Raw genomic sequence first — 103,444 nt, forward strand, 5'->3', positions numbered from 1 at the left:
ATCTACACTGCAGAATGAATCCGCTTCGACCACGCTTTGACTCCCAGGGCTCAGTTCTCTAGTAGTAACCCTGGGCTCATCTTTCTGCCTTCAGCCTTCCATCTGTCAGAGGAGGAGAGCCAGCCTTGCACAGCATGGCAGTGGAAGCGGGGCCAAAGTGGGTCAGTTCTTGCAGTGCGGATGCAGCAGCTGGCGAGGCGTGCCAGAGAGCGGTGTGTGTTGTGTGTGAGTGTGAGTGTGTGACTTCCTGTGGCATATTTATGACCAGGGCTTCGATTTCCGGTGGCTGATGCTCTCTTTCTCTCTCTGACTCCCCCTTTCTGTGTGTGTCTCCCTCTCTTTGGATAATAAGATCACCCAGGGAAGCAGGAGAGCTTGCTACACACACGCACACAACCACACACACACTCAGAGGGCTGAGGAGGAGCCCTGGGTTGTGAGACACCTCCTCTCCTTCCTTCTTTCTTTCTTTCTTTCTTTCTTTCTTTCTCTCAGACACAACAATCCTTCCTCTCCAGCCTAAACAACCATCTGGTGTAATCACCTCTCCATCCAAGATCACGTCCCACAACACACACACATCACACACCACCATCATCACCAAACCCTCCTCCTCCTATTCCTATGGAGAGGCACGTGCAGGTAGGTGGACTTCGCAGCTTTCTTGGGAGAGGTGTGTTTTGTGTGTCTATTTGTGTGTGTGTGTGTTGGTGTGGGGAGGAAGGAGGAAAGCCATGGGGGTGTGAGGTTGTGTAAGGTAAAAATAGAAAGAATGAAAAGGAGGGTGGAAAGATCTTCTTATCTGTTCTTTCTCTTCAGGCTGTGCAAGAGCCAAGAGGTAGAGGAGGGGGGTCTCCTAATGCCCCTCCAATTTCTCTGTGTGTGTTTTGTGGGTCTTTTGTGGAAGGGCAACAATTGTTAGGGGGAGAGAGAGAGCGAGAGGGCAGGGATGTTGTTGCCTGGGAGGAGGGCCAGCATAGTGTGGTGGTTCGTAGTGGGGTGACCTTGGGCGAGTCACACTCTCTCAGCCTCAGAGGATGGCCACAGCAAAGCCCGTCTGGACAACTCTGGCCAAGGAACCTCCTGACCCCTGACTTATGGGTCACCAGAAGGACCTGGAGGCACACAACAACAACAACAACAACAACAACAACAACACCTGAGGGGAAGAAGAATGACAAGGGAGAAGCATTTATTTCTCTGCAGAGGGCATGCTGCCTCGCTCTGGTTGCAATGGAGAGAGGAGGATCTGTGTGTGTGTGTGTGTGTGTGTGTGTGTGTGTATGGGGGGAGCTTTTTAAAAATAAGGGGTCGAAAGAAGTCTAAGGTGGGGGATCAATAGGGCTTTTATTGATCCGAAAGATTGGATATTGTGTGTGTGAGTTTATTAGAGCATGAAAGGGATGGACCACAGTTCTCTGCTCTGGCAGCTCAAAGAGAAGAGAGGCAGCTTTGTTGGGGAGTGGATTATGGGAGTTGCTGTCCATGGGGAGACGATGATGAGCTCTGCAGGGCTGGGCAGTGGGATGAGGAGGGAAGAAGATAGCTTTGTTGTGGGGTAGATGATGGGAGTTGCTGTCTGTGGGGAGATGGGCTATGCAAGATTGGGGAAGGGACGGTGGGTTGAGGAGGGGAAGAGGCAGCTGGGTTGGGGAGGGTGGATGATGGGAGTTGCTGTCCATGGGGAGTTGGGCCTGCATAACCCATCTCCCCATGGATAGCAACTTCCAGGGAAGGAGGTAGCTTGATTTGGGTGGGTGGATGATGGGAGTTGCTGTCCATGGGGAGTTGGGCCTGCATAGCCCATCTTCCCATGGACAGCAACTTCCAGGGAAAGAGGTAGCTTTGTTGGGAGATGGATGATGGGAGTTGCTGTCTATGGCCCAACTTCTCATGGACAGCAACTTCCAGGGAAAGAGGTAGCTTTGTTGGGAGGTGGATGATGGGAGTTGCTGCCTATGGGGAGATTGGGTCAGGGGCGGTGGGGTGAGAATGCAATAGGAACAGGTGTGCCTGGCACAGGAGGTGTGTGTGTGTGTGTTTGTCTGCCTCCAGGGAGGAGATGTGTTGCCCCCTCAGTCCCTGAGGAAGGCATCCTTGTGCAGTTGTGTTATTTCTATTCTAATATGAAGCGTCCTCTTTGAGGGTAAGGCAACCATCCTGCACATTTGCTGTTTGCCTTCAAGTCTTTTCTGAGTTATGGTGACTGCAAGGCGAACCTACTTCAGGGGGTTTGGCACTGCCATCCTTTAAGGCTGAGAGAGTCTCACTTGCCCAAGAGGCTGACAGTGGGTTTCCTGCTTAGGGAGGATTCGAACCCTGGTCTTCAGAGTTCTAGTCCAAAGCTCAGAAGGAATTCAGAGACACAGCTCTGGAAGATCAGTCTGAAAAAGGGATCTTGGAGCATCTTCGGAGCATGCATCTGAGGAATTAGGCTCAAGTCTAGGAAAGCTCCTGCTCTCAGCATCTTTCTTTCAGTCAATCAGCCTCCAAGGTGCTCCAAGATCCCTTTTGTAGACCCAGAAGTCAAGTTCCCTGGCTCTTCCTCCCAGGTATAGCGTTTACAGTGTGCAGGGCAGGTGCAATCTTATGGAGGGAGTGTCACATCTTGTGAGGTCGGACCTGTGGACTTGTGGTGGGACAGCCTGGAAAAAGGCATTGGATGAGATTGGGAGAGATCTCATTCCTTCCCTTCTCTTTATAACAGTGATTCGTGCCAATGCACCCAGAGCCTGGAATTTCATCCTGCATAAAGCCAGCTTCTTTCTGATCTAAAAAGAGGGAAAGGAGGTGAAGCAGAAAGGAATGAACAAGGGCAAAACTTTCTACAGTATTTAGTTCCTTGATGGGTCAGAAGAGAGACTAGGTCTGTAAAAAGAAGGATAGGCAAATCTTCCAGTTGTTTGGAAGTTTTTTGTTCCTACTGAGTTACCTTTAGTGTTTGTAACAAAGGAAGGATGGGAAGGAAGAAAAAGGAGGAACCTGTGCACAAGGACAGACATTTTGTAGCAAATATCACCATCCATCATAGTCTGCCAAGGTGAATATGGCTGTAATCCTATATACACACACTCACTGGGTTTTACTTCTGTTTAAGTGTGTTTAAGATTGCACTGCAAAGCAGGTAACTGGAGAGCTAAGATGCTGAGAATATCTGATAAGGAGAATTCCCAAAGGGGGAACCATGTTAACCTGTTGCAGCCAAAAACTGCGAGAGCCCTGGACCACCTTAAACAGTAACTTCACTAAATCATGAACTCTATGAAGGGAAACTCCACTCTCCTTCTGTCTCTCTTTTTTCTTTCCAACAGTTGGCATTTTTCTTGCACTTATTGTCTGCCTTCACTGCAAGAGAAGCTAAGTATAGAGAGGAACAATGTTTGTATCCCATAACCCATTCATGCTAAATATCAATTACTTTTCTGGTTTGGAAAAAGAAAGCAAGATTCAAGAGAAGTCAGACTCACTGAAATCTTAGTTAAGAGAGGCTTCAAAAGGAGGATTGTTTATCCCAGGATGCTCACTCTGTTTTCCCACCGTTGATGTTGTTGTGTGCCTTCAAGTCATTTCCCACTTACGGAGATCCTATCATGGGCAAGAGTTGTTCAGAGGAGGTTTGCCATTGCCTTCCCCTGTGGCTGAGAGCATGCGACTTGCCCAAGGTCACCCAATGGGTTTCATGGCTAAGCAGGAATTGAACCCTAGTCTCTAGAGCAGTAATCCAACACTCAGATAACTATGCCACACTGGTCCCCTTCTTTTTACTTTACTGTTATCAAAACTTGCCGAATATTGTAGTTCAAAATTACTGAATGCGTATGGTATTCAGTACATTTCAGGTGCTTATACCCTTACCTATGACTATTGCTAGAATTGTTCAGTCTGGATATTCTAATCATGTTCGAAGTAATTTTTCTTTCTCTCACATTTCCATCAGCATTCAGTGCCCACTCATCTTTTGTGAAACAATAGGGATTTGTGCCTCATCACTGATTAATCGCAGGGTGAGACCTATGTCCAGGGTTTACTGATCAAAAGATGGTTCATACAACCTAGCTCAAGGAAGGGTGTGTGTCTTTTTAAAATAGACATGTATGTATTGAGGACCCTTTGATTTTGTAGTACAGTATGTAATGCAGGATGCTACATGATACACACTTTTTTAAAAAAAATACATAATCACTCCTGCGGCTGTACAGACAGCCCCTAAGGGATGGTGTGATGCTGCCCTTTTCCCAGCTGGATCGGGGCCGCAGCAACCGCATGCTGCAGCCCCGATCCAGCCTTTCCAGGGTGCAATAGCCACACGACCATGGCTATATGGTGCTCCTTCGGTGCTGCATCATATGGATGATGCACACTGTGTGGAGCGACGCGTGGTGTCAGGATGCCTGGGGGTTGAGTTGGGGCATGCGTCATGTGGACGCAATGCCCCAACCCCGACCCCAGGCCGGCTTTTCAGGCCGGTCTGTACAGGGCCTCCTGTATTAGAGAAAAATGTGTTCAGTAATAATAATGACATGCAACTGAACTGTTCAGTGACTAAGAAGCGTCCTTAAAGGCTTGTTTTTGAACTATGTAAGAACTTCCCAAGGATAGCCATGTTAGGCACTTGTAAGTAGAAGAAGTGGAATAAAATTGGATTCTTTGAGCACATTAGAGACTGACAGGTTTCCTGTGGCATAAGCTTTCATGGACTAGAACATTGGTAAAGTGAACTCTAGTACATGAAATGTTATGGACCACAATAAATCACTGTAGGTTGCCACAAGACACTTTGTTGTTCTTATCAGTACATTGGTTTTTACTGTAACATTGAAGTTATTCCAGTAAAAAGAAAAGGAGAAAGAGTGGGATTATGAAATGCCATCCATTCATCCACAGTTGTTCTCAGTCTAAGCTCAACACAGTTATGAACATTTCAATGTGCGTCAATTAAAAAAACAACAACAACCCTCTCTTAATTACAATTTAGCACTTGTTCTGTTCTGTTGATCCTCTTGGATTAAAATCCAGGATCACAATTGTGTTTGTGGATGGACTTTAAGCATGCTGTCCTGTATTTTACTGTTTTGTATTATATTTGTAGGCTCTTGAAAGTATAATAAAAAAATAAGGTAGATTACTGAATTGATTGGTTAGCAGTCGTACCTACATCCTACTTGTAGCAGGGGCCAAGATGTAGAAAAAACAGCCATACAATATGAATCACAGAAACACAGTAATCTCATCTATGTTTTTTGGCTTGAGCATCCCATGTGGGGTGGATTGATTCTCTGGGACATTTTCTGGAAACTTGTTCTATCCAAGCAGGCTTGGATGAGCTTTATTTTCTGTTTAAAGTATAGTAGCTGAAATATTATGTGATAAAAAGCCATGCTAAGATACAGATGCACTTTTATAACTGTTGATATTTACACAAGCAGTGTAAATACGGTGGCTAAAATGTTGAACTAAGACCTGAGAGGCTTCTATCTGAAATCTCTATGAAGTTCACTACAATATCTTGGGCCTTCCTTGTCTTTCAGGCTAAAATACCTCACATAGTTGTTGCGGGTATAAAATGGAAGTGAATGGGTTTACAGATTATATGGATTTTTTATCCAAAGGAAAGGATAAGAATATAATAAGTACATTAATATACATATTAGAGAAATATCTTCTTCCTGCACTTTGTTCATTCTGCATACACCTTTCGATATTCACGACCGTTTCATATTGCTGAGTTCATAATAGATCAGAGAAACCTGAGCAGTTCTACTGGTGCTGATAATAGCTCAGTATGAAGATATATGTAAAATATAGAGCTCTGCTTCCAACATTACTTATTTAAAATTCTGTCATTTTACAGTGCATCTAAAATAGGCTCAGTCCCCACAAGGCTGACAACTACAGAATATATAAGATATTATCTTTTATTAGATCAGCTAACCAAAGATACTTGAATTTTGCTTTATGCTGAATTCTTCATCAGACAGAGAGAACATTAACAGCATTAAAGACTGGCATAGGTCTCTTATATGCTCCTTGGTTTCATCCTCTGTTTAACAAGACTCAGTTCAAGTGTAGCAGAGAACTAGATTACTTGTTTTCTAGCGGTAGGCAGCTTTTACTAGTTACTGTACATCTTTACAAAATTTAATAGAAATGGAAAAAATAAAACAACATGATATACCTAAAATTTCCAGTGATTGCAGCTGATGTGCATTCTTTACCCGAGTGGTTCCTAACCTGTAGTCTACAGATCCTGAGGGGGAGGCTGTGATGTTCTTACAGGGGGTCTGCAAAGGCTTGAAGAAATGTTAAGGATTTTTACAGTTAAAATAGAATGAATGAATGGAATGAAGAAGGAATATTTACCCAAGTTATCTTTATGCCATATTTCAGCTCAATGTGTCAATTGTACTAATTGTATTTACCATCTCCATTAAAAATAACAAAAGTTAACAAATAAGTTATGAAAATAATTGCTTGATAGCAAAAAATGTACTTTATATACTCGACTATAAATTGAACTCATGTATAAATCAAGTGCAAGTTTGGGGGCCAAAATTATGGAGTTTGATATGACCCATGGATAAGTCGGGAGTAAAACTTAGAGGCATGTAATAAAGGCTGTAAAGGATGAAGCCAGTGAAAACGATGCTGAAGAACTTACAGATTTTCAGCAGGCATTTTGTAATGTGCTCACCCTAAATGCTGGATGGATGAAAAAGTAGAGCAGTGCTTCCAGGACAGATTATGCTCTCGCCTTTTACCAGGGGTTAGATCCTTTTGTTTTAGTAAGAGTTAAAGCACAGTACTCACACTGACCCATGGATAAGTCGACTCAGGTTTTTGGGATCAAATTTTGACCTAAATTTCTAGACGTATACGTGAGTATATACAGTACTCAGCACTTGCTACATCTGCACATATTGACAACATGCAAGTGAATGATGCTATTTATATTTATTTATTTATTTATTTATTTATTTAGGTATTTATACCCCGCCTGTCAGCCCTAATGGCTCTCAGGGCGGCTTACAATTATTATTTTTGATCAGACAGTTCCTTGCCCTCAGGCTTACAATCTAAAAGACACAAAACAAAAGGAGAAGGGAATGGTGGAGGGAAAGGGGATGAGGTCCAGTGGTTTTTCTCTCCCTCTGAGGCCTGGACCAAGGCAGATGGACTGGAGGGAGGGTTCTTCCTTCTTCCAGGCTAGTCCTGATGGAGCTGGACCTGCCTGGTGAACTCCCTCTCAGGCTGGCAATGCTATGGAGCTGGGAGAAAGCATGTGGCCAGAATCTGCCTTCATAGCTGCACCAAACCTTAGTGCTGTCCATGTTGACAGCCATCAAATTCTCAAAATGTGTATTGCTTCCCAGAATTTTGTCGCTGTGTCAAGAATTCATTCATTCATTCAAGAACAAGAATGTTCTACATGAAATTAATGTATAAAGGGAAGACCATGTTTGTGGGAAGGGAGGGTTGGAGTCAGTCAGTGTGAGTGAGTGTTCAAACTTTGGAATGATGATTGTGGATTATTGAAAATGAATGTGTTTCTTCTTCAATTCTGGCAAATAAAAGAGTTTCATTATTATCAGGTAAAGTGATTTTTCAGTGTTATTGCAGTGAATTTTGTAACAATACATTTTGGCGGAGCTGCAGGGTGAAACACTAGCTGAATTTGAAATGGGAAAGTAGTGATGATGTTGATGAGGGTGCATCCTGCTCAAAGCAAAATTAAGCTTCCAGACATCTTAAAAAATGCCACTGTTATAGCAAGGAATATCTATCAATTGGTTCCATGAGTACAGACCAGAAGATAAGCCACTGCCACAGCGTGTGTTGTGTCATGATGTATTCTCCGAACTATCAAAATTGTGAAGACATCTCAACTAAACACAAAGAACATGCCACAAAGAGCTTCGATTTTTTTTTCAAAAGTAAGGAGCAGGGGCTTTGGGAAAGTATGTAAATGGTAAAGAAGATGGCAACTGGTTGTAACAATTAAAATGCAGTGAGGTTTTTCAACTAACAGCAAAAACCGCACACAGTAACTGAAGAACTTAATTTACCTGCTGAAAAAATAATTGTTTCTGCATTGATCAACGAGAAAACTCCCAAAGACCTTTCCTTGATATCTTTGTCAAATGACACAGCTAAAGAAGAAAATCGACAGTTTATCAGCCAATATAAAGGGACAGTTATTAGCTCTGGAACTGGATGAAAGCACAGGCTTAACAAACAAAATAACCCTATTGTGCTACATTAGATATGAGCACGAGAGAAATATTTTTGAAGATTTACTGTTCATCTCCTTTACAATATCTTATGACATGGATTGGTTGAAATATGTTGGAACTGGTACAGATGGAGCATGAGCAGTGTCTGGAAATCTGACTGGACTTGTTGCATGGATTAAGGAAATCATACCATCGGTGACTTGGTACCATTGCTGAATACATAGGGAAGCTCTCGTTGCTAAGCTGATACCAGAAAAATTAACAGACCTTAAATGGAATCAGTCAAAATTGTCAATTTTATAAAAAGCAGGTCACTGAATTCAAGACTTTTTGAGCAGCTCTGATGAACACCACCAGCTTTTGCTACATTGGGAAGTTTGTTGGCTATCATGATGTATAAAGTTTTGTCTTCGTTTCTGGGAACTGAGAAACAAGAAGATTATTCCTTAAGGAGCTACAAATTCACTTCAGTTATTGTTTTAAAGATTTTTTTTCCTGGTTAGTAAAATTAACATATCTGTTATATGTCTTCACCCGTTTAAATATGCTCAACTTAAATCTTCAAGGAGAAAAAGTTACAGGTTTCAGGTTGAAGACAAGATTGAAGCAATGATGAAAATTTTGGAATTGTGACATCATTGCCCATTAGACCAAAACTATGAGACATTTCCGAACCTCACAAATATTCTTGCTTCCCTTGACACTTCTCACGTGACATTGGAAAGATAGGCAGTATAGTTTCTGTGCATGTTTTCCTATTCTGGATGCAAGCAAAAAACAGGATTAGAGATCCATTTTCAGTTAATACCCTCTTTGGTAGTTCTGGAAAATCTGCTTGCACATCAGCCCAGAAGTTTGGAAGAAACTTTCCCTTGAACGGCAGTTTCACAGCACCATCCATGGACATTTCTTTGAGCTTGTCTTTCTCAGCTGTGAGCCCCGCAAGTTCATAGATGGGCTCAAAGCAGGAAAAGACAAGCTCAAAAAAAGATCCACAGATGGTGCTCTGAAGCGGCAGTTCAGGGAAAAGTTTCTTCCAAATTTCTGGGCTGACTTGCAAGCAGTTTTCTGGAACTACCAAAGAAAGCTATAAAAGTATTGATGCTTTTTGTAATGATATAACTTGTGAAAAAATCATTCTCCACTCTTGTTTATCTTAAAAATAAGTATATAAACTGTTTGAGAAATGTAGTCAGAATTCACAATACAAGTTTCAGATACTATGCTCAATATCAAGTGAAATGCAGCTCCAGTGTTATTAATTAATCAACAAGTAATATTAGGCCTTGGTTTGGTGTTTAGGTATTATTATTATTGTTGTTGTTGTTGTTTTGTATGGAATAATTCCAATAAAATATTATAGTAAGAGTGTGTGCATTTACTTATTTCTCCCTTCTCTCCAAATTTGAAGACCCTTAATGAGCAACTTTAAATATATATGTGATGCATTTTAGGGCTTTAAACTTGAGTTAAGTCTGTGCTGATCTGTGGCAACAAAAGATATTTAAAGAGGGTCAGTGGGGGGAAGAAAAGGTTAAGAATCACTGCTTTAAACCAATCCAGACTTTTGCAAAATACGGTGTTGTGTCACTTGCACAATATGTTGGATGTGACAGCGGTTTTAAATGTAATATCAGCTGTGACTGGGAAAATCATTTGACTTTGTTATCATTTCATATCTGGTTGTGATCAAATGTATTTTATTAAGGTTTGCTTTAAAATTCTTCTTGATGTTACTTTAATTGGATTCTTCAAAGCAGTACTGCACTGAATTTTAATTGAGTAGAATGTTGAAAAGCTATATTAATCTGATGCCTTGATTTGTTTGTGTTTGTTGTATGTATTAAAGTTGTAGTAGTCATGAAAATTCTAAAGCAAGATTCAGTCATTATTAGTTGTTTCATACATTACACAATCTGGATTTCTCACAGGAATGTACTCCTGGTAGGGAATTGTAGCCAGTCCCAGCTTTCTTCCTGATAAATTAAAAATCCAGTTAGGCAATGCCATTATTAAGACTAGGAACAGTACTATAATAGAGAATACAAGCTTTTAAATGTTCCAGAATTCTTATTCTGGATCGATACTTGGTGGTGGTAGTAGTGAAGAAGAGGAGAGACCTGATCTGATAAAGATTTCTAGGGAACCCAAAAGCTTGCACTTTCTTGGTGGTAATTTTGTTGGCCCTAGCAGAAGAATTGTCCAACAATAGACAACTTTGTGTCTGATATGTTGCAGGGACATAGCCAAGGGGAGGGATTGGGGTCCGGACCCCCCCTTCCATTAGAAAAATGAATGGTGTGTGCTGCTGTGCTGCCGTGCCCAAGCCCCATTATAATGGTGGCACTTAGCCTGGACCCCCACCCCCTTCCTAAAATCCTAGCTACGTCCCTGTATGTTGTTTGCAAACATGTACAGTTACATTTACACTTTCACACACTTCACATTTCACAGCATATTAATTAATTAATAATAAAAACTATAGGCCCTATTAAGCCAAAGTTAAGCAGTTAAGCACTTGGAAACAGTGTTCCACTGAAATTAGAGGGACGTAACTTTGTTTTAATTGTGCCTGATGTTCTTATCCTGTATTGGAAGAATGAACTAGCCTCTTTCTTAAGATAATAATAATAATAATAATAATAATAATAAGTTTTATTTATAAACCGCTATTCCGTGTTGATCATAGCGGTATACAGGTAAAAATTGCAATATCAAATACAAAATACAGGATAAAAATTGCAATACATAAATAAAACTTCAATAAAAACATTTCAAAATACAGATTAAAACCATACATCAAATCCAGGCCAGCTAAATGTGCTCGATAATGCTGTATATATTGGTGGGAGTCATGTATCATCAAGGAGCATCGGGGAAGGCTTGCCGAAACAGGAAGGTCTTAAGTCTCTTTTTAAAGAGATCCAGGGAGGTGGTGGAGCGGAGTTCCTCAGGAAGGGTGTTCCAGATCCCAGGGGCCGAGATAGAAAAGGCCCTTAGTGAGGTTGATACATATCTCGTTATCAGGATCCTCAACAGATTCTTCCCAGACGACCTGAGTGTGCGGGGCAGACTATACCTCTTTAAAGATACCTCTTTAGAGGTCCAGAGATATTGCCCTAAACCCCTATGCATAAAATGACCTTGGGACAACAACTACTTTATCTATAATTCTGTTAACCTTTGTTCCAAAATATTGGTTTTTGTGGGTTTAAAAAAAGCAATTGGCAGTACTGAGTGAAGTCTTTTGTAAGACAGAAATTATAGTGTATCAGTGTTCTAGTATGTTTCCCTGGTAACAAATATACTACACAGATTCTATAATGAGGTTCTTAGTCTGCTAGCAACTGTATGCATTGCTTTGCTCAGTAATTGTGTCTGAAGTGAATATGAGGTCTTGTTTATATGACTATTCAAACACACACTATCCAAGATAAATTACCACTGAAAAATGAAAATCTTCTACCTATGGGAATATATTTCTTTATATATAGAGTGATATGCTGCATAAAAGCTTTAGTGTAAATAATGCAAAATATTTATTCTGCTTGAGAAGTCTTGCGTCTGAATGTACAAGATGTATTGCACTTTGTCTTCATTTGCGTGTCTTAAGTGTGCAGTACGATAAGCTTGCACATTCATTGGGTTATTTACAAATAGCTCTGCAATCTGATCCTATGTGTGTTTATTCAGAAGTAAGCTCCATGAGCTCAACTCAGTAAAACTGTTAGGTCAGTGATAGATGGTGTAAAAAAACCCAACCCAAATCTTTCCATGCTAGGTATTATTATGAAAGGGATTGCAAATTAAACTTGTCAATTTTGTAATGCCATTATATAAATCTATGGCACCTTTGGAATGTTTTTGATCGTTCTGGTTGGCTGAGCTCAAAAAGCATATTGTATGGCTGGATGGAGAATCAGAATGATAAAGGTGTTAGAACAGCTTCACAAGAAAAAGAGACCAACAGTGTTTAGGGACTCTTTAGTGGTGGGAGGGAAGAATATTGATACATTTAGACAGAAATTGAATAGAGGGAAAGAAGCAGGTTCTGGGACCACTATGAGAAAGTTCTAAGTCTATGGTAAGGATAACAAAAGAATGATGGGCAGAATAGGGCAGGAAATCATATGGAAAGGTGCTCTCTTTTTGCACAGGTAGCAATTAGGTTACTTCCTCTTACCCCAAAAAGGTGGGGAGACTTGGCATCCTCACCCACTGTGTCAGTGTCTTTAACTGTTTGGGGAATTGCTTAGCTCAAAGGATGCTTGTGAGAGGTTGGGTAACTGAGGATCGTTGTCACCTGTGTATACAGGTACTAATTGTGGGAGGACTCCAGGTTTGTTGAATAAAAAAGGTTTTTGGTGGGTTTTTTTGGGCTATGTGGCCATGTTCTAGAAGAGTTTCTTCCTGGTGTTTCACCTGCATTTGTGACTGGCATCTTTCTTTGAAGATGCCAGCCACAGATGCAGGCTAAACATCAGGAATAAACTCTTCTAGAACATGACAACATAGCCCAAAAAAACCCACAAAAAACTATGGATGCCGGCCATGAAAGCCTTTGACTTCAAAAAGAAGAATTTATTTTGACATAGGCAAATGTATGACCCACACATAGGATAGTACAGTTGGCCCTCTGTTTTCACAGGGGATCCGTTCCAGACACACACACCCTGCAAAAATGGAGGCTCGCACGTATCCAAGTCCCATAGGCTTGAATGGGGCATGTCACCCATTGGAAACAATGGGGATCACATCTCTGAGTATTCAAGGTCGTGGATCCAAGATTTCCATGTTAGGGGGGGCGACTGTAATTCAAACAGACACATCATACAGAGCTAACTGAAATAGAGGTATGGAAACTGAGTAGTGGAGGCTGAGGGTTGTAGAGGGGATATTTACCAGTTCTGCAGAAGAGTCCGCAGAAAACGGGGTGTGGACAGATAGCATCTGAGGGTGCCACAGCAAATGAAGGGGACCCTCTGTGCACACACAAGGCTAGAGTTAGGGACTGATGCTTATATCTGATTTCCCACCTCAAGGGATACTTGGTGATATCTTGCAGTGTGGCAAAGAACTGATGGTCTTTACATGGAACCAACAATGGGATTCTGGAACTACTGATGGCTTTAACTTCATATGAACAAAACAGTGATTGGATTCAGGACAACCCCAAAGTAGATAAATAGAGAAGTTGGCTGGGAACATGGCAAGGGATAGGTAGGAAAACTGGTCTTACTCATTTAGTACAATGAGACCTCATTTGTCTCTTGGTGCAAGGGCTATTTTCTGCTGCTCCAGAGACTAGAACCCGGAACAATGGATGCAAGCTACAGGAAAAGAGATTCCACTTCAACATTAGAAGGAACTTCCTGGCAGTAAGAGCTGTTCGACAGTGGAACAAACTCCCTCGGAAAGTGGAGGAATCTCCCTCCTTGGAAGTCTTTAAACAGAGGCTGGATGGACATCTGTCGGTGATGCTTTGATTGAGATTTCCTGCATGGCAGGAGGTTGGACTGGATGGCCCTTGTGGTCTCTTCCATTCTATGATTCTATGATTCTAGAAAGCCTGGGGGAGGATGGAATGATCAGCACACCTATTTAACCTTTATATTGATATCTGGATCCTTCACATGTATTTGCATCCATGCTCCTTTCTCATGGAAAATTTCCCTGTGTTTCAAAGGTAATTGTGACCTCTTAAAACAGTGGTCCCCAAACTGTGCCCTTTAAGCGATTTTGGACTTCAGCTCCTAGAAGTCTCAGCCATGTTGGCCAATATTCTGGGATTCTAGGATCTTAAGTCCAAAATCTTTTAAAGACCCCAGTTTGGGGATCACTGCCTTAAAACATGCCAGGTTCTAGATATGAAAAATATGAAAATATGAAGAGGCATATATATATAGCATGGGGTTGTCAGGTGTGCTAACATTCCCTAGGCAATTAGTTCTAATGTTATTTTCAGCCATGTTGGAGTTTAGTTTTTAGTAAGTTGAGACCTAAAACAGTATGTCTTTATTAAGAAAGCTAAGCTGATTTTATTGTGTTCTGGATCCCCTGCTGCCTGATTAAGAAATCAGTGAAACTCAAAACTTTCTACATCTTTTCACAGGTAGTAGAGCTAATAAAAGGTAATGTCTCATATATTCTGTAGCTCTCTGTTTTGGGAAAATAGGTGTTCTCTGGTCAGGTATTTGCCTGAAACCTTCAGGAATGGGGTTCTTTTGTGTGATTGAATGTTGCTTCTTAGCATGACTTGCTTTTTTCTTTAGCCAATACTTCATGTTCAGATATTCTGGCAAGGCGATTTCTGTATCAGGACTTATAATCCTCTCACTTCAGACACCAACTCTGTGCCAAACATCAACTGTCTGTCTGGAAATTAAGTTTTCCAAGCTCAGCACTGAACAGAAAAAAACAGCCTTTTTCTCAGCTCTGATGTCAATGTTTTTGCAAGCACCACTTTTAAGAACACACGTTTCTTGTAGTTCAACCAAAGTTTTCTGGGATTTACTTTGAATAAAACAACACATGGCTCTTGTAGTTCAACCAAAGTTTTATGGGATTAACTTTGAATAAAACAAATGCCAAACTTTTCATACCTATGTTATTAGCACTTTTGAAACCACTTATTTTAACACAGTTGTAATTCACTAAAGAAACTTTTGCAATCAAAAAGAAAGTTTACTGAACTCAGCTTTTAACAGGCTGCTCCCATTAATCAGTGGCCCTCATCTGGCCATATTCATTTTCCCCATTTTTTAAAACAATAACAACAACAACGTCAACAACAATCATGATGTAGACTTCTCCTTTGGTCCCCAAATCATCATCATAATTATTGATGCCATTGTCATTATGCTACTAATAATGAACAAATATTTTGGGGAAAGGGAAGGAGGAGATGATTATATACCAACAAGGCCATTTTTATCAATGTATGTCTATTGAGAAGCAAGTCCAGTTGAGCTTAACAAAATTTAAAACGTGGTTTATAGGTTTTCCTTAGGGAAAGCTCAAAGAAGAAAGAGTTGAAGAGATGGGGAGTTGGGAAGATGAAGGAAGATGAGGAATGTTGCTTGGAGAAGTGAGGGCAGAAGGAAAAAGAGCATGGGGGAGATGGAGGGTGAAAACAAATGTAGCCAGATGGATTTGGTGAGGAGGGAGCAAGAGGAAGATTGAAGGCTCTTTGCTTTATGCCTGTCAATCTGTATCTAGCTCAGTGGTTCCCAACCTTCCTAATGCCGCGACCCTTTAATACAGTTCCTCATGTTGTGGTGACCCAAACCCATGAAATTATTTTCATTGCTATTTCATAACTGTAATTACATAGATGTTTTCCAATGGCCTTAGGTGACCCCCATGAAAGGGTCATTCGACCCCCAAAGGGGTCCCGACCCACAGGTTGGGAACCACTGATCTAGCTCATGTTTCTTAAGAGTTCACCATTTTGGTTAGCTGGCTCCCAAGGTTGCAAACAACAGTATTGTCTAGTAGGCAGTTTATGATCAGCATCTCTTAAGAACATCTTAAGGTTTGAACTTTGTGCCTTTATATTTCCCCATATATTTGTTATGTAAAACAAGTAGTTTATACATTCCTTGTGGAGGGTTATCAAGTCACAGAGATAAGTCCAATCTAAGGGTATTCCTTATCATATACTTTATATAATAAAATAAACATTATTATAATTTGGCACATTTCATCTCATGGAGCACTGCTTCTTAGGCTATTTCTCTGAGTAACCAGCAATCCCCCCTCCCCCCGTGTGATAGGGACCACCAGCATAAATTTATGCCCATGCACTACACTTCTTTCTTTCTTTCTTTCTTTCTTTCTTTCTTTCTTTCTTTGAAACATGCCAGGCACCACCACGGAGTAGCACCATTAGGAGAAACAATTTTCATTCTTAAGGTATCAAATACTAACAGTATGTTAGAGTTATAAGGAACATAATCTTACACTACTGTGTATATATATATATATATATATATATATATATGCAAAACCCACTTAACAGTGATACTTTTATTGCATCACTGTTTTGTGGATTTTACATGTTATGGTACAGTACTTTACTAAATGGCCAACATAGCTAACCCGGGATATGTTTTCAATATATAAATGTGTACACTTCACATTTCACATTTCACATTTCACATTTATGACTCATACAGATACAGTATTTATATATATTTCAGTATTTCATTATTTTCACTTGCATTACATTACTTCAGCATAGCTACAATCACTGTTTCAAAGCGTATTTCCAATGCCATCTGTAAATTGGCATTTTAATCAGAGTATGATTAATTCAAAGTGTTCTTTCCCATTCTAGGGATTTCAACAGTTTAATGATGTAGATTGGCCCCTAACTGGTGCAGTCCAGCAGCTTTTATAACCAATCAATTAATATATTATGGCAAATAGCTAGTATAGTTTTTATAACTATCACAGATATTTGTTTATCCTTTTCTTAGCCAGCTCCAACTTGGGAATCTTGTTTCCCAAAACAGATGATTTGGTGGAGCCTTAAATTTTCCATGTCACTTACTGCCTGTGAGATGCTTTCTTTATATGATAGGCTCCTTCACTATATGTGGCACCTACTCCTTCAAGGAACCAGGGTTATAATTTTCTTTTATCTGCCCTGCTGTGAGATTTAGTTGTCTGGCAAGATTCCTATAAATTCACAGAAGGATTCTCATTTCTTAGATGAGCAAGCTTTGCTTAATTGCATTATATTACTTATTTTTGTTCTTTTCTCCTAAGAAACTGTTTGGGTTGGCTCTTTACCTTATTTTGTTTCGGCATGATATGCATCCAGAAGCAGAATTCAGACCTGCACATTTAATATCCCTGTATCTTACCCAGGGGAATTAGCGTGGTGGAGTGATTTGAATATTGGACCTGGATAGATCTGAATAAGTCAACACTCTCTCAGCCACAGAGGAAGATGCTGGCAAATATTTTTTGCCTTCTCTGAGCAAACTTTGCTAACCCCATTATAAGTTTGCCTAACAGTTACCATAAGTCAAAAATCACTGGAAGGTAAACAATAACAATCTTACCTAGACAAATACCTTTTTTGAATTTTGATTTCTAAAATGCAAAACACAAAAAGTAACAAGTGCCTTATTTTAATTATTATTGGCAAATCATCACACGATGAATGGAAGGGATGGGAAGACTTTTAGCTAAAGATTATGGCGTGGGAAAGAAAAAGAGACCATGAAAGCAGGGGGCTAGGGAATGAGCTGCCTCATATTGAAAGAGGAGGCGGTTCCTTTCTGTCTCCTTCGCTGGAATTAGGCTAGACCCATCTGTGGCTGACCAGTGTCTGGCAGGATGGCATAGCACCTGGCAGCCTATGTCTGCTGTTATACACCGGGGGAAGGAGATGGGCAGAGGGAGCAGCCTCCAGTCAGGGACGTAGCTAGGATTTTCGGAAGGGGGGGTCCAGACTAAGTGCCACCATTATAATGGGGCTTGGGTGTGGCAGTGCAGCAGCACACACCATTCATTTTCCTAATGGAAGGGGGGGTCTGGACTCCAAGAACCCCCCTCTTGGCTACGTCCCTGCTCCAGTGCCTTATGTAAGAATGCTGATGGACATGTAAGCTCTGCTATCGTCATATGGGATCTTGTCTTCTTGTTTCTGAGGTCATCTGTCTTCAGATCAGTGTAAGAGTAAAACATGACCTGCTTTGTGAGCTGAACTGTAATTTGCTAGGTTGGCCTTACATCTAGATAGGCATCCTGAATACTGAAGTCCCCAAAAGCAACAAGCACCTGTTTCAAGAATACCTTGAATTCAGCAGCAATCAATAATTCAACTGTCCTATAAACAGTAATTAAACTAGTGGAATTTCTAACTTGTCCCTGGTTTCTAATACTTTTGCACACACCTGTCTACTTGGTGTTTAACACAATGTCAGACAGAGGAGGAAGGCTGCATGCTAGATGGATGGACTCTACTGAGGTATGAGTTTACAGCAGAACCGTGGAGGACAGGGTCTTGCAGATGTCTTATCCACAGGGTAGCCATGGGTTGAGATCGACTTGAGGGTGGTTAACAACAACAAAACAGATAAAAGGGATAGTACACACATTGTGGGTACCCTGGACTAGTTCTTAACTGGAGACAGAATGCAATCGTGTCGGCCAAATGCAGTCTTCCAGCATTATTTGGTCAGGTTTCAAGAATACTTGCCAGATCACTAGCCTTATCCTGAATAAAACCGGATGACAGATGTTTCATTTGGCAAGATATTATTATATCGCCTTCCAGCTTCAATCGATCTTGGATGACACCGATTTTCTGGACCCATTTCAAACTGGCTTCCGGGCGGGCTATGGAGTTGAGACTGCCATGGTCGCCTTAGTTGATGACCTCCGTCTGAGCATGGACAGGGGAAGCGTGTTAGTGCTCTTGGACATCTCGGCGGCTTTCGATACCATCGACCATGGTGTCCTTCTGGAACGCCTGGGGGAGTTGGGTATCGGGGGCACTGCTTTGCAGTGGTTCCGGTCCTACCTCTCGGGTAGATTCCAGATGGTGGAGCTGGGGGATTGTCGCTCCGATAAGAGGGCACTTACATCCGGTGTCCCTCAGGGAGCGATTTTATCCCCTATGCTTTTTAACATCTACATGAAACCGCTGGGAGAGATCATCCGGAGACACGGGGCGCGGTGTTATCAGTATGCTGATGACACCCAAATAATTTTCTCTGTGTCTCCGACTGATGCAGTAACTAAGGATGGCATCTCTCCTCTAGATGCCTGCTTGGCGTCGGTAATGGGCTGGATGAGGGAGAACAAACTCAGTGTGAATCCAGGGAAAACGGAAGTACTGGTGATAGGTCCCTCGGTTCCGGGTGGTGAGATTTGTCAGCCTGTCCTGAATGGGGTCACGCTCCCCTTGAGGGACTCGGTGCGCAGCTTGGGAGTACTCCTTGATTCGTCGCTTCATCTGACATCTCAGGTGAACGCGGCGATCAGGAGTGCTTGTTATCAGCTTCGGCTGATACGCCAGCTGCGCCCCTACCTGGGCCGTCGGGACCTTGAAACTGTTGTACATGCTTTGGTAACCTCTCGATTGGATTTCTGCAATGCGCTCTACATAGGGCAACCCTTGTACCAAACTCGGAAGCTTCAATTGGTGCAGAATATGGCAGCCAGACTGGTCGCTGGTAGTTCCAGGACAGACCACATAACACCTATTTTAAAAGATCTCCACTGGCTACCCATTCGCTTCCGAGCTCAATACAAGGTGTTGGTTTTGACCTATAAAGCCCTAAATGGCGTGGGCCCAGGGTACTTGGAGGACCGCCTCTCCCCATACAATCCGCCCCGCACACTCAGAACATCTGGGACCAATTTGTTAGAGGTCCCTAAATCCCATTTGGTGAGGACCTCACAGAGGGCTTTCACTATCGCCGCCCCCTCATTGTGGAATAAGCTCCCTGTAGAGCTCCGTTCCTCTGCATCTTTAGTTTCTTTTAAGAAACAATTAAAAACGCATCTATTCCAGTTGGCTTTTTCACTTTAGGTAATAGTGTTTTTTCTCTGCTCCTTGCCCTCTGTTTTTCGACCCCGGATTAGTGCAATATATTGTCTTTTTCTTGCCCCTAGTGAATTGTGATTTGTATAGATTCCCATTCCTACCCCTAGTAATGATGTTTTTAAACTTTTTATATTGTGATGTTTTACTTGTATTTTATCGTTTTTTGTCTTGTAAGCCGCCTTGATCATGCAATTGGAAAGGCGGGATATAAATAAAAATTATTATTATTATTATTATTATAAGGTAAAGTTGATGGGAAAATATTTGCCCATATGCTCTCAAGAAGCAGTATTGATTTGGAATCTAGTGTGGGTTCTGAATGGCAGTTTGCTGCTTTTTCTCAGTCCAGCATGGTACTGATATCTTTTGCCGTTTCAGCGGAATATGTATATTCTTCTGATTCTGAGCTCATTAAATCCCACCCAGTGTACCGCGCTGCCAGCAGTGCTGTGTTTCCTCCTGCTGTAAATATGTTTGCAGTTCCCTTCCTCACCCAATTATTATTCCAAACAGTGTCTTTGTTAAACAAGTCACCCCAAAGTGTCATATAGCATTCTAATATGCCAGTTTGCAGAAAATTAGGGTTGGCTACCTTCTGGGTGCAATAAAAAAAGAGCAGCCTGGCATAGGAGAATGTACAAAGTGGAATGTTATTTTTTATATTTCCTTTTGGCATGAAAAATGCTTCATTATGCCAAGCGTGTGTTTTCTAAACCAGCTATGCATGACAGCAGTGGCGTGTTGCTCTAATACAGAAACAGACTATTTGCATGGGAGGTTGTTATTCAACAGGGCCTTCATTTACAAGAAACATGTTGCACTTTAATTGAGCCCTTTTAAGCAAGCTGCACCTGCTTTAATATATCCATCTTGTTCTCTGCATATGTACAGTTTCTGAAGAATAGTTAAAATCTGTTTTGCTTTAAAGTGCAGCGGAGGCAATACAGCAACTTTAGACAATAGTATAAAGATAATTTTATGACTGCTAGGTGATCATCCTTTATTAAACAGATTAATTGCTTAAAAAGTCAGGGATAATTGCTTGTTCTTCCATGAATGGGATCTAACTATTTGAACTTCCTGCCTCTGAAAGGTGATAGTCTTCATATGATGGGAGGAGGTAGACAGGTGGTGTTATGGATGCATGGTGTTGTTCCACTTTAAACTGGGAGACAAACATCCCTCTTACACTGAGATGGGCTGCTCTTGGAATCTTGGAATTTGTAGTTGGTTGTGGCACCAGAACTCTCTGACAGAAAAGGCTATCTACAAATTCCAGAATTCCATAGCATTGAGCTATGGCAGTTCAAGTGGTGCCAAACTGCATCAATTCTGCAGTGTAGATGCTACCAGAGCCGGAATGTGCACAAGGCACCTCCTTGTGCCCTATGAATGAGTGGCGCTGTGTGTGTGTGTGTGTGTGTGTGTGTGTATCTAGTGCAGCAATTAGTTGCAGCTGGGTTGTCAGGTCCCCTTTATGAACCTGTTAGAGCTCTGGAGAAGTCCTTCTTTGTGTCCAACCATTCTCTCAAGCTCATTTGATGACAACAAGGAAATGGGCTTTCTTGGTGGTTGCTCCCAGACTTTGGAACTCCCTCCCTAGAGAGGCCAGAATGGCCCTGTCCTTGCTCTCCTTCCTGCGGTAGGTCAAAAACATTTTTGTACTGTCACTTTTACAAACTGATGCGGGTTGGGCTTTTAAATGTATGACTTGGATTTTAGGGTTTGTATATAGTCTTTTATTACATTTTAATATTTTAATGTTTAACGTTTTTAAATTCCGAAATTGTTTAATCATTTTTAAAATCTTAAATTTATAGTGTACTTTTCAATGTTTCGTATTGTTTTTAATTTGTATTGTTTTAAACATGTTGTTAGCTGGCTTGAGTTCCTATAGTGGGAGAAAAGAGGGATATATATAAGAATAAAATAATAATAATCATCATCATCATCCCACATCCCAAGATTTCAGGACCAAAACCAGGCATGGCCTCTGGTGATGTAACGAGTAGCAGCTCCTAATAATATTGCAGGGGTGGACTGTGGTCATTTAATAAACATGATACATTACGTATCAACCGCTTAATGAACCTTTGTTCAGAACATGTGATTGAAATAAAAAAGTGGTTGGAAAGTACCTTTTCCAAGCTCTGCAGTAAACATGAACCTTCCTCCACAAATGTTTCCCATCATTGTTTTTTTTTAATAGATACCTTTAAAAGACTGCTTTTAAGATCACTTGGAAGCTGTAGTTCAAGCAAAGAACAATTTCCATACTCTGCTTTGAACACCATCCTTGTTTTTAACATCTTTTCAGCCGTTGCTTTTAACAATGTATAGGAGGTGTAGCCCAACCAAAGAAATATTTCAAAGCAAAAAGACAATTGTCAAACTCTTCTCTTGATGGGTTGCTCCCAGTAACCAAGGCTCCTCTCACAAGCCACATTTTTTAAACCGACAGATTGTGGAACCCACCCTCATCCCCCAAATACCATATGGCAATGGTGACAATAATGCAACAGGGGAATTTTGCTTATACATGCCTATTCAAAGAGCAAACCCTTTTGAGTTTAATTGGACATACAGAGAGAGGGAGAAAGAAGAAGGGAACAAGAGAGAGGAAGGGATAGTAAGGAAGGAGGGAGAAATGAAATGCAACTAGGGTGTATTGGGAGAGGACATTTAGCCAGAAGTTGTGGATGGGGAGAGGAACTAGGGAGGAGGAGAAGACATTTACTCAGGAGTAGTGGGAAAGAGAAACCATGGAACAAGGGATGAGAGAAGGGGGAACAAAGGAGAAGATGAGTACTGTATAAGCAAGAGCTGAGGGGCGAGAAGGAGGAAGAAGAGGATCAGAGACAGAGAAAAGGAAGGAAGGGAAGGGGAAGAATTCCCTGCCAAAGGATGTGGTGATGGCCACCAATTTATATAAAAAAACCAGCATATAGATATCGTAGAACTATATTAAACTATGACTCTGGAAACCAGAATTCAATTCCCTGCTCAGCCATGAAACCCACCTTGGGCAAGTCACATATCCTTTGCATCAGGGGAAGGCAATGGCAAACCTCTGAACAAATCTTCTCAAGAAAACCCCATGAGAGGTTTGTCTTAGGGTCGCCATATATTGGAAACAACTTGAAGGAACACAACAACAGTTGTTTACTGGAGTAGGAATGGACAAGTTCAAGGTTCCTCTGTGACTGCTGCACCACCGGAAATTCCAGAGTCAAACAAGATGTGTGTACGGGAAGTCTGCACCTTCTTGAAAGAATTGTTGCAATCCTCCCCTTTTTTTGCTGATTTTCCTTTTTTCTCATTTGTCTGTGTGTGCATGCAGAAACAGCAGTGAAAGCCCTTCTGTAGAGGAAGCACATGTGGACTGATCCAGATTGGGGCAATGCAAGTTTACTTTAGTGTAAGCGAAGGGGTTTTTAAACTGCACAATGCATTTGTAATGTATCATGTGGTTTAACACTGAAGATAGTTTTGAAAGACAACTGAACCAGTTCTTTAGAGTTCGTTCCCCTACAAGAAAAGGTTACCATGTTTGGGGCTTTTTAATTTTGAAAAAAAAAAAAAAAGATGAGTACAAAGGAGGACATTTGTAGAGGTTTATAAAATGGAGATGGAGATAGTTGAGAGCCAACGTGTTGTAGTGGATGGAGTATTGGAATACAACTCTGGAGACCAGGCACTCGGTGTCCTTGGGCAAGTCACACTCTCTCAGCTTCAGAGGAAGGCAATAGTGAACCCCCTCTCAACAAAATTTGCCAAGAAAACCCTGTGATAAGTTTGCCTTAGGGTTGCCATAAGCCGGAAATGACTTGTAGGCCTACAAGAACAACATGGAGAAAGTTAACAGGGCTATTTATTTCCAGTGACTGCCAGCCACTGACGGATTGTACGCTCCCTCCAACATATCAGATGAATATCAGTTGCTGGGGAAAGGAAGCTAGAAAAGGGACTATTGCCCTCATGTCCTTCTTGTGGGCTTCTGAAAGGTATCTCTGGTGACTGTGGGAAATAGGTTATTGGACTAGAAAGACCTTTGTTCACTACCACATGACCTTTCTTATAGCCATATGGTATATTTGTTACATACCCTCCAGCTGTCCCAATTTGGCAGGGACAGTCCTGATTAATCTTTTGCCATCCCACTTTTTCCAACTGCTTTTAGAATGTCCCAGTTCCTTCCTTTTCTACCACATTCCCCCTTCAACCTCAGTAAATTTCATTTGGTTCAAACCCAGTTCAAAATGCAAGTAGTTTGCTCTCAACTCGAGGGAAAGAGGAGTGGCATGAGTGGAGTCTTGCACCTCCCAGCAGGCTCAAGCAAAAGCAAACTGCTGCAGCCTCTCCCAGCTTGTGTGTGTTCCCCCATTAATTCATTTGCCCTCTTGACCACACTGTGAAGTTGCTTGGCCACAGGCATCTGAGTTTTCATCTGTGAAATATTGGTGGCTATGTTGTTATGCTGTATAGATAGATCGATCGATAGATATGGCAAGTTTCATGCCAAGATCTTTAAGTTACAGTTTGGAATTGTTTTGAGTGATCATTAACGTAACATGCAAGTTTCTGTTACAGAAACCAGGTGGGTATTGCCTTGTCATGTAACATTCAAGTGTTGCTCTATTCTATCCTTAATTACCCACTCAAGCTGTGATAATGCATAGTAAATTCTGAAAGCTAATGCAACAGTGCCATTTTCTCCACACTCATAATTGTACGGTAGAATTTCATAGGCTATCTGAGCAGCAGAAATCATGTTGCGTTATATGGTACCAACAAAACAGTTGCTTTGCGTCTTTGGACAGGGTTTTCAGGGGATCTGCAAATAAAAACAACATTCATTTTCACATAGTTTGACCCATTACAGCCGGTTACTGGAAAGTATTTGAGTAGGTGACATACTCTATTGCTTTTTACATTTTCCAGACATTTAGGAGAGGAAAGTGAAAAGGCAGCAGCAGCAGATAAACAGTCATCACATGTAATTGCATTATTGCTAAGGAAATTTAATTCACCCTTCAGCTATGGGTTTGGACAGATGAGTTGTATTCAGTTTGTGATAGGCTAATACATGCAGTGCGGTCTCAAGTAAGCAGTTACAGAATGAAATGTTTTTTTTTAAAACATTAGGTATGTATTATTTATTGTATCTGATGTACATGTCCAGCAGACACCCGATATCACCACCATCTGCATGCAACCAGATACTCTGTATAGCAGAAGCAGAATGGATGCTATTTTAAGTTTCCCCACAAAGGCAGACAGTAATCCTGTTGCTTTAGTGTATTTGTTCATTGTAAATTGGTTCCCTGGGATACAATTTAACACTAAAATATTATTAATTAAAAAAAAAACACAAGTCCAGCCTTTCTCCTAGGGGATCTGTGATAAATATGCAGCACCATTATAAAAGTGTTACTCAGAAGTGATTCCTACTGACCTCAATGGTACTTGCTTATGACTGTGCCCATGTGCACCTCCCGAGTCTGATTTGGGGCAAATGAATGGGAACGACAAGGGTGTCTGATTCGGGAACTTGAGGGTGGGAGGAGCAGTGCTCAAGGGGCTGGCCTGGGGGTGTCACCCTCTTTGTTCTCTTTCCTGCATTACCGGTGCCATTTTCTCCCATTCGCATAGCCTTTTTCCCCGGTGGAGTGGGAAGCAGGGTAAGGCGATCGCATGTGTAGACAAATGTATTTTTTTAAAAAATTAAGCTTCCGATCGCCTAGGCGCTCTGTTGGGTGTCCAAACATAGCAAATTGCAATATTGACCTCCAAACGCGGTAAACACATTACGCCCCCTGCAACCTCCCTCCTGCTCCACATGCACAGATCGACGTGTGAGGAGACCCATTGAACACAATTTTTAACTATTATTTTGTCTTTTTTTTTACATGCCTGCTTGATCGCCCCCAAATCAGTCCAGGGAGCAATGGGGGAGGCAAAGGAACTTGGGGGGAATAGAGGCTCCTTCTCCTTTTCCCAGAGTTGCTCTGGGAAGACACAGGACAGTTTGGGAGGCAAAGGGACTTGGAGGGATGGAGGCTTCTTCTCCCTTTTCCAGAGGGGAAAAGTGCCTAAGCGATTGATTGACTGTTTAAAAAAACAAAACAAAACTGAAAACGGGTTTGAAAGACGCAAATGGGAACAGGGAACAAAAATAGCCTGTGCCAAAATGCATCGAAGCAACTGATGTCACTGTGACATCAAGTGCCTAGGCGCTTGATTCACAGCTGTTTAGAAAAAGGTTCTGGAAGGGCAATAGGAATGGGGAGCAAAAAAGTCCACTTCAAATTACAACGGAGAAAAGTTCAATGAAATGAGAGCATGGGTCAAAAAACCCCGAGTCCATTTGCACCCTTTCGTAATGGGAACGAGGGACCAGATTTGAATACGACTCGGAAAAAAGATCCGAGTCAGAATCGCAGCGAAATACGTCACTTTATATGCCCAGTGGAAATGGGGCCAGAGTTTGCAGGCTTCTGTACTGTATTGACTGAAGGTAGATAACAATGAGAAAAGACAGACAATTTCCTAATCTGATCATGATCAGGTCTAGGAAATCTGTCTCCTTGGACAAAATAAGTTCCTTTCCCTCTTTTTTTGATGTTATACACACACACACACACACACACACACACACACACACACACACACCTACATACATATGTGCCCACATGCAGATGCCATGCACATTTAACTAAAAGGACCATCTTAAAAATACATGAATTCACATTACAGTATAATGTAATTTCAGTCTAGCTATACCCCAATAGCTGTCAAGAGCTATTAAGGACAGAAAGTGAGAGGAAATGTATACTGTTCTGAGCTCGTGAACATAGGTACTGCCTGTCCCTATAAAGTACACATTGCTTTTGAGAGAAACAGTTGCACCTGGGAAGTGAGAACAGGGTTGTGAATTTGTCCAGTCGCAGAGATAGCCCTGACTTGGATCCCCAAAATTCTATGTTGGATCAAACTTCATTTTGGCAGAAATTTGCTTTTGAAACTATCACTTCGGCTTTATTTTAATTGAACTGGGTTTTCCAAGTAAATCCAACACCTGTAATCTCAGAGATTATTCTACCCTCCAGATACAGGTGCAGGGGCCAGAGTTGTGCTTTTTACAACTGTCTCAGGAGTGATCAAGATACATGTTAAAATTTGTGCTGTACAGCAGTTCGCAGTTATGGAGCACATGTGCTCAAGCACTGCTTCAGCATTACACAGAAAATTCAAAAGAGCAGTAACATCAAAGTGTGGAATACTGTGAGTTATTACCAAATTATTTTTATATTTTGTTATGAATAACATAACAAAAAACTGGACATTTTTTTTCTAATTAAATTTTTATTGCGTTTTTACAATAAAATACATGAAGTCTGTAGAACAATGACAACGACAACAACAACAGCAATTAACTACAAGAGCCAAGGGTATGTACCTGATGAATTCTGCAGCAGAATCAGAAAATTAGTTCTCAGCAAGAGCTAGAGAGTCCGGCTTGTCAAATTGTAGTGTATCTGTCTAGAAATCCATCTGTGAAGTTGGAGGTTGGAACCAGTGGGAGTGTTGATTAAAATAGTCAATAAAGATCATCCAGTCTTCTTCAAATATGTCAGTCCTTTTGTGACCAGTGCAAGACCTTGTCGTAGCAGACAGTTTTGATTATACATTTCTAGTGCTATTAGAGTCCAAATTTTCATGTTGTGTGCCTTCATGTCATTTCTGATTTATAGCAACCCTAAGATGAAACTATCATGGGGTTGTGTTTTTTTTGTCAAGGCTTATCCAGATGAGAACTATACAATATGTTTATAATTTGTTAAGGGCAGTAGGGGCCACATCGCCTTGTAATCTGTCAGTTACCTATTTCTTATCTAAGGAATAGAATTTTGGGCTAGTAACCGAGTACAAATCACTGGTAGTTGAGATCTTGATCAGTGGTTGTTGTCAAACTCTTGGGGTGAACCTTGTTATCAACAGAGTTTATCACACAGGAGGCAAAGTGCCCAAATCCCATGAATAAATGGAGTTTAAATCCTGGGAATATCCCGCAAGAGTGGAATTGTTTTCAGACATGTTGAGTGATTTTGACATTAACCCGGCATTAACCTGTGCAGAAAGCGCAAAATTATGCTGCTTTTTAATTTAGGGATTTTTCAGAAGTTTAAAAGCGACATGATTTTGCGGCTTTCTGCATGCGTTAATGTTACTCCTAATGCCCAAGTTGTGTGACATTGTCTGAAAACAGTCCCACTCCTGTGGTATATTCCCAGGTCTATGCCCTGTTTATCCACGGGACTTTGGTGCTTCTCTCCCATGTGATAAACTCCCTCTGTTTCAGATGGGTGCTTTGCCTGGTTTGGGGAGAAAGACTTCTTTGGTTGTCATGGGGGATAACCTTTGAAGATAGAGAAAGTCATGTGAAATGCAAGCTTGTTGATCCTCCTTGAATTCTTTGCAGCTCTTGATACTACCAGACACGGTGTCTTCTAGGATAGGTTGTCATGGGGGCTTTCATATTATGTTTTGTAATTGTTTCATGTTTTGTAATTGTTATTACATTTGCTTATTGTAAGAAATTTTTACTTTTGGTGCTATACAATTGTACTGGACAAATAAATTACTTTTGGGGCAGCTTCTTTCTCTTCCTCCAATACTGATACATTTCCATCTCAGGAGGCATTGTTTAAGATCTTCAGGAACAGGGGATTGAACTTGCTTTCTTCCTCTTCATGTCCCCTGTTTTTCATGCCTGCATTTCCTTTAGTTTGTAAAACTTGATGTAGGGATGTCTTATTGCTGGTATTCCTAAGCTGCTCATTTTGGCTAATGAAAAGTTTCAAGGCTGTTTTTGTGCTCACCGGAGCTCAAAAACAATCTTTTTGCTCCAAAATGCCCCTAAAAGAACTCTTGGGGGTTTGGAGGGCATTTCCACCATATTTAGAGTCCTTTTGGGGTCCTTGGGTGTGTGTGTGTGTGTATGTGTGTGTGTAAGAAACAGTTTTTACACAGATTCTTTTAAAACAAGTTTGCCCCCAAATACTCCAAAATGTCTATTAGAGTGAGGGAATGGGGTACATTTCTGCCACATTTTGTGGGACCCCTGGGACAATTTAGGGCCAGGAGAGGCCTTTTTTGAATCCCCAAGAAGAGCAGGTGAATAGTCAGGAAAAACAACAACAGATCAAGATTATTGCCAAGAAACCTATATAAATGGTTTATCAAGTATATAAAGTGGAATTCCAATTTCAGTGAAAGCAACCAGAGGTACAAGAGTGCCTCCCAACTGTCAGGCCCATGGTAGAAGATTTCCTGCTCATGTATACAAGGACTGCGGATAGTTTCTTGTCAGTTTTTCAGGCTATGTGGCCATGTTCTAGAAGAGTTAATTCCTGATGTTTCACCAGCATCTGTGGCTGGCATCTTCAGAGAGCTTACTTTATGCACTGACATTTCAATGAGCCATCTGAAATAACTCATGTTTCTTACTTTGCGAACAAGATGAGGCTTTGTTTTACTGAGCCATGTATTAACAGATGGGTTGAAAGTCCATTTTTTTTTTATCTATCTGAAGGACAAATTCTGTTTTTTCTCACACTTAGGGATCCAGCATAGTATAGTACTGTAGTTTGAGTGCTGGACTATGACTCTGGAGACCAGGGTTTGATTCCCAGCTTGGCCATGAAACCCACTTGGTGACCTTGGGCAAGCCACATGCTCTCAGCCTCAAAGAATAGCAATGGCAAACCGCCTCTGAATAAATCTTGCCAAGAAAACCTCATGATAGAATCGCCTTAGGGTCGCCCTAAGTTGGAAACCACTTGAAGGCACACAACAACATATAGGATCCCTTTTACAGCAAAGATGGGTGGGGATGGGTGAGGGAAAGAGCTTTATTTTCAGCCAGTGTGAGGAACATGATTCAGGTGGAAACATTACACCTGATTACATATTAATAATTTTTACACTGGACTAACAGTTTCTTACAAGGCTTGTTTCTTCTTTGCTTTCCCCTATAGATAGATAAATGGATGGTTCTGTGGTTAAGGCTCTGGTTTATACCTGAAGAGATCCAGGTTCAGTTGTCCAGCCTGTGTTAGACTTCCTGGGTGTGCTCTGGTAAGTCTGTTTCTTCTGCATGTTTCTATCTGCAGACCAGTAGCGATGAATGGATTTTTATCTTTTACAATTCTATAAATTCTTCTCTGCCTAGCAATTACACCTGCCTTTGTACTATATGATCCAAGGCCAGGAGAATGGGCAACTAAGGTACTGAAGTAGCAATTGTATCACAGGAGTATGGGAAAGGAGGCCGTCTTATATTTACTTTCTTCACTTTTCTACAGGTTGAGAGATAACATAATCAAAATTTGGAAAAAATTGTTTTTTTAGTTTTCACCTCCCAGAAGACCCCACTCTAGCCAGCATGGCCAGAAAATTATGGCATTTGTAGTCTGCACCAGGTTATGACTATGTGCACATTTACACTGGCCAGAATAATCTGGCTGCTCCTGGAATATTCTGGCCCCGAAGCTATACGGGATTCCCCCTATTGTATCTGCACTCTGGAGTGATACTGGGCTGCTATCTACACATGCGTCCCATTGTGTCACCTGGCACCACTGCTTCAAATAGCTCTCTCTGAGGTCAGAAAAAGGGGTCCAGTGTTGATCACATGACTGGACTCCTTGTTGTGACCTCAGGCAAAGCAACTTGTGCCAGCAGTGCTGCTGCCACGTGACATAGCAGAACGTGTGTGTAGATAGCTTCCCAGCATCACTCTGAAGATAAATCTTTTAAATCTGTTTTAAGGCAAGGTTGGGGCAAATTCAGGGCAAAACTAGCTTTCCATTGTGCAGACAATCTGCACTCAAATTGGGGCTGTGATCTTGCTGTGTTGTGAAGACAGGATACCATCCAGTTCAAAGGCTAGGTTCAAAGTCCAGACCCTGAAGGTTAAGCCCTAGATATCCTGCCAATGTAAAATGGATATGTGTGTGCGCATGACCCCTGGTGGCGCAGTGGTTAAATGCCTGTACTGCAGCCATTTACTCGAAACCACAAGGTTGCAAGTTCAAGACCAGCAAAAGGGCCCAAGCTCGACTCAGGCTTGCATCCTTCCGAGGTCGCTAAAATGAGTACCCAGACTGTTGGGGGCAAATTAGCTTACTTGCTGTTCACTGCTATGATCTTTGGAATAGCGGTATATAAATAAAACAAATTATTATTATTATTATTAAATACCCTAAAGACACCAGGCCTCATCTGATCTTGGAAGCAAAACAGGTACAGCTCTGGTTAGTACTTGGATGGAAAACCACCAATGTACTGTAGATGCTATTTCAGAATTACCTCTGGTTATTCTTTGCCTATAAAATTCATGGGGTTGTGATAAGTCGATAGGTGATTTGGAGCACATACACACAGACATGGTGTGTGTGTGATTTAGGGTAGTTTCTGGGCCCCTGTATCTTGTGGTTATATGTTGTCAATCCATTTCTCCTTGCATCGTCTATTTCATCTGCTCATAAGAAATGTAAATAGCATCTGAAATCCATTTTCTCCCATCAGCATCTGTATTGAACAGGTAATATGTAATTCATTACATGCTCATGATAAAGGAGACATGTACATGATTAGTTTTCTTTCTAGCATCCTAGCAGCCCCCCTTAGCAACCTTTAGTTAATTATTTGAGTGTGCATTTCCTCAATAAATGACAATCTTTTCCAGGTTCATGTGTTGATAAGCCTAAGCTATGGCTAATCAGACAAGCAACAACACCTAATTAACAGTTCTCACTTGACTTAAAATGACAATCTGTTTTGTTTGAAGTTTTTTTCAAATTAGGAGAAGATGCAAATATTTAAAAATATAGGACAATAGGCCATTCTGAGTATTTGGCGCTTTGAAAAATCTGTTCTGAAAAAACAAAAAACAAAATCTGAATTCTGTGACCTCAATAATACAAACAAACTTGCATGATTTTTCTTATTTTGGACTCTGTACCAGATATGGTGAAGCAAGTGTTCTTGAGTTACAGCACCCACCATAACTGTTCACTAATCATGGTGTCTGAGACTGATGGGACATGGTATCCAAGTTCATCTGGGGGACACACCTTTCTTGTCTTTGATAGTTTTCTTACAATGTGGTCTATCAGTTTCACCCTTGTTAGGATGGGTCAGTTCTTTCATCAAAGTAACATGGGTTTAGGATGGCCATTATATAGCAAGGCTGAGCAAAATGTAGCCCCATAAAGCTCTTTTTGACACCTCCAGACTTCTCAGACTGGCCAAAAAGAAAAGGGCAGATTGCCTCTCCTAAAAGCCTCGAGGAGATGCAATGCAGCTTTTAAGTAAGTTGTAGGGAGGTGAGGATGCACTGTTTATAACATTTTAAAAAGTTACACATTTCTCAAAATCAGAAGTGGAGCCTTGTCCACTTGTACTTTTGTTTTGTTTTTCATTTCTGTAATATTTGGCAAGCTGTGCCAAATTCCTCAAAGGGTTTCCAGCAAGGGTGTACATAGTATATCTGACACTTGGTGCCAATAGTTTTTTTGTTTTTTAAAAAACTCCCACATCTCTCTTCAGCAGCCTTTTCCAGATCTGGCAAAGCTGATGGCTAGGTGGCAAAGAGAGGAAATTCTCTTTATCACCTGGCTAGCAGAGCCACCAGACCCAGAAGACAGCTCTGCTGGTGGGGTGGACCCCTCTTGCCACCCTGCAGCCTTTCCAGATCTAACAAAACTTCTGGGCAATTGGAGAGAGAGGAGACTTGCTTTCCTGCCTGGTCAGCAGAGCCACCAGACCCAAAAGGCACCCTCTTCCCATTGCTACACTGGGTGAGACTCCTCTGAGATGTCACCTGGTACGGTCCACACTCCCCACACCTCCTAGTGAACCTCCAGGTTCCCAGGATACAAAATTGTCCCTGAGACTCATATCAGTTGCCCAACCCATTATATAGTATGGCACATTGGCTTGCTAAACTGTTGCAGTGCCACAAGCTATGTGACCTTGGCATGGCAATAGATCATCCATCAGTTGATGCCAGAGCTTGGAAAAAGTACTTTCCCCCAGTAGGTCCATCTCCCATCTTGCATGACTGTGCTGGCTGAGGATTCCGGGAACTGTAGTTGAAAACAGTAAAATTTCTTTGCTCTGACTGATTGACTGCTTTGGTCAGGCCTCACCTGGAATAGTGCATCCAGTTCTGGGCACCACAATTCAAAAAGGATGTGGAGCAGCTGGAGTGTGTCCGAAGGAGGGCGACTAAAATGGTGAAAGTTCTGGAAACCATACCATATGAAGAGCGTCTTAGGGAGCTGGGTATGTTTATCCTGGAGAAGAGAAGGTTAAGAGGTAACATGATAGCCCTGTTTAAATATTTGAAGGGGTGTTATACTGAAGATGGAGCAAGCTTGTTTTCTGCTGTTCCAGAGAATAGGACACAGAGCAATGTGAAAAGAGATTCCACCTTAACATTGGGAAGAGCTTCCTGACAGTAAGAGCTGTTTGACAGTGGAACAGGACCTGGAGGCTAAACACACTCCCTCAGAGGGTGATGGAGTCTCCTTCTTTGCAGGTTTTTAAACAGAGGCTGGATGGCCATCTGTCAGAGGTCCTTTGACTGTGTATTCCTGCATGGCAGTGGCTTGGACTGGATGGCCCTTGAGGTCTCTTCCAACTGTGATTCTATGACTGATAATACTGAGACATATGAGACAAGAGGATTCAGTTTACTTTTATTTTTCAGTCCTTCACTAAGTCATTTATTTGACTATGATATTTTTATAGGAAGGAAGGATAAGACTGTGGGGTGGGGTGAATGGCAAACCTAGTAGAGAATTTACAAAGCATCTACATTTGTGTCTATTTGGGGTCCAGTGCTAAGCTGCCAATTCTTTGTCATGGAAAAGAAGTATTTTCTTTCCTCTGCGATGGCCTTGAACTAGCCAAACTGCTTGCAGTCTGTTTAGCACCTTTTAAACTGCCAGTAGCAGCAGCAGAAGCCTAGCCAATACTTGGCAAAACAACTCCCCCCACATTGTAAAGAACTTGCCAAATGTTGTAGAATGATGGTAGTCGACTAGATGGAATGTGGCACTGCTGTGCTGGGACTTAAGCAAATGGAAAACAAATTCCTTCATTAAAGCACTGTAAGCAGGGAAGAAAAATTGTTCACTGTTTATTAGATCACCTGCTGGCGATGCTGCATTGTTATAGTACTCTCTCCTGATAAGAGGACCAGGATTAATCTCCTGTTCAGAGAGTGCCATAGCACTGTTGAAGTACATAACTTAAAAACAATTTTTAATTCCTCTCCCCGTCACCTGCAGTTATGGCTGTGTTGGGTATAAATATGGGAAAAGCTAATTTTCAAACAGTTCCTACTGTCTGTATGAACTAATAAATAAAATGGAGCTGGAAAAGTAATGAATTCTCCAAAGAGAGAAGCACATTAAATAAAATGCAGTCAGGAGGCTTGGCAAATGGAATAAGGGAGAAGTTTCAAGCTGAGTGTTTTGGATGAACATGTTTTGCTTTTTAAAGAAAAGAACTAAACAGAATGGAGCAACTCTCTAATATGTTCTCATTAAGATAGATGAGGTGGGTACAGAGAGAGGGAGAGGGAGGGAGAGAGAGAGAAGTGCTGCATATTGCAGAGGAATTTGTGAAGAGCATAGGGTGCAAAGCCACACATAGTCCCCACCTATGGGGTTTCTGTCTGTAGAAGTATGCCTTTTCATGCCAAACAACAAGCAGGAGGATACGGTTCCCAAGAGCATCTAATGCACCACTGTGAGAGCAGAATGCTGGTCTAGATTAGTGTTTGGTTAGATCAAGAATGGAAATAATCTCCTAGCGTTGACTATGTTGGCTAGAGTTGCTGAGACTTGCAGTCAGATGGAGGGATACATGATTCCCACTCCTGGCTTAGATCTGTCAGGAAACTTCCTATGCTCTTATGAAAGCTAGGCCTCGATTGGGTTCTTGAAGTACTGTTGTTATTGTTTTTGTTGCGTTGTTTGCCTCCAATCTTTGGAGGTTTTCTTGGCTGGTTTCCTCGGGGGGGGGGGGGTGCCTTTGACATCCTCTGAGGGTGAGAGAGTGCTCAAGGTCCCAGTGAGTTTTTGTGTTTGAGCAGGGATTCAAATCCTGGTCTCCAGGGTTGTAGTCCAGTGCTCAAACCACTATACCACACTTCAGAACTAATCCTTACTTTGTTTTACTTACAACTAAAGGAGCCCAAGACCAGTGGCATCTCTAGGGTTGGTGTCACCTGGTACGGTAGCTCATGGTGTCACTCCCCTATTGACCTCCTCCCATTTCACACTATACAGAATACATAATACTGCTTTTTTGCACTAATGTTACTCTTAAATCATAATTCCCATATACTACTGAATGTAATGCTAATAGTTGCGACATAAACAACTAGCAAAATTAAAATTATACCTTCAAATGACAATATCATACACATAACCTAAATGTAGACTCAGCCAAAGTGAAATGTTGCAGCCTCTCCTAGCTTGTATGTTCTTCCTCATTAATAACTTTTTTTGCCATCTTGACTGCACTGTCCTGGCTTTCACCTATGAAATGTTGGTGGGCCTGCAATTACCTTGTTAATCTAAAACTTCAGTTTCTGTTTTGCAAATGTTGACTCCATTGTGAACCTTTCTTCTCTCTCCTCTAGGAACAAAGGCACTGAGTCTGTACCATGGAGGACTGCCTTCACACCTCTTCTGAAAATCTTTCCAAACTGGTCAGTTGGGCTCACAGTCATGGCACCATCTGCAGCCTCATTCCAAATCTGAAGCACCTGCTCTCAGAGGGCTCCCATGGCAATCTGACAGCCATGTGGGGTTGCAGCGCAGGCCATGCCTACCATTGGCCGCTAACAGCAACTTGTAGGGCCGGCTCTCAAGAAAGAGTTTGTTTCCAAGACAGCAGGAGCTTCAACTCAGACAGCCCCAGTATTATAGGTGTTCCCTCAGACACCCAGACTAGCCCAGTGGAACGGTATTCTGGGAGGCCAGGAAAAGCAAAGCTGGACTGTAACAGAACCAGAGACTCCTGCGATTTCTCCTATTGCAGCGAACCTTCTGAACCGGATGAAGCCGTCGAGGAATATGAAGATGAAGCAACTCTTTTTGACATGGTTTGTGAGTCCTCGGTGACAGATGAAGACAGTGATTTTGAAACTCACCCTCAAAGATCTCAAACAAATTCCCGAAAAAGGCCAGGCCCAGGTCCCTCTTCCTCATTTCATCCAAGCTCTCGCTCCCAGGTCATTGGTGGAAACAACAATGAAGTGCTGGTCAAAAAAATCAAGCAAGAACTCCCTGAGGATTATTACATTGTGGCTAATGCAGAAATTACTGGTGGCATTGATGGGCCAGCATTATCTCTGACACAGATGTCAAAACCCAAAGTTCACGCCGTAGCCCCCTATCCTGTAGCCTCTAAGCCCACTCCTCATGCATCACCATCACTCAGTGCTGAACCTGATTTGCAAAGTGTCTCTGCTTCTTCACCAGTCATGTCAAGGCCAGCTGCTCAGAAGCCACCCAAAGTAACTCTGGCTTCTCCCAGCAGAGGGTCCGGGAACACTACCACAGTCAACCCTCAAGTAGCCCTGCAGATGCCTGCTAGCACTTCCAATGCTGGCAAACCAATAAGCATTCCCTTATCAGCCTTGCAGCTCCCTGGGCAAGAAGAGCAAGCAGTTTCAGAAGAGTTCCCCCAGCCTGTGCCAAATCAAGTTCCCAGCGATGTAGCATTGTCACCTTCTGTTAGCATAGAGCCAGAGGTTAGCTCCAGCCAGCAGCAGCCAAGCATGGCTCCCATCATGCCCACTGAGCCAATGGCACAGACAGTACCAGGTATCCAACACTTGGAATGCTTCTCACAATATGTTTGCTTTGGAAGTTTTAAACAATTCAGTGGATGTTCTGAAGGTCCATGTTTTAATGCAATGCATAGAAATACTGACAGGTTGCTAGTGAGGGTGTGGGTGTAGATCACCCTCAAAAATAAGTGTGCAATAAAGTATTAAGCTATCTGGAAAGAATCAATGTGATTTGGAGGCAGGATGGTGAATGCAAAGGAAATTCTTTAAGAACCCAGCTAGAGTGTTTGTTTACATTAGAATTTTCCATGATACAAAAAAAATACACATCTATAGTCCAACCACACTTGGAACCTGATGTTCAGTTCTGGTTACAGTACCTCAAAAAGAATATTGCAGAATTGGAAAAGATGCACCAAAGGGCAACTGAAATGGTCAAGAGGCTGAAGCAACTCACCTATGAGGAAAAGTTACAATATTTAAGGATATTTAGCTTGGAAACCCAAGGCAAATAAAGGGACATGCTGTATGAAATTATGCATGGTGTGGAGAAAGTGGGTAAGGAGATGTTTTCCTCCCTCTCTCATAATACTAGAAATTGGGGGTCCCGAGGAGTGGGTGAATCAGGAGAGATAGCGGAGGAATACTTCAGGCTATCACAAATGTTGATGGCCTTAAAGGGGGATTAAATGAATTTCTAAAGGCTAGGCTATCAGTGGTCCTGATCCACACTAGGTACAACTTCCAGTGGTTACAAGTCATGCTAGGAATGTCTCTACATTACAGTTGCTGTGGAACAAAGTGAAGTGGCTATTACATAGGCATCTGGTTGTCCATTGTGTGGTATCAATGTTGGACTAGGTAGGGCCTAATCTGAATCAGGAATATACTACTTAAATGTTGCTGTTCTTTTCTCCTCCTGTGGTATCTCCTTCCTATGTGATACCATTCTTCCTTGTGACCCTCTTTCTGTGTGACTCCAGAGGAACTGTAATCTTGGACTCTTCTTGGTTATTCGTCCTTCTTTCTATTCTTTAGACATGGCTCTTTTTTTCTTTGCACTTCCATGGGATTCTACTCAGTATTTCCTTGCGCTTGATAAAATCAGCTTTCTTAAAATCCAAGTTTTGCATTTTGACTACACTCTTTTTTGGCTTGTCCTTCAGTCATGAATTCTAGTATTATATGATCACCATCCCCCAAAAGTACCAATTGATTTGATTCCAGTGACCAACTCCCCCTTATTGGTTAGGATCAACTTCAGGATTGTTGATCCCCCTGTCCCTTCCTCCAGAAAATTATTTGTATGGTACATCAGGAATTCGTTGTAGAGCCTATGCTTAACAAAGCTAGTCTCCCAGCAGATATCAGAATAATTGAAGTCCCCCATAACCAGTGGCGTAATTAGGTTGGCATCCCAATGTGTTCCCCTCCCACCACTGACCTCCTCCCATACCACACCATACACAACCCCTAGTAATATTTTGTTGTATTGATGTTACTCATAAATCACAGTTCCTGTATACTGTTGAATATAATAACAAGAGTTGTGACATCAAAAACTAGCAAAATTAAAATTAAATTATAATATCATGCACACAGCCTAAAGTACAGTGCACCCTTCCCTTATGTGGGGAATCCATTCCAGACCCCCCCCCCCCCCCGCATAAGGAAAATACCGTATATGGTGATTGAAACCAATGGGGTTTATGCCCTCAGTGCAGCGAGGTGCATGCGCCATGGGCACGGGCATCATTTCCTCCTCCAGCGTGCAGCTTTCAGCATATGCTGAAATTCACGTATGGTGCACCCGCTTATGATGTGGGCATACTGTACATAGTTTCTTGTTTGTGAAAGTGAACATTTGGTAAGATGTGAAGTTTTTAAAGAAGATTTAAATATATTTAAATATTATTTTAAAACCTGGGGCCTCTCCTTTCTCCTCCCACCGAGTCTTGCCTCCCTCCCACCATCTCTTCAGCATTTTGAATTGATGTAAGCAAATGGAACAACCCGTTTCTGCCCATTGACAGATGTTTGGGGAGCAGTGTATCACCTGGTGCAACCTGAACCCCCACTCCTGCAATGACACCCCTGCTACATAATTACCAGTTCTTGCTTCACAGAAATTTTTGAGATTTGTTTGAGAAAAGCAAGATTAAAGTGGGTAAGATTAAAGGCCTAACAACATAGCAGGGCAACTAGAGTAGCCTAAGTGCCCTTTAGAAAGGCTTTCAAGTAGTGATGCTAAGTGGCCATGCCTCTGAGCGGACATATTCACCTTCCTCCCTTGGTCCTCCCCTCACCCTTTCTCTCTTGGTCAGTCTTTTTACAGCAGGCTTTGCAGCTGGATCACTGCAGATAGAGAGCATCAGATGCAATGAGTTCTTGTGGGGGGAAGGAAAGAAGCAGATGTGGGAGACAGAGAAGGGGATGAAGAGAGCAAGAAAGACGAGGAAAGGGAGAGCAAGGGAGAGAAATAGTAAGACAGATGGAAATGTGAGTGAATGGGTAGGAACGTATGTGGGAATGTACAGATGGAAATAATAGTGTGAGAAAGTGTGAGAGTGGGTGGTTTTGATCTTAGCTTAAAATCACCATCATCTCACATTATTTTTTTTGGTTTATCTTTTGAGGAAGTTTTTCTCAGAAGAAACGTTGCAGAATCATGCAGTGTTAATGGTCTTAGGAGAGAAGTTATGATGTGATGCTGGACCTGCCCATGACCCCTGAAAGGTTTCCCCTGAAAAACAAAAGGTACCCACCCTTGCTATAGCTCTTTGAAGGTGAAAACCAGCATGTTGAATGGCATTCATATTGCAACTAAGCACAATCCAGCAACAGCACTTAATAGATGCTGTAGCTGACACAATTCAGCATTGCCTCTCCAAACCAAGTGGAATATATTAAAGTTAAGAAACCTCTGTCAGATAAAGAAAAAATAGCATTGAAATCACTTGGATTTTTATCAGTAGTGACTTACAAGTCCCATTCATTTCAGTTAGTTGGCACTAACATTGGATTTAACCCATGAGCCTTGTGTTGTTGTTCCCCTTCCATGTGCTTATGTGCTGTTGTTAAAGAATCTGTTGTTAGAGATCAGTAGCAATGTCAAAGGTCTGGAGTTTTGGGGGGAGACAGTCTCTACCTGTAACAAATCTCTTTCTGCTACAACTTCTTAATATCAATTTCAATGGCCTTAAATATAGTATTTCTTTTCATCCTCCCCTTTTTTGTGATGGTGGTGGGGAGAATATCATGGAGTGAAAATTGGGTTTTTTGTTTTGTTTTGTTAACATGTGGTTTAGGAATTCTGTCAAATACATAACACCTTTTAACTAAAAGGTTGGTGTTTGTATTTTTAATTATTTCATCTTGGTATGTGATCCCTATGTTGTAGAAATACAATTAAGTCTGAAAAATGTGAGAAGTTCACAAACAGCAGGTGCTTTATCAAAAGACGAAAGAAAATGTTCACTTAAGACTATTTGTTCTTAGATGCCTCCAAGGCTTAGATTTTGTTCAACAAAAAGTGATTCATTTTGAATAGTGAGTGGTTTTATATGAACTTTGGAATCCTTTAATAGCAAAAGAAGGTTTATTCATCCTACTTGGAAGCTTGGCTAGCCAGAGTCCATTATAAACCTTTTAATGCTGAAAATAAAATCTTCCTACTCACCAGTTTTATAACCTTGGTTATCTCAGTAGCTTTGCAGTAAAAAGTCTATTAAATCTGAACACAGATTCAGATTCTGTTCATTGTAATCCTCTCTATTCAAAATGCTTCCCAAATCTCTTGGGAATGCTTAGACCTCCTAAAGTTTTGCACAGACGTTAACCAGAGACAAGTGTTGCAGACTGCAGTGGAAGAGGCAAGATTCAGCCAGCATCTACAAGGCTTCTTTTTTATGCTTTCAGAGTTAAATTATGAAAAAGCCATGAACGTGAAGACCGACTCTTGTGATTACTCTTTCCCATTTCATGCCTCACAATACTATAAATATTACCTTTTTTGGGTGAAACACAGTAGTTTATCTTCTAACTGTTTTATATTAATGTGGATGCAGTGTGTAGAATCATTGAGCTGCTCGGTCTCAGTTCATACTACACAGTTATAGTGCTATTATTCTACTTTCACTGCCGTGGCAACACTGTTTGGGACCTTGGGGTTTGTAGTTTGGTGAGGCACTAGAGCTTTCTGGCTGGGAATTCTAAATGCCCCTCATTAAACTGCCAATCCCAGGATGTTATAGGATGGAACTGTGGTACTTAATGTGGAATAATAGCACTATATATATGTAGTATGCATGGATTCTACATTTATGCTTTGGTGGGTTTTATCATATGATCAATGATGTTATTAGGCAGTTTTTAGACGAGTGGTTCCCAACCTTTTCTATGTTCCCTACCAATAGGAAATGTTGGACTAATATTCACACCCCCTGCAAAAATAGTATCACATTTGTAGATGAAGAAGTATATTTTCTAATTTTTGAACCACATACAATACTGCAGGTGAACAAACTGAATGTTAAAAAAAATAAGCTTTTAACTCAGTGCATAAAATGCATATCTAAATTGAACAATTAGATTCTAATGTATTCAGAAAAATGTAAACAGTAAAATAATCCTAATTGTGAACATAAAACTGAATGACTTCTTTGCTCCTGCTTCTCATTCACGGTTTCATCAAAATGTGGAACTTTCTTGCTTGACTGTGATCTGCAAGTCTGCCTGTGGATTGCTGAATGATGATTTGTGACTCAAGGATACAAGCCATTCTTTGTTGGACTCCCTGAAATTTAATCACAGACTCCCTGGGGGTGCAGGCGCCCTAGGTTGGCAACCCCTGTTATACTAGACTGGACTTTCTGGTCTTGGGGAGGGGGTATTATATACTGTAGTATTGTAAGTCACTTAATTCAAAATGTGGTCAGCCAACTCAGCTGTTTGAATGATTATTCTGAGCTGAGCCTAGGACCTCTGCTGACTTACAAAATGACTTGGAAGCATTTTTATGTGTTATTTCCAGTGTGTGTGTGTGTGTGTGTGAAAGAAAGTATAACTTGCTGAAATTATTTTTTCTGTACAACCACAAAAAGTACAAGAGTTTTGTCTTCCATACCATCTAGTTCATCTGTTCACAGTGGGGAAAGTGCCATCCCTGATTACATGTGATGTGAATATCTGCTATCTTGCATGTGCATCATATATATATATATGAGTTCTTATAACTTTTCTGTGTATAAGAGTATATTATCTGTCTTGAGGCCCCATTAGGCCATAAATCTTAACAAATGATGTGATTTGGAAAACCCTACAGAAGAAATGGAATCAAAGTCATTCTGAATATAACCCTATTTGTGCCCAGAAATAGCAGTGGCTTATATTATTGCAGGGTGATCCATCATGCAGGAGGGAGTTATGAAATTTTTATATAACATTGTCCCAGAACACACTCTCTCTCTTTCTTTTTAAATCCACTTCTGCCAGTATGGCTCTGCCTCTACAGTTTTACACGGCAGAATTTGCGGCTCCTGGTTAAGTCAGTTTGTGGAGATAGCCTCTAGGGTCATATCCAGAGGGAAGTGATCAAATGAACAATTAAGCCACTGTTAAGGATTAGTCCACTGTGCACTGTATCTCTCGCCTGCTAGAAATAAAGAGTTCAGAGGCCACTAGCAATTCATTCAGCATCATAAAGTGAGCCTAACTCTGCTGCTGAGCTAAATATAACAAGAGACACCAGTCTGAGCAGAAGAAAATGTCTATTTTAGTAGACATGGGGTAATAAAGGAGCAGAAAAAGAGTTTTCATGTTAATCAGCAAGAATTCAAGACATTTAAAGCTAGCTTCCTCAGTGCTCTAACAATTAGTGGCACTATTCAGGATCAGTGGCGTTGCTAGGGTTGGCATCATTTGGTGCGGTAACTTATGGTGTCACCCTCCTCCGTTGACCTCCTCCCATATCACACCATACAGAATCCTTAGTAATGTTTTTGTATCAGTGTTACTCATAAATCCCTGTATGTCACTGAATACAGTAGTAATAGATGTAATATAAACAACTAGCAAAATTAAAATTATACTTTTAAATTACAATACCATGCACACAGCCTAAATGTATTTACATGTACAGTGTGCCCTCCCCTTATGCAGGGATGTGTTCCGGATCCTTCTGCGTAAGGGGAAATCAGCGTATGCTGAAGCCCCATAGGAAGTAATGAGACTTGCACCCGTGGCACGTGGTGACGCAGCAGTATGCATGCACCACAGGCACGCTCCCAATTAATTCTCCCGAGGCGTGCAACAGGCTGAAAGTATGTTGAAAGCTGCGTATGGCACACGCACGTAAAACACAGGTGCACTGTACATAGTTTCTTGTGGTTACAGTGAAAATTTGATAAAATGTGATGTTTTTAAATTAAAATTTAAAAAAATTAAATTTTAATTTAATTTTTTAAAATTAAAAATTAAGAAAAATTAAACCTGGGGCTTCTCTTTCCTTCTCCTACTGAGCCCACTCATACCATCTCTTTGGCATTTTAAAGGGACACAGGCAAATGCCACAGCCCGTTTCTGCCCATAGGCTTATGTTTGGGGAGCAGTAGTGTCACCTCCCTTTAGGGTGTCACCTGGTGTTGCCTGCACACCCCCACTCCAAGTGATGCCCCTGTTCAGGACTTTATCACGTGGGGCCTGAAAAGTGGAATTAGAGCAGGATAGTAGCATCTGCAGCCATACCTTATCATATGATGCTGCATCTGTTGAGTAGCTGGTCATCTGTTGCTAGAGCGGTCCTTCTCATTGAAGGGCAAAACCCCTCAATGCCTCCCATTTGTGCTACTTTTGCAGTGATGTAGTGCGAATGGGCATGATTCTGCTCCTCTCCCACTCCCTATTCTGAAGCAGGCTGGTCCCCCCCCCCCCCCCCCAATTTCTTTTCTTTTAACTTAATGGATTATCATGATCACACCATTGCACTAAAAACATAAAAATAAATCCAGACAAAGGGCATAGGGCAGGGAGGTGGGGTTTTGGATGCTAGCAGGAGGGAGGCAGAACCTGGGTCAGAAGCAGCACCGTGAGGATTTGGAAGAGCTGTGTGATAATGCCTGTCCTCAACTCAGTATACTGTATTTATATTTCCTAGATTAACATGATTGTGGCACCTTACGAGTTTGGTGTAATAAAGTCCTTTGACTGAACGATTTCTCCACCCACAAATGCTGGCAGGACTCAACCATGTGCTTTCCCCAGATTGCCTCTGAGTCAGTTCTGTAAGCTAGTTATTTAATAAGCAGTTCATATCTAAACCATTAAAAAGATTTTTAATATCATCACCTATGTAGAAGCTTTGTGAAAGAAAGGCCACAGGTTATATCAAGTCTGTCAAGGAAATGCAGCTTAAAGTATCACTCTGTTGCTTAGTCACTACTGAAAATAACTACAACAGATATGTTCTCTGAAGGGCTAGTAGCTAGGGATATGTTTATTATTATTATATAAAAAATTTAATGTTTAAAAAACATATAAACAATCATATACATACAGACATACAAACACTTATCCTATACAGTCATATCACAACAGTAATTAATTATACATACTAAATGAAGAGTCCTTCATTTAGAGTCCTTCATTTAGAGCTAGGGATATGATGACTCTTTTCTCTAAGGCTGAAATGGACTGAATCAAGGGACAACCCTTTGCAGGATAAGCTGAAGCTCTTTTTAATTTGTTCCATATTACATGCTGTTTCCTTTGCAGTAAACCTCTAGATTATGTTTCTGCCAAGTGGACAGTCCTGGTAGATTCAATCTTTGGAAAAAAGAATTTAAAAATAGCATTTCTGTGTCCCATCTCAGCTTCAGTGATCTGTGCTTGATTCCTGCTCTCCACTCTGCTGCCAGTTCTGCTTCTGCTTCTGTTTATAATATTGCCATCAAGTACTGATTCTGACAAAGATATGTTGCAATATGCCATGGGATTTCCTTACGGGACACTGGCAACTGTTTGCTCCCATACTTGGGAATCTGAGCATTACTCTCCCTACGCTGTGTTGATGCTAGATATTTTTCTGTGCCAAGGTTCTGTTTCCTTACACTGGCTCCATAGAAATGCTAATAGACACACTGCTCCAAACCTGCTGGTTGTTTCTGGCATGCCCCTTGTAGCTCACTATATTTAATTGGAGCTTTAGGAAAATAAATTAAGAGGCAGATACACTGGTCTTGGCATTCCTCCTTTAGCTTAGCATGCACGTGTGTTTTGGTGTTCATTCACGGATATATTACCTAGTACAGCTTCACCCTGTCAACTGTTTATAATAGCTCTCAAACAAAATAAAGACTAATGAATAATTAGGCCAACTAAGTTCCAGTTTTTCTGTTAAATACAAATGTCAGTGGTGTCACTAGGGTTGGTGTCATTTGGTGTGGGTGCCAGGAAAGGGTGGCAGGGGATGGTTGATGGTGGCCTACCCTTCCTTCCCTTCTGCTGCCTCCCTCACCTGCTCCCCCACCCCCCAGCCACCAACCTGCCCGCTGCCTGGCCAGACCCAGGAAGGGTTGCTGGGCAGTGGCAGCAGCCTAGTCTGCCATCCCTTCCCTCCCTTCCCACTGCCTCACTCACTCATCTGCCCAGACCTGGAAAGGGCTTCTGGGGAGGTGGGCACGTAGGTGGCTGGACAAGCAAGACAGCAGGAGGAGACAGAATACGTTTTCTCTGGTACCTTGGGCCATTGGTGGAAATAGCCAGGGCAACGGGAAAGCTAGAAGGGGTGTACACTGCCCCTCCTTCTCCAGTTCCTTGCCTCCCTCATCTGAGAGGGCCAGGGCAATGGAGAAGCCGAAAGGGACATGTACTTCCTCTCTGGTCCTTTGGTCCCTTGTCCAAGAAAACCATTGCAGCAGAATTGCCGGAAGGGACATGCACTTGCTCTTCCTTCTCCATTGCCTTGGTTTTCTTGGCCGAGAGAGCCAGGGAAGTGGAGAATCAAGAAGGTGCATTCACCTGCCCTCTTCTTCTCTGGTGCCTTGGCTCCTTCAGCTGAGAGAGCTGGCTGAGAGAGCCATGGCATCAGAGAAGAAGGGGTGGTTGCCAGCAGCAGTGCCAGACACCACCTCCCCTGGAGTGAGAGAGGGCCCAACCAGGTGCCACTCCACACCCTCAGAGATGTCACCTGGTGTGGTCTGTACCCCTTGTACCCAGTGGCACTTCTGACAAATATGAATATTTATTATCTCACATCTAAACCAGCAACCCTCTTGAAACCAAAGGCAAACTGAACTGCATATCCTAATACACAGTAGGCTATATCCAGTTTCTCCCTTTCAAAGTAATAAATTAAGAAATGTCTGTGTTATTTTTTATTATTATTCCAGAATTACATTGTTTTTTCTTTAATGCCATGCTTGGGGTGGGAAATCCTTCAAGTAGAACATGCCATCATATTGACAATTGCCCTTTCTAAACCAGAATGTAGAGTCACCCTTAATCTACTTGAGAATATGTAGCAGCAGGCATTCAACTGACTAATAAATTAGCCCACTGTTCTATTTCCAGATCTGAACCTTATGGGTTTTGCTGCTTTTGTAAGGAATAGAAAGGCAGAAATATTTTAAGGGTATGAATAATAGATTCCCTGGCAGTTAAAAAAAAAGTTGTTTCAAACATGTATCTCAGGGAGCTTCTGCAAGGCAAATTCTTGGTGCTATCAGATAAAGATATTGTGTGTCTATTCTGTCTTCCCCTCTTTTTTTAAAAAAATTATTAGCTATTTATATAATACAACAGTAAATTATCTCCTACTTACCTTCCCCCATTACAATGTTATGTGATTCAAATGTAATGAGACAATTACTATCAAAGACAAATGACAGCAATAGACCAAAATCTATGTCCACAGAGTGTTCATCACAATAGCTTCCAATATATCATATGGTTCAATCACGGGCCACAACTAGAATTTAAATGGGAGATGAAGGTTAGAAATGGATGCTATGGAATCTTAAAACGTGTCTTCAGCTATTTCTTTTCTGGCAAAGTGAAGTTTGAGTGTCAATTTCTCGAACAAGTACAGTATTTCCCTCATGAATTTATTTCACGTGGTGAGAAAATGGTGGGAAAAGGTTACTAATGGAAGACATCCTTCTCATTTGGATAAAAATTCTGAAAGTGGGGCAGAGCTATTGCACATTGAAAACTTGTCTGGAAATCAAAGGTGGCTGGTGGTTCTCATGTTATTGGGACAGTGGATCTGTTCTTGGTTTTGTCTGACATTAAAGGAACTGTTCAAAATGCCGGAACCTAATCCCAAAATAGATTCAGCACCTTCGATTTTTCCTTTAAAATAAAATCCCGGCACAGATCCACTGCTCCACTCACATAGGACCCACCAGCTGCCCCAGCTGGAAGTAACTAAAGAGCTACTTATTAAGCCTGAACAGGGCTGCCAATGCAAGGACATCATGGGGAATGAGATATAGTCCATGTCACCTTCACAGTGTCAGTTTGATCTTTTGGGGAAAAGTTCTTTGGGCCAAGACACACAATCTAAAAGCGATATAAGCATTCTTCCGGGTTATCCCATGCAAAGCCATGTTAGTTTCCTCATCGAAACCATATTGCCTAAGAAAACGTAATGAAATTCATGTGGTCAACAGATGACTTGAAGGTACATAAACACAGTGTGAGATTTATGCTTAAATAGGTGGACACACAATCCCCTCTGCACAAATTCTGCCAAGAAAACTGGAATAGGTTTGCTTTAGGGTTACCATAAGTCAGAAATGACTTGAAGGCACACAACAACAACAAGGTATACACATCTCTGCTCTAATTTACAATGCGTGTGTGCCTAAAAACACTATTTGCATAGCTGTTACTTCGCCCACCAATCATTTAAACAAGGTATGGAGTCAATTAATGGGCCAGGATGGAATAGTCTTGTGTCTGATTTTGATGGAGGATGCTAGAGTGGCCTATTTGGGATTATGGGTTTTATGCCACTCTGAGATCGCATGATATAGAGCAAGATAGAAATGTTTTATTTAATAAAGACTATTCTGCTCCTTCTAAAACAGGGGTGGAAACTGGGTGGCTGTCTAGATGATGTTGGACTGCCACTCCCAGAACTCCTTATCATTAGCAATGCTGACTGTGGAGATTATTACACATGGTTTTTAAACTGCGATTTCATTGGTATGGAAGTGGCATCAACAATGCAGATCGCAAGACACCACTTCCCTCTCCCCCACCTATCCCTTTTCATTCATGGGGGATCCTATGAATGAACTATCAATAATAATAATAATAATAAATATTTATTTCTAGCCTGCCCAATCATGAAGAATCCGGGCGGGTTACAACAATAAAATACATCAAATTACAATAGAGTTAACAATTACAATTGCATAAGGCCCTGGGTGCGCAAAGCCATTCCTGGGACTCTAGCATGATTGACAGTCACATGGTGTCACTGTCCCCTCTCCCTCCTTTTCCACCTCCCCCTTGCTATTTTTATTTTATTTTATTTTAATCTGTTTTTTATGCAATTCTGGAGCTCTGAATTTTCAAAAAGTCATTTCAAAAAGCTTAAATCAGGGCAGCAGAGTTTAAGAATTGTGCAAAAAGCAAGGGGGAAAATACCTAGAGGCATGGTGGGTAAGACATAAGGGAAGGATGATGGGGTTAAGGCAGAGGACGTGAAGGAAAGAAGTGTGGTGGTGGCTGCTCCTCAATGTCCTGTTTTATTTTTGCAGCGTGAAAGAGTCGAGAAAGGGGCTGGTGTGATAATCTCCTATGACTGCTGGGAGTTGTAGTTCAACATAATCTGAAGGGCTGCACAGTTCCAACTCCCATTCAAGAGACTTCAGGAGTCAGACAGACAGCCAAGCAAAATATATATTGAGGAAAGAGGAGGCAAATTATTGAAAAGTTGGCAATGCGATCAGACTTGGAAACAAAAAGTATGAGTTCTGCAAGAGCAGGTAGCTATGTTATCAGGTTCATTCAAAGGTGAGAACGTTATGGGAATGAAGTTTCCTGGGGTGCACAGATGGTTTTTTATGCTCTGTGAGAATCTGACAGCAACAGTTCACTTCATGTGTGGTATATTTACATCTCCTGTGGAAATTAAAGATAAATCAAACAGTGTGCTGGATTCACCACCTTTTGGTAATACAATAATAATTAAAAGAAAACTATTTGGGGCTAAGGACTTTATGGTTCTTCATATAAGCAATATATCAGCCATGTAGTGTCAAGTTCTAAAGGAAACTCCAGAGTGTGATTTACTATATTAATTATAATCTTATGGCTTTTTGCTGCTAAGCCTGAAATTACAATCACATTCTAAAGTTGATTTAAGTATATTCTTTGGTTAAGACTGCAGTACAGCTTATTCTGATTAATGTAATAAAATATTTATTGCATTTTCTCTTACATCCCTTTGTCTCTCTGTTTACTTAGAAGGCCCGTGTGCAAAAGCTGTGATGTTACAATTAGAGCCAAATGATAGCAGCAACATGTCCCCTTTGTAACATATCTATATTTTATTTCAAAAGAGGCTTGGGAGTGAGGACAGATAGGTTCCCTTTTCATGACCTTCCCATAGTCTAGGGATCAGAAGCATGTGGCTCTTCAGATGCTATTGGACTGCAACTTCCATCAAACATAACCAGCAAAGGCTGCTAATGTTGAGAGAAGATGGGAGGTGCAGTCCAACAACATCTGGAGGGTTGCATGTTCTCCATCCTTACTGTTGCACATCACCCAAATTCCCCTCCTCCTCCAGCATAGGTCAAACACTGGGATTGATAAAATTAGCCTAATTAGGAGAACATTATTTGAGGACGGCTTGTGGGAAAATAAAGTGAATTGTAATCCCCCTTTCTCTGTTTTTATAAATGAATTTATTTTTATGTGCCTGTTTTCCTGCCTTCACTTTTACAAACTGGAGGAGCCTCAAATCTGGCTCGGAAGATCAACATTGGGGAAGAGGAGAAGTGACTTGTCTCATATATCAAAATTTGTTGTTAACTGCCCTCGAGTTGATCTCGACTCATGGTGACCCTATGGATGAGACATCTCCAAGATCCCCTGTCCTCCACTGCTGTGCTTAATTCCTGCAAAGCCATAAAACCCATGACCTCCTTAATTAGAGTCCATCTACCTAGCATGTGACCTTCCTTGCTTCCTATTTCCCTCCCTTTCCCAGCATTATTGTCTTTTCCAATGAATCTTTCCTTCTCATGATGTATCCAAAGTATGACAGCCTCAGTTTGGTCATCTTGGCTTCCAGGGAGGTTTCAGGCTTGATCTGCTCTAGGACCCCCCCCCTTTTTTTTTTTTTTCCCCTTTGGCTGCCCATGAGATCCTCAGTACTCTTATCCAGCACCAGATCTCAAATGAATTGATTTTTTCCCCTATCTTCTTTCTATGTTGCAGAATTTGAGCATGGTTTTGCTTGCATGGGAAATGGTCCTATAGTTACTGCAGTCTCCTGTGTCTCCCTTTTTGTGGATGAGGATATATATCTGTTGGCCATCGTTTTGTTTTCCATATCTGTTGACATATGTTGGTTAGCACTAGAGTTGACTCTGTCAATGTAGACTGCAGCAGTTCAATTAGAATATCATCTGTTCCTGGTGATTTGTTTTTTTGCTATTTCTTTTATTGCAATAATTCTTTTATTGTTTCCACCTTGCTTTTTAGAATTTGGGCTTCATCTTCATATGTCTCTTCATCCCATGTGTTATTCATTATGTCATCTCTTTTGTATAATTCTGTGTATTGCATTCAACGTCTTTTTATTCCCTCTGGTCCTTAATTATGTTATCTTTATTGTCATAGAGCATGCTAGTCCTTGGTTTGAATTTTCCATTGATTTCCCGGATCTTGTGAAATAGAGCTCTTGTTCTTTCCTTTTTGTTGTTGTCTTCTATTTCTCTGCATTGATCGTTGTAGTAGTTTTCTTTACCTTTCCACACAAGCTGTTGTACTATTACATTCATAATTCTTAGTTTGTTCCTAGCTCCCTTTTGTTTTACTTCTCTTCTTTTCTTTATTGCTTGTAGTGTTTTTTCTGTCATTCATGTTTTTTTCTCTTTCTTTTTATTTATTGAAAGTGTCTGTCTGAATTCTTCTGTTATTATGTCTCTGGCTTCAGACCATACTTCCTCTGGTTCTCGATCCATTATGCTTAGTAGTGCAAATCTGTTTCTTATGTTGTCAGTAAATTCTGTTGAGATATTATTTAGATCATATTTTGGTATAATCACTGGTATTGTTTTCTCCTTGAGTCTTACTCTTATTTTTGATATGAGTAATTCATGATCAGTGCCACAGTCAGCTCCTGGTCTAGTCTTGGCCACCAGTATAGAGTTCTGCCATCTTTTACTTCCAGTTATATAATCTATTTTACTTTTATGTTGACCATCTGGTGATGGCTATGTTTATAGCCTTCTTTCTGGTTGTATGTGTTTACAATGAATAAGTTGTTGGCTTCACAAAAATCTATCAGACGTTCTATTTCCACTGATTTTCCCTCTTTCTACTTGTTTCCTTGTTGGGCGTATTGGAGCTAGGGATGGAGACAGGGTGATTTTCAGTAGATATAATGCTGACAAGGAACAGTAAAATAGCTCCTTGCATGTGGATCTTTTGAAACAGACTAGAGTGTCATTTCTTGCAGAAACAAGCGGACCAGAAACCATGGGATTGAGGGGATTAGACACAATTTGACAACATGTATACTTTGGTCCTGACTGTGCCTCTTATTTAGAGATATCTATGCTGCTTATCTATCCAGAAAAGCTTAATGTCAAATTACATCTTAATATAATACAGTGGACCCTTGTTATACGCTGGGGTTTGGTTCCAGGATCCCCCGTGTATAACAAAATCTGTGTATGCTCAAGTTCCATTAAATATAATGACATAGCAAAATGGTATCCCTTATAAAAAATGGAAAATCAAGATTTGATATTTGAAATTTAAACTTTTTTTGAACATTTTCAAACCGTGTATGCTTGAATCCGTGTATAAAAAATCCGTATATAAGAAGGGTTGACTGTAGTACAATAAAATACAGTGAAATGCAACAAAGGCAGCTGGTGCAGCCACTAAAAAGGCTCTCTTTTTTATTTCATCACCCATGCTTTCATCCTTGTTGGGACACAGTGAGAAATCTTTCCTTCTTAGGGGATGAACAGGATGGCATGGATGGGGACTAAGCCTTTAGTATCCTGTATCCAAGTCATTTAGGATTCTAACGATAATCATCAACACTTTGAAGTTATGCTCAGAAGACACTGGCAACCAGTGTCCTTGTTGCAGAATCGGTGTAACATGTTGGTGTGGATATGTACTCTTTATCACCTATACTGCTACATTCTGGCCACTTCCATCTTCTGAAGACTGTTCTGATCTGTTAGTACCTGTATTTAAATGGAGCCCAGAAAAATGAAACACCTTAGACATGGTTCTCTGTTTTGAGGGCAAATGCTGCTTTTGTGTCACTCTTAATTCAAGCCCAGGTCCTTTAGGATGCATCTCAGCCTGCATTTACTTGGGAATACATCCTGTTGAACTCAGTGGGACTTGCTTTGTGTTGCATGGTCAGATTCTATAACTTGCTATGTCTGTTATTCTTTTGGTGAGAAAGGGAAAGATGGGAGAGTAATGGGAGAGATAAGTAACACCAAGGGCAGTGTTTTGGGCAGTGATTCTGTGGGTACTAAATGTGCCTTGTACAACAGGCTTCTAAATATTCTCTTGGTTATCTGTGGAGAGCAGGCATGAGAGCTTTGCACAAAGTGTTTCTTTTCCTCTCATCTAAACTATGGATGACTAATGGAGGCAAGTATGGGTCTGGTAGGTGGATAAGGCTATTTGTTTCTTGAGGCAATGGGTGCATTGATTATAAAGCATTTTCAGTATATCTTGGCTTGCCATTTAGTACCTCGACTTTTCAAACATACATACAGGGTCAGATGGAGGTGATGTGGTTCATAGTTGATGAAGTCCCAAGGAGACTTGGCTATGCATTACGAGAGATTTTCCTTACTTTTCCTCCTAGGAGGACTGGTTTTAGGAGTCCTCCTCCCAAACCACAAGATTCTCAAAAGAAAGTTGTACATTTCTCCCCCTCATTTTCTCTTTTTCAGCATTATGAAAGCTCTTTTGCCCATGCTAGTTAGTGAGATGGCACGCAATCTATGGAACACATCAATTTGACCAATGTTCCTGAGCAATGCAAGCTGACAGTGTTGCAAAGGCGGATTAAGGACAGATGGGTGTTTGTGTTATTTCCTGGATACAAATTCCTACATTTTCATTTTAAATTACTTTGCAATGTTTTGTACCCTTCATTAATGAGTAAACATGTATGGCAATATTTCCATGCTATATCAATACTTAATCTATAAAAAGATTAAAATCAATACTACTCCCTCTGGCTGGCTGTGTGTCTATATTAATAAAATCATGGATTAGTGTGCAATAACAGAGCAGTCTTGTGCTAAAATTGGGCTGGAATTGGGCTGGAATTGTAAAGATGTTGTTGCAGCTAAATTGACAGAACAGCTGCCACTCCATCAGTGGAGAGGGAAGTGTGAAAATGGAAAAAATACATTTCTATATGCAGCTAGAAATGTATGAAATGGCAGACATCCCAACCCAACGTCCCTGGAAACACTGCCACAGCCCACCGGTTAGGATCGGTGCAAATATCTGCATACCACTTTCATATAGAAGCAGCTGGTGAACTGACTGTAGTAAAGACATGCAGTATATTCTGCACATTACCACACAGAAAACACATAGGATGAGTGCCACATCAGTGGTGAAAATGGAGTCAGTGACCATGGGGCTGAAATTACAGAGTTTTTGATCAGCAAGGACTATGATGTGATCTGACACCACTCTGGACCCCTCATTACTTCGGCAATCTCCATAGTAGCTGTGGGAGCAATGTATTGTTAAGAGCTGTCCCCATCATAGTCCATTGTATTTTGAGGCAGCTTGGTATGCTGTATTTTTTAAAAAATATCTCCCCCCATGAAGTTATTGAGAGGGAGATTTTGTATGTTTTCAGCTGGGGCTGATGTAAAATTGTGTCATAGATCGTTTGGATGAACATAGGATGCTGCGTGTGCTTTTTCTCTGTGCTACCAACATGGTGCACATAATTCAGTCCTTACTCAGTTCTTCTAGTGTAGTATCTTAAGTGGTGTCATATCTTCAGTGATAGAAGACTAAATGCTTCTGTGGGGATGCAATACTCTGTGGTATTGCTTTTGTATCTGTAATCATCACGTCTAGTCTTGCATTGGCATAAAAGAGCTTCCATTGTATGTGGGTCTTCATATGTGGTGTGCACCGAGTCAGAACTTGGAGACCTTATGAAGGAGAGTCCTCCAAGAGCCCCAATGACAATATTGAGTTTGTAAGACCCTGCTCAGGTTTTTTTTTTTTGTGGATTTTTCGGGCTATGTGGCCATGTTCTAGAAGACTTTATTCTTGATGTTTCACCAGCATCTGTGGCTGGCATCTTTCTCTGAAGAGCCAGCCACAGATGCTGGCAAAACGTCAGGAATAAACTCCTCTAGAACATGGCCACATAGCCTGAAAAACCCACAAAAAGCTATGGATACCAACCATGAAAGCCTTCGACTTCACCCTGCTCAGGTCTTACAAACTCAATACTGTGGCTTATTTGATTGAATCGATCCACTTTTAGTGCCATCTCCTTCTTTTCCAATTGCCTTCTACTTTGCCATGCATTATTGCCTTTTCCAACGAGTCATAACTTCTCATGATGTGTCCAGAGTATGATAGGCTCTGCTTGTTCATCATCATTTCATAACAAATAGGAAGTTACTTGTTAGTAATTCCGTGACTGCTGTTATAATGAGGGATAATTTCACTTCTTTTGTGGTGTAACAGAATTTTTAAACTGCTTTACTAAATGATGGAGGAACGATAGCCCATGATTCAAGTGCTAATTCATTTTAACTTATGCTGCTGCTTTGTGCTCTGTCATGGGCATTGATGTAATAGTGGGGGCCAGGGGCATGCAGTTTTTTAAGTTATCAAAAAGTATTTTAATAATAATTTAAGTTACTTTTTTAGAAACTGGAAAACAGAGTTACTTTTTAAAATGTAGATGAACTGGGAAGTGGTTATCAGAACCATTTCCCAATCTATATCTAACGAGAATTTATACCATTTGAAATTTGGCCCGTTGTCCTCTGCTTTTTTTTCTCCTCAGATGCAAAATGGCATGCCAGAGGAAGAAGTCATACTTTTGTAAATATGAATACTATGAAAATTAAACCAAAACCAGATTAACCTGTGGCGCCTGATTCCTCAAACAGTGCCTAGCCATTATGTATGCGTATATATGCGTATCTCAGAATGCATTATGGGGCCAGACATATTGTGGGGTTTGTTGTTACCAGAAGAGCTCTTTAATTCATGAAAATGCTTCAGTCACCATTGTCCAGCAAAATATAGCTGTATAATCCATGTGATGTAGATTGTGACAAGACCTTCTCTAAAAATGTAATGACTAAATAATGTATTCTCACTGATGTCTAAACAGGCGCAGTAAGGAGAAAATGATAAGTTGTCAGTTAAAATTCTGATGACATTCCCCCCCCCCCCCCAAAAAAAAAAAATTGCTGGGTATCTGTGAAATCATTTGAAGGCATTCTGGACAGCAGAGAGGTTTATGTGTAAAACTGTATTCACTAGCATAATATTTATTTATTTATTTAAAATCCTCTCTTACCTATTTTCTAACAAGTAGGGCAAATCCATACTGACTAAAAAACAACTAGTGTCTGATTTTGCCCCTGTCCTTTCTGATTTTAGTTTGGAGATCCATGTTTTCTTCATCCCAGAATATTTGCTCTCAGCTCACAGTATGGTCAAAGTCTGTTTATACCAGCTCCCGAGGTTGGTTTATTTTATTTTATTTTTTGATTAAATGTTTTCTTATTTTCACAATAAAATCTGATCAAATATCAGACATACAACCATTATATTATAACATCTCTACTAACAAGCATAACAGAGCTATTGATTAGTTTATTATGTCTATTATATCTTAAAATATCTATCACACTCATTGTTCACCTTACATTCACCTTACATTCAATCCATCCGCTTCCTATACTTTCCTTTACCTAACACTTTATTTCTTAATCCCTCCATGTCTATCCTATCTTCCTTTGCTCTTTTCCACTCTTCCCTTACTCACTCCCTATACCTCACCTCCTCACCTCACTCCTGTCTCCCTTTGATTCATGTTCTATCACCGCTCTCATCTCCTTCTCTCCGTCTCTTTCTTGAGGTTGGTTTATTTTAACTCAGTATTTTCTAGGAGGAAACAGATTGGTATAACTGGCTGTTTGTTTCTGCTGTTTCGAACCTTTCACTTTTACGTGGCATTTGCTCCATGAGGTTTTCAGTTTGGGCGAATGTCTTTTCCAGTGGTCTGGAGAAGAACTGGAGGAAGGGAGAATGGAGATCAAGGAAAACATACCCATAGACAAACTAAGCACAACCCTCTTAAGAAGAGGGAGGGCTGATGAAAAAAGAACCATCCTTGTGGACCTTAAGTCTGGGGGAAAACTGCCACTTTGAAATGGAAAATTCAAAATGTCTCAAGAAATGTTTGATGTTTGAGAATGATAGAAAAGGTCCAGTTGAAACATAAAGTTCTGGAAAAGTCCTGGAAACTCTTGGTACTTTCAGCCAGTCCAGATCGGCACGTACTTAGGGTGTGTTTAGTATCTGCATTGTCTGAAATTCTACCATTATTTGATTCTATAGTTGCACAAATATTGCTTCTGAAAACATAGTGGCAAGATGGGTATTACTAGTTAGTTACTTCCTAACAAATTGTTTAATTGACCAATTGAATCAGTAGGACTTTCCGAAGTGTTAGCTTAAGAAATCCCATTCAATTGGTAAGTCTACAAATTGCAACTGCAGGGAAAGAATGGAAAGTGTGGATAAATAATTCTAACTCCATTATTGGCTGTAAAGATACTGAGCCAAGTCCAATTATTAGTTCCAGCTACACGGAGTACACTTACCAACTGAATGGGATTTCTTAAGCTAACACTTCAGAAAGTCCTATTGATTTAATTGGTCAGTTAAACAGTATAGAAAACTGCTGCACAATCTTTGTGTCTGTTTGCTTGGAAAGAAGTTACACTTCATTCTATACAGCTTTCTCCCATGTAAATGTGTATAGGGCTGCAGATGTGTTGCACATCAGCTCCAACCCTAGGCACGTTTCCTTGGATTTAAGGCCCACTATAGTTTGGTAAGGCTAATTCTCAAGTGTGTGTAGAATTATATCCTTTCTATCATAAAATTGTGACATACAATTACATAAACTTCTGTGGAGAATCCCAGTAATAGCAATGAAAGAGTGAGAAATATGGAAAGTTTTCCACAAGAAGCCTGAGAATATGGAATGGAGGTATGGATTCCTGGAAATAAGGTTGAGGATAGATGTGAAGCAGAAGTATTAAGTGAATACATAAAGGGCCAGAAAGATTTTTCAGTTTATGCCACTAGTTTCAGGCTGCAATCTTAAAACAGTGTCTTAGGCAGCAAGCCCAAATGAACACAGTAAGTAAATATGCTTAGTCTTGCTTGGTCAGTGTCTTTGATGAATATTTCAGAAGATATGAAATTGTACAGCCCCATCTAAAAACAACACAAAAATCCGAATAGAATTAGTTCTTCAATAACATCCTCTCTATATGTTTGAAACAGAGACAGGCTAATTCTGCACAATAATTCTGCAAGTGGAGGTATAATAACAGGGATACTGTTTTACATTGAAAACAGAATAATAAAACTGGAGATGTTTACTTACAGTCTTTGATAATAATTTACATAGGGCTACCTTTCTTTTAGAAAGCACATATTCCTTGTCAGAGTAATCAACATTGAAGATGATGTCTTGTCAAAATGGCTGACATGAAAATTGCACGCCTGTCAGCGTTTCACAATGAGCGGAAAGTAAAGTGCAAAGAAAGAAAGGCATCCCTATAATTATATTTTTGTTTGGTTTTTCATGGCATTCCTTGGATTGTACACACATGCCCTCTTTGTCTTATCATCCATCATTTGAGTGAAGGAAATGTGTGCAGAAAGTGAAGAACTGGCTGGAGTGATCTTTTCTGTTTTGTAATTTTGTCTTCATGGGAGTTGATCACAGTTGGAGAAAGCCTGTGATTTCCACATGGTGATTTCTTTGAGATATCTCTTGTTGAAATGTCTTCCTTTCTTCCAGAATAGTATCCTATTGATTTTCTGGTCAACTGTTGTGTAAGCCTCAATGGTATGTGTGTATGGGGAAATGCATTTAATCTCCCGTAAATTGGTGTTATAGTAATTCCTTGCTGGCCACCATATGTTTATGACCACCAAAGGTCTCCAAGGACTTTGAGGGATGAGGCTTTCTTGCCTTCTCTTCTGCTACTCTTCCAGAATCTCTGCACCAAGGAAATGGTAGTTTGTGGACTGAGTAGGGGAAATAGCTCACTCTCATAGATGGCCCTTGAAGTTTCGTCCAGCTCTATGATTCTGTGATTCAAATGGGGTGGTGCTGATGTTGGTGGCAGTGGCCATTCCTTTGTGGACCACAAGCTACTGCAGGCCAAGATCTGTTGTAGCAACACTGTATAAGCTTCCTAAATTTTTCATCAGACAGAACAGAGCAATAGCTAAGGGTCTGTTTGCATAGTCATTATTGGTGTGATACATGCTCACAGATGGAATCTACGCCCTTTGCTTTGAGGATATTCATTTGTTTCAGGGACACATGATACATGCTGTGTTTTCTCCCTGGGAAAATGCCACAGGTAGTGGTCACATCTGTGGTTCTTACTGGGATTGTTGTTCAGATTGTATTTGCTGGAGGTTCTCAAATGTCTCAAAATAGGATACAATTTAAAAGTAAACTTTTTTGGTGTCTTACCCTTCCCTATTTGAATGGGTGAAAGTGCTGCCAGAGTACTGGGTCTGAAAAATGTGTGAGGTGTGAACAAAACTACGGAAACCATTTTATGTTGATTTTATCTGAAGGTGCATTGTTAATTTCTTTTATGTTTTGCAAAATCAGCCCCAGTACATTAACCTAGTTCCCTTAAAAGAGGGGAAAAGAAATACAAGGTAACCCTCCCAGTTTGCCAAATATTTTGCAATTTTTGTAATTCTTATCATTTTCAAAGCTCAGCTGGAGTGCCTCTTCTGTTCTGTGTGACAGGGCAGCTAAAAGGTAACCTAAGTTCCTCGTAACATTCAACCTGCTTGTTCATTTTGCTCCATCTGGTAAGACGAAATAGGACACTACTGTCATATCTTTGTCCTGCTTTGAGGAGAAGGTTGGAGGAAATGGGAGACATTGAGTTTGATCATGTTGAAAGGCTCTGAAGGACGGACTACGCGTTATTTTAATTACATAAAAGTATTAAGAGGACTGGGCCTGTCAGAAAGGAAATGAGACCCTTTCCCCCATGTCATAATGCCTTTGAAAATCACTCCTTTGAATTTTAAGTAGCTGTTAGCATTTGGATGGAAGTTTCCTTTGGCGATTCATTCAAGCTTTTAGTGCTGAATTTGTTGTAGCTTTGCTGCCATGGTAGGGGAGGGTGTCATTGGCATGTCAGTGAGGTGAAGGATTAAATCCCTCCCCCCCCCCCCAGTTTCCATGTGCCTCCTCAAATCTTAATCCAAAGGTCCCATGATTTGGCCAATAAACATTCAGATTTTATGAATGCTATAGACCACCCTTTCTCAACCTTTTTACCATGAGAAATCCTTGAAATAATGTTTAGGTCACAGAGAATTGCTGCACAAAAAAAATTATATCTACAGTTGAAAGAAATGTTAATTTCCCCCCAATTACAATCATTGGTAGAACCCTGGTTGAGAAACCCTGCTACAGACAATTGAATGATCATGGATCTATTCTGTGTTTTTGCTAATATAGTCAGCTCTCTGTTTTTGTGGAGGATCCCTTCCAGACTCCTCCCCCCCGGCGAAAACGGAAACTCGCAGATATTCAAGCCCCATAGACTTAAATGGGAGCACATGTCCACAAGCAGCTGCGGGTGTATGTCTCGGGCACACACACGCCATTTTAATCCCCTCTATTTGCTCCTCACAAGTAAAGGAGGGTTGCAGATCTGAAGTCCATGAAAACAGAGGGTCAACTGTACCTTATTTGTTTAGGTGTTATAGGTGTTGCTGATAGGCAGCCAGCATGGTGTAGTGGTTTGAGCATTGGACTATGACCCAAGAGAACAGGGTTTGAAATTCCACTTGGGACCCTGGACATGCCACATGCTGTCAGCCTCAGAAGATGCAATGGCAAACCCTTATGAACAAAAGTTGCCAAGAAAACCATGATAGGTTCACCTTAGGGTTGCCATAAGTTGGAAACAACTTGAATGCATACAACAACAACAACAACAACAACAACAGAAAGCTATACATAATAAAGCATAGACTCTAGGTCACTAAGCATGGTGTTTCATTTAATATATAGGGTGTCCAAAATTATCTTTCCAATTTCAATTTTATACAGAATTTAAATTATAAAGATATTTTTGGACACCGTGTATTTGGTAGTGTTATCTGACTGTGTTCCTGTAGAATTAACAGCTCTTTTTGTCACCTGTACCAAACTTTGTGCAGCTCTGTAGTTACTTTAAACATTTTGCTTTGTAATTTGGCCCACACTGGTGTGTATTATATCACAACAGGCAATTTATTTACCATGTTGAAAAGCACATTTTATTAAAAGTATTTTCAGTGGGTTAAATGTGGCTTTGTTTTGGTATTTTTAATTGGAACCAGTACAGCCACTGGTTTCACAAATGAAATGGTTCATAATGGTTTTATCTTTCCTAATCAGGCCTCTGCACACAACAGTGGAGTCAATATAAGTTTTTATTCTCTAGCTTTTCTCAAAATGCAGAACAACTCAAATCTCCATGTACTAAAATGTGTGCCAGTGACTTGAAGAACATATATTGGCTTGTTTTTCATATCCATAATAACATCATTTGTGAAACTGAAGTTGGCTTTTCAAACAGGACAGGTATGTAAAAATAATAATTTGTGATCTTTGTAAACATTAATTTCTTTCCTTTAGCTTTAAGGAAAATTTCAGTTTGGGAAAAGACAAAGCTCTTAAACTGATTCTTTCTCATCTCTTCTTTTACCTGTCCCAGACCAAGATGAGAGAGCTGCAGAACTCAGCAGAGAGCAAAATGAAAAAACGATACGCAGTACCCAGACAGCACTCCGTAACTTCAGGGAGTTCCTCATCTCTAAGTATCCTTCAGAAACCCGGGAGATCTATATAATTCCTTGTAAAGAGCTGGATGCTTACTTAGCATCTTTCTTTGTGGATGCCCGACAGAAGGATGGTTCAGAATATGAGCCAAATAGTTTGGCCAACTACCAATGTGGGTTGGAACGTTATCTCAAGGAGCACAGATATGGATACAGTATTACCAGGGACAAGGAATTCAAGAGGTCTCAAGAAGCACTGAAGCAGAAGCAGATGGAGCTGAGGTGCAAAGGGAAGGGCAACAAGCCCCACAAGTCAATGAAACTGACTTTTGCAGATGAGCTTATTTTACGCAAAAGAGGTCTGTTGAGTCGATATAATCCTGAAGGGCTGTTAAACCTTGTCTGGCTTAATAACACCAAGGCATTTGGCCATTGCACAGGCTTCCATGGGTCTACCCTCAAATGGGGCGACATACGGCTTCGGATGACAGAGACTGGATTGGAATATTTGGAATGGATGGGTCAAGATGGCAGTGATGGGAATCCCAAAACAAAGAGAGTGGGCACTGACTCAAGGGTTTATGCCACACAGCATGCCCCACAGACCTGCCCTGTGCAAGACTACAAGGAGTATGCACAAAGACGCCCTCCTGCCATGAGGTATGAAGATGCCCCTTTCTACCTGTCCATTAAACCAGTGGTGAATCTAGCCGCACTTCATTGGTACAATTGTCAAGCCCTTGGTAAGAACAAGTTGGCCAAGATGGTCAAGACAATGTGTGAAAAGGGCAACATCCCTGGTAGGAAGACCAACTTCAGTGTGTACCAGAGTTGTAGTACACTTTCTGAAGCTCAAAGCAACCAGTTGGTACTGATCTGCAACAACCTAAGCCAACAGGCTGCTCAGTCAATGGCAAGCCATTCCAGCTCTGGCAATTTCATAGTATCTGCATCTTACGACTCTTCTTCAGACACAGCTTGAAAGCTGCTGCTAGAGAACACTTTGGAACTGAAGCCTTGGGTCTGTGCCCATTGAACTGTGACTCTACTATCCTCCTGACTTACCTTTTCCCAATGTCAATTCACTTTATTAAAACAAATAATATATATGTATGTATATATATATATATTCTTTTTACAAATATGTGAATAGAAATAGTTTAGTAATCTCTATAGTATTTATAGTGCTAATATTTGGGGGGGAAATGAAACCTACTAATGAGGTGCTAATATAATGTGAGATTTTCAAAGGGGAAATAGCTTTCAAGCATATAAGGGACAGACCACAATCTTCAGGCACAGTCGACATTACAAACATGAACCTGAGTGAAATTAGCTTTAAAAGCTTTGCCTGGGACCCTGGAACTTGACAGGCAGATTATTATTAATTTCATCTGTTTGTAGATACTTGCTGGGGCAGGACAAATTACTTTCTCCAACCATTTTCATGGAAGCATCCTTAAATAAGAAGTCTCTTACAAGCACAAATTCTATTTAGAAGTGGCTTCCATGTGTTTAGTGAAGCTTCCTCCCAATTAAGGATGCATAGGATACCCTGCAGAATACTTTTATTATTTCTGGGTAATCTGAATAACAGTAACTATTAATATTTCTTGGTTGTGATCATTCAGTACCCTCCTGATTGCTAATGCCTAATCACCTGAATTACATAGGAGTCTGGGTTGGCCAATTTTACAAGATCAATTCAAAGGGGCATCGGCCTTCCCTTGCCTAAACTGTGAGAGGGTTTTGAGCCCTCCAGCCCCCCTGTTTCAGGGTCCATGCTTCCCACAAAGTATGATGTGAACTATAGTTTGATGCAGGTGATTAGAGTGTTTCACTATAGCCCTCATTCCATCACAGAACAACATTTTCCACTATTCTTTGGTTCAGGGAGGTGATAATGGAATAGATATGAAGCTGGCTTAAATTTCCAGGGCAGATGTATCTTGAGAAGATCCTTTACGAAGACAGCAAAGTTTACCCATGGAAACTGGCCACTGGGAACATGTTTTGTATGACTTCCATGACAAAGGATGGAAAAAGGTGCTCAGGAGTATTTTTATGCATCACCTATTCATTGACATTGAGCTTCTGCAGAAGACTGGGTTGTGCTCAATGTGCATGCCTTGTACCTGAACATAATTTTTTTAAAAGGAGTGTAAGTTCCCCACAGTGTCCCATGCCTGGAAAGTTTGTTATTAATTTAATATTACTTCTGTATTTCTGGGATGGGGTGGGGGACACATTTGTCTATTTTTTTCTTGCCTAAAATATGTTTGTGTTTAGCCAGATGAGGCAGACGGAGTGAAAATGAGGTGATGCTTACTTGTTGTTTTGCTTCTTGTATCTCAGTCATGCCACCTGGGAAAAAGAAATATTGATTAACACAATGAGAAAAAGGAGTGGTCTTTTTAAAAGAAATAGTGTTTTCTAATATGCAAAAAACGTTGAAGCAAAAAGGAAACTTATACAAATAATAAGGGGTACAGCTATGGGGAAGGGAATAAGGTCATTGCTCCCACACATAATAAGAATTCTGCCTCCATAAATGAAATTTTCTTTCACACTCCAAATTTCTAGCATTGCATTAACTTAAAACTTTACTTGTGCATTTAGAAATATAGTTTAGGCACCCAAAGAAAAGGAACACACATAGTTACCCAGGGAATAGAAACAAAGCAAATAGACGAGTTCTTAATGTGAATGATTTTTAGGACATGGGGAATCTTAAATTTATAAAAATCTTACCTAAGTGCCAAGTGCCTTTCAGAATTTTACAATGGGGATAAGCTAGTGGGATTTCATTTTTGCTCAGGACTTGCAAGTCCACTCCCAACCCAGAAAAGGAATGCTGCTTTTCCTTTTGGATTCCTAACATCCTTTTTCTTAGCCTCCGCAATACTAGAAATTTGGGAACTAAAGTTGAATTTCATTTTGGGAGTGAAGAATTCTTATTTGGTGGGGCAATGGCCCTGCAAATAGTCTCCACAGTTCCAAACTGAGCACTAGTATTTTAGCACTTTCCATTTTGTCATTTATTTGTGGAGGTTTGCCCCGCAAAGTGCTGTCAAAGAGTAAATTAAATGTACCAAGCAGCCAGATTCAAAAACTATTCAGTTAGCTGAAGGTTGCCTAATATTGCATTGTATTGTAACCATAATTTATATTTCCTTGGCTAAAATAGCACCTATAGTTAAAAAAATAAATAAATCCCTCACTCCACCTTCCAGAAGACCTAAATGATTGAGAGTATAGTCACAAACCTTTTGGGTACTTTCTAGGATTTTTTTTTAAAACAGGTTTCCCTTCTCTAGTTTTACAGATACTAATAGTGCAATATTCCCATAGCTTGAAAAAGTTATGTTTTGAACCATGTTATTGGAGGGATTCAGGGAATTATAGTCCAAAAAGTGATACATCCAACTCTAGATTCAATAATCACATATTTCATGACAGGTTAGCCTTGCTGTAGAACAAATAAGGTTTTACCATGAGTACCATCATAATTGCCAGTTTGAAAAGAAAACTCAGTACTCACCAGGCCTAATGAAAACTAGATATACTTTAAAAAAAAGAAAGAAAGAACTGAATAGGTGAAAAATGCAAGTCTTAATTAATTAATTAAGGCGCTGAACAGACTGCCCCAAGGGGCTCCCTGTAGCCGTCCCTTTCAGTGCTGTATTGGGGCCGCGGCAACTACATGCCGCAGCCCTCATCTGATCTTTCTGCAGCACACAAACGAGCCGCAAAAACCATCTCCTTTCTATGTTGCAGAAAGGGTTCCATAGCTGCCGGTGGCTTTTTTGCGCTCCTTTGGCACTGCGTCATCTGGATGCGGCACCAGAGGAGCGCCATGACACCGCCCGCGGTGTGGTGGGATGTCATGCTGGTATGGGGGTGGAGTCGGGGCATGTGTCGTGGAGATGCCACACCCCCACTCTGCCCCAATGCCAGCCTTTATGGCCGGTCTGTTGAGGCCCTAAGTAAGTAGTTTCCTACATGAATGTACTCGTGCATGAGTGCTACAGCACTCAAAATCCTTTTTGGTACACATGGAAAAGAGATATATACTTATGGATGGTATCATGGTCACTGGAGTCCCGTGACATAATGACGTCCCGAGGACAGACTTGAAGCAACCAGATTCCAATGAGCATTCACAACAGCAACCAATGTTGGTTGTTGGTTGAAAAACTGCATTTTCAAGCCAAAAAATGCCATGTTTTTGGTACCGGGAAAATGTATTGTTCATGCAATAGAGAGATTGTTGAGTTGCATGGGGTCCCATAGAGGTTGCATGTGGGGAATCTAAGGCAGGTTACAGACTGCCGCCGCCGTTTGCTCCGTGCGGGAGCCGCAGCAGCCACACTGCGCGGCTCCCACACGGACCGAAAAAGAAGCTCCAAAATGGAGCTTCTTTAAGCGGCGCCTCTATGATGTCATGAAGTGCCAGGGGCGGACTTGCGACGTCATAGACACTGCGACATGTGCGGATGCACAGCGTCCGATACGTAAATATGGCGGCGGCCATGTGGAACGGCCGCCGCCATATTGTACGTACAGAATACATACTAGGGTTAGGGGGGTGCGGAAGCACCGCGCCTTCCTAACCCTAGTACGTATTCTGTATGTACTAAATGGCAGTGTGTAACCCGCCTAACTTAGCCCAGATAAAGTGAACTGGCACCTCTCTGTGAGGACTTCATATGGTAATGACGGGATTTCTGCAGTTGGGAGAGTTTTGAAAAGGTGGACTATACAAGCTGTATAGACAGGTTCCAGTTCATTCAGCTAGTTCTTCTGTGCCAAGACAGGTGATAAGCAAGCTGTTGATAGCTTCATACACACATGCAGGTGATCACTAGTAGAGACCACCAAATCTTTCATCTCCACCAAAATTATAACCTGAGCAAAGGGGGTGGTGGTGGCACTAGGCAAGCAAGGCAGCCATCTCTGTTGATTTGGGGCATCAGGAAATAGGAAGATCCTCCTTGGTGGAAAGTAGTGGGAGGAGATGCAGAGGTGTGTGTCCAGCTATATTCTTCTTGCCAGTGCCTCCTGCGCCCAACCCCCCCACCCCAGCATGGTAATAGCTGTGTTGAGAGAGGATGGCTGGGGCTGAAAATTGGGTCTTGGAAAGTAAGAGAGGGCAGGTACATTTGACCCACTTGATGAAATACCTTGTCCTGCACCATAATCTGGATTAAAGTTACAGATCACCTGTCCTGTATCCATCCAACTAGGCAAACCTAGGGCTTATGCTAATGTGACACACACTCACTCATTTTTCCCCTCCATGTCCTCCAAAAAGAGCTTGCAAGTGTAGAAAACCAATAGCTGTGTTGTGCATCTACAGCTAATACATTTGATTCTGCATACTAGACAAATTGGTGTTCAAGCATTTCCAACCATTTGAGATATGAGCCAGATATTTAAGAATACCACCCTGCCAACCCTTAATTTTTCACCCTTTAAGACAGGGCTTTCACTAGAAGTGGAAGCCTATGTGTTTCCAACATCATTTAACATAGGGACACTTAATATTTGGGAGCCAGTTCAGTGTCATGGTTTGGATATTAGACTAGGACATGAGGAATCTTAAATTTATAGAAATCTTACCTAAGTGCTAAGTGGCTTTCAGAATTTTGCAATGGGGATAATTGTTGCTCAGGATTTGCCAGTCAACTCCCAACCCAGAAAGGGAATGCCACTTTTAGATTCCTAACATCCTTTGTTGGCAGCTGTGATTGGTTAGCCCTGTTTGGCTGAGACACCATGCTTTATAGCTGAATGCTGCTCAGGCTATCTGTTGTGGGGGACTGGCAATTCCACCGCTATATGCCAAGGACTGGCATTATATTTGCACACATTAGTTACAATTGTTTCTTTCCTTCCTGGAAACTCCCCCAGAACTGGCAGCTAATAGCTCAGGGACTGGCATCAGTCCCTGGGCTATCACTTTAAATGACATTGGTACTGCTTACAAAACACTCTTGGTTCATGTAAGGAATTTTTTTTTCTTCAAATGCCAAAAAAGTCCCACTTCGAGTCCACTTTCTTTTTATTTGATTTTTTAAAAAGCCTCACCTGGACCTAAAACAGCTCAGAGAAGGGGGCAAAACATGGCAAAATTTCCCCTCCCATGTCCTCTAAGGGGCCAGGAATGTACCTATAGAGGGGACAAAATGAGAGCATTGCCTCTCCATATAAAAATTCTGCCTCCTCAAGTTTTCCATCAGTCCCCAGATTGCTAGCATTAAATTTTCAGTTGAAAATTAGAATCCCCTAATGCCAGATTCCATCACTTTATGATGGACTTTGTCCGTTCACAACGAGTCCACCTCTGAATCTTGGCTGTTTTTCTTACTTATTCCCTGTTCTAACTAAAGTCAACCTAAAAACTAAAAACAAAAACCCTGACATATTGAGAGGGAACAATATTTTGCTTATAAGAAAGAATTTTTGTTGTGCCAAAAATACAAAAAAAAATTTCTATGCATTGTGTAATTCAGTGATGTTCCTGTTTGATAGGCATGTTTTATAGATGCATTTGTGAAATCTGTAGGATTGTTAACTATTGCTGCTATAAACATTTATTGTCATTAAATGGGGTTGGGGTGAGACATAGTATTGTTTACTGTGCGACTGTTCAAGTTTACATGTGACATAACTACTTGGGTCTTCAGCTTTTTAATTCATTTATTTTGAACCTCTCCTAATGCCTTCTGTAGAAGGAAATAATGTATCCAGGTGGACAAATCACATGAAATGTCTGAGGTGTGCTCTTCCACACATCCAGTTCAGAGATCAAGACAATGAACTTGCTAATGTAATCTTTTGGGCGCATACTTTTGGGCACATTTTTAAGATCATTTAACTTGCACTTTTGCAGTCCACTCGTAGATACAGCTACTCAGGAGTACATCCTGTTGATTTCAATGGGATGATCTCCCAGGAAGTGGGCATAGGACTGAAGCCTTAATATGCCTCCACAACAAGCCTTTTCAGGCCTAGAAATTTTGGTAGGTCAAAGTAGTGCCCATTTTACAAATGAGAAAGCTGAGGCTGGGAGATGTTATTTGCATGAGGCTTCCCAGGCATGGCTGTATTATCACCTTAGGGTGGGATCCAGTGCAGACTTCTGCTGGTTCCATCAGCAATGGAGCTATGAGACGAGTGCAAAGACATAGTCTTATCTGGAATATCAGTATGCAAAGGGATCTTGTAGCACTTTTGAGACTAAGAAAAAGAAGTTGAAGCATAAGATTTCACAGACTTTGGCCCTATACAGACCAGCAGAAAGCGCCGGCCTGTGGGTGGAGTCAGGGCGCAGCGTCCTAACTCTGCCCCCATGGCAACATTTTGCTGCACGTTGATCCAGAAGGTGTGCACCATTGTGACGCACCTCCGGCGCTGCATCTACATGATGCATTGAAGGAGTGTCATAAAGCCGCATTGCCATGGCTATGGCACCCCTTCGAGGGTGCAAAATGGAGATGCATTTTGCAGCTCCTTTTTGTGCTGTCCAGAGGCCTGATCAGGGCTGTGGTGTGAGGTTGCCGTGGCCCCGATCTGACCAGGAAAGGGGTAGCTGCAATCTGCCCCTTAGGGGCAATCTGTATAGCCCCTTTGTCTACTTCCTCAGATGCATAAGCAAAGTAGTGCCTCAGAACAGACCTTTCTAAGCAGACTGTATGAATAGCTATAGAAATGCAAAATTTATGGATATGGTGATGTGGTAACAAGTTAAATTTTAACAATGGTAGTTGAGGGACAAAGGCTGGAGGAAAGATGTTGCCCAAGGCCAGAAGAGTGGTTCCCTTCCCACTGCAGTGTCCCACGTGCCCTCAAAATCTGCTCAGGATCCTCTTGGAAATGTAGCATAGCAAATTTGGTGATGGTGGGGAAGTAGGGAAGAAACTCCTGTTGCACTACTGAGTATCTGATGCTGGGCTTGAGCCTTAGGCTGAGATCATAACCTTACCAGGAGCCCGATTGGAAAGGAAACATAGGCCTGGAACAGATGGGCCTTTGAGGTGCCCTCATCACTTGCGAGGGCTGCCTGGTAGGCGGAGTGCCCACACGCCTGGCAGCCCTCACACGTGACAAGGGCGCCGCAGCTGCAGCGTGCCCATCAGACGCGGTGCGTACTGGTGATGTCACAGCTGTGCCGCCTCCAAATGGGAGGTGCAGTTGTGACGTCACCATGGTGTCGCTGGCACTTTAGGGTGCGGAAGTGTGCCACAAAAAAAGAGTCGCTTCCTGGTGCTCCATTTTTGCTCAACAAGAACATCATGCAATTTGGTTGCTGCGGCGCTCCTGCGGAGCAAAGAGAGGCACCAGGGATGCACTTCTTTCTGGCAGTTTGTACCCCACCTTAGTTTATTTAGCTGCAGTGTCTCCAGAGGAAAAAAACTTACAAAATTCTGGAGAGATGATTTACAAGTGAACCAGTCTTTTACAGTACTTTGAACAAAGAAAACTACAAATTACATTCAATTGGTTACAGATAAATGAAACATATACACCCCTTTACACTTATTGTATGCCAAACATAATGTTTTTGTATCCCTCAATCAAACTGCTGATCTCTGTGTTTTCCTTTTACTGTCTCTAACTGTCCCTGCATTATATCCTCTTATTTGGGGTAACAACTTTAATCAGGAGCCATTTCAGGGTTTTTTACATTCCAGAGCAGAGGATTTGACCTGTCATCTGGGCGACTCTTGCTCTCAACATTTCAGCACTATAATACTCTGCTCCTGAGCACAGTAAAAATTTCAACGCTAATCTATCCTCTTCAATACTACTGTCAGTTCCCCACTACTCTAATAGTAAACTATAATGGCAGAAAGCTGTAATATGGCTGCTGGTTTGCTGATATGGTGAATCCACTTTGGATTTTACTCCAAGTTTTAAAGGAACTATCAAAGGTTCTAGAGTAATTTAGAAATAGGGTTCAGAAATTTGGGCAGCTCTTTAAAGTCTAGAATAAGACCCAGGGTTGATTCACTACCCCATTGACATGGAAGCCACCAGCTACCGCTGACAAGCTCTGGTCATTATATACAACACCGTCGTATCACACTGGTTGTGGCCTGTATGTATGTGAAATGAGCTCCTCCAGCCCTTCCCACTGACATGGAAGTAATGTACAGTGGGCCCTTCGTATCCACTGGGATTTGGTTCCAGGACCCATCCATCCCTGGAAACTAAAATCTGTGGATGTTTAAGTCCCATTGTTCAAGTCCCATTAAATACAATGGATAGTAAAATGGTGACCCTTATATAAAATGGAAAAATCAAGTTTTGTTTTTTGGAATTTATATATATATATTGAATATTTTCAACCCGTGGATGCTTGAATCCATGGATAAAATATCCGTGAATACAGAGGGTCAACTGCAGTGTTGCCAGCAAGCCTTGAATATATTCTCTGGAATGTTTTTCTAAAATCCTTGGAATTCCCCAATATTAATTATTATTATTCAGTCAAAATCCTTGGAAAGAAATTAATTAAATTCCCCAGATTCCAGGGAATTCCCAGGAAACTGGCAACACTGGTCAACTGTTACGTTTTCATGAATGGTTTCTCTGTTTTGTTGGAGACAACATTTCACAGCTCCGAGAATGATTCCCCAGCCAGTATGATCACTGCCAGGTATGTTTAAATATGTCTGTGCCAGCTTCCAGGAGAAATTGCCATTCTAAGTAACACTGAGCTAGAAAAATACAAATATTTTTGTGTTCGAGCCCTTTCACATTACACAGTAATGTGTAATGATTCTATTTTAACTGCCATGGCTGCATCGTATGGAGATCTCCGATTTGCAGTTTAGGTGAAAATATTTGCAATTCCCTGTCAGAGAGCGCTAGCGCCTCATTGAACTACAAGCCCTAGGATGTTTCTATGGCAGTTAAAGTGGAATTGCAGTGCTATAATTCTGTAGTCTGGAATAGCTACTGGTATAAAGCAGCAGCCTATGTACCAGAGGATTTCTGAGGTGCTTGAAAGGCCTCTGAACATTGCTACTGAGTAGAGTTTAATGTATTTGTCTTGGCTGACACTTTTTTTTGTCTTTTAGTTGCTTTCTGATGGTTTTGTTTTAATTCATCATTGCTCTGGGCATTCACGGCAACCTATTATAGAAAGCTGTAATTTAGTGAGTTCAGTGTAACTATCAGCTCTTTGAATTGGGATTGAATTATGAGTTTGTTGCTGATGTTTCAGAAACATATTTCATCTCATTGTTTGCAGCCCATAATTGTATTAAAAAGTTTTGGCCATGACTTTTTGAAGAAGGTTGATTTCCTTGCATGTACAGTGTTGGTAACTAGTGTTGTATGGTGGTAGTTGTTGTTGTTGTTATTGCACCCTTTCCCCAAAATTGGGACTCAGGGTGCCTCACAAAATTTAAAAAAAAAGTGCAATTAAAAGCATACATAAATAATATATTAAAATAAAATAAAATTATTACAATATTAAAACAAATTACATATTAAAAGAATAAAATACAATTAAAAAAAATAAAAATGTTAAAAATGCTTTCAAACAATGCACTGCCACCCAACCCATGCTTTAAAAACTTTCTGTTTTAAAAGCCTGTCCAAACAGGTAGGTCTTAGCCTGCCGGCAGAAGGATGGCTAGGAAGTCCCCTTTTAATCTGGGTGCTATTGACACAAGAAGCAAGACCAGCCTAACCTCTACACCACTCAGATGGATTCATTTTACTTGTTACCTTAATATTTATGTATTTATTTTACTTATATCAAATGGGAAAAGCAGGAGAAATCAAGAAATCAAGCAGCATTTTTGATACTAAGTGATTTATATGGCATGGGCTTTTGTAGATAACAGTCCACTGTTAAAATAAATCAGTCTCAAATGCTTTTAAAGAACTGTTCTGAACAGTTCTTAAAAATCGCAATCCTCTGGGACGGATTGGGAAGGGAAGGGAAGGAACGAGTGAGGGACTTCTGTGTGCAGTAAAATGCATCCCCCACTCGTTCCACACTTGTTCCAGGCCCCTTCCATTCCGTTCTTGTCCCGTTCCAGGAAGCCTGTGCGGTGAGGTCCATAGTCTTTTGCGTGATTGCGGACAATTATGATTCACTGATGGGATAACGACTCCATTAGCGCGACTTTGTATGATAGCCTTTCATGAGACTGGACAAAAGGACGGAAAAAGGATGCCCTTTTCCCTGTGTAATAATCTCCATTCACGGCTCCCAAGGCTGAAGGGCCCAGCAACTGAGAGCAGGTAAAGCTACTAGAAAGCTGCTCCTTCCTGCTGCTGAAGTTTAATCAGAGATGAGCGACCTGGGCTCCTCCAGATGTTTAGGACTACAATTTATATAAACTCTATAGATAGGGTTGCCTTTTGTCCTGGAAAACCTGGAAAATCCCAGATTGAAAAGACTAAACAATGTCCCAGCCAGCTGAGCCGGTTGAAGTAGAAAATCCCAGATTTCTCCTTCATCAGAGGCTGATGGGTAGGTTAAAAAGTGGCAGTGGCAAAAAGCAAAATAAACATTGCAACAAGACCAGAACTGAGGGGAACCTCGTCCTGTCCTGCAGGCTCTAGCTGCTACTGCACAGCATTGCCACCTCATTCTTTCATTCCTTCCCCATGTCCCCTGACAGGCCCAGAAGGTGGGAAAGAAAAGGAGGCAAGCAGAAATGGCCTTGTGTTGTGAGGTGCTTGTGTCAGGAGCTTGAGCCTAGGGCTAGGCAGCAAGGTGGAACGTCACTTCCAAACAGCCTCCAGAGTAAAGGGAGTCCCCTGCTTGGAAGCTTTCCTCTGTTCACACTAGCTGGGTTTGGGGGGGGGGGGGGAGAAGAAAAAAAGAGCTCTTGGCTTGGCACTGGTACTGATGTTGAAACAAAATGATAGAAAAAGTGCAGTGATTAATGTGTTGATTTGCATAATCAGAATGCAAATTAATAATATGCATAATGATAATAATTTGCATAGTATGCACATTAGCTGCCTGGATATGTGGGCCTGGAATATATAGGACATGTTGATTATTTATTATGTAAATAAATGTTCGTAAAACAGCCCCCCAGAGCTGTTTGAAACTGGAGATGAACTGGGAACTTGTCACCTGGGGAACTTGTTTCATCAGTCACATCTCAAGGAACTCTGCACACAATCCCTATCCTCAAGAATAGATGCTAATTTAGTTCTGCACTTTCAGAAAACAATGCATTTAGGTCCCTGATTTTCAGAATATACTGAGAGTAACCCACGGAGACAGTCACTTGTGTTAGGTGAGAGGTGCATGGTTTTTAGCCACAGTATTCTGTTTGTGTCAAGGTAGGGTGACGTCATAATTTAATAAACTCTTTTCTACAAAGCTGGCTGTTCTCTTTAATCACCAGAGAAAATACTTATGCTTTTGGAGTATGGAAAAGCCTTTCTTTGGAAAGAGAAGGAATCAGGGAAAGACTCTCACTGGCATCTCCTAGTGATCTCTGCTTTGTCTGCCTGTCCTGCAGGGCACTGTAATCAATATTATTGTTGAATTTTTGCTCCTTGATCCAGTCCCATTTTACAGTCAGTAACATATGATTGAGAGAGAGAGATACAGACAGACAGATAGACATATTTATCCACTGTCACCCAGTCAGGCTCCCAGATAAGCAGGGATGTGAACCCTGATTTCCTATCTTCAAGGTTAGGCGGACCAACATAAATGTGTGACTCAACGCTAAACGGCACACAATTTAGGGTCACTTGCTTTTTTACTCTCAGGGAAGGGCATAGTCCCCTGACAGGGACAATTGGTAGAGTTTTAAACCTTTCCTAAACTACCTTTTTCCTCCCTCCCCCATGGGATCATTTTAATGGAAGAAAAGCCTCTCTTGGTGCCAATGGACCTTTTTCTTTTAACAGGCGTCCTGTGGCAGGGGCAGGGGGCAAGTTGGGAAAGAATGGCATGGATGAAGATTTAGCTCTCTCCCTTCTGAGGACTATGGTCCTGATATAGACTGGAGTGCTGTACATTTGTTGTTGTGTGCTTTCAAGGTATTTCTTACGCAACACTAAGGTGAACCTATCATGAGATTGTCTGGGGCTGAGAGAGTGTGACTTGCTCGGTCACCCAGCAGGTTTCCAAAGCTGAGCAGGAAATCAAACCCAAATCTCCAGGATTGAACAGGATCATGCACACCGTTTTCTTCTTCCTCCCCCTGATCCTCCTCCTTCCTCCTGCCCCAACTGCCGCCACTTGCTTCCTCTTCCTCCCCTGATCTTCCTCCTCATCCTCCTGCCACTGCTGCTGCTTGCCTCCTCTGCCTCCTCTTGCTCTTTCTTCATCTTCTTCCTCTTCCTCGCCTCCCCTTGCTGCCACCGCCACCGAGTCCCTTGCAGTGTGAACTGCAAGGAACAATTTGATCAGGTTGAACATAGTGGGAACTATGACCTTGATCGATTTGGTGTGGCATTGCTGAGGAGACTCTGGATCTCCTTGATGCAAAAAGGTGAGTGTGAATGAGGCCCTAAACTGCACTTCACATATCCAACATGTGATGTAGTTTTGACCTCATTGTTAACCATGCCTGTGAATTTCTGTTCCAGAGCAAGTGCCTTTTTCAAGGTCCTCTTGTGTTGCTGTGTTCTAGGAAACCATCGGTCCAGGGGCAGACAACCTAGGATGTGCTTTGTTGTACAGCTCTCATAATGGTTGGCCAGACTCCGTGTTGCCTGGGGTTTATAGGAATTGTAGTCAAAATACCTGGAGGTGCTAGATTGCCTTATTTCCTGGGCAGTTCTGCCTTGGGAGCAGTAAAAGAGTATTCATTTGTTATTCTCAAATGCATGCCCTTTCAGGAGGCTTGGCATGTGCATGCTGCTTTCCACCACAATACAGATCATCGTAGGGCCCTGGTACACTACATAACTTCTGGGATTTCATTTTAATTATCATGACTGTATCCTATGGGATCTTGGGATTCATAGGCACTGGAACATTATGGCTGAGAATTATAAATATCCTTCCCTTGTAACAGAAATTTCAGGAAACTTAAATTTCTAGGACTGGCATAGCAATAGAATGGCAAGAGGACCTAGTAATTGAAAATCCATAAGTTTATTTCCAATTGTCGACAAAGGAAAACAATGAACTCAGTGGAATTCAAGTTCCAAAAGCTGAGACCCCGAACAAGACAAAATGGCTCTTTTTATATTATTCAAGACAAAGAAGCTTCTTCAATACACCTGATTGGCTAATTACAATTTAAACATACAGAATTCTTACAATCAGAACAGAAATACATGCATACATTAAAACTGCATCATCACTCCTTACCCCCTCCTGTAGGAATTCAGTGGCTTTCCTCCTAACCTTGCTTCTGAATGTCAACTATGTGTCCTTATCTCAGTAGTTTATGTTATGTCTTTTTACTGGTGCCAGCTTCCATCCAGGTCAAGATGCACTCATTATTCCTTTGCTCTAGTTTCTCTAAACTCCAAGCCTTTATTTCAAAAACCATCTCTCTGGCTGACAAAGGTGACTCCATCTTTCTATAGCTTTTTATTTCAACAAGGAATATTTCCACCACATTCCCCCCTTTTGATGTTTCATCAATATTCATATTGCATGATACTATCAACTATTAACTATGTTTATATGACACTCTAAACTCAGAACAAAACAAACCTGTCTAGCAGTTACCAAAATATTAATATTCTTACCATCACCAGGCAATAACATCTTCTAGTCGGTCCAATTTCAGAGAGACAGTGTATAGCATTAGTCAAACACACATATTCTCATTGCTTTTAACCCTTTGACACTTTTGTTGGATCTGATTCTCTGGAGTTTACTCTTGACACCAAGCTAATCTTCTAATAGTGATGTATTGTGTATTTGTTTCATGATTCAATAGGAAAACTCCACTATAAAGAATATTGTATCTGCTGTCAGAATCACCTCTCATTGAGAAACTATAATTTTTAGCCTGATGTTACAGACTCTTGCCAAGCAACTGTTACTATGCTTCTCTGGACTACTCTCATAACAGAATAGGAATGCCCAGGGTGCCACCATGTTTCAGATGTTCTTCCACTCCAGGGGCATCTTCCATCTCACGTTTCCTCAGGGAGATCACTATGGAATAGCTCTTGTTGTGCAATGCCATTTAATCAGAATAGATCTGGCCTTCACTTTAAGACTATCTCCAGATGTATAAAGGTCTCCCTCCTTTCAAAGAGCGTCCTGAGGAAAAACGTACCATGCTTGACTTGAATTTTATGCCAATTCCACAGTTAACAATAGGAATCCTGACGACAAACACAATTATGTCTTTGATCATGGAGCTTGATGAGCTTATTTCTTCTTTTCAATAGGATTGCTTTATTAACTTTATTGTGAAAATCATATATTATTGCTTATGTCAGGAACATATGTGCATGTATATGTAGGCTTATGTCTTGGGATGTGATTTGATTTGAGAATATGTATGATTGAACTTTATCACTTTTAGCATTAATCACTTATAAAAACCTCAGACAACAAACAGAAACATGAATAGAGAACACAAACAAGGAATATAGACAAGAAAAAGAGGCAATGTCTCTGAAAAAAAATAATATTTTGATGGAGCTTCAGCTCAAACTTGATTGAAGTCCAAGGTGGTGCCCATTTCAGCTTCCGGGGTGTGAAAATGGGACATGCACCTGCATGTGTATTCTTTTTATTATTTTTGTGCATCACTTATAACAAACATATAGGAAATCATAAAAGAGAAAAGGGGTGATAGAGAGCATTTGAAATCTTTCTTTCAGAGGAGCTGGCGTAGAGCACCTGAAGCCCTGGAAAGGTGCAGCCTAGCTTTTCTTGATTGATGGCGAAGTAGAGCCCACTCAGCTTCGTTCCTCTTGTCTGTGCCCCCCCTTTTCCCAGGCAAAGGAAAAGCAAAAAACTGAAAAATACTAATTGACAAGTTATTAGAATGTTATGAATACATTAAAGGTATACTTTAGCCACATTTCATTAAGTTCCCTCTTATAGGCTTTGCTAAGATATTTCTCTTCTAGAATTTATGTCTCACTGCTAACTCTAACTAACAACAGATCCCCTGGATCATTCTTGGGTCACCCTGAGCCCTTTATGCTTTAGGTTTTTATCTATGCCTGCATCTTTGGACCTTTTGAATGCTTTTTTTTTAAATACATATGTAACCTTAATTTTACAGACTGCATTTACATGTACATACTGAATATGAAACTTTAACTCTGACCCAATGTACTCACAGCTTTATCTCATTTGAATCCACAACAGTTTGACAACAGAACAGGGAACAGGAAAAAACAAAACTATGATAGAGTGACTTCTTTGCCTTTTACTCAGGACTCAAAAAATCAGTTCATGCTCTTTTTTTTAGTCACTCCTCTCAGGCCAAAATGATATATTCTAGCTTGGAATTAGGATACAATTTCACACATGCTGGCTTGAATTTAACTTGATTAATTTTGATTACGTCTGGCAGTGGAAACCAGAATTTGAATTTGTAAAATGTTTCCAAATTTTCTCTTGCTACAATATAATAGAATACCAATCTCTTTAATACTTTCATATCGTTCCTTATTCCATTCCAGAACCACATAATAATTCAACATAGGATCAACTGGCTCGCCATGTTATTTTTTCAAAATAACAAAAATTATAAATTTCAATGAGTGTAAATCAAATTGACAATCACTAATTAACCAGAATATAACAATTATATTCTGGATCTCTGGGTTCCAAAAATCACAAAAAGAAACTTCGGGTGCTTTCAAAAATACATTTAAATATTATAAAAATAAAAATTCAAGCTAAAACAATATACAAAAACCTCTTGGATGGGCCATTCTCAAAACTTAAAAATATAAAAATAGTTCTCAGCATCTGTTATAACAAGAAATCATTTCAAAAACTTTAGGCCAGAAATTTAAAACAAAAAATAAAAACAATACCAATTACTGCAGTCAATAATCAGGAATCAAAACAAATCAAAATATTCAAGAGCAAAATTAAAAATTAAAACCAGGAACAAAAAAATGATTTAAAACAAGCTAATTTAACATGACATTGGCAAGACTTTGCAGGCATCTTTGAGCTCAAAAATACAAAAGCTATGGCCTCAAAAATTAGCAGTTGAAATAAGTACAAAACAAGCACACAATATTCAGCAAAAGCAAAAATTCAATAGGCCAGGGAATAGGCCAGGAAACTCATGGATCACAACTTAAAACTCAAAAAAAAATAAAAAATAAACCAATTCTAACCAAAACTTTGCATGACCTCAGGCGAATGCTCATAATTGCAACTGCTGTTTCAGCCTAGCACAGCTGTAGCCTTACAAAACCAAAACATCCTAACTTTTCCCCAGGCTTCAAAAGAATTCAGGCCTAACACACTAATCTTATCAACTTTAATTGGAAAAATAATTTAGCTGGATTGCCAATCAGAAGATTGCAGGTCAATAATTTAAAATCCAAAAAGCACAATGGAGAATTCAAAAACAAAAAGTCTCTTTGGTCTTCACTAAAAACAATTGCATTTAAAAAACATATATAAATTCCCAAAGGCACAACTTAAACTTCATTTTAAAAACCCATGAGAGCATCTTGAGGCCAGAAAATAAAAACAAAATATTGAGCAAAAAGCTGCTTGCCTGTAAATTTAAAAATATCAAAAACAAGCTTGCATTCTCTGGTCAGATTGAATCCAGTCTGGCTGGCTGCTATTCATGTAATATGAACTCTCTCTACAAACACACACACACACTTCCCACTCAAAGAAAAACAAACCAGCTTAATGCAATCTCTTTTAACAAGCATCTTCATAGATCACCCTTAACAAGACATTTACTATTTTTTCATCTAAGTCTAAAGCACAACCTCTATTCTATGAACTTAAGAAAAAATCCTTTGCCTTTAAAAATAGTCTACAAAAATCTCAGCCAGAGGGGAAGAGAATTTTTTTAAAAAACAAGCTTTGAACTTACAACGCTATGCTGCTGCTCCATCTCCTTTAGCCACAGCCAGGAAAAAACCTCTCACCTCTCGAAGATAATTCCCCAAACGTTTGGCCAAAACTCACCAAATACTTAACTTTCAAAATTACTATTAAAACCAATCACCAAAATCACATCAAAAGCTCTGAAAAGTACCCGTGTTGGTGTGAAAGTCACCAGATTGGCAACACGAAACTCCATTCCAGGTTTTCTTTCCAACATAGCTTCTACTATTCTAGCTTTAGCCAAAGGAAAAGTTTTAAAATGCAAACCGTGGGCTTTCCCTAACCCCCCTTTCTCTCTCTAACTCCAGCCAGAACTCAAACCACTTGTCCTTCTGCACCAAACCCATTTCTAAATCTTTCTCAGCCACTTAAACATACTCAAACCTTCTGCAACATTCTTGAGCCTTCAATTTCAATTCAAACCTTGTTTATACTTTCCTCTGTAAACATTTTCCAACCATTATCCAAACCATTATCAACTCGCTCCATAAGCTTTCTCCTTTCACACACCATCATTTTCACATCCTCATACCTTCAAACACTTTCTTTTATCTTTCTCACAATTTTCTCCACTCTTAGATCAACTTCCAACCACAGTCCAGTTCACAAAATCAGGCCACAGCTGAAGCTTACTGGCTAAGCTTAAAACTCACTATTTTATTATTACTATGCCATAACAACACCACCACTATAAAGCACTTCTTTCTGCCCATCTTCTTAAAACTTTCACTGACAAAAGAATTTGCAATGTCTCTGGGAAGGCACAGGCTTAATATTCAATTTAGATATGCATTCAAATTTAGGGCAGAACTTTCCCAAAGGCACTGATCATTTAAAATCATGAAAACCTCAAGTTAAAACACCAATTTTCCAAAATTTATCTACAATATACACAAAGGCAATTTCCAATTTTTATAATTTAAACAATTTCAATTTCCCCAAACAACAAGTTTCTACCTCTGGGTTGCTCCTGGCCACTGTCTAACACACAAAGCTAATTCAAAACCCTCTTTTCTTGTCATGTGGGGGCCTTCTTCCCTGATTTGCACCTCTCTCCACAGAGTCTATCTCTATCTTTTCTATCACTTCCACAATTTGGGCCAAATCAATCTGAACCTTGAACACAGCTTCTTTAATACTAGTTAATCTCTCATCCTTTTTAAACACCAATTCTCTGCAATTATTCAACCCAGGTGGGCTTTTTAAAACAGTCTTATACCAATAGAAAATATACAAATAATCATTGAGTAACCCTCTTTCTGGCTCCAATGTTTTAGAATACAACTGCAAGACAATGTCAATATCTATACTACCCTCTCTCGGCCAATTTCGCAAAATCTGACTCCAAACATCTTTACACAAAAAGATTAATCGCTCCTTTTTCAAACGTTTCCCCATGCCTTTCCTAAAACATTCATCAAAATGACCAACCATGTAATCCAAAGGATTTTTACCTCCCTCAGCCATCCTTAGACACAAAACAACAAAAGACCACAAGCACAATTTCAACAGTCGCAAACACTATAGATTAGGATTTAAAAGTACACACTGGACAGATTGCAAAACCCACAAATCTCAGACACTACATACAGACAAATTCCACACGTTATATACCCACATTTTACTCTTTACTGGAGCTCAACAGTCTTTACTGAAGCCTCCACCACAACCAGACAGAATGAAACAAAATATCACAACCATAATTTATACTCACAATAGACCAATGCTCTCCTCCAACTCTCCACCAGCACCTAACTTCTAGCTATTTAAAACAAAATACCACAGAAGGGAAAGGTTTGCCACCACACAAAAGGTAAAACAATTTATAGACACTTGGAGATCAGTAGATTAACTACCCCAGCACAACTGAGCAAGTGCCTTATACTTCCACACTGATCCTACACTTTGGCAATCAATACTTACACCACAATCTACCTCCTTTCAGTTCCCAGTTCCTTGCTTATGTTCCCTAGGGGCCCGGTTCCTGAGTTTTGGCAAGAAGGCTTCTCTGGGCAGAACCTTTGCTACTGGCTCAGCTAACACAGGGAGGGGGTCCTTTCTCCCACTCGCATCCAAAGATTTGGACCGGTCAACGAGGCTCCCTTTTTAGTGCACTTTTCCCTATATTTTATACTTTACCTGTTCCTGAAGAGATGATTCTTTTTCTATTTTTTCTTTTCCCTTTCGTTTTCCCCCAGTGAATTTTCAAATTACTAAATGGTCTCACATAGGCTAAACTCTGTTCCTACCACTGAGCCAATCCTTATGTTCAGCCCTTCCAATCAAAATGTTGGATGGCGCCAGGGCCTTCTCACAAGGGTCCGCTCAATGCCAAAAACACACAGAGCCTGCAGGAAGATAAGTTCTTCCACTCTTTGCCAATTCTTGCTTGCCTTTACTCCTGGCTGGCTCGCCAAATATGTAACAGAAATTTCAGGAAACTTAAATTTCTAGGACTGGCATAGCAATAGAATGGCAAGAGGACCTAGTAATTGAAAATCCATAAGTTTATTTCCAATTGTCGACAAAGGAAAACAATGAACTCAGTGGAATTCAAGTTCCAAAAGCTGAGACCCCGAACAAGACAAAATGGCTCTTTTTATATTATTCAAGACAAAGAAGCTTCTTCAATACACCTGATTGGCTAATTACAATTTAAACATACAGAATTCTTACAATCAGAACAGAAATACATGCATACATTAAAACTGCATCATCACTCCTTACCCCCTCCTGTAGGAATTCAGTGGCTTTCCTCCTAACCTTGCTTCTGAATGTCAACTATGTGTCCTTATCTCAGTAGTTTATGTTATGTCTTTTTACTGGTGCCAGCTTCCATCCAGGTCAAGATGCACTCATTATTCCTTTGCTCTAGTTTCTCTAAACTCCAAGCCTTTATTTCAAAAACCATCTCTCTGGCTGACAAAGGTGACTCCATCTTTCTATAGCTTTTTATTTCAACAAGGAATATTTCCACCACACCCTAAAAGGCAAATATCAGGATTCCATAGGATTTTGCCATGGCAATTAAAGTGGAGCTGTAGAACTATAATTATGAAGTGTGATGTCTTGCTGCTCAGCAATCGCTGTCTGAGACTCTGGAGTGGCAAAGTGGCATCCCTTGGAAACCCAGCTGTTGGTTCATATGTTCCAACAATTCACAATTGACAACTGGGATATGTGACCAAGTGATACTAGATGGAAAATATAATTAATGAGGAAGAACACATGAGCCTGAGCCTATTGGAAAGGACAAGACTCCATCCACACCTCTCCTCTCCCTGCCCCTGAGCTGAGTGCAAACTACAATAGGCCCTTCCCATCCATAGAGCTTGGGTTCTGCCCCCCCCCCTGCAGATGGCAAAAAATGCAGTGTATGCATATGCTGCATTTTATTCAATGGCTGTGAAATGTGTGTGGATGTGTCAGCATGCGTTATGTGCATACACTGCCATTGAATAATAAGGGGCATAGCAATCTGCGAGTGGTCAAATCCATAGATCACAAGCCCACTGATACAAAGGGTCCACTGTACAGTGGGCTTTTGGTATTCACTGGGTTTTGGTTCCAGAACCATCCATGGATACCAGAATTTGTGGATGCTCAAATCCCATTAAATACAATGGCACAGTAAAATGTCCCTTACATAAAATGGCAAAATTGGGGGTTGCTTTTTGGAATTTATATATTTATTTTGAATAGTTTCAACCTGTAGATGCTTGAATCCATGGGTAAAGAATCCGTGGATATGGAGGGCCAACTGTATTTGCATTTTGATCTCAGTTTGCACCAACTAAAGCAAACTGAAGATGAAGGATAAAAGTGGGAGGAGGAGAGAGAAATTGGGACATTTAAAAGCATATGAGACTGATTTATTTTAACATGAGCTTTCTGTAGAAGTGGACTGTTATCTACGAAAGCCCATATAAATCACTTAGTATCAAAAATGCTGTTTGATTTCTTGATTTCTCCTGCTTTTTCCATTTGATATAAGTAAAATAAATACAAAAATATTAAGGTAACAAGTAAAATGAACCCATCTGACTGGTGTAGAGGTTAGGCTGGCCTTGCTTCTTGTGTCAATAGCACCCAGATTAAAAGGGGGGGGGAAAGGAAGCAGCAAACACACACGCACACACCTCCCCTTGAACCTTCCCACAAATGAACAAACAAACAAAAAACAGATGACAACAACCAAAACAAGAACCCAACACTGCCAGGGTTTGTTGTTTTTTAGGTCATTAGTTAATATTTTTATTATCCATTTTAATGAATTTCTGCCCCACTTCTTTTATAAATTATCACCGAAGAAGTTTACACTATTATAGTAGAACAACACCCTGTGAAATGAAGCAAACAAAGGGAACAAGACATCATAACATAAGCATCATTTGGAGAATTAGGATGCTTAATTTATTTCAGCCGTTTAAGATGCATTCTTATTTTCCATCAAATGGAAAGAGGTGAAATAAACCAGCTCAAGGTGGATAACCACAGCACAATACAGTTTAAGATAGACAGTAACTACAAAGCTCTAAGAAAATAAATAGAATTTATGAAACCAATAAAAACATCCAGGCCATCAAGGTTTTGGGGCTGAATCCAAGAATGTATTTAAATGGTGAACTTTTTTATTCCAGCAGAGGATACCTCCATTTAAAATAGGTTGATCACATTCAAGTCAGCAGCAAAATGCCCTGTTTAAATAAACCAGCCTTGAACCGTTTGGTGAAATGCAGCTTACAGTGGAGCAGAGCTTAGGAAGTTTGTGTCAAACTTCATTCATGTTGCATTAATTTAGTACTTCTGTCATTAATATTAACTATTTTGTTGAACTCAGTACAATTAATTTGTTGCTTTGTTTATATGTGTTAGAAACACATTAGGGTGTTTTTTTTAAAAAAAAAATTAACATCCATAAAAAATAAAAATAGTTCCAAAGGCAAAAATAAGAAAACAGTCCCACCTTTTATCCTGTTCAAAAGTGATAAAACAATGTCAAATAGTAATGTTTACTCACCCTGATTACATAGCTGGCATCTGACAATATAAATTCATAATGGGAGCCAGTATGACACAATGGTTTGAGTGTTAGGTGACAACTCTGTAGACCAGGGTTTGAATCCCAGCTTAGCCATGCAACCCACTGGGTGACCTTGGGCATGGCACACTCTCTCAGCTTCAGATGATGCCAAGGAAATCATATGATAGGTTTGCCATACATTGGAAACAACTTGAAGGAACACAATAACAATTCAAATACAAACTTTTTAAAATTGCTCTTAATTTTAACAAAAAACAAAAACAAATAAGGGGTAACGATTGCATTTTTAATGATGTATTACCAGGTTTTGCAGTGGAGCATGGCACATCACCCTTAGGATTGTGTTCCATAACCTGTGTGTTAGTAAGGAAATGGTGTTTAGGGCTTGTCTGCCAGGTCAGAGATCAGGTGTGACAAATGGCGATAGGTTAGAAAAGAAAGGCCTCAAAGCATTCAACATGGATAGCAACACTTGGGCAAGTTGTCAAAGGAGTGTGATGGTTTCACCTATTGCTTTTAATCTGAACAACACATTGCTAAGGAAAACTGTTGAGTTTACTGGATGACTCCTTATCTACCTACTTACCTCTGTTTGCCAGGACTGGCCCTGCTACTAGGGAAAGTGAGCAACTGCCCAGTCAGATGGTGGGAGGCATTGGTGGCCCCTCATGGTTGTTCTCATGAACTCTTCAGCTCCATTGAAGGAGAGAGCAATGTAGGTCACACATGGAGAGCATCAGGTGGGGGTGGAGAATGTGCTTAGGATTTCTGTATCCCAGTCAATACAATCTGGGTATCTAATTTGCATCTAATTATTTTAATTATCAAAATTAATTTATTTTGGATCACTGCTCTCCAGAAGCTTGAACCAGCATAGCTAATTGGAGGAGTTTTGAAGTTGCAGTCCAAAGCACACAGAGGCCAAATGTTTACCCATTTCCAATGTACAGGGCTCCCACATACAAAATGTTACTTTTTTTGGACTTCAGTTCCCAACGTTACTGGCAGTGGAATTCTGAGAATTGTAGCAAAACAACTACAACCTTTCACAATCTGAGCTCTGCTTCTTCCCTGAGGCCTTTCCTTGGCTGTTCTGCTTCCTCCTGTTTAACTTCAGGATCTGTGCAGGTCACCCAATGGAAGGCGGAAACATTTTTACCTGCACTGCTCCTCTTCGTATCAGAGGCTTCAGGTTCCAGAATGCCTTACTGCAAATCTCGTCTCTTGCAGATGATTTGGACTTCAATTCCTATGGTTAATCACCATGGCCATGCTTGCTGGGATTGATGAAAGCTACACCCAAACATTTGGTGAACACCAAGTAGGAAGAGGCTGCCTTATTGCATTAGGACATGCCAAACCCACTTGGAGATGAAAAAATTATGCATCACTGAGAATCAATAGCTTTCTGCTTTCTATCATAATATAATTTTTCCCCTTCTGGCTGCAGTAGGCAAGGTCCTCTTAGCTTTCCTTGATGTAAAAGGTCATGCATGTTATTTCACGTATAACATTTATTGTGCTTAATGTTTTTCATCTTGCCACTGAGACAATTTCAAAATGAGCTCTACTAAAAATACTTTTCCTCGGGCTATACCTTCAATAATAAATGTGTTTTTAAGAGTTGAAGTGAGATTTCTGTTTTGGTTCAACAGGGATGCTGCAATCCTTTAAAACCAACTGTACTCCCCCATCCATTTATTACCAACTTCATTAGGATCCCGATCACAGCCTCCAGCTATAAATGTGCCATACCGTATTTGTGACAACCGTTCCAATTAGATACATTAATGAAGCAAGACAAATTAATTTCATCACTGCATTTTCCCTTGCTTTTCAGCTTATTCAACCAAACTCAACAAATTCCCCATCTTTAATTTCGATGACGATTTAAAGTATCTTTGTATCAGTGCTGTGAGCCCAAATACGACTAAAGCAACTCTGTATGCTCTGAATGTGTGGCGGTACTGGTGCATGACAAAAGGTCTGAAAGACTACATGGACATTACAAAGGTGAGTGGCCTGGGTTATGTTATTTGAATCGATATTTGGTGGAGAGACTTGATTACATTTGTAGGACAGGATCCATATTACTTAGGAGAGCCAGCATGGTGTAGTGATTTGAGTGTTGGACTATGACTCTGGAGGCCTGTGTTCAAATCCTGGCTCTGACATAAGAACCCACTGGATGACTTTGGGTAAGTCGCATTCTCTCAGCCCCAGAGGATGACAATAGCAAACCCTCTCTGAAGAAAATTGCCAAGAAAACCCCATGATATAGTCACCTTAGGGCTGCTGTAAGTTGGGAATGTTTTGAAGGCATACAATAACTACAAATACATATTACTTAATTGCTTATCTCCTTTACTGGGTTCTCTGGATTTTTCTGTGGGCCCACTTCAAAGTACTGAGCTTAACATGAAATTCAATGAAGCCTTTTAAACCTCTCCATACTTCCAAAAATGGCCCGTTTTGTAGGAAACTGGGAGCCAGAAATGACAACTTTTTCATGTTACCTGGGACATAATCTGTGCAGCCTGTGAGAGAGGGTGAGGGGGCCAATATTGCATCCCACCAGCCTTTTAGATGCCCATCTCTGCTTTAGAATAACATAGCAGGAACAACAGTACCAAGACACACTCTAAGTGATATTATATGATGTATATTATATTTAATGGCTGGTATTTTCTCTGTTATATGTAGGGTTTTAGTATGATTATCCATTACCATTCTTCTGTGACTTGGAGAGGGGGCTGGTAATTCCAGACACAGAATTTATAATCTCTTTTCTGAAGTTTCAGCTTTCATGGTTTATGGTGGAGGGGGCAATGCTAAAAAAGTCCCTGCATCTGTTACTTAGTTGTTGCTGTGAGCCTTGAAGTTATTTCTGATTTATGGTGACCCTATCATGGGGTTTTCTTTGCTTGAGTGCTGGCTTTAAAGATTTGCTCAGAAGAGGTTTGCCATTGCTTTCCTGTCCTGTGAGGTTGAGAGCATGTCACTTGCCCAAGGCCACTCAGTGGGTCTCATGGTCGAGCGAGGGATCAAACCCTGCCCTCCAGAGCCAACACAGAGCTCTCTCACAAGGGAAATATGCTGTTAAGTATATCCCAAGTGTTAAGTAAGAAGTAAATCTAATGATTTCCAATGTTCTGGACAAGAAACAGTATCATGTGTTTTTTAAAAATTATATTAAATTATTATATTAAATTAAGCTTTATTGTGTTAATATCTTATATCTAATAATAATTTCAGTAGCTTAAGCTATTTGTATTTAGAAACTGCCTTGATTCTCCCCACATTCCATCTATCCTTTTTCCCTTTATCATGCTATTTCTGGCTACAAGCGTGACTTTCCAAGTATCTTAATAAAGTCTGATGTGCCGATATGAAATAAGATAGTTGAAATTAATTTTGTGATGAGAGGATGTAAGGAATAGGTTCTTAGCAGCTTTCTCATCTCCCAGCATCAAAGGCAATATTATTCATGCCTGCCTCCTGTTCTTTTCCAGCACCTCATTATAACCAGCTTAAAGCTTTCCTTTTAATTATGAGTTTTATCGAAACTGTAAGCAGATCTGAGTGGAAAAGGAGAAAGGGAAGTTTCCAATAATCGGGTGCAACAGGAAAAAGTTAATGTCTATGCAGGGGGATTATTTTGGGTTTTTTGTATGTGTTTTCCTAAATGCTGGGGGGAAATGAAGCATAGATCTCAGGGTCAAGCATGATGTGAAGTTAAATGTATGTGCAGTAGGCATACATTTGATTTAAAGTTTTTATTATTCTTTCAAATACAGTCCTAGAACACCATTATCCCTAACCCATCCATACTCTCCAACATATCCTTCTCCCACTCCTTTTGCCAGTAACCCTGCATATATTGTATTTATTAAAATATTTATATCCTATTTTCTATTTCAAGAGCTCAGGGCAGCTCAACATAAAATCATCTTGATCAATTTAAAGCAATGTAAACAATAAAAATGACTGTAAAAGGAAGGAAGCATATCAAACAATGTATTAAGTTAAAGGAAGACAGATGCAGATTGGTCAAAATACTTTTAAATTATTTAAAAACCCACTCGTGTGCAGGTTCGCGTGCAACCATTTAGACCCCAATGGCTTTAGGCCAGAATCTTATTGGAGATTTGTTGTTGTGTGCTTTTAAGTCATGTGGAGTTTTCTTGGCAAGATTTGTTTAAAGGAGGTTTGCTTTTGCCTTCCTCTGAGGCTGAGAGAATGTGACTTGCCCAAAATCACTCAGTGGGTTTTCATGACTGAGTTGAGATTCAAACCCTGATCTCCAGAGTTTTAGGGTGTACCTACACTGTAGAAATAATGTAGTTTGGCACCACTTTTAAGTGCTGGCATTCCATCCTATGAAATCCTTGGATTTTTAGTTTTACAAGGTCTTTAGCCTTCCCTGCCAAAAAGGAATAAGACACCCACCACAGTTGAAAATGCTGAGATTTGATGGACAGCAAGAAGATGGTAGAGTGGAAAGCTTTGTGTGCTCTGTGGCGTGCCCTGTATTCTCCATGCCTGCTGCCATCAGATTCAGTAGGGAACACTCTCCTTGCTGCATTGATTACATGTGTACTTAGATTTTGTACTTAGAATAGGGAGAAGGAGGAGGAGGAGGCATCATGTAATATATTGCTTCAGGCAACAAAATGTCTGCAGCTCATCTGGCTGATGAGGAAGAGATGAAGATGAGCTGGCAGAGACCCCAGCTCCTGCCGCACTACAAAAAAAAAGCAGATTCATACCACTTTAACCTCCATGGCTCAATACCATGGAATTCTGGGATTTGTCGTTTGGTGGGGGCACCAGAGCTCTCTGACAGGGAAGACTAAATATCTCACAAAACAAAAAATCCTAGAATTTCATACCATTGAGTCATGGCAACACGGCTGCATCTGCACTACAGAATGAATGCAGTTTGACACTGCTTTAACTGCTCAATGATATGGAATCCTGGGATTTGTAGTTTTGTGAGATATTTAGCCCTTTATGCCAGAGAGCACTGGTGCCACAACAAAGTACAATCCCAGAATTCCAGAACATGGAGCCACGGCAATTAATGCAGTGTGAAATTGCATTAACTCTGCAGTGTGGCAGTAGCCCACATTTGGGTTTGATTAGCCATTTTTTCTCTGCTAGGTTGGCTTAATTTCAAAGGGTTTGTTTTTATATGTCTATGTCTGTGTCTTTGTATATGAATAAATTTGCGGAAGTCCCTGTTGATTTGGAGATCCTTTCTAGCAAAAGTGGGTTATGGGCAGAGAGAAAGTACTCTGTGAGAACTGACACAAAGTTTGTCATTTCTTGTGACCCAGATTCCAGCGGTGAAACTGAATGAACTCCTCGAGGATTTCTATGTCACTGTGAAGAAAACAGACGGCTCAGATTTCCTGGCGACATCTCTTCATGCTATCCGTCGGGGGCTCGACCGGATTCTGAAGAATGCTGGCATCGGGTTTTCCATCACGAGTGGAAGCTTTAGTTCTTCTACCAAGAAGCTCAAAGAGAAGTTGAGGGTGCTCAGCAAGGCCGGGATGTCAGGAGCTCGCTCCCGTAACATTGTTTATTTCTCTTTTTCTGATGAAGAAGAGATGTGGAGGATCGGGTGCTTGGGCGATGGAAGTCCCATGGCCTTACTGTCTACTGTAGTGAAATATAACAGCCAGTACCTGAACATGAGGACCTTGCAGGAGCATGCTGATCTAATGTATGGTGACATTGAGCTGTTAAAGGATGCCCAGAATAGGCCCTTTTTTGCACGAACAGACAATGTGAAACGAGAGAAAAGGGTGGGCTTGAGTAGAGTGTACTATGGGCAGATATACCATGAGCACTCCAAAGGACACAAGTTCTGCCCTTACTGCCTCCTCTACAAATATATGTACATCCATCGGCCTCCTTCCCAAATGGAAGCCAAGTCTCCCTTTTATCTGACTGCTCGGAAGGAGACGGTTGCTTTGGGCAACGTCTGGTATGAAGAGCAGCGGATGGGCCTGCGCTCTCTGAGGGGCGTGGTCCCAAAACTGGCGAAAAAAGTCAGACTTGACCACTGTGAAAACTTCACTTTTGTCTCATTCACTCAGGCTTCTAGAAAATTTGGCTTTCTGAATTCTTACCCGTAAGGGCCAAGGGAGACATGATACTAACTGCATGAGTACAATGAAAGCACATGTTTTTTTAAAACATGTAAAAAGCAGTTCTATTTTACATTGTTAAAATGGAAAAAGTTGTGTGTGTGCATACATGAGTGCATGCACATGAACACCATGAGTACCATAAAAAGTGGGAAAGGCGTTTTACCTTTGCCTCATCACATTCTCCATGAAAATTGCCCTCCCCTAAAGCTGCTTTTTTTGCATTGGACAGGAGGTCTTCATTGTCACCAATAGAGCCTTCCCTTCTGATCAAATCATGGAAAAGTTACTTTATTACACTATAGCTCCCAGAGTCTCCCAGCTAGGAATTATACTTCAAAAAGTGACTTTTCCAAGCTCTCTTTACATTGCAAATAGTAGCTGCAGGGAGGATCATCAAGTTCCCAACAAAAGGAAAGAGTTAAGCTTTCCCTGCCCAATACTTATGCTGCTCAGCCTCCACTACCAGGTTGATATTTACAAAGGGTCAGGGGAGGGGGCACATCCATATAAACTGCATTGCTGCAATTGATGTCAGGTCTGGACCAACCCTGGGTGCAGCTACACTGTAGAAATAATGCAGTTTAACATCACATTAACTGCCATGGTTCCATCCTACAAAATTCTGCAATTTGTAGTTTTGTGAGGCACCAGCACTGTTTGGCAAAGAAGGTTAGAGACTTCGGGGCTCAACAGACCACCCCTTTGAGGCGGCCTGTAGTCACCCCTTTCCTAGCTGTATCGGGGCTGCAGTAACTACATGCAGCAGCCCCAATTTGGCCTTTCTGCAGTGCAAAAATAAGCTGCAAAAAGCAGCTGCCTTTTGCGCCACGGAAAGGGTGCCCTAGCTGTGGTGGTAGTGGCTTTTTGCTGCTTCTTCACTACAGCGCATGTAAGCACTGCACCAAAGATGTTAAGTGATGTCACCTGACATCTGGTGAGGCGGGAGGCATGGGGACAGAGTCAGGGTGGCTGACGTGCAGGCGCCGTGTCTCCAATCTGCCCCAAGGCTGGCGTATAATGCCAGTTTGTAGAGGGCCACCGTAAAATTACAGATGCCCAGATTCCATAGGATGGAGCCATTGCACTTAAAGTGGTGTCAAGCTGCATTATTTCTACAGTGTAGATGCACTCCCTATGTCTGTTACCTCTTCTGCTTGAATCACTTCAGGTCAGTTATTCAACAAGAAGTGTTGGCAAGCGAGAGCTTCTTTCAGTCTGCAGACTGTAGACTGGCTATCTCATTAATTAAATTGACAATTAGAAGTCATGTGACCTGCTGATATTTAGTATGATCTCTTTCCTAAAATGGCTGCTACTTCATACCAGTTGGGAGATTTGCCTCTGGCCTGTGATAACATATGTTTAGGTCATTGTACTGCTACTGACAGCAAAAATAAAATACTGTACAATAAAAGTACTTTAAGAGTAAGATCGTCATGAGTGCCTTTCAGAATAATCTTTGCTGGCCACCAGTGGGTTCAGTTGGTCAAAGAAATAGACTCCTAGGAGCCCTGAAGCTATGGTATCCACAAACAATGGAAGGTGGTGTTAAATTTCAGGGAAAAATCTGGAGAGATGCTGTTCGGCTGTACACTGTACCTACATTAAAGGGCTGGGACTGGGTCTTGGGTAGAGTTTGGGAAAGTTACGTGCTTGAACTGCTATAGATGGACTAGCAACAAGAGGATGCTTGCAGGACTAGCAATCTAGTTTTGTTTTTTATACTTTATTTTTTCAATCCTTATGACCTAATTCTGGCATTTTACAGTAATATTCCTACTGCAGAGCTTAGAAAAGTTACTTTTTGGAACAAAAGTTCCCAGAATTCACCCAACCAGCAAGGACCATCTTGAATGGGTAGGTGGTGGTCCTGGAAGCTGTAGTCCAAAATAATAACTTTTCTAAGATCTGGTCCTGGGAACTTGCATGGCTTTCCTCTTCTCCTCTGGTCTCTTGCACACTAATTTTTCCTGTTTGACTCCTATTCAGCACTATATCTGACCATTGCTATACAATCCACCCTCTGTATCCACAGATTCTTTATCCATTGATTCAACCATCCATGTCTTGAAAATATTTTTTGAAAATATAAATTCCAAAAAGAAAACCTGGATCTTGCCATTTTATATAACACAATTTTACTACGCAATTGTACTGTATTTAATAGGACTTGAGCATCCACAGATTTTGGAATCCATGGAAGGTACTGGAAGCAAACCCTAACAGATACAAAGGATATGTTTTGCCCTTTAAGTGTACCTGCTCAGGCACCACTAATTTGGTCTTGTTTTGAGGTCAGACAGACACTCTTTGTCTATATCTCACCTGTCTCCTCAGCAACTGCTGGCCATCTCAGATCCAGAGGCAGCATGCTGAGCCACTTTGCTCTCACAGAACCTCCTCTAATTGGAACCTCTGCTTCTGGAATCAGGTACATGTCTCCCTCTGCAATCCTGAAAATCTTTATATGTTATCACCTTTTAGATTGTTAGTTCTTGTATGTGTGTATGAATGTGTGTTTTGTGTGAAAGTTGATTTCCCCTTTTGCTGTTATAAATAAAATTACATTTCAACCATACATTCTGGAGTTCTGTTTCTCAGAACCAATATACACAGTCTTGATCCCTGCTTTTAGTTGCCCAAAGCCTTCTTGGCAGCTTCACTTGAGCTAATAAAATTCCCCTATTAAACATTGGTTGTGGGTGCCCTCTGGGAGCCTGGCATTTTGGGTAACAGATTGCACCATGTCTTATTCCAGTGGTACTCAATTTTTCCCCCTCGGGACTCCCCATTTACATCTACATGTTGATCTCATGCCTCCTGCACTCAACATAGTAAATAAATAAAATTTGTTTATTTAGTGTGCATATTTTCATTTGCACATTCATATATATTCATGTTTTAACATTTTATAAGGAAACAGCATTGTTCAAATTAGAACAATTTTATTTAAGTAAATTCAATATTTAGCCCAACCTGTGTAAATGTTATACATAAAAAAGCTTGGGAAGAAGAAAAGGAGGAGGGGGGGAATCAGGGCCTCCAAGTCTCGTGCCCCCCTTGACCAACTCTTGTACCCCTCCCATCCCGGGGGCCCTACCACACCTTTTGAGAACATCTGGTTTATTCCAGTGAGGATTTGGTTATCTTTGGCCCCATACAGACAGGCCAAAATAAAGCTGCTTTGGGTCACTTTGGAAGTATGCTGTTTAAATTATGCATGTGTCCTAAGAGTCTGGAAGCTGTGCCAAAGCCACGCTCCAGTCCTCACCAAGGCACAAATTCCAGAATTCCATAAGATGGAGCCACAGTAGCTAAAAAGGCATTAAACTCCTGTAATTATGTAGTGTGAAAACATTCTGGGCTTATTTTGGCTATGGTTAACAATTGTATGAAACACAAAATGTAAGTAGTAAATTTAGTTTTGATGATAGTTCTGGTTAAAAGTGCCATCAGAGGTAATTCCAGGAGACTGGATTAGTATGGTAAAAAGACCAAGGGGTTGTCTACACTATTTAAAAAAACCCTCACTCGCTTCAAATTTCTAGTGATCCAGACACATGATGTTCTGACATGATTGTTCCCACCAGGAGGTGACAATTATCAAGAGACGGGAAGTTCGAGTGGATCATTTGCCATTTTTTAGAGTGCTGCATTTGTGTAGATAACTAGGTATCTGCTTGGCAGATATTTATACCTGTATCAGTGCACCTCCGATTAACTGCTTGGCTTAGCTTTTTCAGTGATAGCCGAAGGGAAGTTCTATGGTAGAAAAAGCATTTAAAAAGGAGGCAGAGGGGCATCCTGGACCAAACCAAATGTTCGCGTGCTTGATGGCCAGGAAAAATAAAAAAATAAATTAAGCAGAGTGGCCATGGATGTGTGGCTGAAAATTATTTGGGGAAATTTAGCTTGTGGGCCACCATTTTACAATGACACAACCTTGAAATGGGGGAATATGTGGCCACATAAGCTGAATTTGTCGCAATTTCCCTCTATGTCTGTAGTAACTGTGTAGGCAAGCCCAGAGTCACTTCAAATCAGGAAGACCCAGGGCCTACCTCGATTGTACAATAAGTGTAGATATTCCCTTAGTAGCAACCTAAGGATTATATTTTCCACAATACAGAGGCCAGGCTGTCACACATTTTCTGATTCTGAAACATATGCCTTTGGAATGAGGGAGTTTTAATAATTAAATTGTACAGTCAGCTTTCCAAAATATATATGAATGCCAAATAGCAAACCTTGATTTTGCAATTTTATATAAGGGACACAATTTTCCTAACCATCATATTTAATGGGACTTCAGCATCCATAGATTTTGGTATCCATGGTGGGTCCTGGAACCAAACCCCAGCAGATAACAAAAGGTTGAAGCAGAAGTGCCTTTGTCTCTTTTTATGATTTACCTTTGAAAACTGAGTCATGCAGATCATCCTTGTGTCCACTGTGTCATAAAACATATCCTAGAGCTCTAGTTACTGCTAGAGAGAATTATTTCAGTTACCAACATAAACAAGACCTTATTAGCTATTTTAATCCATTAAGCTTCAAGAATTAGGGCACTTTTTTTTTAAAAAAAACATCCAACAAGATAAGACATCCTTAAAGATAACACACCCTTAGGAATGAAATTAACTACCAGTAGTCCAGAAGCTGCAGCAATCTAGCCAATTTCTTTGTGGAAGACCAAGGAAGTTGCTTTTAGATATTCTACCTTCAGAGGATACTTTTCCACATTCACTTCCCTTCCAAGGACATTATCACATGAACTTGCAGAAATTGTGTCAGTTCAAAAAAATGGAAATACACCAGTTTCAGAGCAGCCATTATCATACATCTTGTCAATTGTGTTATTGGAGCTGTTCAGTCATCACACTCTGTACTACGCTCCCTCTTAACCCTGCCTATGCCCTACTGAGCATGCCTTATGGATGTTTAATTTTTAATTTTGTTTTCCATGCAATTCTGGAGTTCTGCAAACATAATTTAAATTAAAAAGGAAGGAAGAAAATAAAAATAAATGAATAAATAAAGACAATCAGCCTGCCTGGAAATAGCGAGGAGAAGGGGGACACCGGGGGGGGGGGGAGTAGGAGACATTGACACCACGTGGCTTCAAGTATTGCAACTGCCACAGTGATGCTTCACATCTGAGGATTAGTGTGATTGGGAGCTTATTGACTGGTTTCCCCCCTCAATGAAAAAGCCATCCTAACCATGCTTCAGAGACACAGCAAGCTACGGGCTGGAGGCGTTGTTGCACAATAAGTATTGCCAAAGGCACTTTTTTTCCTGCTGTAATTATGGTTTAAAAACAACATGTAAAAATCTCCCAAGAATCCCCTTTCTGCCTGCCATGGCCAGAGCCTGGAAAAAGTTTGGATTACAATTCCCAGAACTTTAAGGTTAAGGATACAAGGCAGGGTAGTTTAAAAAAGAAAAGAAAAAAAGCCCTGGATGTGACATCCTTGTTTATTGCACAGCAGCCAAGAACAAATACTATTATAAATTTTATGATTATTTTAGTTGTTTATATTCTGCCTCTCCTCCCATATTGGGACTCAGGGTGTATTACAGAATAGTAAAGCCTGAACAGATTAAAAACATATGAAAACATCAGATACACATACGCACACAATTTTAAGAAGCAATTAAGCAACATATAAAATTAAAACCATTAAATGTCATTTAAAAAAAGAATATTATAAACAAGAAAACAACACGGTCACTGAAAGTCTATTGCAGTCAATCCTTGAAAGCCTGCTGGAGGAAGGACAGCAAAGAAGGAATCATCCTACCATAACCAGCACTTTGAATTCATTGCTTTATCACTTTCCTATGTGCACCCGAAACTTTTTTTTCCATTGCGTCATGCTCTTGATCATAGATCAGGAACAGTACTGCCACTATGGCAAAATGAAGGCACTATTCTTATGCATACAGAAATAATTGCCTGCATCCTAGAATAAATACTTTTACCTTTTCAACCTTGTTCTGAGAAAGTGATTGAAATTTTCAAGAACGAGTCACAGTTTAGGACTTATTCGGTGCAAACAAAAGGCATGTAGTTCTTGTCACATAAAATGTCATTTTCTGCTCAGAGAATGATGGCTGGAATTGTGTATGGAAGGTAGTTAAGCACAGTAGTTGTAGTACTAAAAAGTGAATCTGCTGTCCCCATCCTCACCAAGAAACAGCCACTGTGATTGACAAGAGCCTGTTCCCTTGTCACTCAGGAAGCGGCTGTCCATCATTTCTACCTTGTCCTGTGAACAGTCTCTGGTGTGCCAGGCAGAAACACTCACAATTCCCCCCTTGTGCTTGAGATTGCTTATGTGAGGTTATGCTTTCCGATCAACAGATGAACTGACTTCCATCAATTGCAGTGGCTTCTGCCAAGTAAGTGGGGATTGGGAGGCTTTCTTAGACTATATGTATCACCTAAACCCGGGTTTACATAGGGATCATGAATACAAAGCAGTCATGAGTGCAGAACTCTAGGTTATGCGTCCATAATTGGCCTAGAAGATTCTGGTCAATATTTCTGGGCACTAAGAAAAGGCTCCTAGCATTCTTGCATGGAATACAGCATTTCTGCAAAGAAAATGGGATTTTATATGCAGAAATTCTTTTGCACACTGAAATGTTTTCTGCATAGAAAATGTCATTTTTCTGCACAAAAAGCCATGTGTTGTTGTTCCTGTTGTTGTTTACAGAATCAATCCTGAACTGTGAAGATTCTCATCTGTCTGGTCCTGTCTTTGTCAGGGTTTTCCATAAGAAACCCATTTTTCAAATATTCCGTTACTGGTTTCATGCCAAAAAGCCCTAAGAAAATTGCACCAGAGGGCAGAATCTAAAGAACTGCAAAGGATGTGCCATGAACATAAGGAAGCTTCTGGCTTGTTATTCTCAAAGAGCAACCTACTCTCCTTGTGCTGCACAACCAATTGCTTTTCAAATGGAGATTTTTCAAATGCAGTTCCTGGGGGTCAGAGGTTTCAGGGTAAAAAGTGACCAGTGCCACTGGGCTGATGCAACACATAAGAAGCAATTTGGTCCCAGGTATATAACTGTTGCTGAGTATTAGAAAAAAACATTTCTTGTTATAGTTCATACATTGCATTATTGGTTTGGAATACACTTGCTTATTTTGCTGACTGCGATAAATCTCACTTTACAGACCTCTTTTATCAGTCCCACAAGACACTGACCTCTCCTCCTCAGCATTCATGCCATACCTGGAGTACAGTGCTGAACTTTTGGAAATGCATTTAGCAAACCACTGGGATTTATCATCAAAAGATCCCTAAACTATTTAACCACTATGAGAGAGGCAGAGGGAAAGGTGGGGTGGTGGTGAAGGGAGTCCTATTTTTCTGTTATTAACTTTAAATGAAATCACAGAAATCTAAGTTCTCCAGTTCAGCTGGAGGTCATATATGCAAGGAAACAGGCTTCTAAACACCAGTCTCTTACTGTATGGCAGTTCTATGGGTCAATTTGTTCTGCACACTCACCATTCCTCACTAAACCCGGCTCTGCAGGCTTTGTTGTGAACACATAGGATTGGATTTTTTTTAAGGGGTCTAATTTCATTGATTAAGGGGCTTGAAGCGCTGGCGTGGGGACAGCGTGGGGGTATGTTGTTTGGATGATGCATGCCCCTGACATTACCCTCACACTGGTGTCATGCTGCCCACCACCCACCCAGCAGGCAGCACCATGGGGCTCCTTTGGCATGGCGTTTATAAGCCACACACCGAAAGGAGTGCCAAAAAGTGCCACAGCAGCAGCAAGAGTGCCTTTTCGCCAGCTCTAAAAAGAGCGGCATTTTGCTGTTTCTTTTAGAGTTGGCGAAGCACTGGATCAGGGCCACGGCGTGCAGTTGCCACAGCCCCGATCTAGCTCTGAAATGGCTGACATCAAGCCACCACTTCAGGACCATCTGTTTTGCCCCTTAGTAAGGAGAGTGCGGGGTCTTTTTGCCATTCTGCACCACAATTGGACATAGGAAGCTTTCTTAGAATTAATCAGGTCGTGGCTCTATATAACCCATGATGGTGGTGTGTGCCTTCAAGTCATTTCCGATTTATGGTGATTCTAAGGTGAACCTATAATGGGGTTTTCTTGATATGTTTTGTTCAGAGGTTTGTCATTGCCTTCTCCTGAGGCTGAGAGCATGTGGCTTGCCCAAGGTCACTCAATGGGTTTCATGGCCGAGTTGGGAATCAAACCCCGGCCTCCAGAGTCATAGTTCAATATTCAAACCTTTATGGCACTCACAACCTGTAACATTTCATGGGCTGCATTTGCACTGCAGAAATACCACAGTTTGACACCCCTTTAACTGCCTGGAATTCTGAGATTTATAGTTTTGTGAAACACTTAGGTTTCTCTGTCATATAGTTCTGGTTCCCTGAAAAACTACAAATCTAAGAATTCCATAACACTGAGTCATGGCAGTTAAAGTGTCATCAACTGCATTGCTGCAGCAATGTGGATGGAGCCCTAGACCAATCTGGACAAATGTGGCCAAGCAACTTCAGCTATGGTCAAGATGGCAAAAGTTATTAATGAGGAAGAACACACAAGATCGGAGAAACTGAAGCATTATGCTTTTGCTTGACTCTACTGGGAAAGGCATGATTCCACCCCCTACTCTCCTTCCCCACCTGCTGCCTTAGCTGAATGCAAACGGTTTTTTGCACTTTGAACCCAGGCTGCAGCAATTGAAGGAAGATGAAGATGAAGGGGGAAAGTGTGAGAAGAAGAAAGCAACTGGGATATTTTAAAAGCAGTTGAAAAATCATAACAAGAGAGGGTGTATTAGGCCTGTCCCTCTCAAACGGGAACAGGTAGAGGAAACAGGTAAAGGTAAAGGCATTCCTCATTGACAAGGTTATCAAATGCTAACCCCGTATTGCCAACCAGCATTCTTTGGTCTTTATTTGTTTCACACCATCTGTTTCTTTCTGCTTTTTTTAGCTGGATATAACAAAGAAAGAATCCGTGCCCTTTTTCATGCAAGCCATGTGCTCTGTGACTGATGGCTAAGCCTCCATAGATTATGGTAGCTGTAGTTCAAATTCCAAGCTCTGCTTTAACTGAACATTTTATTGAACCGGGACTAATACTAGCACCATAGTAATACTAACAATCCATAGGATGCCATGTTTGGATAATACCACTGAAATATATCATAGAAATGTTTCTGAACAAGGAATTGTGGAAAGGTACAAAATTGTTGAGAACAGTTCTGCCTCATGATTTTCCTTATTTGAAATCTGTATAAATGGATCCCTCTATGTCCTACAACAAATCACTTCTTCACTCTTATTTTGCATCTGTCTGAGCCTCAGAGGATGGCAATGGTAAGCCCTTCTGAACAAGCCTTGCCAAGAAACCTCCTGCAGATCCCCCCCCCCCCCCGGAAGCCAGGCAAATGCAACAGTGTACATATACTGTCAAACGTTAAAACACACACACACAAGCTGCACCATGTTCCCAAAATAACGCCCTCCCCAACTTTGGTGACATCTGGAAATCAGGCATCGGTGAAGATATAGGGGACTAATTCACTGCAAGAAGAATAAAACAGTTGTGCAGTGGTTTAAAGGGGCCACTTGACAGCGTGGGAAATTTAAATCCTCTGGATTTAAAGAACTGGTATCTTCACCCACCAACCTTGAGCACCAAGAGGAGGAAAACAATGGTGGTTTGCCACCAAACCAAGCCCTGTGGGGTGGGAAGGGTATCTTCCACCCTCTGCCCACCCTCTGACCATTATCCCTCCCTCCTGGGTGCCTCGAATGGGACTGGCATCATGTTCTCATTGGCGGCTCCCTAAAAAACCTGTTTCAGAGGGACCAGGCTAGAATAGCTTTGGGGATGCTAGGGGCTGCATAGGGGAGGAGGATATGGAGGGGGAAATCTCATTGTCCAAGTGGATGTTTGCTCTTGTATTTGGGGATATAAGGCTCAATTTATCCTAATACTTGAATGTGCGTGGTGGTGGTTTTTATAAAATCCATGGTTCTGTTCTGAAACCCTCCTTAAATGGATCTATATTGTTTAGCTGAGTCTCTGTATCTTGTTAAAGATCTTCCATTCCAGTTGCTGAAATCATTATACTCTTCAAACTCTTTTTGTCTCAATCTCTCCCTCCCCCTTTCTCTCACACACAGCCTTTCTCTCTCACATCCACACTTACACACTTATTGAAGCAAGCAGGAAAACATATGGTCTCACTTTTCCCCTCAGATGTGTCCCATACCGTCCAAATGGAATTCAATATCCTTTGTTTTCCTCTGTGCGTTTGTATGTGTGGCAGTCTTTCTGTCGGACCTACAGCATATATTTCATGGGACTGCAGTGTACCCTTACGTAAAAATCACTCCATAAATTAAAAATGTCAGATCCTTAAGCCAGTACTTATACTTATGGAAAACACAAATATATTGTAACTTTTAAAGTCATATTATATCCTGCCCCTGTGAGATGTCTGGGTGCCCTTCCCAATTATATTTTTTCTACAGACTTCAAAACTGATCACTGATCAAAAGAGGATAAGGTCTAGATCTGGAGGCCTGAGGAACTTGGAATCAACACCCCCTCTCCTGTTTATATTAAGCTGTTTACATAAAGATGTACAAAAGCATTTATCAGAGTATGTTCTCTTTTCTTCTGCTCTCACGAATGCAGAGTATATACCATCTGCTAGTTTTTAATCACAGCCACTAAATCAGTCAAAATCATAAGCGCACAATAGTTTCACTGGAAGAAATTGGATTTTCCACACTTGTTCTCAGGAGAAGTGCTATGGGCCAGGTACGCCTGGCTGACAGAGAGGAACTCACTCCAAGTAACTTAGTGAACTTAACAGATGAACAACACTATGTGATATGGACTTTGGTTCTCTTGGTCTAAATTCAATTGTGTATAGCTTTTACAATAAAGAGGTTCTCTTTTATTTCACCTTGGCAAAGATAAAATGGAACATTATCCTGGCATAGTTTTTCAGTAGTGTTTAAAGGGACACAGGATATTCAGATGCTACTTGATAAACAACTCCTCTTAAAAAAATAAAGTAGATGACTCTCTGTTTCCAGAAATTGCAGTGGAATCTGTGTGCTAGTTCTTACATTTGTATTAATTTGGTAGGGTGCTATTCCTACCTTATCTGTGGATTTACCGTGTTACATTTTCAACACTGCTTTCTTTTAAAATCATTGCCTATTAACTGCTTTTTCTTTCTCTCCTTCCATTCGATTTCTCTTATTTCTCCCCTTTTAACATCTTTATCCAAGGGAATTCTCATTTGGTCCTCCTACTCAGCTCTGAGCTTTGTTGGATCATTCATAGGGATCCATTCTAGTTTTGTTTGTTTTAAACATATGTGTTTGTACAGCATCTATTGTATTATACGCAGATCTTGAAAAAGTTATATTTTGTACTACACTGACCATGGTAGCTGGGAAATTTTGGGATCTATAGTCAAAGAAGTAACATTTCCAAGTTCTGATTATATTACTGTTGTTTCAAGGCACTTTGCGGACTCTGGGCACAAAGCAAGACACAAACCTGATAAACAAGCAAACAATAAGCCCTGATCTAGTTTTCAACGGGGTCAGCTAAGATTTCTGTGGGAAGCACAGCATGAAACCAACAGTTTTGCCCTATTGAATCACAGGCTCATACAATTGTAGAGTTGGAAGTGACATTAAGGGCTATCTAAGACAACCCCCAGCCAATGCAGGAAATCCCCAGTGACAGAATCTCTGTTCACATTTCAGTGTCTCTCTGTTTAAAAAAATTCCACTGAGGAAGAATTCTATACCCACTAGCTGTCTGGATTTGGCAGGAACAGTCCTAGAATCATAGAGCTGGAAGAGACTAAAAGCATCATCTAGTCCACCTCCCCACCATATAGGAATACAAAGTTAAAGCACTCCTGACAGGTGGCCATCCAGCCTCTGATTTAAAAACCGTCATAGAAAGAGACTCTACTGCACTCTGAGGGAGTGTGTTCCACTGTTGAATAGACTTACTGCCAGGAAGTTCCTCCCAATGTTGAGGTGGAATCTCTTTTTCTCTAGTTTGATTCTATTGCTCCATGTCCTGGTCTCTGGAGCAGTAGAAAACAAACTTGCTCCATCTTCAGTATGACACCCTTTCACATATTTAAACATGGCTATCATGTCACCTCTTAGCCTTCAGGCTCAGCTCCCTAAGCTGCTCTTTCTAGGGCATAGTTTCAAGACCTTTTACCATTTTGCTTGCTCTCCTCTGGACATTCTCCAATTTGTCCTTAACCTCCGTGAACTGTGGTTCCCAGAAGTGGAGACAATATTCCAGGTGAGGTCTGACCAAAGCAGATTAGTGGTACAATTACTTCCCTCAGTCTAGACACAATCTATTTCTCTTGATGCAGCCAAGAATTGCATTGGCTTCCTTAGCTGCCACATCACTTTGCTCACTCAAGTTCAGCTGTCGTTCACTAAGACTCTTAGATGGGTTTTTTTTTCATGTAATGCCATGAAGCCAGAAGTATCCTGGCCCCTGTAGATATGACAGTCACAGATGTCCTGGTTTTCATTGTGAAATGTTGGAGGAGAGAGTGTTCATGACCTTCCAGTCTGTTCCACTGATTAGCACTTTTGACCATCATAAAATTCTTCCCAATATCTAGTTAATTATTTTCTTATAATTTGAACCTGTTGGTTTAGATCCTTTCTCTAGATAGTGATGGAGAAAGTATAGCCTATATTCCGGTTGTGGCTCCAACCCCTTTTGTGCAGCCCTTTGAGTCCCCTCAGAGCATCATAAAGACCCCAGATCTCACCCAACTCCCCCCAGAGAAGAATATAATACCCCAAATCATGACTTGCAGGAGCATTTCCAGTCCAAACACTCAAACTTCCCCCAGCCCCAACTCAAAACACCAACTTTCATCAGAAAAGTGCCCAAAAGCCCTGGCGCTAAAAACTGAAAGTAGATCTCTGGTCACTTCCACATGAGATTTTGGGGTGGGTTTTGGGAGTAAATAAGGAGTTGTGGCCTGCTTTTTTTTATATACTTGTAAAAAGATACATAGAATAACAACAATAGCAACAAAAAAGAAAAGGAAAAAAAACCCCAAAATCTACATACAAATGGCACAAACAACCAGGGATATAGCTAGGATTTTAGGAAGGGGGGGGGGG

General features: G+C 40.9%; 1 protein-coding gene across 3 annotated transcripts; it reads left to right on the forward strand.

Annotated features, from left to right (window-relative positions):
• Nucleotides 1–470: 470 nt before the first annotated feature.
• Nucleotides 471–91,117, forward strand: KIAA1958 (KIAA1958 ortholog). Of its 3 annotated transcripts, XM_089488578.1 has the most exons (5): nucleotides 471–642; nucleotides 29,838–29,937; nucleotides 35,522–36,710; nucleotides 85,913–86,085; nucleotides 89,412–91,117. In XM_089488578.1, the coding sequence occupies exons 3-5, from the start codon at nucleotides 35,546–35,548 to the stop codon at nucleotides 90,216–90,218; spliced, it is 2,145 nt and encodes a 714-aa protein (XP_089344704.1). In that variant the 5' UTR covers nucleotides 471–642; nucleotides 29,838–29,937; nucleotides 35,522–35,545; the 3' UTR covers nucleotides 90,219–91,117. The 3 variants fall into 3 exon arrangements, with proteins under 3 accessions (XP_089344704.1, XP_089344702.1, XP_089344703.1); XM_089488576.1 differs by lacking the exons at nucleotides 85,913–86,085; nucleotides 89,412–91,117 and adding an exon at nucleotides 60,949–68,463; XM_089488577.1 differs by lacking the exons at nucleotides 29,838–29,937; nucleotides 85,913–86,085; nucleotides 89,412–91,117 and adding an exon at nucleotides 60,949–68,463 and having other exon boundaries at nucleotides 627–642.
• Nucleotides 91,118–103,444: the final 12,327 nt, after the last annotated feature.

Source organism: Sceloporus occidentalis, unplaced genomic scaffold (assembly GCF_023333645.1).
Source record: "Sceloporus occidentalis isolate IW3139 unplaced genomic scaffold, rSceOcc1.0.p SCAF_1, whole genome shotgun sequence".
In the NCBI taxonomy this organism is placed as follows: Eukaryota; Metazoa; Chordata; class Lepidosauria; order Squamata; family Phrynosomatidae; genus Sceloporus; species Sceloporus occidentalis.

Bases quoted from the DNA above. Each gene is read 5' to 3' on its own strand.
- KIAA1958 (XM_089488576.1), top strand. From the start codon at position 35,546: ATGGAGGACTGCCTTCACACCTCTTCTGAAAATCTTTCCAAACTGGTC. The intron at 36,711-60,948 runs GTATCCAACACT...TACCTGTCCCAG, and splicing joins AATGGCACAGACAGTACCAG to ACCAAGATGAGAGAGCTGCA.